Source organism: Leptodactylus fuscus, chromosome 9 (assembly GCF_031893055.1).
Source record: "Leptodactylus fuscus isolate aLepFus1 chromosome 9, aLepFus1.hap2, whole genome shotgun sequence".
NCBI lineage: Eukaryota > Metazoa > Chordata > Amphibia > Anura > Leptodactylidae > Leptodactylus > Leptodactylus fuscus.
Window position 1 is genome coordinate 33,353,523 of NC_134273.1, and position 144,179 is coordinate 33,497,701.

Below are 144,179 nucleotides of genomic sequence, written 5' to 3' on the forward strand. Positions count from 1 at the left end.
GAGAAAGCCAAGAATGCTATGTCATGCCCACTTGTGAAGAATTCTTGGCATTTGGTCAGATGTGTGTGCAGGCGCACTATTGTGTGTCTTAAATATTTCAGATTTATTCACATATTGATCTACTGAATGATATACAAGAATGAAATACTGACCTCAAGGCTAATATCGCACAGTTATTGTACAGGTACATTTTTGGAGAAATATTACAAATGCTAGACGGTAATATCAGCAGGCCACAGATCTAATGATCTAAACTTACAGCATCGTAGATCTATATATTACTGTTCGTTCAGGTCATGAGACCTGTAGCCAGATCAGGTTTGCATCCATGTTATGCCCACGTAAAACTGGTCTAAGTGTAAAGAAGTATCAGAATCAAGAAAATATCTTGACAGCAGTTTTTTTTCCCTTACAGTTAAGTTAGATGGCTTTATTGTAGCATTGTTACTAGCCTTAGCTCTGCTGGCAGGATGCTATTTGATCCTGGTCACCTATTCAAACCTACAGTTGTTTCTGTATTCTGTATTTCCACTTCCTTTTGACTATGATCCAGCTTGGTTCCTAAACCACTCACCTTGTGATCACCCTTGCAGCACCTGACGGTCCCCGAGCGTCCTCTTCTAGCCTCTTATTGCCTCCCGGCTGATGTTATATATCTTAAGGTATCACCTGAGATCGCCTGTGATTAGGACTCAACAGCCTCTTGGGATACATGGCGTCAGCCTGGAGGCAATAAGAGGCTAGAAGAGGACACTGGGGGACCATCGGATGCTGCAAGGGAGTCCAGGAGAGGTGAGGAAAGCCAAAGGAGACTTAAAAGATGATGCTGAGGGACCACCAACTACCACGAGGGAGCCCAGGAGAGGAGAGGCAAGGTGAGTATAACTGCTTATTATGTTGCCTCCCTTCCCGTGGGCCTCCACTTATTATACTCAGGGGTCTGAAGAGACCCTAGAGTATAATAAAGGGACCTCCTTTTAGTGCTGAACAAGTTAAAGGGATCCTATCGTACAAACTTTTTTTTCTGAGTAACATGTCAGAATAGCCTTAACAAAGGCTATTCTTCTCCTACTCTTTGTTGTCTTCTCTGCGCCACCGTTCCGTAGCAATCCCGTTTTTTAACGGTATGCAAATGAGTTCTCTCACGGCACTCAAACAGCACTGGGGCGTCCCCAATGCTGCAAGAGAACTCTCTCCAGTGCCGCCTCCATCAGCAACGTCCTTTTCTTCCTCTTCTTCCGGCGCAGGTTTCAGAGTTCTAGGCCTCGGGCAGAACAGACTGCGCATGCCCACAGGTCACGAGAAAATGGCCGAATACAATACTGTGTAAGCGGCCATTTTCTTGTGGCCTGTGGACATGCGCAGTCTGCTCTGCCCGAGGCCTAGAAGTCTGAAACCTGTGCCAGAAGAAGAGGATGAAGAGGACGTTGCTGACGAAGATGGAGACGGCACTGGAGAGAGTTCTCTGGCAGCATTGGGGACGCCCGCCCCCAGTGCTGCGAGACAACTCATTTGCATACCGTTAAAAACCGCGATTCCTACGGAACGGCGGTGCGGAGGAGACAATGAAAGATAGTAGAAGAATAGCCTCTCTTAAGGCTATTCCGACATGTTACTCAGAAAAAAATGTGTTTGAAAGATAGGATTCCTTTAAGCCCGAAACAGACGAATGATTCTCATGAATATTCATTGAAATGGATCTCGCCAGGTTCAACTATTTCTAGTAATAAGTGTCGATATTACAGCAACCCCTTTAAGGTTGGAAAATCAATGCATCAATCTGATTTTAAGACCAGAATTTCTTTGCCATACCGTTCCTTGAAAGGCTTTGCTGACATTCCTTCAAATTTTAATTTAAGGGTGCTTTGTAGATGTCTCTCATCCAGTATACCATTTCACAGTGATGCAAAATACATGTTAAAATTCACACTAACTGCTACTATGCTATACTTTAGGGATTATGTTAAAACAGCCAGGAGGAATGCCAGCCGTATAGCCTAGAATTATGTCTTTGAAATCAACAGGCGGAGCAGGTCATCAAAAGGCCTATTGGAATATTGCAAGCAAGCAAATATGTTTACTGACACTGCAGTCATCATAAATAGGAATTATGTCTTGTCTTTGGTATGTTCCACTGGTGCCCAAACACCCAAAGACCATACCGTGTGGCACGCAAGCCTCTATCCCTCCAACACATAAAATGTGGAATTTGTTCCTGAAATTAGACAATCTTATGCCCTCAGAAGCAATTTGTACATTGGCATTTACAGGGATTGGTTTGCTTGTAAATACAGAGTCACGTTATACCGATTGTACTTTCGTAGCCTTACTGCTGCTGCAGTCTGCAATTTTCTTACAACTATTTATAGACTCGAATGCCAAAAATAACTTTTATGTGCCAAGCTGAAATAATGATGGATATTTTTGGAAAATGATTATGTAGAGTTTATTTTATTTCTTTTTCTAGGATGTAGAAGACGTAGAAGAAGAAGATCAATGGTTAAGAGCAAGAGTCAAATAGATGCTGATCAGATCTTGTATTGGCTTTACGTTTGGTGTAGGCACCAGGAACACTATATCTACAATGGAAGCATCTGACGTGAAGAAGTATTTATTATTATTATTATTATTATTAATTTATATAGCACCATTAATTCCATGGTGCTTTACATTTGGGGGTTACATACAGTACACAAAATATACAGGTAGATATAATACTAACAGTGACCGACTGGCACGGTGGGGTAGAGGGCCCTGCCCGCAACGGCTTACAATCTATGAGGGAAGGGGGGTAGAGACAGAAGGTGAGGGGGAGATTGTACAGATGGCAGTGCGGCGATAGTGTTATTGGAGGTTGTAGGCCTTCCTGAATAGGTGAGTCTTCAGGGCCTTCTTGAAGCCTGTGATTGTGGGGGTCAGTCTTATGTGTCTTCTTAAGGAGTTCCAGGTGTGTGAGGATTGGATGAGAGCAGAGCGGAGTAGGAGGTCATTGGAGGATCTGAGGTTACGTGTGGGCAGGTAGTGGGAGATTAGGTTGGAGATATATGGAGGGGACAGGTTGTGGATGGCTTTGTATGTTAACGTTAATAGCTTGAACTCAATTCGCTGGGCTATGGGTAGCCAGTGGAGGGACTGGCAGAGGGGAGCAGCCGATGAAGATCAGGGGGAGAGGTGAATTAAGTGAACAGCGCAGTTTAGGGTGGACTGGAGGGAGACGAGGGTGTTAGCTGGGAGTCCAAGGAGAAGGGTGTTGCAGTAATCTAGGCGGGAGATTATAAGGGCCTGGGCGAGCGTCTTAGTAGTTTTAGGGGTGAGGAAGGAGTGTATTGTAGGAGTTGTTGAGGGTTTGAACGTGTGACTTGAAGGATAGGTCGGGGTCCAGTGTTACCCCAAGGCATCGGGCCCATGGGACAGGGGTAAGTGTGGTTCCATTGACTTTGATAGATGGGTCGCGTGGAGGGGCCATATGGGGTGGAGCAAAGATGATGAACTCCATTTTCTCCATATTGAGTTTGAGAAAGCGGGAGTAGAGGAAGAAGTACAAAAACGCTTTGCCCAGCCAAGGAACTGAGGTCAAGTATAAATGTGTATGGATGTTCATGCTGCTGTTCACTGCTGGAGCCAGTCACTGGTGTCAGTGGTACATTGCCAGTAGCTGCCAAGTGCAATGTGTATGGAAGTCCTGGCACATGTTGGTGGAAGAAAACATTGGACAGATGGATTTCAGCATGCCTGTCCTCTCTGTATTGAAAATAAATTCCGAGTGTGCATGTGTATGGAAGAAGGAAGGGGGTATGAGAATTAGGAGTCTTCTAAATGTTGGTTCAGCTGACAATTATCTAACATGTATGGCCAATTTTAGATGGTGGTGTCCAAGGGGTTAAATAACTGAGCTTATCCCCTCACATCACCTTTATTAATATTCATGAATATTTGTCACTCCACATGTGATTTTCCCAGTGTAACGATTCTTTAATAAATCAGAGTCTATAGACCTGGAGAGACGTCCATGGGCAGGTTCGTTCCAGCTCCCTCTGACATGTTTGTAAAGTCTAGAGCATTATCTTCAATAATCTATATAGGGACTGCTCGCTCTTCCTGTCTGAGGTCGAGTCAAATCCAGGTCAGGTTTATAGGAAGTCAAAGCATTGTTGTCTTGCTTGACGGGATCAAATTGACTAAAACATAATGTCAAGGTAGAAAGATGTAAATGTGATGCTTTGTTACTCTGCAGGTATTCTACTCTGCAAACATTTCATCTACCAAGAACGGCTTCACATATTTACATGATAAACACAGGGACAAAAAATTGCGAAAAAACATTAAGCCTGGGACCCACTTGGAGAAAATACTGCCGCATTTTACAGTCCCTGCAAAGTAGATGGGATACTAGTAAATCCCATCCACATATTGCAGACAAAAACGCGCAGCAGACATGCTGCGATTTCCAAAACCGTTGCGATTTTTGGAAATAACAGCATGTCAATTGCATCTACGGAAACATCGGCAGTTTCCCTATAGGTATAATTGAAGCAGGAAACCGCTGCAGACTTTCTGTGAAAAACACAACGCGTTTCTGCTGTAGTAAATCCCGCGGCGCTTTTTGCTATGGCTGCTATGTGGGTGGTAGAACCTGGTGGCAAGTGTTCAGTTTCCGGACAGCGCCACCACAGGTAAAATAAAGCATTGCACAATTCCCATTGAAAGTGGACTGTGTATGTTATACATTGACATTTTGAATCCTCCAGAGCAAAAGACAGAAGTCCCTGAAATAGTATTGAAAATGGGTCTTCTAGGTCAGGCAACCTCTTTATGTAGCATGTCAGAACATGGAGCTGGGACCCCCATCAATTTTTAAGCAATGGGTTCATGACACTTAGTAATCTTAGCGAACTGTTGCCAGGTTTATACTGCAAGGTGAGACCCTCATTCCAGTGTTGGGTCGCTTACCTATGCAGATGCTTTAGATTTTATGAAATCTGAGTTTATTAGCTGCAGGGAAACCTATGTGAGGGGTCCTCAACCAATCTCCTGGGTGACATCATCTGCTTTGGGGGACCACGGATGCCCAATCACATGTGGTCACAGTGGTCCCAAACACAGGCTTCAGCAGTCCCCTGGGGCACTTGATGTCACTCATAAGGCCAGAAGAAGTCAGGAGAGGATCACGATGGATGCTTCAATGATGCCCCAGAAACATGAGGCAAAGTGAGTATACATCTTTACTATGTTTCTGCACCTCCTCTGGGTCCCCACTCATTATACACTGGGGTCTTTGTCCTTTTTCTTCTTCTCTTTCTCCTTTTTCTCTTTCTTCTTCTTTGGTTTATTGACGGGCGCTTGGGACAGCTTGGCGAGCTGCTCATGTAAGGCCTTGAGCTACTGCTGCTACCTACTGCTCGGACAGCCGCGTGGCATCATAAGGATTTGTAAATGACAAACCCCCAAAGGTTTGGTTTGGGTCAACCTGAAATGGTTGTAACATTTGACCTAAATCTAGTTTTTTTTCCAAACCGGTTTGCACATTTATACTAGTGACCCCCTCCTTGAATCTGCGACTCTGTCGCTACTTTATGCTGCCCTCAGATAGGGCATAATAAGCTTCATGACCGATGTTCAAGTGTTGGGATGAAAATCTCCAAGCAGTGTTTAAAATATTTGCCCTTAAGGGCCCATTCACACGGAGTAACGTGCCGCGTGACCTGGCACGTATACGCCGCGTGAGATTTTGCGGGCCGTATACACTCCCATTGATTTCAATGGGAGCGTAGATCATAAATGCCGCGTTATTTTGCGGCCGTGATTTTGCAGCCACGATCCATGCTCCCATTGAAATCAATGGGAGTGTATACGGCCCACAAGATCTCACATGGCATATACGTGCCAGGTCACGCGACACGTTACTCCGTGTGAATGGGCCCTTAGTGGAAAAAAGCGGATTCTTTGTTTTGGTATCCAAGAAGGTCTCAGCACACTTAGCCTCAAGTGATCAAGCCCTTTACAGCGACACCACTGGTGAAATAAAGTATTGCATGGTGACCATTCATAACACTGTAATGTGTGGATATGGCGGGTCCTCCAGGGCAAGAGAGATACCACTTTTATTTTTCTCTGCTCTGGTGAATTCTTCATAAGGTACATGAACATATTTTTTTTTTATAAACCCTTTAAAGATATGCTAGACTGAAACAAAACAGGACAAGCTTTATCAAGTTTTGTCACATTAAATCCGACCACCGACAATTTACAGAGAGTATAAAGCCTCAAGAGGAAGTGATATAACATGCTTGTAGCCTATGAATACTATCACCTGCCGCGACTCTTTCATGGTTATAGCACATCGGAATGAGTATATTTATCAACAGCCCCCATTGCATAAGTCAATGAACTGTGCTATAATATAAACTTGTGTTTTTTTGTTATTTGGAGGTAATTCTACACATCCGCTGCCATTCAGACCTATAAAGGAAGGTTCTTTTATAGAGGATTAGTTAGATTTGTTTTCGATTCTCCTGGTACGAACAACACAATGATGGATACTGGGTAGAAAATAAGCTGAGTAAACTGTTTCAGCTCTCCCTATTGTCTGATTGGAAGGGTTGTGGGTACGATTACTGCCAAGCCATTCAGCAAGAAACTGAGCCAGGCTAGAAACATGTTGGCCAATGTCCAGTGGCATCTTGATGATCACTGGATAAGTAAGGACCATTGATGTCGCTCAGTTCAGTGGTCTGGTTGCTAGTCTTCATTCCATGTTTATTTTGCGAAAGGAATATACAAACCAAGGCTTTAAAGGGGTGGTTAGTATTGGACAACCCCTTTGTATTAGAAGGGTCTCCCAAAAATATGATGATCCAAAAAGGTTCTGTTTCATTGACCCACAGTGATTAGCTGAGGATCTGTAAAGGAGTTTTTAGCAAGTGTTCAGTTTTCCTGCAGTGCCTCTGCAGGGCAAAGTAAGCATTACATGATGCCCATTGATAATATGTCCTCCAGAGAGAGTAACACTCCCTGAAGCTGATCCTGAATGATAGACTCCCTTCTATTGAAAGGAGTCTGTCACCAGATTTGCAGCATATCAACCCAGCCTTGCAGATAGATAAGTTAGGGTCACCTGAATCAAACACTTTTCCCCTTGTGAATTTTACTATCAAATATTACTGATTTTGTCAATATGTAAATGAGCTATATGGAGCAATGATGGTTTTGCTGCCGACCTCTTTTGAGCAATGACAACCCCCTCTTTCTCCCAAGAGCCCATTTACATATTGGCTATAACAACGATATCTGGCAACAGATATAGCAACAGAGGCAACAAGTCACAAGAAGGAAACACCATTTGATTCAGGTGACCCTAACCTATCTATCTGCAGGGCTGGGTTGACATGCTGGACTCTGATGACAGACTCCCTTTAACTTCTACTGACTTTTAATGCTGAAAAACAGTATAATAAGGTTTTTTTTTTAATATAACAATATGTCTTCCATATATTTGTGTTTTCTCTCTCTTCTGAACCTCTCAGTCATGCACATTATTTTTATTCCCCCCTTTCTCTTTTACAGCATGTTCAATCTGTCTGTTGCAGATGAGAATGTTAAATCTATGGGGTTTTTTTTGTTTTGATTTTTCTTCCTTTTTTTTTGTTGTGTGTGGGGGGGGGGAGGCACATCCATGTTAATTTACAAATATGTCTCATTGAATAAAAATAATTTCTGTATTTTTGCCTCTTTAGACTTGGCCCTCTAGATTTTCATTCTTTTGTATGCATGGGTCAAATATATTATGTCATAAACACCATTCTGTCATACAAGACATATAATGTCACAATTTTATTTGAAGCTTTTTAAATTCTTTGCCGCCTTCGACAATTTCCCAAAAATGGTGCTTGTCGAGGGCGTGCAGGGGCTTAGTCTAGCATTAATAATCCAAATATGTATAGAATTTATGAAAAAATAAAAGTTTGAGAGTTGAGAAAGTTTGATCTAGAGCGTACTCACAAACTTTCCCTTTCCTGAAGCGCCAGTGATTCTGGATTATAACAGAGCATATAGCTGTTTTCAGACATTTTACCTCCAGATATCCGCAATAATGATCGTTCCAATAAAGCTGATACCTACATAATAAAGGAAGGCATATAACTCTAACCCAAGTATCTCTTGGTACCCATTATTGACTAAATACGAGTTGCCAACTTTTGCTTCTCCTTATCACTCCATTTCGGTCGAAGACACTAACTGGTAATTCTTTTTTTACTGTATGTACTAAATATAGCACAGGAATGGACTATTTCAGGCAGTTCCTGCCTATAATTACATGGTGCGATGCATGTGTCAAACAGTATATTGATTTTCATTGTCTTGGCCGTGATCTGCCGATTTATCTTACCTTTGATCAAGCGGATATGACTAAGACTTGAGCTGTACTTACACATTTCTTGTTATTTATCAAAGGATTTTACCAGAAGTTCAAATACTGGTTGGAAATATTCAGGTAGCAGAGTTCAAGCTTGTATAAAGGTCATGTACTTGTGATAGAGTGTCTGCACCCTATGGGAGCCGCAAAACAAGGACCTAAAGGGATTGTAAACCCCATAGATCATAACTACAAAAATCACTAGTGACCATATCGTACGTTCTCTCTGTTATTAAGTAGATAACAACTTTGTGAAATGTCTTTGCATTTTACTGTTGACTCATAATTTCTATTTCCATGTTCAGGTGCAGAAGTGGTTCTGGTCTTCCTTAGGATGGGAGCCAAAGCCATGGGAGCCATGACCTGAACGCGACCAAAAACTGGCTTCTTTCATTCGCTCAAGAAAAAGTATCTGAAAATTTTAACATTATGTTCAAAGTGGGTGTCCCTTCTTTTCTTGGCCTACATGAAAGATCCGTATGTCGTGTCATAAGTTGGAGATACCCTTTAAATCTCAAGACCTGGAGAATTTTGAGGACTGGAATAATGATTTAGAATTTTTTTTCTGTTTGCATTCCAGACAGTTATTATTTGTACACTAATTATCATAAATTACTGAAAAAACTTATTGTATGGGTTGTTACAGCCGCGAGAATGTCATATATGTATATTTTTGTTAATTTTTGTCCAATTTTGTCTTGGTACTTACAAAATAAAATGTATTTATTGTAAAAAAAAAAATGCTTTCTGTGGAGTCGTATCGAAAAAAATTTTCTTTAATTTTTTAAAACTTGATAGAATTTTTAGCCTTATAGGGGATTTTTAATTTTCATATATCTTTCAAAAGTAGGATAGGTCATCAATTGGAGATCTGTTGGAATCAAACACCTGGGACCCCCATGCATCAGCGGGTGGAAGTTTCAGCTGCACTACCAGAGCATTGTTTCCCCTTCTCAGGCCATGTGACGTCACGTTCATTGGTCACATGGTCTGTTCGCAGCTCATTCAAGTGAATGGGCTGAACTGCAATACCAAGCACAGCTGGTGTACAAATGTATGGCCCCTCTTTTTGGTAGGTACTGATGAGGCTGAATCAACTGATCAGCCGGACCATTCCCAATTTTTAATTGATGATCTTTCCGATGGATAGGTCATCCATTATCCAGCCTGGAAAACCCCTTTAACTATAATGTACTGGCACATGTCTATATGTCTGTGTACTGTTAATTGGATGGGCACAGGTCTCTACCCAGGCCATCATTTGGAGTAATGCTCGACCTGATGCGGCAACTACCTGCCACTCAAGATGAACGTTCCTGACAAGATGAGCCATCTCATATCCCCAGGTGGTTAAAGTGGTTGTCTGGTTTAGAAAATCCATTTTCATATACTCCATTAGATAATTCTGACTTAAAAGAGAGAGGTCCTCAGTTCCGGATCCTCATTTCTTACATATCAAAGCAAATCCAGTTGCGCGTTGGCAGGTACGTAACACCTGCAAGGTTGACCTGTATGTGCAGTTGTATGGCAGATCTTCCCTCAAGGCTTCAAAAGAAGAAATAGTCTGAACCTTAATTATCCCGCACAAGGACAATGGAGACTCGAGACAAGTTCTTACCTTTACATTCCTCCCATAATAACCTGTAATTATCAGCGTTTATAGGGTGATAAGGGACTACAGAGCACTTACTTCTTAGACCTGCAGCCAAAATTTGTCAGCACTTGTTTGGGGGACTTTAAATGGTTAAATTTCCACCCAATGATATCTTATATTCCAGCACAGTTACATCATTGCCTATAATGTATTTATTCCATTAAAGAACCTTTCTCTTTAAAACAAAGTGACCTGCTGAAAATATGTGGAGGAAGAGCCTTGAAGAGTCTCAATAGGGCCTAGTCTGTCGGGATCTGGCGTGAGAATCACTGCAAAGTAGCAGCCGAACCGTAGACCTGTGTGTGGACAGCACTGTTTAAGGGCAAGAACCCCATTGTGGTTTACAGATTTACGATTTACTGATATGAGCTACTTTGTGTACTTTTTTCTCATAGAGCTTTGCCAGAAGATAAGTCTTCATATACAACATTAATGATAGCCAGAACCCCCATACCCCGCTGCAAGAAAATGAAGGAGCCTTGGAGTGTCAGGGCCTAGTTTAGGGGGGCAGTTGTCATTGGAAAGTCAACGGAGATTGAGAGACAGATAGTCCTGTAGAGTAACATAGTCAACGGGAGGAATATTTGTGAAGTAACAGGAGAGGAAACTGAGGTTACATCAAAGGGAGTCACCAGAACCCAGCAGATCAACCCCTATATAGGTGAGGGGCACCTGAATCAAATTGTGCTTTCCCCTTGTGAATCCTGCGATATCACTTTTTTTTTTCCCGTCAATATTAGCACTATGGAGCAATGAGTGTGTTGCTCCAAAGAGGTAAGTGACAATGCCCTCATTGCTCCAAAGATCTCCAAGAATTTCAATATTGGCAGAATGGAGGCATGGATTCCAAGGATTCCAAGGATCTATCATAAGGTGCATGTTACTAAATGTGTGACATCCTCTGCAGCTCTAAGACAGAAATTCAATTCCTCGTTATTATTTGCAGCAGTTTCTGCTGGCCCTCCAGGTTACCCCCCACCCACTTTTCTTGCCATCTCTCAAAAGTTTTAACAAGTGAGAAAAGTCATAGGGGTTATGCCATGAAACATATTGAACCTCTACCCATAGGGCACTCAGCTATAGAAGTGAATGGGAGTGTCTGTCTATGTCCACCAGCGACTTCAGCTGCATTCACCCCCCCATCCATAGCACCGGTGGAGGTCTCTCCTCCAAAGATCACGAATTTATCTTCTATCTTAGCCCCTTTAATAATATCCCTTACAGTTGTCTTGAACCTAATTTAGTCTGCCATTGACCTGTTTACAAGGAAACCACTTCATTAATACACCATCCTATAAGGGGGTCAGGTCTAGGTCCTAGAGATGAGGTAGAGGATTCCGCCAGCCTAAATACAAAAAAACCCAGCATAGATATGTTGATAAATCCCCCCCCCATTGTGTCCATTAAATTACGGTACTCTATTAATTTTGCTTTTCTGCTTTTATTGCAGTAGAAAACCTCCAAACCTTGAAGGAAGTGTGAACAGAGCCATAGTCAGCTTGTTGTGACTCATATAGAACAAACGCTGAATTATCAATATAACAACTACCTATGGCAGTCATAACATGCTGTATAAGGGGTTAATGGATTGTCGTAAAAATGTAGGAACGTACATAGACAACTTCGACTATAAAATGTACCAGAGATAAGGACAGCCAATAGGGTTGTGTTTCCTGTCTCTCTTTTGCAACTCAAAATCTTCTGTCTAAATAATACTACCAAACAGCCACAAAACTCACACACCCCATTTCCTAATATATGACCAAGTTATCTTATTGGTAACATTATAGAAAGTATCCGGTATGTATTAGCACCTGGACCCGCAACGGAAAGAGTTACTTCTGTGGCCGCAATTGTATCTGGATTAATGAACAACTTTTATTGCTGCTTATATCCAGGACTTGCCATTGTTTCAGGACTTGTACCACCTGCTATTTTCCACAAGAGGGCGCACTAAATGAACACTAAAATTGTTCTAAAATCCATGTTCTACTGTACTTTGCCACAAGTGACTATTCAGTTTTCTGGTTTATTTCTGCCTATATGCTGTGTTCACAATAATTCCGATTTTTCTACAAATGAATGGATCATGTACAATCCATAACACAAGGGGTCCCGAATACAATGCTAATGCAGTGCGTTGGGGCATACCATAGTATCGAAATAGGAGCCATAGTAAATAAACTTTTTATATGAAGACCACGTGAAAAATTTGTGGCAAGCGTTGGATGCTATATATGAGTCCAGAAATGCAATCCTATGTGTGACCATACAATCTACTATACATTCACATTGTGCACTTTAGAATGGCCAAAATGCACATGTTTACGCGCATGAGACCTAAAAGAGATATAGCAGAGCTGAATTTGTCTTTTCTGATCTGGCCATCATGAGAGATGACAACCTCAGTGTTGTCGTCAAACCTCAGCTCTGCTACATCTGTGCTTAGGATATTTTAATGTTCTCTGATGAGAATTTCTATGTATTTGATATGGTCACTGGTAGTTTGTGCAATTGTACCATCAAGACAGCAGGATCCAAGTAAAAAGCAGCTTCCAAATAACCGCCACTGACCCATGTTCTATATCAGTCTCTGATATACAGAATATTACACAACTGGAAATATATGGGAAACCACCAATAGCTAAAATTAGCCAGGGTGCACATACCTCCAATGAGGATGGACACAGGTCTGTACCAAACAGGCCAAAATATATACAAATGTGGCAACACCATCTGATGATTTTGCAACGGAGGTCTTCTTTAAAGAGAACCTTTCCTCACTCCACTAACTCAAGTGCTTAGCATTTGTTGATAGATGATGACCCCACTGTTCTTGAGCAACAGAGGCAGGTAGTTTTGGTGACTGGCGTGCTATATAAGCTATATATAAGCAAGATATAAGCTCTGTAATGTCAGGTGGGCGGTGTCAGGCAGGGGGTCCAATCAGAGGTAGCCAGGGTCAGAGCTCAGAGTCACACCCCCTGTCTGCTCCTGCCTGTCAATGTCACAACAGCATATCAGGCACCAAAACTCACCGCACTGTTTGCTTAGGAATGGTGAGAGAAAAAACTCCAATTGTGCTGGAATCAGTGGAGCAGGAGCTATTAATTGATGTAAAGGACTTGTCGGGGGTCGTAAAATGTTCTTTTTAAGGATCCAATATGATATAAATATGTATAAGTACATCATATTTTGCAATAGATGTTGTTGCAACATTTGTGTTCTTTGTGCAGGAAGCTATATACTGTCAGGAAGCTATATACTGTCAGCAGTAATTCATGACATTTCCTGGAAGTGATGAAAGGTCGTAAGACCTCTGGGCACTAAGTCACTAAGTACTGGGAACTGCACATTAAAGGGGTATCCCAATAAAAAGACTTGTTACCCACTGGACAGGGAAAGCTGCTAATTTTATGTGATATGAAGAACTGGGACCTCCATCGATCAGGAGAATCAGGACCCCAAATCTCTTTTATTGAATGGAGTAGTGTTTGCACCTGCACAGTGCAGCTTCATACAATTGGAGATTGCTGAGCATTGTACTTGGCTATTCTTTGTTAGTCCCATAGAGATGAATAGAGAAGCAGCTTGCATGCTCGTGCACTGCTCCACCCACACAGTGGGATTCCCTATACTCGTGATAGGTGGTCAGACCTCCACCGATCTGCCCAGTGGATAGAGGATAGATAACGTTATTATCAGGATACCTGTTTTTGAAATGGCATTATTTCTGCTGCTGATTTTTTTCTGAAATGTGTGGATTAGCCAGAATCCCATACACCTCGCAGGTACTATAATACACAGTGTTTCTTGCCACGGCATATGCAGAACGTGGGGCCCTGGACTAACAGGGTTTTCCTGGACTTTTTAATTCATGACCTATCCTCAGGTCTATATGACATCATGTTCATCACTCACACAGCCTGATCACAGCTCAGTCCCATTCAAGTGAGTAGACTGAGCTGTAGTACTAAGTGCAGGCACTGCACAAATGTATGGCTCTGTGTTTGGTAAGCAATGAAGAGGCTGCAGTGTTCCCACAATCGCTGCTGCCTCTTCAAACAGCTGTTCGACCTGTTTCATCAATTAGTCCCCGAAACCCCCCTTTAATCCAAGATTAAGTGACTCACTCATAAGGGATTGTAGCTCAGTTCCAATCCAAATAAATGGGAGCTGAGTTGCAATAACGCACTTCCATAGCACAGTGTTTGGTAGTGTCTGCCTCTGGCTCCAAACATAGTAAAACAGCTGATCATTGGTGGTGCCAGGTGTCAGATCCCCATCATTCACATACGAGTGACCTATCCTGACAACCCCTTTAACTGCGACTTCATATTGGTGGTAGCATTGTGTAAATCGGATTTAAAGGAATTTTTTGCCTTGGAAAAACAGTTTTTCTAAGGCAGCTCCACGATGGTGAGATGCTCACAGACATCTGCAGACCGGACCCCCGGACGTCGGCAGTGCCCGCAGTGTAATATGATGGCGCCAAATAATTAAAGGGTAATCCTTTTATAGAAGTCCTCTGCTTTGGAAAATTGTTGCATTTTGGAAGGTTCCCTCTACAATAAGCCACAACATGTATCCCTGCTGGGCCCCCAGGATCAGCTGCACAAGGGCCCAGTATGTCAGGGGGGCCTATCACCCTACCAGCAGATTCTACTGTCTTACAAATGGATGGAAAACACCCTAGCTAATGATCTTCATGGCTAATAATTGCTTGTGGATAGTAAGAGAGACATAAGGGACTGCTGTATGCTGAGATATTTTATAAGAAGGGGCCCATAGCTGTTCTTTACAGGGGTCCTTAGCTGTGGAGTCCAGTGGGCGGTCCTTCTCACTGACTGACAGTGATCTCTGAATGTACACGTATACAAGGAAGGCTGCCGGTCACTGGGTCGGACTGGGTTCCTAAACTAGAATGAGAAGGAATTGAAAGGGAACTTTTCCGGGTGATTTGGGCCACTAAACCAGTGACAGGTCCTTATGTACTGGGGGGTTTAGTGCCCCTAAATGCTCTGTTATAATACAATAAAAGGCTGCATTACAAATAAAGAAGCTTTATACTCACGTATTGGCTGTATTCCTTATGCCAGTATGGTTTATTAGTAAAACCAGAGGCGTACACTCAGCTTCTATGCGCATGCGCTGGTCCTCAGGCACATGTGCAGTGAAGTTGAGGTCTACATCTCCAGCTTCACTGAAGAACAGCGTGCCAAAGATGAGTCCAATGAGAGATATCTCCAGGTGGGCATATTTTTAATATTGCTTTATAAAGGAACGATTTGGGTCATTTAACCCCCTGGTGGATCTGTGGGTGGTTTACTGTTCTAAAGAGCCCTAATAGGTTCCCTTGAAATTAATCTGGACAGTGGGGGGATCAAAGGTCCAAAACAGGGAAGCCGCGCTCCCTGGTTAAACAGGCAAGACACAATCCAAAGGTTTCCAAGAGAACCTTTTTTTATTGAAGTATTAGGGTGCATTCACACTGAGTAAACGCTAGCTTATTTTGTAGAGTAAAATTACACTTGTAAATTTTGCTATCCCATTGACTTCAATGATATTTTTTTACAAGTGTAAAAATACGCCTGTAAAAAATACGCCTGTAAAAATACGCCTGTAAAATGTCATTGAAGTCAATGGGATAGCAAAATTTACAAGTGTAATTTTACTTTACAAAATAAGCTAGCGTTTACTCAGTGTGAATGCACCCTTACAGTTGTAAGGTACGACGTGTTTCGGGCTGCTAACAAGCCCTTTATCAAGTGCAAGATACCAGATCCAGATGGGCCATATGCATGAAATCGAAATGAATCTGGATCTGTTCCTCCTGCTCTACACCCTACTCTTCAGTATGACAGGTTCCTGTTCATTCTCTTCTATGAAGTTAGTATATATATGTATATTTAGTATACATTTATATTTCTACTTGTTGTGTGACAACAAACAAAACAACCGCTACAGTCTCTACAGGGGTTGTCACCCAGATCTCCCATAATCCCATAAAATTGCCAATTTTCATAGTTAAAATGCAATATCGGGATTAAAACATCAAACGTTAAAGGGATTTTCCTGGCTAAATGATTGATGACCTATGATTAGGATGAGGATCAGAAAGGATCTTATACCAGGCTCCGACTGATCTGCAGGTGAATGGTGCATTCTCTCAAGTACTTACCAATCACTGCGCCATACTGTGTACAGTGGCTGTGCTTGGTATTGCAGCTCAGCCTAGTCACTTGAATGGGACTGAGCTGCAATCAAGCAATGTGACCCATGAAGATTAAGTCACATGTCTTGTGAAGTGGAGCTGCTGATTTTCAGGACTATCTTTGCTGCGGTGATGGCCATATCAGTTAATATTCAGCTTTGCCAGGAGCAGATAGAATAAAATACTGCAAATTAAAGCTTTTAACCACATGATAGAAGATGACGACACAAGATCTTTACTTTTTTCTCCTTACACTAACATTCAATCCTACTCCTTTGTTCTGGTGAACATAAGTAAGTGCCCCCCTTCTCCAAGTTCACGTCTAGCCCTGTATAGAGTTGCCCCATCGCTCTGCACCTGAATGACTCCCCATGCCAGGACAGAAGGTTGGGGCTTATTCCTATGCTCTTTAAGTCAATCAATCAGAACTAAGTGAGGAGGGCATCTGTTTCAGACAACAATGGCCTATTTCTTTGTGGGTGCTGTCTAGCTTTTCTTTAATAAATTTTGATAAGATCTCAATAGATGAGGGTGGCGGGCATAGGCTCCCTCCTCATCTGCCGCCTTGTCACTGACTCACAAAGGAGGAGGAGGGGGAGGCGGTGGGCACTGTCAGAATATCCCAGGGCAACATAACATAACTTTAGGAAGGAAGCCGCAGAAAAATTACAAAAAAAAAAAAAAGTTTAAGTCAAAGGAGCAGAGGGAGGGTCAGTTGTATGAGTGGTAAACAGATATAACCAGCCCCCCCCGGCAGCATTGTCCATACTACAGTAGAGGAACACCAATATCTCCACACACCCAGCTGCATCCCTCCCTGACAGCTCCGCACCAGAGGAATGTGCACAATGAAACAGGATCCCAGTGTCCTCCTAGCTCCAGGTATTCCTCAGCCGCCGCAGTCTACCTGGTGACTAGCACATGAAGACAACCCTGGCTGAGGAAGCACCATGCTTCTTGCCCTTGCACAGGGACACAACTGCTGCAGAACTTCAGGCAACAGGTGAAAGTTCTGCAGAGTTATCTTCAACTTCTGATTTTTTTTCCTTTTTTTTTTTCTTTTTTTATCTCCACTCCAAATCCACACCCCAGAGAGTGAGAAGACAGTGCAAGGAGACATGTACTGGCTGATGGTGCAGCATTATCACTAGTGGGTGTACTGCACACTCCCATCACTACACACTCCAAGTGTGACCTGCATACAAATCCCCAGGACCCCCTGAGCAGAGGAGGCAGAGAAGAGGGGGGTGGGCAGCACTCACTGACTTATCCTGGCTCAGCTTCTCTTGGGATTTACCAACACTAAAAACTGCCTGATCACATCACAAAAGTGGGTTTGGTTTGCTGTGCTGTGTCTTTGATACTTTGACCTGGAGCTCCCCTGTCTGCTCCCACAGATCCCCCCAAACTGTCAGCACCGAGCACTGCTGGAGCCCCCTAAGCAAGGAATATGAACAAGAAGACGAGACGCTGGATCTTTCACATCTTTCTCAGTCTGGGGATTGTCTACATTAAGATAGGGTAAGTGACCCTGAGGACAGCAAGAGGTGACCAGTGCGGAGCAGAGGATGGCCAGTGACAGCCGAGGACAGCCATTCATTCATTCAGGAGGTTCATTCATGTAGTTTACAGGTGACTTTACTGAAGGATACCCCACATGGGACTCTACAGAACTCTACAGAACTACAACGCCCAGCATCTGTGAGGGCATGCTAGCAGTTGTAGTTCTGCAGCAGTGAAAGTGGAAAATATTGAAGATGTCGGCTTTATAGGATGTGTTTTTATCCCTCTTTGTCTATCTATCGCTTTCTAATTTTCTATCTATCTATCTATCTATCTATCTATCTTTCTATCTATCCATCTCATATCTATCTATCTATCTATCTATCTATCTATCATCTATCTATCTCATATTCATTATTCTCATATATGTCTATCTATCTATCTATCTATCTATCTATCTATCTATCTATCTATCCATCTCATATCCATCTATCTCATAACTATCTATCTATCTATCTACAACTCTATCTATCTATCTATCTATCTATCTATCTATCTATCTATCTATCTTTTATCTTCTTCTATTCATCTGTTTATCTAATGTTTCTATCTGTCTGTCTATTTGACTATGGTGAGTTAACCCTTTCCATATATCATATTAGGGCAGGTTAGCCAGGCGGCCCACCGCCCCATGTGTCCAGAGTAGGTCACAGTTCTGGAGGACAACCAATGTCCCTTAAATTAATGTAAAACCCCTGACACTAGCGGACAGTGCTATGGTTTGTTTTCACTGTAGTGTTTCTTCCGGGAAACCATCCACTTATAAAGAGGACCCTCTAGGGGTATCAGCTGATCGTGGGGGGGTTCCAAACAGATGTAAAGGAGACCCCATGATCAATGTGTCTAAGGGAACCCACCATAGACACAATGTATGAAGGTGATGAATTGATATTGCTGTAATTGTGTAACATAGTATCCTATATGATGAAGCTATAGAATATCCTATATGATGAAGCTACAGATATCTATAGAATATGCTATATGACAAACCTACGGATATCTATAGATGTGCCCAGGTGTGACCATTGTACCTATCGTAACAAAATGATTGTAATACTTTCAATTCTTGGGACAATTTTTTGCTACCCCTTTATTGTGCGTCTGACGTTTTTGGGTAATCTTTGGGTTTGTGTTATGACTCTATATCTTGATCATTTGGATTTTCATTGTATTGGATTGTATTGGTTGGCAAGGATGAAACTATAGGGGGTGCAGAGATGACAGCTGTGCCAGGGCCATGGTACCAAATAGGGCACAAAGTCCTCTCCACCAGTTTTTATTTGCCATATAGTATATGGGATCCTTGTTATAGTTGTTGCATATGGGCTGAGGAGCTCGGAGGTGTTCTTAGAAGAATCACATTTTTTTTTTCTGGGGAGGGGGGGGGGGGGGTTACATCTGGGGTGAGTCTAGCATAGGTTACATCATTCCTGTACACACCAAGGCAATGAATGGAAGTGTTTATCGGTCTATAATTGTTTCCTCCGGGTAGTAAATCATTGACCGCCCCGGTGCCACCTTCTGGGTTAATTAATGACATTAATGACATACCTAATAGATCAGAATGAATCTCATAGATCCATAGAGGAAAGTTTCCTCTGATTCACACCAAACATATCACAGCTCCCCAGCTCTCACTTTGTATCCCCCATAGTCATTCAGCAGGTGAAGGCAACTTATATGGGACGCCCTATATGTCAGGGATTCCTATTCCTGTCAAGAAATGCTGAGACTTGTAGTTGCATAATAACTGAAAAGCCACAGTCTACACTAAGGGTGCATGACAAGGACTTCACTTAAAGGGTTTTTCCAGACTTTATAATTGATGATTTATCCTTAGTAAAAGGTCATCAGTTAAAGGGGAGGTCCAGGATATAGACGGGACTGCGGTGGGAGACACCAGAGCACTGGGGACAGGTGTAGAGTACAGTATGTTTTTGGTTTTTTTTCATCTTCCTCGGTCTTCTCGTGGAAAAATGTATATGGTGGACAACCCCTTTAAGGACACAAAGCTGTTACAAGAGGCTTCACCATTGGGGTGAGTGCTGCCACCTCTTCAGTACTTACCTAGCACAGCACTGGGCTTGGTATGACAGCTCAGCCCATTCACATGGATGGTAATGAGCTGCCATTAGGCCATGTGTCCGGCAAATATGTCGTCACATGGCCAGTGAGCTCAGGGAGTGAAGCTGCCTCTTCTTCCAACTATTCCACAGGGGTCCCGGATGTCAGACCCCCACAAATATTCCACTGATCCTAAGAATAGGTCTTCATCTAAAAGTCCTGGAAGCCCCTTTAGCGGCTCTTAAAGGATAATTCCACTTTTAACAGAATTCCGCAGGTTGAGTCCATATAAATTGTGAATATATTTGGCCATAGAGTGTTTTATTGTCTTTGATTCTTTGTAGTTTTCACACTTCATATGTATACTGTAGCTGATGTCAGACATGACCGGACAGCTTAGTCCTCGCTGTGTTGCCTCTGTTTACATCTGCGTTGCAGCTTCCGGTTGTAACGGAAGTGACAATTCTGTGACCTATCACTTAAAGGACACCAGCAACTCCTGGAGGACCCTTTTGTCTTATAAGGAGGTCCTTTGAGCTCTGTCTTAGATGCACCCTGCATCATTTTTCTGTCAAGGGAACAGAATCTGTGACAGGGGCTTTTAGGGGAACCTCTGCTGCAGATGTGAACAGAGTCGAAATGTGAACAAGGCCTAAGCTTGTTGCTGCTTGCAGGAATGCGGAATGAGTTTAGAATTTAACTTGCAGCGTGAACAGAGAATAAAATATCATTTAAATTCTACGCCAAGTATGGAAATCGATATAGCATGTGTAGAAAGCGATAAAGCCGCCATACTCATGACGTTCTATTGAATGTCATATTATAGAGCTGTTTGTTGCATACAAACATTGCTTTACGGGGACACACTGTCTGCATGGAGGCTTTACTTGTGAACTCCCATAGTGCATGGTTAGGATCCATTCACATGGAGGAAAATGGTGAGTAACTTGGTGTGGAATTTCAGCGCTGAAAAAAAAGCCACCCATTGACTTCAATGGATTCCTTTTCCTAAAGGAATCCATTGAAGTCAACGGGAGGCTTTTTTTTCAGCGCTGAAATTCCACACTAAATTAACCATCATTTTCCTCCGTGTGAATGGACCCTAAAAGGGTTGATGATCTATTCCAATATCAACATTAGAGATGAGAAAACTGGTTTGGAACAAACGGGATTTGGCACAAATTTTGCAAAAGATTTGGGTTTGACCAAAGCCTTTTAGCGTTCATTATTCACAAATTTCTAGAGTATAATAAGTGGAGGCCCAATGTAATAAACTCTACTGCTCACTTCCCTAGGTTTCCTCGCAAAATCCATGCACTTCCTCAGGGTCCTCTTTTGTCATCTTCCAGCCTCTTCTTGTCTCCTGGGTGACATCTTGAGCCAATCACAGGTCTCAGCAGTCTCATGATGTCACCTAGGAGTCTGGAAGAGGCCAGAAGACAACCGAATAGGACCCAAAGGGAGCAGCTTACTCATTACATTTGACAGTGACTGCATTTGTGATATGGAAGAACAAAGTCTGGCAAATCCTCAGAAATGGTTTTGCTTTCCTGAATACAGCCTATTATTACTATGCACTTCCTTCTTACTTCTTTACTTGGATCTTTACACACTGGCTCCAATTTGTTATGGTGCATTTTTGGGATTTTGCACCCTTTTCTTTGTATCTGCCTAATTTATAATGGTATGTCATTTTTCTATTGCTTTTTCTCCTAATGCTGCAGCCTCTTCTAACAGCCGATCGGTCTATCCTAGGGATAGGTTATCAATTACTTCACCTGAAAAACCCTTTTTAGGCTGAGGTCCCACATTGCAGAGAAGCTGCTCTTTTTGCATATTTTAGGATAAATGCACACTGAGTTTTTGGGCGAGCGGAAAAAGGAATCCATTGAAGTCAATGAGGTTTTTTTTCTGTGCGGATTCTGACACGGATTCCATGTCTGAATCAACGCCTGAAAACTCTGTGTGCATTGACCCTTACTGCGGTTTTTTGAGCCAAAGTCATGAGTGGATTGAGCAATAGAGAGAAGTTTAAGCGCTTTATAGATATTTCTTATTACTTCTAAAAAAAAAACACAGGAAATACTGCAACAAAAAAACAGCTTTTCTGCAAAGTAGGCTCAGCCTAACTCATGCAAATAATGCCTGGACCTCCGCAGATCTACAGAATCAGCTCCACATTAGGTGCTGGCCTATGTTTGTGGGGTCCGGATCTTGCAGTCATAATATAGACGCTAACTTTTGTAAATGTGGATTTAACTCCAAAGACAGTTGTGTCGGTATTACATTGGAGGCACTTTATCATGATTGTGTTTTTTCAAAGTCACTTTTTGACAGTTTTTATAGTTTTTTTAATGATAAATTTATGAAACTGTCCCACCCTGGTTCATACTATAGTATAATATATTATTTTTGGTGCATTTTTATAAGTACAAAGAATAGAAATAGCAAATTAGGCATGTCCATTGAAAATCGCATAAGGATTCAGGTGAGCGTTGCAGCCTTTTTAGTACTTACCCAGCACAGCGCCGTACATTGCATAGTGGCTGTGCTTGGTATTGCAGCGCAGCCTATTCTTTGTGGTACTGAGCTGCGATCAGGCCATGTGACCAATAGACGTGGCCACTTCACATAGCTGATCTGCGGGGTTCCCGGTGTTGGAGAGCAATGGATCTTGTATTGATGACCTATCCTTAAGTTCAACACTGCTACATCTGTATTCTTGTTCACTAGATGTACGGAATTTAATTGTACGTTGGGCACTGACCTATAACTATATATATATACTGTATATACGGTATTACTTTGTAAATCTGCTATCTTTTAGTTAGTTATTGCAATGCCCAGACAGCACGGCCTCATCTCCGTACGTTTCAGCTCTGCTACATTACATCTATGTTTTATATAAAATGATACCAGATCCAGTACATCCCTATTGTGAACCGTCCAGGCGTCACAGCCAGGGAGCTCTCCATACTGCAGACCTTGCTCTACACCCGCACACTCTTTAATTTATGACTCAGGAAGTGTTTGTCACGTTTTGGCACGAGCCTCCGGCTTTTTATCTCTGTTATAATTATAGCAAAAAAAAAAGCAGAAAAAACACAACACACATAAACTGATAGGGAAAGGCGAGGTCCAAATGTCCACGAAACGTCCACACTCTTTCCTTTGAGCGTCATCGGTGTGATTACCAACAGCTACTTTTGGAAAGGGGAAAAGTGTTTAGTAACAAATTTGGAACATGGAAAATAAACTGTGAGCGGTAAATCTAGATGTTCCCCGGCCATGTGCACTTAATGGAACTCGTCATGGTTCCGGCATTCAGTGGGAGACAAAAGGGTAAAAAGTAGAGGCGTTCAGTGGAGCAAATTTATCATTGGGCACGGTGAGATTGGTAGCACAGACTCACCCACTGACCTTAGCATCTACTACATTACATTATCACCTATGTAAATGAGCCCCAAAATAGACATTTTACATATCACATTGCAGCCATAGCCCTTTATGAAGCTATAGTTTGTGTCACTGTACCCTTGCTTTTCTACGGGATTCTGTATATCACCATACAAGATGGCTTTGCTTTGGTCACAGCGTCTGCTGCGGCTGTGTATGAAGAATACAGTTTATGGAATAGAGTCATGTTTTACCCCCATTGTGAATATAGTGTTGGTGGACAAAGATGTGACCTCTACTCCATTAATTTCATAGGGAGAGTCAGAGATAGCTGAGTGCTGTGCTTTGACTACTGGGATAATACACACAGTGCAGTGATGTCACAGTACAGGGATATTATACACAGTGATGTCACAGTACAGAGATAATACACACAGTGATGTCACAGTACAGGAATAATACACACAGTGATGTCACAGTACAGGGATAATACACACAGTGATGTCACAGTACAGGGATAATACACACAGTGATGTCACAGTACAGGGATAATACACACAGTGATGTCACAGTACAGGGATAATACACACAGTGATGTCACGGTACAGGGATAATACACACAGTGATGTCACAGTACAGGGATATTATACACACAGTGATGTCACAGTACAGGGATAATACACACAGTGATGTCACAGTACAGGGATAATACACACAGTGATGTCACAGTACAAGGATAATACACTCAGTGATGTCACAGTACAGAGATAATACACACAGTGATGTCACAGTACAGGAATAATACACACAGTGATGTCACAGTACAGAGATAATACACACAGTGATGTCACAGTACAGGGATAATACACACAGTGATGTCACAGTACAGAGATAATACACACAGTGATGTCACAGCACAGGGATAATACACACAGTGATGTCACAGTACAGGAATAATACACACAGTGATGTCACAGTACAGGGATAATACACACAGTGATGTCACAGTACAGAGATAATACATACAGTGATGTCACAGTACAGAGATAATACACATAGTGATGTCACAGTACAGGGATAATACACAGTGGTGTCACAGTACAGGGATAATACACACAGTGATGTCACAGTACAGAGATAATACACACAGTGATGTCACAGTACAGAGATAATACACACAGTGATGTCACAGTACAGAGATAATACACACAGTGATGTCACAGTACAGGATAATACACACAGTGATGTCACAGTACAGAGATAATACACACAGTGATGTCACAGTGTAGGTATAAACACAGTGATGTCACAGTACAGATATAATGTAAACAGTGATGTCACACTACAGGAATAATACACACAGTGATGTCACAGTACAGGGATAATACACAGTGATGTCACAGTACAGGGATAATACACACAGTGATGTCACAGTACAGGGATAATAAACACAGTGATGTCACAGTACAGGGATAATACACACAGTGATGTCACAGTACAGGGATAATAAACACAGTGATGTCACAGTACAGGGATAATACACACAGTGATGTCACAGTACAGGGATAATACATACAGTGATGTCACAGTACAGGGATAATACACACAGTGATGTCACAGTACAGGGATAATACACACAGTGATGTCACAGTACAGGGATAATACACACAGTGATGTCACAGTACAGAGATAATACACACAGTGATGTCACAGTACAGGGATAATACACACAGTGATGTCACATTACAGGGATAATACACACAGTGATGTCACAGTACAGGGATAATACACACAGTGATGTCACAGTACAGGGATAATACACACAGTGATGTCACAGTACAGGGATAATACATACAGTGATGTCACAGTACAGGGATAATACACACAGTGATGTTACATTACAGGGATAATACACACAGTGATGTCACAGTACAGGGATAATACACACAGTGATGTCACAGTACAGGGATAATACATACAGTGATGTCACAGTACAGAGATAATACACACAGTGATGTCACAGTACAGGGATAATACACACAGTGATGTCACAGTACAGGGATAATACACACAGTGATGTCACAGCACAGGGATAATACACACAGTGATGTCACAGTACAGGGATAATACACACAGTGATGTCACAGCACAGGGATAATACACACAGTGATGTCACATTACAGGGATAATACACACAGTGATGTCACAGTACAGAGATAATACACACAGTGATATCACAGTACAGGGATAATACACACAGTGATGTCACAGTACAGGGATAATACACACAGTGATGTCACAGTACAGGGATAATATACACAGTGATGTCACAGTACAGAGATAATACACACAGTGATGTCACAGTACAGGGATAATATACACAGTGATGTCACAGTACAGGGATAATATACACAGTGATGTCACATATCATATTAAATAAATAAGTAAAAGGTTACCAAATTTAGTGACATCACAGCACAAGAACAACATATTTACACACAAACAGGTATAATATATAGATTATGTGATAATTCAGAGATAATACAAAATGTAATACTGCAAAAAAGGGAATGAACAATTGAGTTCAATAGTAAAACATAAAATGATGCCGCATCCTCGGTGTGTACGCTGCTCTATCCATGTGCACCTTATGTATAGTGGTTGCGGGAGTTACTATTGCAATATAAGCTTTACCAAACACTTATTAAGCCACGGCTTCCACTGACTACAGCACGTTCAGATCTTCTCAGCGGTGGTCTGGAGACCCTTCTTGTCCCCCTCTGGCTGAGCCGCTATAGTCTGATTTATTAAGCAATAGCCTGATCATATATATATATATTTTTTTTAATGTAGATTGTGAGCCCCACATAGAGCTCACAATGTACATTTTTTCCCTATCAGTATGTCTTTTTTTTTTTTTTTTGGAATATGGGATGGAAATCCATGCAAACACGGGGAGAACATACAAACTCCTTGCAGATGTTTTTTTGCCCTTGGGGGGATTTGAACACCAGGACCCAGTGCTGCAAGGCTGCAGTGCTAACCACTGAGCCACCGTGTGGCCCCCTAGCCTGATCATATTTAGACTGCATCTTAGAAATCATCTGGGCCCAACATTTTGCCTTTTTGTTTTTTGCATGTGGACTCTATCCTAAATGTTTATCCCTTTTGCTGTATAGCTGTCACATTATATTTCATTATTAGATTTTTTCCCTTTTAGGTTTTCCTTGCAGAATGTGCAGAAATCTCCTCCTCATAGTGTTGTATTTAGACAGCTGCACATCCCAACTTCCCTTGTTCTGCCGCTCTATCATTTCTATTGTCCCTGTATACAATACGTCTCTTTACAAGGTTGTATTCTCCGCATCTTGGCCGCTCATCCTCAGTATATGTAGACAATGGCGCACTACAACGTGCGTTTTTGATGTAGGTCACATGCGGTCTCCAGTATTCTCTCTTTTTGTACTGTCTCGCTGCACCTTATCTCTTTTTTGTAGACTAACAATCGCAAAATTCATTTAGTGTTTTTGAACAATGTCGCCGTTTCGTTCCGATGACTTCCTGAATGCTCTTCTGTCATACACAGACAGTACCAGTTTTTCTCATAGCTCTGCTAGTCTAGGTTCATATCTGTAATGGAGTCTCCGCCACAGGTACTGCCTAAAATCGTCAGAGAGAAAAGTCCTACAAGGATACAGGTCAAAGTCACCTGAATGAAATGGTGTTTCCCCTTCTGGATCGCTGCCTCCATTGCCAAGATATCGCTGATTTGTCAATATGCAAATGAGATCTTTGGAATGAGGAGGGCGTTGCTATCACTCCAAAGATGTCAGTGGCAATGCCAAAGAGCTCATTTACATACTGACAAAAATGGAGATATTTCAGCAACGAAGGCAGCCATTGACAAGAGGAAAACACAGTCTGGTTCAGGTGACCCTAACATATCTATCTGCAGGGCTAGTTCATATGCTGGGCTGTGTTAACAGACTCCCTTTAAGGGTTAGGCCCCACGTTGCAGAAACGCAGAATTTGTTGTTGCAGATTTTTTTGAGCCAAAGTCAGGAGTGGATTAAACAGAAGGAAAACATCTAAGAGCTTCCTTTATATTTCTCATTACTTCTCAGGCAACTCCTGGCTTTGGAAATAACCCAGCAAAATCTGTAACAATAAATGCCGTGGGTGCAATGTGGGGCCTCAGCCTAAATGGGTTCTCTAGGATCCCTACAGATACTGTACATTATAAATACCTGCACATTATATATATACCTGTACTTTATACATACCTGTCTATTATATATGCCTATACATTATATATACGTGTACCTTACACATACCCCTACATTATATACCTGTGCATTATTTAGACTTGTTCATTAGAAATACCTGTACGTTATATATTACTGTACGTACCTGTCTATTATATAAACCTGTATATTATATATACTTGTACTTTTTACATAATTGTATATTACATCTATTCCTGTACTTTATACATATCTTTACGTTATCTATACCTGTATTTTATACATACCCATACATTATCTATATCTGTACATTATCTATATCTGTAATTTATACTTATGTGTACACTATCTAAACCTGTACATTATTTTTACCTGTACATTATATATACCTGTACATTATCTAGGCTCGTACATTATCTATACCTTTATATTATATATACCTTTACATTATCTATACCTGTACATTATATATACCTGTACATTATATATACCTGTACATTATCTATACCTGTACATTATATATACCTGTACATTATCTATACCTGTACATTATATATACCTGTACATTATCTATACCTGTACATTATATATACCTGTACATTATCTATACCTATACATTATCTATACCTGTAATTTATACATACGTGTACACTATCTATACCTGTAATTTATACATACGTGTACACTATCTATACCTGTAATTTATACATACGTGTACACTATCTATACCTGTAATTTATACATACGTGTACACTATCTATACCTGTAATTTATACATACGTGTACGCTATCTATACATGTACATTACCCACCTGAGTGTTTGTAGTTATGTGCGGAGATTTTCTGTCTCTCATTGTGAATAGACAGAGCTGTGATTGATTTCTTCAGCCCATGTAACTGATGGTACTAATGTTACTTCTTCTCCTGTCTCCTATAATAGAGGCTTCTCTTCTGTGGTGGCACTGGGGGCCAGTGTGATTTGCAGCAAGATTCCAGGCCTGGCACCCAGACAGAGGACTATCTGTCTCAACAGACCTGATGCTATCATTGTGATCGGAGAAGGAGCGCAGATGGGGATCAATGAGTGTCAGTTTCAGTTCAGACATGGACGGTGGAACTGTTCTGCCCTGGGAGAAAGGACAGTGTTTGGGAAAGAGCTGAAAGTGGGTATGTTACCAATGACTTGATACCGCACAGCTGACACTTCAATCGTTGTATCTGTTAGTGTAGTCCATCAGCTGCAGAACTGGGTCACACACGGTGGCTATATCCACGCTGCATGTACACAACAGTTATCCAAGTCTCTTCTTTGTATTGTCAGGAATTTTCCATAGCAAGAAGCTTGCAATTTAATGGGTTTATTTTGTCTTTTTTTGTAGATTCATATAAATTGGAAATATTAATGTATTCATTTTTGTCTATTGATTTTTGATTATTATTTTATAGATTTTTATATTATACATATACAGCTCAGTCCTACTTTGGATGGTGCAATGCGGAGAACTACCCCTAGCATGTACTGTCATATAGTGTACAAAGAACTACTATATACGTATATATTTATATGGTACAGCTCCTTTCAAAGATGCTCAATAGGATTTAGGTCAGGGCTCATAGAAGACCACTTCAGAATAGTCCAATGTTTTCCTCTTAGCCATTCTTGGGTGTTTTAGCTGTGTATTTTGGGTCATTATCCTTTTGCAAGACCCATGACCTGCGACTGAGACCAAGCTTTCTGACACTGGACAGGTCATTTTTCTCTAGAATCCCTTGATAGTCTTGAGATTTCATTGTACCCTGCACAGATTCAAGACACCCTGTGCCAGATGCAGCAAAGCAGCCCCGGAACATAACAGAGCCTCCTCTATGTTTCACAGTAAGGACAGTGTTCTTTTCCAGATATGCTTCATTTTTCCATCTGTGAATATAGAGCTGATGTGCCTTGCCAAAAAGTTCTATTTTTGTCTCATCTGTCCATAGGACATTCTCGCAGAAGCTTTGTGGCTTGTCAACATGTAGTTTGGCGAATTCCAGTTCATCAGATTCAGTTATTTCTTTGAACAGTGTGGGTTTTTCTTTCATTAAACGAGGGTAACCAACAATTTTTTCCACATGTGTATAGGTGTGTGTGTGTTTGTATGCCTATGTGTGCTACTAAGCCTTTGTATACAGTGCAATACAAAAGTTTTAGGCAGGGGTGGGAAAAAAAATACTAAAAATTAAAATATAACAGAGCCAGATATCAGACTTGAACATGATACCGGGTGTTGCAAACTGAATGGGATCTACGATAGCTTCTCCACTTTCGGCTGCATGGATTATCAGCATACATCTTTTATCCGGTATGATGTGATCAGCCATTCACTCACTAGTCAGCTGATCGGCAGAACTATTAGACAGGGCTATTATCAGCAATGAGTATTCCCTGGAGAGCTTATAATAGCCATAAATAGGCCTTCTGAAAAGGCCTTTAGAATGTTTTCAAAAATAGAAATGTTGATAGTTTATTTTAGCAGTGAATAAACTAAAGAGAAATGTAAATCCCATCAATATTTGACATGAGGACCCTTTGGAGGAGGGGTCCTGGAAGTGATGATCCAGCCCCCACAGAGCCCTGATCTTAACATCATCCAGTCTGTTTGGGATGACATGAAGAAACAGAAAGATTGGAGCAAGGCTACACCCACAGAAGAGCTGGGCTTAGTTCTCCAAGATGGTGGGAACATTCTCCATGTCGAGTTCCTTCAAAAACTGTCTGAAAGTACCGAGAAGAACTGATGGAAGGCAAAGGGCAAAGGCCAAACAAAATATTGATGAGATTTACTTTTCTCTTTTGCTCTTTCTCATAATTTTGTTCATTAACAAAAAAAATTCTATGAAAATACTCTTCAGTTCTAAAAAAACATTCTTACTTTGCAGTCTTTTCTCTACAATTGCCTAAAATTTTTGTACAATACTGTGTACAGGGTGGGTTAGGAAAAACAGAACTGATTTCTCTTGTGTGGTTTGTACAGGATAATGTATACTAGGCCTAACAGCAACCAATCCAAGCTCATTGATGATGCCCAAGCTCATCCAATGATGCCCATTCCTTGCAAGTTGAGTGGTGCTGTGTACGGAGGGCAGTGGTGTTATATGTGTTCAATGTGCCATTTTAATTTTGACAAAGAGTTGCCATAGTGGAGGTCTATGTATATGCACAGGCCCATTCAAAGAAACACAAGGCCGTTCCATTTCCAAGCCTCCACGATCCATCAATAAAACAGTATACTGGCTTTGGTGTAGAAGTGTCGTAGTACAGGATTCGTGGTTGCAAAAAAACATAATTAAAATGTGAATACAGCCATGTACATAGGCATCTTTGAGCAATTCTGTGCAAACTTATCTTGAGAATATGTACTGCTTCTTACAACATGACGGAGTGACTTCTCATATGTCATATACATCCCTGTGTAGAGTTCATGTGGTGTCACACCAAGAATGCACAGTGAGCAAAGAACTAGACAGACCTACCAAGACCTAATGGGGACCAACTTTTACCTGTGAGATTACCTAAAGGCCAGGGTATATGAGAGTAATCCCAAGACATTCCCCAAACTAAAGACCAAATTGGAATCCATATTGAACATGTGGCCTTGCAGAAGGTGTTCCTCAACTTGATGGGCACAACTTATGTACAAACCACATAATGGAAACAGGGTTCTATTTTCATGGCTCACCCTGTATGACCTCGTTTACAGCCGATTCCGCATTGATTCTGCCTCTTAGTGTTTTCAATGGGAAACAGGGATTATAGCAGGATGCTGAAAAAAATAAGCTTACTGCTCAATGTATTAAAATAATAGGGCTTCCTGTTAGTCAAATAATACTACCACCTAGGTATCTACATAACAAGACACCATCATACTAGTAACAGTACCGCACAATAGTATTAACTCCCATACAGTACTCCATTAATACCAACATACAGTTACCAGATAACAGCTCTATACATTAAATGATCTAATAATAGTACTAAATAAAGTCTAAGTAATATAAATGTCAAGATAAGGGTACGTAAGACTGGTGCTCCTTTCTGTGGAGAACAAGAGTTAAAATGACACAATTGTTAAAAGGCATGGCTGGCAATACATTAGAATGTGTCTCAAAATATTCTATATTCTATACATATACATTTTTAAAGAAATCTAGAAAGCAATATGAAAAAGTTCTGAAATTTTACAGTTATCACCTGGCTGCAGAGACCATTGATTCCAACACTTTCTGTTCTGTAGAGATCACTTTTCAGAATTTATCTTATTACTATCACAGACAGTATTACAATGACAGTTAACTCCTATATACAGATAAAACAGGAGCTACTGAGGCCTCATTCCCATCTGTGTTGGTAATTCGTTCGGGGGAGTCCTCATGGGGACACCCTTCCCCCCGAACGGAATACCGAACACATTGGTGTGCAGTGACCGCTTTCTGCACGGTGTCCGAGCGAGTCATGCGGACAGGAAAATAGATTGTGAAGTACTTTTCTGAGACTGTGCGGAAAGCACACGAACCCCATTATAATCTATGGGGTCTGTGTGCTTTCACTGCACACCGCTTGCCATTGCGTTCAGTAGTCTGTTCGGGGGGTCCCCATGCGGACTCCCCCAAACAGATTAACAACGCAGATGTGAACGAGGCCTGACAATAGGTGAAGGTCACAGTTCACCTTTCCTGCTCCTATGCACAGATTACGGAGCAGGTCTAGAGCTCTCTTCCATAGAAGTCAGCCAATATCTACAGTCTACAGTCATGGCCAAAAGTTTTGAGAATGACACATATATTATATTTTCACATGATCTGCTGCCCTCTGGTTTTTCTGTGTGTTTGTCAGATGTTTTTATCACATACAGAAATATAATTGCAATCATATTATGAGTAACCAAAGCTTATATTGACAGTTAGAATGAGTTAATGCAGCAAGTCAGTATTTGCAGTTTTGACCCTTCTTCTTCAGGACCTCTGCAATTCTCCCTGGCATGCTCTCAATCAACTTCTGGACCAAATGCTGACTGATAGCAGTCCATTCTTGCACAATCAATGCTTGCATTTTGTCAGAATTTGTAGGTTTTTGTTTGTCCACCCGTCTCTTGATGATTGACCACAAGTTCTCAATGGGATTAAGATCTGGGGAGTTTCCAGGCCATGGACCCAAAATCTCTCTGTTTTGTTCCCTGAGCCATTTAGTTATCACCTTTGCTTTATGGCAAGGTGCTCCATCATGCTGGAAAAGACATTGTTGATGGCCAAACTGCTCTTGGACGGTTGGGAGAAGTTGATCTTGGAGGACATTCTGGTACCATTCTTTATTCATGGCTGTGTTTTTAGGCAAGACTGTGAGAGAGCCGATTCCCTTGGCTGAGAAGCAACCCCACACATGAATGGTTTCAGGATGCTTTACAGTTGGCATGAGACAAGTCTGGTGGTAGCGCTCACCTCATCTTCTCTGAATAAGCTGTTTTCCAGATGTCCCAAACAATCGAAAAGGGTATTCATCAGAGAAAATGACTTTACCCCAGTCCTAAGCAGTCCACTCCCTGTACCTTTTGCAGAATATCAGTCTGTCCCTGATGTTTTTTTATGGAGAGAAGTGGCTTCTTTGCTGCCCTCCTTGAGACCAGGCCTTGCTCCAAGAGTCTCCGCCTCACAGTGCGTGCAGATGCACTCACACCTGCCTGCTGCCATTCCTGAGCAAGCTCTGCACTGCTGGTAGCCCGATCCCGCAGCTGAAACACTTTTAAGAGACGGTCCTACACTTGCTGGTCTTTCTTGGGCGCCCTGGAGCCTTTTTGCCAACAATGGAACCTCACTCCTTGAAGTTCTTGATGATGCGATAGATTGTTGACTGAGGTGCAATCTTTCTAGCTGCGATACTCTTCCCTGTTAGGTCATTTTTGTGCAGTGCAATGATGACTGCACGTGTTTTTTTTTAGAGATAACCATGGTTAACGGAAGAGAAATAATGATGCCAAGCACCAGCCTCCTTTTAAAGTGTCCAGTGGTGTCATTCTTACTTAATCATGACAGATTGATCTCCAACACTGTCCTTATCAACACCCACACCTGTGTTAATGGAGCAATCACTGAAACGATGTTAGCTGTCCTTTTAAGGCAGGGCTGCAATGATGTTGAAATGTGTTTTGGGGGATAAAGTTCATTTTCTAGGCAAATATTGACTTTGCACGTAATTGCTGTTAAGCTGATCACTCTTTATAACATTCTGGAGTATATTCAAATTTCCATTAGAAAAACTGAAGCAGTAGACTTTGTAAAAATTAATATTTGTATCATTCTCAAAACTTTTGGCCATGACTGTACAGGTTCCATTGGTCCATGTGCGTGCTGTAAAGTGTGTCTTGGAACGCTACACAAATGTACACATGTAAAATTTTAAAAAATATTATCAAAAACTATGAAAAAAGTATTGATTAAATAAAGGATATATGTCAGTATTTGGTTTGAATTAGTAATATAGGTGACGCATCACTTTTAAGCAAGATTATGGCAATTGATCTTCCATTCTGCATATTGCTTTTTTTTTTTACTATTCATCTCCCATATTTTATTATACGTCTTTAAACCCTCGGAATTTTAATACAACAGTATGACATATTTAGCTGTTTTTTCTTGGCAATTTTTCACGCATTTTCTTCCATGTTAATAAGCCATTGAATGTCTCAATTCATCCATCTCCATAGAAAACCGTTCCAGGGTTTCATTGTCGCCTAACCCTTTATCCTATGTTGGCTCTCATGATTTTACAAAAGTTTATTATCAAAGCCCATTAGTGAAACATGCTAAAGATGCTATGGGGCCTTGTTGTCTGGGTGACTTTGGATTTAGCTTTTAAAAAACCAATCCATTCCTTGGATTCTTAAAATGATAAGAATAATTTAATTTACCCAGTGGACATAATTTTTTTTTACCGTTTAATATTTTGTGCATGTGAAAAATTATCATATTTAAAAAAAAAAAAAATCAGGCAAAAATGTTGCTTATTTTTGAGCTTAAACTTTGACTTAAATTGAATTAAATTAAGAATTTTTAAATTTTTATGTTATGTATTAAATTATTTTTTATGTAGTTTTGAATTTTTACAATAAAGTCTCAGTACAAAACACGAGACCAAAACCAATATTAGCCATCAGTTAGAAATAAAGATTGGCAGAGTAGCTGGTTTGCAAAAAATTTTATGATTATGTGATTTCATTTAATATTAGTTAAAATTTTTTTATTGAAACAAAAAATCTTAGGAAATACAACAACATAAAGTTCCTTTTTCAAAGGGCTTTTATTTTTATTTTTTGTGGTTTTAATTTTAATATCCTGAATTTTTGAAAAACATTTTAGGAGAATTTTTTAATTTGGGTGTAATGTAAAGAATTTTTAGAAGAGAATTTTTAATTTGATTTTTATGCAACATTTAAGCAATTCTAGAAAAGAAGGCAGGGTTAGCCGATAAGGTCACTGGTGACCCGGGGTTAGTGGACATTCAATAGATTCTAAATAAAGCCAGGCTTCAAAAGGGAAAAGAAAATCACTTGAAAGTAAATTTCCAAATTTAAGAAATCCAACAAAAGACTGATCCAAAAACATCACGCCTCTACCTAGTTCAGTATTCAGCTTATTATCATTTTGAACAAGAAGACATATAAGAATGGGGGAAGGGGGCTCTTGTGTGCTATTATATAAAGATGTCTTCTCCAGGCTAAAGAAAATTGTGATCTTTTCATTTAAAGCGCTGAACACTTTAACTTTAAGAAGACTCAAAGCCTATAGAAGAGGCCTAGGTGTTAATTTCTCACAGAATGTAATGAAGCAGAACAAATGGTGAAATTCACAATTCCTTTAGATTTTCTTGGCTCCCATCTTTAAACCGATATAAAATTTTTGTGTTTTGGTTTGTTTTTTTTCTCATGTAATAGAATTTTTAAACATGTTCTGTCAATAGTCGATACATTATTTTACTTACAACTTTGGGTGAGCACATTTAAGTTCTAAATTCTGCCGATGGTAGAGTGCTACAATGGATAGAAATGGGGCACTTGGTTATTTATTACAGTTCTATAGAGTTGAGTGGAGCAGCGGTAGACATGCATGACCTCCATTCCATTCAAAAGAAGGGACATGGGACCCGAGTACTTGTAATGTTTGGGGGCCCACTATAGGGAACTCTAGTAGATAGGAAATACGTGTTGTTCATTGGACAACCATCTTGTTTGGGCATACCAGATATGGACGGATTGGTCATAAAGTTAGGTCATGCCATTGGACTCAGAATATGTGGCCCTACAAGCCTTTCAGATTTCACAGAGGCAGCTTTTGATTCTCAGCCAATGTCACTTATCTTAGCCCATAAACTTAGGGTGTATTCGGATCACTCTTGAATAGATTTTAAGCAGTGGGAAATGATAGTATTCCCAATTTTTCTCATTCACACTTGCACCCCTGTGCGTCCTGTGTCAATCCGCCAGGTTTCCGTCATGATCCCCGGTGAAACTACATAGGGGACGGCTTCCCAGCAGTCAGCAAACCGCCGGTGTCTGTATGCAGCCTCTCCATGGGAAAACCATTTTCGCGGAGAGAACACAGGGCAAACGGGCGCTAGTGTGAATGCCCCCTTAAAATGACTATCGTGCAGTGGCCTAATCTGGTCCACTGATTCTGGTGCAGTTGTAATTTTTTTTCTCTAGCCAGTTCCATTAAGGAGCAATAATTTCTGTTAGTATTAGCACAGTTATGCTCTATACTGTCAGGTGGGCAGTTCTGAGATGGAACATAAAGACAGGGACCACCCACTTGACAGTAGAAAACATAAATGTGCCAAAATTAACAGCATAGATTGCTCAGGAATGGTGGGAATTAGAGAAAAAAATTCCAATTGTGACAAAATCTGTGGAGTAAAGGAAGCAAAGAATTGGAGCTGGAAGAGGGGGGGTCAAAGATCCTCTTAATCATTTGTTTTTTTCATTATATATTAGAAAATCCAGAAAGTGAAAATGTGCTATTTAGTATTCATTATTTTACAATTTTTTTAAATTTGTTTTTTACAATTTACATATTTATTTCTGACATTTGCTTTTATGATGTTCTTTTAAGCTGGTATTCCTATTGGAATATTATTATACTGAACAATACAAAAATTGCAAACATTTGCTGATGTGCTGGAATGAACTTTGGAAAGAAATCTCAGATTCAGTTTATACCTCTTAAATTTCATATGCTCTACATTACGGTAGTTGTCAGAAATCTAAAACCGAAGCTGTATGTTGAACAAAAAAAATGTATGTTTTATGTATTATGTCTTTATAAGATGCTAATGGGATGGAATTGTCATTCATCTATGCATAAACATGTTTGAGCCCTGGGAATACGGTGTTCAGGTTAGGGTTCATTATAATAATAGGGTTTTTTCGGTGAATAGAAATTGGAAATTCTTATTTGTATCCATCGGCTTGAGACCCTTACAGATATCACACTTCTGACAAATAAGTATGAAGTCTCAAAGTCTAGGCTCTCCTCTCCGCTCCCTTTGATTAGAATTGATACATTGTAGAGTAGTATGTTGTGAGTCCAGAACTAGATCTGTTAGGCGAGTCCGAGGGGAGTCCACGGGGAGTCACGGACCCCATTATAGTCTATTGGGTCCATGGGCTTTCTTTGCTCACCGCTTTTTAATCTGTTCGATATTTTGTTCGGGGGGGTTCACCAAGTGGACTCCCCGAACGGAATACCGAATGTAGATGTGAACCAGGTAAGAATGTTTCCACACCGTAATTCTTGGACCCTAGGTTGTGAAAATGAGGCATTTTGGCCATGGTGGGATTCTAGTTAGTCCCATCCACACATTGCAGAAAAAATCTGCAGCGGAAATGCTGCAATTTCAAAAACACTTGCGTTTTTATAAATGGCAGCATGTCAATTATATGCACAGAAATTCTGGCATTTTTCATATAGGTGTAATAGAAACAGAAAGTCTACAGAAGAAAACGCTACAGACTTTCTCCAAAAAGGAGATGCAGAAAAAAACATGTCTTCTTCACAGCGTTTTTGGCTTTCGCTCACTACAGGTTTTCCTTAGGATAGGTCACCACAGGTCAGCGGATAGGCTATCTTCTTACATATGTAGTGCCCCTGTGTGATAACCGGGCAACAATAAGGAAATCATGTCTGGGTCCCAGACCACAGAAAGTTCCGCACTCCTAGTTGTATCCATTGTCAACTGATCATCGCTAAGATGGTTAGAGAGACTCTTTAAAACTCTTCAAAATTTATATTATTTATTAGAAAATTATTGCAAACATTTTTTAAGTTTTAATTGTGTACAAAGTTAAAGATGGTTAAGTTGATGGGAAGATGCCTTTAAATCTTGGTCAGCTCCTTTCATTTCTTCATATCAGTGTAACTTTGGAGCTTTCAGACTAGTTCCACCATGTGAACATACGCCACACACTTTTTGTTTAAGAGACCTACAAGAAAACTATTCTTGGAAAATTAAGATAAGGCTTTTCTTAGCCCATGTGGAAAACATCTGGTACAAGCGGAAAGTGGAATTTCCATATATACCTTTTTTGAGTTAAGATTGTTCCGCAATCATAGTAATGAATTCCGGAAATAGTTTGCACTTCCAAAACAATATAATTCATTTTCAGTTTTATTAACTATAAAAAAGAGATTTCAGAGGGGCAAAAAAGAAGGATTTGCTGAGTAACGCCTAAACAGCTGGTATGAAATTGGAAAAACATTGCTGTTCTCCAAAAACAGTGCCCCTTATGGGTTGGATCTGGTATTATAGTTCTGCTCCATTCACTTCAATACAATGCTAGGCACAGCCTATGAACAAGTTATGCAACTTCTTTTCTTTACATGTGACCTGTCACCAGCTCTGTAAAGCCCATTGATACACATCATCTGATCGGCGCTGGCACCCTGAACATTTTGGTATTTTGTTTATAAAATCAGTTCAGTCATTCCACAGATAAAAGCCCTTTTAGTGCTGTTGCAAAATAAAATACATCTACTAGCTAAATGGGAAAATGGGAGGTAAGACTACAAGATATACAGCACACATAGATCCCACCCCACAGAAACCATAATGTTACCCCTTTTGGCTATTATGCCCTAATTTACTTCAGTACTAATAGGGCTTATGTCTCCGAAATAGCTGAATGTATTGGGATAAACAAAACACCAACATGTTCAGGATGATATATGTCATTGAGCTTTTCAGACCATGTGAAAAGCCCTCTGTAAAGAGGACCTTTCACCATTTCCAAAATGTCCAGTTCTTTACATCAATTAATAGGTATCGCTCAACTGATTCTGGCACAGTTGGAATTTTCTCAATAGTCCCAACCATTCCTGAGCAATCAATGCTATTAGTTTTGGTGCTTGATATGCTATTTAGGCTCTGTACTGTCAAGAGGGCAGTGTAAGGCAGGAGCAGACAAGGGGTGTGATTCTGAGCTGAATTACGCCCCCTGCCTGACACTGCCCTTTTGACATTACAGAGCTTTAAATAGCATATCAAACAGCAAAACTAATTTCCTTGATTGCTCAGGAATGGTGGAGTCTAGAGAGAAAATTCCAACTGTGCTGGAATCAGTGGAGCAGTACCTATTAGCAGATGCTAAAAATTTGAATAGGTGAAGATGATGATGATCCCCGCTTCTCCAGTCTTTAGAATATTCAACGCTTGGAAAGTAGCTTTCTGAAGCAATTTACAGACATCTTGGAGATACAGTCTATGTATAGCCCTAAAATAAGCACCATAAATTAGAATAGTCACTTGCTACATATATATGTTTAATATGCAACATGTCCTAGTTAAGAGAGTTGTGATATGGTTGCTTCTATGAACATGATTGGTGGGGTTTTATTGGGCTTTCTTGTATTTCAATATGTATCTTTTACTGTCAGTTTTATTTTTACTATTATCATTACTACTACTTCTACTACTAGTAGTATTACTACAACTACTAATACTTTTACTGCTAGTACTTCTACTACTGCTACTAGTACTACTACTTCTACTACTACAACTACTAGTACTACTACTTCTACTACTACAACTACTAGTACTACTACTAGTACTACTACTTCTACTACTTCGAGTACTACTACTACTTCTACTACTAATAGTAATACTACTTCTACTACTACTAATAGTACTACTACTTCTACTACTACTAGTACTACTACCACTTCTACTACTTCTATTACTACTACTACTTCTACTACTACTAGTAGTACTTCTACTACTACTACTTCTACTACTACTAGTTCTACTTCTACTACTACTACTTCTACTACTACTAGTTCTACTTCTACTACTACTACTTCTACTACTACTAGTACTACTACCACTTCTACTACTTCTATTACTACTACTACTTCTACTACTACTAGTAGTACTTCTACTACTACTACTTCTACTACTACTAGTTCTACTTCTACTTCTATTACTACTACTACTTCTACTACTTCTATTACTACTACTTCTACTTCTACTAGTACTACTACTTCTACTACTACTAGTACTACTACTTCTACTAGTACTACTACTTCTATTACTACTACTTCTACTACTATTACTAATACTACTAAGGGCTAATTCACACGGAGTTCCACGTGTACACACTCTGTTGCAGCTGCTGCGACGGAATGCCGGTGCAGTGCACTGGGAACCCGTTGCAGCATTCCTCTCTGGATTAGGCCCAAATAAATGGGCCTAGTCCGGAGGGTGGTGTCTCGAGGGGGACGTCCGCAGCTGAATAAGCTGCGGAATCTGCCTGAAGAAAGGGCAGCTTGCTTCTTTTTTCGTGAACGGGAACAAACCGCTTGCGGAAAAAGTAAATGACCGACTCTCATTGATTTCAATGGGAGGTGGTTTTTTGAGCAGAATTTTGACGCGGAATCCACGTCAAAATCCTGACCATTTTGCCCCTTGTGAACTAGCCCTAATTCTACTACTACTATTAGTACTACAGGATTGTAGGTATTTGCTCCCATTTGGAGGCATTACTTTTTCCTTACTGTATATTGTTACCATTACTCACAATAAGAACTATATGGGTCTGGTTAGACCGAGCAGCTCTATAACATGACTGATCTCCTAGCACGCACATGGTTGTAGTTCAAGACATAAAGTGTCAGTGCTGTTTCCCCATTATATAAACAGATGTTATGTAACTATCAATATAGCAGGCGGCTGGATGTCTGCGCACTTGCTGTTTTAAAGTGCTTTTATCAAGAAGCCGTACTACAATTGGAGGTACACGTAGGTAGAATATGTGGTTGCCATATTTTAGAGCCATGCAAAATATATCCACAATGCAGCCATATACCTGAGGCCTCAAATAAATAGGCTAAAATATTTCAGGGTAACAGAACATGAAAATAAATGATGTATAGTCTTTATCTATTTATTACCTATCACTTGATACTCTCTGAAAACAATATTATATAGAGAATAGCTTAAAGGAGTTACAGTTCATATTGATGTCCTAGCCTTAAGATAGTACTTATGTTCGGCACCGAGAGTGACAAGCGTGTCCAGAGCTGAATATCGGTATTGTAGGAGACAGTCTGGTTGTCATGTACATACCACCTAACAGCCATATCCCCCAATATCTGTTGTGAACATCCCCAGCAACTGGCCAAACAACTAAAATTGGATTGTCCTGGGTTGAATGCAAAATTATTCTGATTTTTTTCAAAAATGTGTCACCAATATGGAGCACCTCTTTAGATAACAGTGGGCTATATGTGGTTCTGGGTGAATATTGTGGTAGTAGGAGGTTATCTCAAGATCGGTTCAACCCTGAAAGTGACTTTTCCCATAGAGAAGCGTTGACTAGGGTTGATGATTGGGATCGGAAAAGATCGGATTCCGATCGACGATCGAGCAAATTTCACGATCGGGATCGGCTGGAAAATGATCGGACATCAGATTTTAAAATCGATCTTGAAATCTCAAGATCTGCTCAACCCTACCTATTATACTATGGTACAACAGATACTGGAGTCCTAACAATCTGGCCCAGAGTTCATGTAGTGATCTGTCCAACTGCTGAAGCAGATAAAAAACATAAGAGGATTTACTGACCTATGCCGAAGACATTGTATAGCAGCAAAAACTCAGAAACATATGGCTAAATGTTGTATACACTGTACTCTAGTAGGATGCGGGCTCAGTGTCAGACCAGGGTTCCTAGGACCTGCCAGTAAATTTCTGCTACATGCATGTATCACTTGACAGCCATCAAAAATTCCAATAATTGTGGCCCAGATTCAACTACCCATGGGCCAATCCGAGCCGTTGTAGTCTTCTGCAGTGTTATCTGAACTACTTGTGATATAATCATGGCATAAAATAGAACTGAAAAGGGTTAAATTACTTTTGCAAAAATATATCCCAATGCCAGCTCGAAATTCTCAAATCTTATCCCAAGTTAAAGGCTTAGCATCTATTTCCATTATACTCTGTACATTTTTTTGTAGAAATTATGTTTTATGTATTTTTTGTATGTATTAACCATGGTCATAACTAAGGTTGACCATAAACCAGCCATATTGTGCCAATTATTGTCTAGTTGTGTTTGACGTCTCCTTTCTTGCTCTACAGGCAGTAGAGAGGCAGCATTCACGTATGCCATCATTGCGGCTGGCGTGGCCCATGCCATCACATCTGCTTGTACTCAAGGAAACATGAGTGACTGTGGGTGTGATAAGGAAAAACAAGGACAATACCACAGAGAAGAAGGCTGGAAATGGGGAGGTTGTTCTGCTGACATCCGTTATGGATTAGTGTTTTCCAAGGATTTTGTGGACTCCAGAGAGATCAAGCAGAATGCACGGACTCTCATGAATTTGCACAACAATGAGGCCGGACGTAAGGTATGGGTCTTGTATTACGTCATTCAGTACATGATTTTGATGTTGCCTAACGTCTATAGACCCTTTAAAAGGAGGGAGCCAGATTAACTGATCGTTGTGTAGCCAGGTATATCTGTATCAAAGATCTATCTACTTTATTCATCTTTAGTCATCTTATCTTTATATTGACACAGTTTCTCTCTCTTAAAGGAGATTTGTTATCACAGACATCGGCTTTAATCTGAGACCCCTGTTGATTTTGCTAAGGAATGATGTGTCCCACTTCTTATTTATTTTGTAGACTCTAAAAGGAAAATGTAGTGTTTAAAAGCAGCCATTGTGTAGAGATGGCAAACCTAGCGAGATTTGTTTTAGGAATAGTCATAAGTTTTGCCTGCGCGTGAAAACTAGAAGTGCAATTATTATACTCTGGGGTCTCTTCAGACTCACCTCACCTTCCCTCACCTCTCCTGGGTGTTCTTTTATTCACCTGAATAAAGTCTTCAAGTGCATTTAAGAGTGGATCTGTTACATCGTATTTCAGTACAAACTACATACATACAGTACATACATACATAGATCTCGTAGACATGATGAGTCTGGTGTACATCAGAATGGTTACTGAATCCCGATTAAACACAAGCATTTTCTGAGTTCAGAGTACAGAGAGAGCTGGAGTCCTAAAATTCTCATTTTGACATGGATTTTCAAAGTACATCAGCCTCTTCAGGGTTAAGTGATCTAAAAACACCAGCTATGTACACCAGCCTCATTAGGTCTAAGAGATGTAAGAACACCAGCTATGTATACGAGCCTCATCAGGTCTAAGATATCTAAGAACACCAGCTATGTATACCAGCTTCATGAGGTCTAAGAGATCTAAGAATACCAGCTACATACACCAACCTCATCAGGTTTACGATATTCAAGAACTCTAGCTATATACACCAGCCTCATCCTGGCTAAAAGATCTTAGTACACCAGCTAAGTACACCAGCCTCATTAGGTCTAAGAGATCTAACAACACCAGACATGTACACCAACCTCTTCAGGTTTAAGATATTCAACAACTCTAGCTATGTACACCAGCCTCATCCAGGCTATAAGATCTTAGCATACCAGCTATGTACACCAGCCTCATCATGGCCGGATATCTAAGAACACCAGCTATGTACACCAGCCTCACCAGGGCCCGAATATCTAAGAACACCAGCTACGTACACATATGTAATAATGAATGCTGTTTCTATTGAGAATTGTAGTAAAGTCTGAGACATACAGTAGTTTCAGTTCCTATAAGATAACAGCATATAATATTTTGGGTGGATCTCACCATGGTGCCATCAGCTTTACCCCTTATCCTACAATGTGCCAGAACAGAAACCTCACTTATGGCTACAGTCTTCATTCTGGTCAACTATAGCCTTGACCTTTAATATAGCAAACCATGCAATATCCCAATTATTACCACCACCACTGACCCTTTCTCCTCTCAACAACAAAACAAAGACCCCCCCTTTCCCACACTTTGCCGCTCTCTCCTCCCTTCTTAGTTATTATGAAGGCATTCAGTATTTCAAATAAATAGGAATTTAGCAGGAACATCCCATAATTTGGATTATAATTATAGGGACACAGCTCACTTGACGATACCACTGGAGAGTAGCGAATATGCTTGATCGAATATCTCGGCCGCATAGCTCCAGGTGCAAAAACGTTTCCGGGGCTTCAAATTTTTACTGCCCCTCCCACCTTCTCTGCCACCAGGAGCCATGCGGTCGAGGTATTCGATCGAGCATATTCGCTCATCTCTAGTTACCACTAAACTACGGTACTTATTATGGTTGTGAACCTGGTAGGAAGTTCTGTAGGGTTATTATATCCCGATCTAGTGTTTACTCCGGAGCTAGATGCATAGAGCCCAAGAGCCACGTGTATCTCAGTAGCCACTGATTAGGGAATATTGGTTTTGGTTTACTTTATTTTTGGTCAGTGTTATTCAGCGGGCACTTTTACTACTGACAACACAATTCGTCCAAAAAAATGAGCGTACATTTATTAATTCCATTTATTAAAAGGAATGTGTCACCAGAAAATGACCTATTATTTAAGTCACAATTTCCTTCAAACGTATATTTTTTATAATTTTTGGTGATGTTTTTCATTTTCCAAATCAATAGCTATAATTAAAAGACAAAAAATCCCCAAAATTTAGCAGTCCCAACTTTTGCCACTAAGCCAAAAACTCTGACTTCCTGTTTCCTATAGTAAATCCGTGGTTCATAGACACAACGGTCTGGAACAGACCACTCAGTTTTATCGGAGTTCTTCTAGGCATGCTCTGTGACCTGTGTAGAGGTCATTGTGCAGAAAGGGGAGTAGATAAACGGTGAAATCCTCTATCATGACTGGTGGATTCTGTAATATACATGTCCTGAAAAGTGAGGGGCTGCTGCAATAATTCTAGGCAAAATAGGAAGTCTCAACGTATTATATGGCTTAGAGAACAGTGTCAGAACTGCAGAATTTTTAGGATTTTTTTTTTAGTATAGATTATAACATGAAAAATTTTTAAAATATAAAAAAAAAAATTATAACAAAAATATTTTTAATATAAACTTGATTTTAAAAAACTTGATTAAAAAATAGGTCTTTTTCTCGTGATACATTGCCAAGTTTTTTTTGACACTTTGTGCACCTTGTCCAGTGAGGAGTCAGGGCTTAATGGGAAGTTGTGGGACTTGACAGAAAGCTGGCAGAGGTTATGACAATAAAAATTGCCAAACTTTTGGTGCATTTCTTGTCAGAATTTAAGCCAACTGATGTATGGTGTAAAGTTAGGCCAGACAATCTAAGGGCAAATCCTGACCAAAAAGACGGCTCCCATTGAAATCAATAGAAGCTGGTCAGTTTTTTTCTCCGGGAGCCGTTTGTTCGTCTCGCAACATCCGCCTGAAGACACTCCATCACATTCATTTGGGCCTAATCCGGAGCGGAGTGAGCGACTGGATACCGGTGCACTGCACTGGCATTCAGTCATGGCTACCCGTTTTTCGCTCCAGAACCTGAGGCGAACTCTGCTTCAGGTTCCGGACTAAAAAACCCCGTGTGAACTTACCCTAAAGGTGCACCAGATTTATAATGGTAAAGGTGCACCAGATTTATAATGGTGAAGGTGCACCAGATTTATAATGTTAAAGGTGCACCAGATTTATAATGGTGAAGGTGCACCAGATTTATAATGTTAAAGGTGCACCAGATTTATAATGGTGAAGGCGCACCAGATTTATAATGGTAAAGGTGCACCAGATTTATAATGGTGAAGGTGCACCAGATTTATAATGTTAAAGGTGCACCAGATTTATAATGGTGAAGGTGCCCCAGATTTATAATGGTGAAGGTGCACCAGATTTATAATGTTAAAGGTGCACCAGATTTATAATGGTGAAGGTGCACCAGATTTATAATGGTAAAGGTGCACCAGATTTATAATGGTGAAGGTGCACCAGATTTATAATGGAGCATCAGTCACTGTGATAAATCTGGTGCTACCTTCTAGTCCTAGTTTATATTTAGTATTAGTAAATGTGCCACAATATGCAGTAAACCTCTAAAGAAACCACAAATATAGTAAATGTATTTGTAAAATGTTTTAACCAGAAGTGTTTTTAGCCTTGGCAAACTACACAAAAACCCAAATAAATACAAAAAAAACTGAACGCAGCAGATTTTATTATGTTGAATACAATTCAGAACATCTGGTCCTGGTTAGGGTTTGTCTGCACAAACCATTGTCATAGCACAGGTTAAGTGTGTTTGAGCCACCCCAAAATGTGGCTGTCAGAGGGATCTGTCTGCATTCATCATGCCAAATATGGATGAATATTAGTCACAGTCAGAATATTGTATGACAAAAGTTCCTGTTGGCAGGAATAAGAATATACTTTAAATGTCTTGGACCACTGAGAAATCTGCATTTTTCGTGTTGTTGAACCGGCATATTTCATCCATATTATTATCTTATATCCATTACTTGAAAGGCCATACGAACACGTTTTGCCATAATATAATCACTGGTATGCCAATAACTTACATTTTTTTTCCATAAATTTATGAGTCACCACTTACTATACGGTCACAGTGATATGGTATTTCCAACAGTTGGGGTATATAGACACAGGTTGTCCAATTGAGAATCCTCTAGGAGAACCAGTCATAAACATCAACATCTTGTCATTTATGGCTATATCTATGGCATATGCAATAAATGGACCCGTGTATATGTCGAGACTAGGAGCTTGTTTCTGGCCACAAGTGAATGTGTGTGACCTACATCTATCCGCCATTTGTGGCTTATCTGTGGATATAAGTGCCCAGATGGGAATTCCCCTTTAAGGACTTGACTAGTTGTAAACCAGACCTGTACACCTGACCTAAGTATAGTGTAGTAATCTAGTAATAATAATAATAATAATAGTAATAATGATATAATCTAGTAATATGGTATGGCAATCTGCCAACGTTTCCCAACTACCAACCTGTAATTTCTTATTTAACTCAAGTACTTACATTTTCTTAATAGTCGCTAGCTCTGAAAAGCCATCACCTTATAAGTTTAGACACCTTCAGCATAAAATCTGTTCAGCTATTCTAAAGATATAACTCCTTTTAGGGCAGATAAAAATTAGGATATACAAGCCAAGTGGGCAGTAACACTACATGATATACAGCACAAATAGACCCCACCCCAAGAGAAAACACAGTGTTACCTCCCACTTGGCTAGCATACTCTACTTTGCATCAACACTAAAAGGGCTTATATCTTTAGAATAGCTGAACAGATGTAGATATGCAAAACACAAAAATGCTCAGAGTGATAACGGCTATCAGATGATTTATGTCATTGGGGTTTTCAGACCTGTTTCTCTTTACGTTTTATATTATTATCCACAATTACGAGGGTCCATGGCAAGCATGCAATAGGTACTGCCAATTGTAGGCACTTAAATTAGAATTGAACTGCAATATACGGATACAGCCCAAAAAGCAGTACTTTTTTTTTTTTATTAGGAAAAAGATGTTTGTCTAAACCGATTAAAATTCCAACATTGTCTTAACCTCATCACCTTTGATATCTGTAGCATAATGTTAGTTCTGTCTCCTTTTCAAGGTCTAAGATCTTGTTATGAGTCTAATAAAGGATAATAAACCTATATGATATGATATGATAAGATATGATATGATAATAACATGGCAGTCTTAGTCTACCGCTGCTGTATAAAGTCATCCCAGCAGAGCTGGATATACACGGCATAGGATTCAGTAGATGATTCACTTTCACTTAGGTTAGCTTTGTATCCGCACATTATATAACAAGGCTCATTTGTATTCCCCATGTCTGATAATGATAGAGTATTCCTTTCCTGCTGGGTTTGTAAAATGAAATGATTTAGAATTTGGGAGTTGCCTTTATCTGTGGGTCAGACGCAGCATTTCCTGAAGAATGAAGTCAAGGTTTCAACAATGGCAGCTGAGAGAGGATAATTTTTCATTCCTTGTGGCAGAGTCATTTGGCCAAGAAAAGTCGTAGTGCGGCAGGAAGAGAATCCCGGCCCCCGGGTTGCTCCTGGATTCTTTGCACTTACACAGACCCTCAGTATGAGATCACAGGCTAGGAGGGGTATGTTATACCAAGGCCAAGGCTTGCAGGAAATAGATGTTAGTTCACATTTATTTAATGCGATACAATTTACTTTAATATACAGAATATTCCCTCTACTGTCAAAAAAGATAATGGTCCTGATTCACGAGGGTAAGCTTAGGCAATCTGAAAGTGTTCTCGATGTATCACAGTGGCAAATGCGAGATGACAAACTGCCATTTCTTTATTTATTTTTAAAGGAATTTTTTTTAGCCAAGTATTATGTGAAGCATATTTTTGCAGAATTTAAAAAAAAAAAAATCAGCAATTTTCCCATTCCTCACTAGACCTTACAGCAGTCACCTCATTTACATAACAGAATCACAATAGAAGATAACAGTTCTATAGATGACTGATCCATCATTGCATCTACTTCTGAGACATGATGCTATGGATTAAAATTAGTCTGTATTTCCTACAAAGTTTTTATCTTATGTTGTAACACAATAGACACAATCTGACACAATAGATTATGTCATAGATTATAGTTGGTCAAAATTTCCTACAAAGGTGTTAACTTCTATTGTAATGTATTTTGCAAATTAAAGGGATTCTATCATTAAAATGCTATTTTTTCTGACTAACACGTAGGAATAGCCTTTAGATCTCCGCGCTGCTGTTCGGTAGAAATCCCAGTTTTCTTTGGTATGCAAATGAGTTCTCTCCACAGCACTGGGGGCAGTCCTCAACACTCATACAGCACTGGGGGCATCCTCAATGCTGTGAGAGAACTCTCCAGTGACGCCTCCATCTTCGTTTGTAATGGCCTCTGTCCTCGTCTTCTTCCAGCGCTGGGTTCAAACTTCTACGCATGCGCAGTCAGCTCTGCCATCAGGCCTCAGGCATAGCCGACTGCACATGCCCGTGGCCACTTTTTTGTGGCCGCTTATGCGAGCGTACTGCGCATGCGTTGTACGCTCCTGTAGTTCAACGGAGTACAGAGCATAATGCTGCATTTTTGTAACGTGGACCCTGGCCTTAGGCTTAGTGGCCAGAGTAAAAGTTTCAGGTTATCGTACTTATGTAGTTACTGCCCACTTGAAAGTACACTGATATTGGTAGCCAGCATAACAACACTGATAGCCCTGCAATGGGACAGCTCCTAAAAAAAACAAACTCAAAAAACAGCATGGAACTAAGCAAAGCAGTGACTTTGTAGAGTGTGTATAGCACTGTAGGGATTAGAGGAGGTAAAAAGGTCCCCATTATAGGGAGTATGTCACATGAAGCCAACATTCGTACCCAGCTGCAGGTAGATAGGTCAGGGCCAGTTCACACGGAGTTTAGGGCGCGCATTCTGGCACGTATACATGTGTCAGAATGTGAGCGCTAAAAACAGATCCCATTCATTTCAATGGGTTGTTACGGGCGTATAACGCACGCAATTTTTCGGCCGCAAAATTGCGCGCCCAAAATTATGCGCGTTATACGCCCATAACGACCCATTGAAATGAATGGGATCTGTTTTGAGCGCGCACATTCTGACACATGTATACGTGCCAGAATGCGCGCCCGTAAACTCCGTGTGAACTGGCCCTCAGGGTCACCTGAACCAAATAGTATTTTCCCCTTGGGAATCGATGCCACTAACTGTTTTTGTAAATATGCAAATGAGCTGTTTGGAGAAATTAGGGTGTATCCATTGCATCAAATAGGTAAGAGGAAGCACCCTCATTGCTCCAAAGGGCTCACTTGTATATTGACCCAAAATAGTAATATCTTGTCAATGGGAGGCAATGATTCACAAGGGGAAAACAATTTTTAATTCCGATGACACTAAACTATCTGAGGGCTGGGTTGATATGGTGGGTTCTGGTGACAGACTCCCTTTAAACAAATACTCTAGCCGTAAGCAGTTATTACTCCTCCGCTAGATAGGTAAAAAATTATAGATTGGTGAAAGTCAAATGAATGGGGCAGCACTGAAATACCTGTAACAGCCACAAGTAAATGTATAAGATTCTATGTATGAATAGGGTTCTAGACTGTCTTAAAGGGGTTTTCTGGGTTTGGGGCATTTTTGATACTGATAACTTTTCCAGTTTGGGGTTTGATACCCAGGCCCTCCATGGATCAGCTGTTCCAGGCAGACTATGGTGCTGGAGTACTGCCCCCCTGCTATACAGTGGATGTAGCCTTCTGCGTCCAGCTCGGTTCCCTGTGTAGATTCCATTGCCAGGGACTGCCTTGAACAGTGTTAGGCTCCCAATGATCTGATACTGATGAGTCAGTGATGACCTTTGCTGAGGGTAGGTCATCAGTATCAAAAATTCTCCAAGCTCAGAAACCCCTCTTGAGGTGTTCGGGGGTTGGATAGGCTATTAGATAGGCATTGGATAGGCAAGTGCTTAAAACAAGTAATATAGTACAGAATTGTCGTAAACAGTCTTACATTACCATTTATACTACCATACAGTGCTAATAATAAATTACAATATATCATACAAGTCATTTAGGTGATACAAAGTCGATGTCAGCACACATCAATATTTAAAGGGAATGTGTCAGGGCAATTCGGGACGCTAAACCACCCCCAGGTCCTTATAGACCCTTTAACACTCTTATGAAAGAGATTTACTGAAGACAACAGATACTGTACATAGGGTAGGTGCTTATTTTTCTATAGGAGCCTCATCAACCCCAAAAGACATTGCAATAATAGGATTATTAAAAAGGAAGGAGTCCCTGCACGTCATTATCAGCAGCTTTCGCTGTCATCCTCTGTATCCCCTATAATAGTCTTCCTCTGGATACTGGACACATACAGTCCTTATTATTTCCAAGCTTTGCAGAGAATATTTATTTCATACCTTCACACTCCTACGGGGCGGTAGACATTGTAAACAGTGGACGTCTCCTAGCAATGCAATCCTACTACAGGTATCTTGTTCACACTTTTGCCTGTACTCCCCCATAGATGTAATGGGATGAATATGTGGCGGGCTTGACAAATTGCTGACGCCCCTGAGTTTACACAATATTTTGTTTCTGTGTGAAGAGATCTTTAGGAGAGATTACGGAGATGTTAGAGCACTTCTACTATGTGGCGGTATACAGGAAGGTTAGACCTGACATACAGGTTCTGCATCTTCTCAACTGCTGCAGATAACAAGACATTAATGTCCTAAATTATGAATGGGAATGAGAAAGAAGAAAAGTCAGGAGAAGATCTTGGCTTCATGTATCTTTTATCTGCTCCAGGTTATCACACATGATGTTACAGATGGACATTGTATCATTCCTCCCTTACATATAGAATTGGTTTATATCAAGACGTCATTTGTTTAAGATAAAGGTAGACGTGGTGGTATAGTAAGGTGCATTCAGAATTGTGCTTTAACCTCTTAAAGGGCCAAAGGGTTGTAAGGTTTAGAATCCTGTTTTAAAATATACCATTAGGACATTTGGAATTAAAGGGGTCCAAGGTACCATAAGGATAGGCATAAATATAAGATCAGCACCGATCGACTGTATGGGGCCGCTTCTGATGCCCATACTATATTTAATATGGGTCCGGAAGCCGTAACTTCAATGAGAGCTGAGTTGTAGTACAGACGTCCAACCACTACACAGGGACCAGAGCTATCTGCTTCCAAATCTGTGTTATGCATTGTAAGCCACCCAGTACGATCCTAAGGATAGGCCATAAAAAAGTAATTCTGAGACAACCCCTTTAATAGAAAGAGATCCCTATTGAGCATTACCATCTATTCCCCAGAGTGGAGTGTAACTACAAAGTGTCTTTCTTTTCCTGGGGGTGCTGTATATTTCATGAACAGCATGTTAACTTCAATATGCAATGCTCCATTTCTCCTGCGGAGGTGCTGCAGTTAAATATATCACTCTCTCACTGTTGGACTCCCTGTGATCAGTTAAAGCGCATAATCAGATGTTATAAAACAAAACATATTTTATTACATTTTTTCCAGATTTTTGGTGTCCAAATAAAAAATAATTATCCATGAAAAAAAAAATTGGACGTTATTTTATTTTTTTATAATGTTGACCTTAGTAGTTAATAGTTTTATAGATTTTTAATGTTTAGTAATAGTTACTTAATCTAAAGAAAAAATCTTTAAAAAGTTTATTTCGTATTACATTTTTTCGCTATGGAATCATGCCTCCCATTCATTACAGAAACCATTATGCGGTGCCGGTGCTGGATCCACCAGATGATACATCGCAATGGTGCCCATTGGACACTCATGACGTATGTATGAGATGTAACAGCACCATCTTGGTTCATAGGGCTAGCTTTACGCAGGCCATACACATTAGGTTAGACCTGATTTATCCAGGACTAACCAACCTTCTATTGTATATGGTCCACAAGTGGCAAATGATGGAGCAAATAAGCAAATAAGAACACTGTTCTTGCAGGAGATAAGCCATTCCCAGAGGTGCCTGGCGATGACTTGTTCCTCTCAACCCATTGAGAAAACATGCATGCCGAGACAGGAGGTCAGGGGGTATGGCAACCTTTAGGAATATGAAACTCATCACCCCTTGATACATCACCAACCCTGATCCCATAACTGGTGCCCAAATCAATAAGGCTTCAGCTGTACTGGATACAGTTACATTCCCTAGTTTTTTTTTATCTTGGCAGGTTTATTTGGGCATTGTATAGTATACCCAATTGTATACCTATTTGTTTTGTGTATATGGCAATATTTGGGCACTATATGATAAAGGGCGTCAATAAAAAGTATTGCATATGGCACAATGGTCAGGTTGCTGTGTCTTATCTCACATCAGCCTTTAACCTACAAGCAGCATGCCTGAGAAATACTGAAAAAATTCTAAACTTTCCATTCTATCATAATTCCACTCAAAACTATTGCTATTCATTTTCTTTCTATGGACAGTCTATTAACATACCAAAGAAGCATATAGGAATTGATAGACTGTTCTTGTCAGTCGTAAAGATTTATGACTGCCTGTTCTTTTCATAAGACGTACAGTAAATGACAAGTTCAAAATAGTATGATCTGAATGTCTACATGTAAGTTCATGCTGGCTGCTCCAGGCGGAGTTGCTGTCTGGTTGCATAGTTGGGAAGGTTGTACAGGACAGTTTATTGGAAGCCACTGATCTCCCCCTGCTCGGGTCAAGAAGGTAAAAGGTAATTATCAAGGAATGATCCAAGGACGTGAGAGCATTTTTGGCATTTTTATTGGGGGCCTTTTCAACACAACAACATGTTCACTTTAAGAACTTATTTGTGTATAGGCATACCCTAGTCAACACCAGGACCCTCAGCACACGTCAGAGATAAACATCCCCTTGTAAATATTAAAGGGGTTGTCCAAGATTTTTTTATGGTCTATGCTTGGTCTGATCGGTGTGGCCGACAGCTGGATCAGCTATTTAGGGTTGCTTCCAATGCCTGTACCATACTGTGCATGGAACCAGAAAGAGCTAGTTCTGTATACTGTATAGTAGCCGGGTGCCATTACTTCAGCTCAACTCCCATTGACTCCGGACACTTCTACTGGTGGCCTCTCTTCAAGGATTGGATGTGTTGAAATGACGCTTTCCTATCCTTTTCTCTCCAGATGTCTGCCATCTGGGTCATGAAACCCTCCCATAAATAAGGCATATATTGGTTGGTTCAGCCAAAATTTTATGGATATTACTCACTTTAGGGGTTCTTAGAATAACTAGTAAACAAGACTGTATTACAAAGGGGGCAAAGGGTGAAAATATAGTTCAAACAACTTGAGACACTAAACGTAAAAAATATATATTATTTTATTAATAAATATCACACAGAACAATACAATACATAAACAAACAGGGGAGACATATGGGGAAAAAGATAAATTTCCCCATTGAATAGCAGAGGAGTACCATAACCCTCCCACCGGCAATCACACTGAGTATAACCCCAACTATAAAAGATAATAAAGAGATACTAGGAAATAAGTCAAAAAAATGACAAAAGAAGGAATATAATCCCCAGTATAAGCTAAATACCTAGTATTACACACCAAACATAGGTGAGAGGACTTGATGTCAAATGTCCACTAACCATAATAGTATGACCAAAAAGAGTAGAAGGTGGTAAATAAGTAAAAAAGTGTACCCAAATAGAGTCACTTTAATACATACCCGTAGGTACCGACATATTTCCTGTGATCCAAGGTAACAATAAAGATAACAGCAGGGGGAACTCAGTCTGAGGCCGATGGGACTGTAAGAAACGCCTGACGCGCGTTTCGCCTGCACTCGGCTTCGTCAGGAGGCTAATAACTATAGACCAAGATGCGGTATATATAACCCAAATCAATATAATAATAAATTTCACCTGCTCATAAGTAGTTCCATTGCGTCCTTCTCTCAGTCCGGCAAATTGTCCACTGCGCATGACCGCGAGTCACAAGTGACGTCATCACGTACGCGTAGCGTGACGACGTCATTGTGCTCAACAAATGTATTAATAAAGTTTGGCCGGTCGCGCACGCGTACACGCGCCGGCCACATACAGTGGGGCAAAAAAGTATTTAGTCAGTCACCAATAGTGCAAGTTCCACCACATAAAAAGATGAGAGGCGTCTGTAATTGACATCATAGGTAGACCTCAACTATGAGAGACAAAATGAGAAAAAAAATCCAGAAAATCACATTGTCTGATTTTGTAAGAATTTATTTGCAAATTATGGTGGAAAATAAGTATTTGGTCAGTAACAAAATTTCATCTCAATACTTTGTTATATATCCTTTGTTGGCAATGACAGAGGTGAAACGTTTTCTGTAAGTCTTCACAAGGTTGGCACACACTGTTGTCGGTATGTTGGCCCATTCTTCCATGCAGATCTCCTCTAGAGCAGTGATGTTTTGGGGCTGTCGCTTGGCAACACGGACTTTCAACTCCCTCCAAAGGTTTTCTATAGGGTTGAGATCTGGAGACTGGCTAGGCCACTCCAGGACCTTGAAATGCTTCTTACAAAGCCACTCCGTCGTTGCCCTGGCGGTGTGCTTTGGATCATTGTCATGTTGAAAGACCCAGCCACGTTTCATCTTCAATGCCCTTGCTGATGGAAGGAGGTTTGCACTCAAAATCTCACGATACATGGCCCCATTCATTCTTTCATGTACCCGGATCAGTCGTCCTGGCCCCCTTGCAGAGAAACAGCCCCAAAGCATGATGTTTCCACCCCCATGCTTTACAGTAGGTATGGTGTTTGATGGATGCAACTCAGTATTCTTTTTCCTCCAAACACGAAAAGTTGTGTTTCTACCAAACAGTTCCAGTTTGGTTTCATCAGACCATAGGACATTCTCCCAATACTCTTCTGGATCATCCAAATGCTCTCTAGCAAACTTCAGACGGGCCCGGACATGTACTGGCTTAAGCAGTGGGACACGTCTGGCACTGCAGGATCTGAGTCCCTGGCGGCGTAGTGTGTTACTGATGGTAGGCTTTGTTACATTGGTCCCAGCTCTCTGCAGTTCATTCACTAGGTTCCCCCGCGTTGTTCTGGGATTTTTGCTCACCGTTCTTGTGATCATTTTGACCCCACGGGGTGAGATTTTGCGTGGAGCCCCAGAGCGAGGGAGATTATCAGTGGTCTTGTATGTCTTCCATTTTCTAATTATTGCTCCCACAGTTGATTTCTTCAATCCAAGCTGGTTGCCTATTGCAGATTCAGTCTTCCCAGCCTGGTGCAGGGCTACAATTTTGTTTCTGGTGTCCTTTGACAGCTCTTTGGTCTTCACCATAGTGGAGTTTGGAGTCTGACTGTTTGAGGGTGTGCACAGGTGTCTTTTTATACTGATAACAAGTTTAAATAGGTGCCATTACTACAGGTAATGAGTGGAGGAAAGAGGAGACTCTTAAAGAAGAAGTTACAGGTCTGTGAGAGCCAGAAATCTTGATTGCTTGTAGGTGACCAAATACTTATTTTTCACCATAATTTGCAAAAAAATTCTTACAAAATCAGACAATGCGATTTTCTGGATTTTTTTTTCTCATTTTGTCTCTCATAGTTGAGGACTACCTATGATGTAAATTACAGACGCCTCTCATCTTTTTAAGTGGTGGAACTTGCACTATTGGTGACTGACTAAATACTTTTTTGCCCCACTGTATATCATAATATAAGCGGCCACAGGGACGGACTGCCATATAAATGAACAGCTAAGGTACGACAGACACTAAAAAAACTGAACAAAAATGAATGTGGGGCTAAAAATAATAATAATATTGTGGCCCCACTCAATACATAAAAATGTCTAATGAAAGTGCATGATATATAAAGACATAAATAAATAAATAATTTACACAACAAACGAAAATAGATACATAATACACTGATAATATTTAATAAAGTAAACTAGTGTATGCAAGTAAATATCATAATTTAATAAGATATGTCAAGTGATAAATATACAATTAATCTGTGAATTATAATAAAAATAAATAATAAATATATGAAAGAAGAGTGAAATAAAGTGCTCAAAAATACTCAAAAAATGTGAAAAATACTGTGTAAATATTTAATAATAATTGTGTATAAAAAATGTATAAAAGATGCAATAATTCATATATAGTGAAAAATACTAAAATAAAAAGTGGTAAAAAGAATATAGCTACTATTAATAATAATAAATAAATGAATATATAAAGTGTATAAGTGACAAAAAATGTGCAAAGAGTGCAAATATAAAATAAAATAAACAAAAAAATAAATGCAAAAATAATATAGATAATTACATAAATAAATAAATAATATAGAACAATAAATATTAAACATATAAATCAAATCAAATAAATATAAATCCATATATAAACATACCACGAATATAAATATATATACACACACATCTAAAAGGGTGAAAATAACCCATGTTTCCAATCTGTAGAGGGCTTCACCACCGTCCTCAGAATGATTCACAACAGGAGGTAACTTCAAGTTTCCAAGGCTTGGCTCAAAAATTAGAATCTGTGCCGTGTTCTTTAAGCAGTGTCTGATGTTATTACTGGAGCACTGTATGGCGTAATTATTTGGGCATAATATAGCTTTGTTAATCGGGCATTGCAATGGCATTTAATGTACTCTGCACATGGTACAGGTATGGTTGGAAGATAAGTGTTATGGTTGTCCTGCTGTTCCAAAAAAGTGGTGATGGGTCAAATATATCATGTATGGTCCAAAGTCCAACCCAACTCCCTTATAAATACATGTTTTAATTGGTCTTCTTAGACTTAAAGGGAATGTATTACCAGAAACGGCAGAAACTGACCTATTTTTTTAAACCAAGATCTATCTATCTATCTATACAATGGAGCAGAGGAGAAGCTCAGGCAAGATGGCCGACCCCATAATCATGTACAGAAAATAGAACAAAAAAATCTATAATCAGAAAATAAAACAGATTAGAAAAAGGTGATAGATTTGAATATCTGGTTTTAATAAATATAAACAAATGTTGACACCTTCCTTTTATATATTGATGACCTGTCCTTAGGATAAGTCATCAATATCAAAATAGTGGGGATCTGATACCTTGCAACCCGACCCAACCTGGGTGCAGAGTACTCACTTCACAGGCCAGTGACGTCATAGTCATCGGTCGCATGGTTTGGTCGCAACTGTGTACCATACATGTGATACATGCAATACCAAGCAGAGCTGCTGTCCAGTATCCAGTGCTGTGCTTGGTAAACAGTAAAGAGGCCATAGCCTTTCAGGCAGCTGATGTCGGGGTTACTGGGTGCTGACTCTGGGTGCCATCAACAATTCTAGTCATAGATATGCAAGATAATAGGCAGGGCCTAGTCCTGTATCATGTACAGGCCATCAATATCATCAATCAATTTTATGGACATTAGGATAGATACAAAGGAATTTTAAGAAACACAGCAGCTATTTTTTGTGCCTATAGTTCAGCACAATAGGAATGAGGGAATCCTGTCTACTCAGGAAAGCAAGCACTGGATAAGTGGTTGGATGGGGTGTCACATGACAGTGGCCCGTAATGAATGGTTCACAATGTATGGATGTAGCAGAGCTGTGATGAAATAATTCATAATGCTAGGATACTTTCTTTAAGGTGTAACTCCCACTTTGTTTTCCGCTATTGTGTCTTACTTGTTTGGTGACCATTTTTGTACACTTTATTACCCTATCTACAGTCCTATGAAAAAGTTTGGGCACCCCTATTAATCTTAATCATTTTAGTTCTAAATATTTTGGTGTTTGCAACAGCCATTTCAGTTTGATATATCTAATAACTGATGGACACAGTAATATTTCAGGATTGAAATGAGGTTTATTGTACTAACAGAAAATGCGCAATATGCATTAAACCAAAATTTGACCGGTGCAAAAGTATGGGCACCCTTATCATTTTATCGATTTGAATACTCCTAACTACTTTTTACTGACTTACTGAAGCACAAAATTGGTTTTGTAACCTCACTGAGCTTTGAATTTCATAGCCAGGTGTATCCAATCATGAGAAAAGGTATTTAAGGTGGCCAATTGCAAGTTGTTCTCCTATTTGAATCTCCTCTGAAGAGTGGCATCATGGGCTACTCAAAACAACTCTCAAATGATCTGAAAACAAAGATTGTCCAACATAGTTGTTCAGGGGAAGGATACAAAAAGTTGTCTCAGAGATTTAACCTGTCAGTTTCCACTGTGAGGAACATAGTAAGGAAATGGAAGACCACAGGGACAGTTCTTGTTAAGTCCAGAAGTGGCAGGCCAAGAAAAATATCAGAAAGGCAGAGAAGAAGAATGGTGAGAACAGTCAAGGACAATCCACAGACCACCTCCAAAGAGCTGCAGCATCATCTTGCTGCAGATGGTGTCACTGTGCATCGGTCAAAAATACAGCGCACTTTGCACAAGGAGAAGCTGTATGGGAGAGTGATGAGAAAGAAGCCATTTCTGCACGTACGCCACAAATAGAGTTGCCTGAGGTATGCAGAAGCACATTTGGACAAGCCAGCTTCATTTTGGAAGAAGTTCCTGTGGACTGATGAAACAAAGATTGAGTTGTTTGGTCATACAAAAAGGCATTATGCATGGCGTCCAAAAAAAACAGCATTACAAGAAAAACACATGCTACCCACTGTAAAATTTGGTGGAGGTTCCATCATGCTTTGGGGCTGTGTGGCCAATGCCGGCACCGGGAATCTTGTTAAAGTTGAGGGTCGCATGGATTCCACTCAGTATCAGCAGATTCTTCAGAATAATGTTCAAGAATCAGTGACGAAGTTGAAGTTACCCCGGGGATGGATATTTCAGCAAGACAATGATCCAAAACACCGCTCCAAATCGACTCAGGAATTCATGCAGAGGAACAATTACAATGTTCTGGAATGGCCATCCCAGTCCCCAGACCTGAATATCATTGAACATCTGTGGGATGATCTGAAGCGGGCTGTCCATGCTCGGCGACCATCAAACTTAACTGAACTTGAATTGTTTTGTAAAGAGGAATGGTCCAAAATACCTTCATCCAGGATCCAGGAACTGATTAAAAGCTACAGGAGGCGACTAGAGGCTGTTATCTTTGCAAAAGGAGGATCTACTAAATATTAATGTCACTTTTCTGTTGAGGTGCCCATACTTTTGCACCAGTCAAATTTTGGTTTAATGCATATTGCACATTTTCTGTTAGTACAATAAACCTCATTTCAATCCTGGAATATTACTGTGTCCATCAGTTATTAGATATATCAAACTGAAATGGCTGTTGCAAACACCAAAATATTTAGAACAAAAAATGATTAAGATTAATAGGGGTGCCCAATCTTTTTCATAGGACTGTAAATTTCTTTCTATTATAAAACAGGCTGTAACATTCTCCTTAGAAACCCTTTAACTGTGTTGTTACTAAGGAAAGTCTGTACATAGTTATATTGTAAATATGCAGAGATGAAGCCTTTACAAAAGGGGGAATGGTCACTTCAAATAGCTGTATCTCTGGTGTTATACCACCTAGAAAAATGGTTCTGGTATCATAAGAAAGATGAGATTCTCAGCTTTCATATAATAGAATATATTTAAAGGGATACTATCACTCAGACCCAATTTATTTCTAGGCACCACGTCGGAATAGTCTTAAGAAAGGCTATTCGTCTCCTACCTTTCGTCGTCTGCTCCGCGCCACTGTTCGCCTACAATCCCGATATCCTTGTCGGTATACAAATTAGCTCTCTTGCAGCACACGGGGTGGGCCCCAGCGCTCAGACAGCACTAGGAGCGTCCCCAATGCTGCGAGAGAACTCCATTTCTTCAGCAGCGTCATCTTCAGCCTCTTCTTCCGGTGGTGGCTTGTAACTTCTAGGCCTCGCATGCCCACAGGCCACGAGAAAATGGCCACTTGCAGAGTATTGTAAGCAGCCATTCTCTCGTGGGCTGTGGGCATGCGCAGTTACAAGGCACTGCCGGAAGAAGAGGCTGAAGATGACGCATCTGACGAAGATGGAGGTGCCGCTGGAGAGAGTTCTCTCGCAGTATTGGAGGTGCCCCCAGTTCTGTTTGAGCACGGGGGCCTGCCCCCAGTGCTGCAAAAGAGCTAATTTGTATACCAACAAGAACCGGGATTGTAGGCAAACTGCGGTGCAGAGAAGACAATGAAAAGTAGGAGAAGAATATCCTTTCTTAAGGCTGTTCCGTGGTACCTAGAAAAAAATTAGGTCTGAGTGATAGGATCCCTTTAATTAAAAACACAGTTGAGAATGTCATTTTATATGCAGCATGAACTGCTACATGTTAAGTTGAAATGTATGACTGTATTTTTAACTCATGATATCTCAGATTGTGTTATAGTTACTTCTTGTAAATCTTGGCATCATATGATGAGAATCACATCTTTCTTATGATACAGAACCATTTTTCTAGGTGTTATATAACCAAAGATACAGCCATTTGAAGTGACCATCCCACCTTTGGTAAATCTTCAGCTTTATGTACTACATTGAGTACATGGGTATGGAGAGAGTCTCCTGGCATTGCTTACGCTGGGTATACACTAGCGTTCAGGGACTCCATCCCCCCATCTGCTTAAAATAGAGAGATACGTTCTGATTTCAGTATCAAATTGGTGGAAACCGTACAGACCCCATTACAGTCTATGTGGTTGGTGGGTTTCTGCTGGTAACCACTTTTAAAGCTGATAGGGTTTTCGTTTTTCAGCTTTCCAAGTGCACCCGAAGAACAGAAAACCAAAAGCTAGTGTGAGCCTAGCTTTAGTTATATCATTGCTAATGGGAACATTACAGCCTGTATGCAAAAGGATGTTGGATAGATTAAATATTCAACCCCCCCCCCCCCGACACAAAACAATGTAAAAAGAAAAAGTCAGTCAAATGGGAGTTACAGTTTATGACTATGCCTCTCCACCGTTGTGAGCCACTAATGAACTACCTATGAGAATATTATATATTATATGGTTAAAATATTCAATATTTGATGACATCCTATTCATGTAGAATAGTCTAATATAATAATTATATAGTATAGTGTAGTATAATATTGTATAGTCCAGAATAATATTGCATAATAAAGTTATACTATAACCTAGAACAGTGAAGACTCATTGCCCCAAACACTGTACCTTTTACACTGATATAACACAGTAACAGTGAAGCAGGAATCAGTAATAGTCCTTTAGGCCTACAGAGCAGTAGCATGATTGTGGCAACACTGCTTGTAAGGCTGACGTTCCACGTTGCGGAAACTGAGCTTTTTTTGAATGGCTACAAAAGGAATGGGAAATATAGAGGAAGTTCTTATACTTCTACTGTACCTTCCGTTCAATCCACTCCTGGCTTTGGTTAAAAAAAAAACGAAGCAAGATCTGCAACAAAAAAATCTGGACCTCAACCTTAAAGGGTATCAGTCGATGAGATCAGTCTTTCTCCTTGTCAGTGTCATTATGGAGCAAGGAGGCAGTTTTCTGCAAGCCCCCTACATGGGGCATCCTCATGGTTTGCCAGAGGAGGCACTACACTGTGGGGGCATGATATAGTGTGGGGGTACTAATGAGGCGTTAAACTTTTTGGGGGCACAAATGTGGCATTATACAGTTAGGGGACACCATTTACATACATATTGTTACATATTAGATGAGGTGGGATGAAGACATCAGTCCGTCAAGTCCAACCTATAACTCTACAGTCTCCTACAGTGTTGATCCAGAGGAAGGCAAAAAAAATCCCCATAAGGCTCATGCCAATTGCCCCATTTCAAGGGAAAAAATTATTTCCTGACTCCAATCTGGCAGTAAGTATAAAAAACCCTGGATCAATGTGTCCTTAAAATCTAACCCGTAATATTGTTCTCTGAGCAATTTACCATGTGGAGGCCACCAAACGGGACATTATACTGTATGGGGGTATGATAGGGGCATTACCCTGTGGTAGAGCTTTAAGAGAGATTATATTGTATTAGGGAATTAATGGATTGCATTAGGCACCATCAGGACATTATACTATGTGAAGGCCATTATACTGTATTGTGTGGTGGGACTATGGCATATTATACTGTTTGGAACCACCAATGGGGCATTATTCTATGTCGAGGCCACAAGGGGGCACTATACTTTGTATCACTGTATTTTACAAAGAGGAGGGCACTATTACTATATGGGGGCATGAAAGGAACTGGGTAGGGTCAGAGTGGTTATGGGTGGGGTGGGGTATGGACTTATCATAACATTTATAAGTACTAGATGCATTCGGCTCGGACCTTCACCTTATGGCACCTCATGGCAGACCCAGGTCTCTACTTAAAGTTGTTGAGTACCCTGGTCTAGAATAATATTCTATAGCTTGATATACTTTATCATAATATAGTCTAGAATAATATTGTACAATACAGTCATATATAGTATTATCTAGAATAATATTGTATAGTATAAAGTATTGTGTAGTATAATCTATATTCATTTTACATACATAATACAATCTAAGTTTATATAACGTAGTATATAATAATATTATAGGATGGTAAATTACAGCATAATAAAGTGAACTCTAGAATAACAATGCGTAATATAGTATATCTTAATGTAGTCTATTATACAATATTGTTATATATTATCTTATCTCTTTCATTGTTACATATTCACTCTTCGCTTCTCTCAATAGTGGAATGTCCTATATGGTATATATATATATATATATATATATATATATACGTTTTGGATGACTCTAACATTCACTGGATCGGAGTCTTGAGTTAGTAAAACATAGCAGGAAGCAGCCACAAAACCTGTCTGGGTTAATGACAAGAAGGTTAGGCAAAATGTCATTAGCTATTGGTTTAGAAGGGACACCAAATCCGTGTAGTGGTCCTTTGCCAGGTATGCGACACCCAGAATGCTCTGAGCTCACAAGCTCCTGAGTCAGCTGGCATATTGTGTGATATTGCATAGGAGCTCCGTGAACTGCGGACTCTTTCGCTTGTTGATCCACTTGACCAGCACACTCAGCTTTTTCCAATCAAACTGTTTATTCCATCAGAGCATGGCCATTGTCTGCAGCTTGGCTGCTAATGAAATACGTTGATAGGAAATTTACGCTGTTTGGAAGGTGTATTAGGCACACATGGATGGAGAGACAATATATTGACACTTTCAATTAGCAGCTCCACTGGGTACTTGGATTCTGGCTGGGCAGCACTAAGATTTGCTTTTTCTTTGTTTTCTATTATATTAGATAGTCACATTAAGCCTGATAGACAGAATAAAACCAAGTACAGCAATAGCAGAAAGAGCAATACATGTGTATATTAATGCTAAACATGTATTGCATGTACAGTAATAATAAATCACATCGCACATTACAGGAGACAAGATTAGGGTGGACCTAAGTATGTTATGACCTATATTTGTTATGATGGACAAGGGCAGCACTGTATGCGGAAAAGAACACTATAGGACCGGGGCCCCACGTTGTGAAAATGCAATGTCTTAGAGTGCCTTCACACGGCGTAGAGCGCTGCTCCTTTAGACACGTATACACGTGTCCGTGCGCAGCGCTTCAAAACAGAGCCCATTGATTTCAATGGGTGCCGATATACGTGTGCTACCCATTGAAATCAATAGGTAAAAAAGTCTCTGATTGATTTCAATGGGTAGCGCGCGTATATCGGCACCCATTGAAATCAATGGGCTCTGTTTTGAAGCGCTGCGCTCGGACACGTGTATATGTGTCTAAAAGAGCGGTGCGCTACGCCGTGTGAAGGCACCCTTAATGTATCTGCAAAGTGGATTCACCACACCTTGCAGTAAAAAATCTACAGCAGAAAAACTGCGGTTTCAAAAACTCCTTTGCTTTTGTAAATCGCAGCATGTTCATTATACATACGGAAATGCTGGCGTTTTCCATATAGATATAATAGAGGCAGAAAGTCTGCAGAGGAAAACTCCGCAGACTTTCTGTGAAAAACGCTACGGAAAAAAAACGCAATATGTTTTCGCCGCAATCTTTTCCACAGCATTTTTTTTGCAGTCATTTGCTGTGTGGGGCCTTAGACTAAAGCAGGCTTACTATCGAAAATGGCGCAGATTTATTAAGGCTGGTAATTTGTATGTCAGTCTTAATAAAGGGCCTGATTTATGAAAAGGCTATAGCTACTGTATAGATCAGGCGAACGCTTGAGCCCCAAAACAGAGATCTACAAAAGTTAGGAACTGGCGTAGATTTCCTTTATAACTCAAAGCAGAAAACTGACTTGCATTACAGCAACTCATAGGTGTTATAAACTTAAGACCCCTTTACATAGGGCAATGATTGAGTCAATTATTGAGAACAAGTATTCCGAGAAATTTGCATTGTCTAAAGCTGACACTTGGTTCACATCTCCGTTCAGTGGACGGACTACCGAACGCATTTGCAAGCGGTGTACAGTGAAAGCACACGGACCCCATAGATATTCACTGCCAGTGCGTTTGGTATTTTGTTTGGGGAGGGGGGTCCCCATGCGGACTTCCTGAATGGATTACCAACGTAGATGTGAACGAGGCCTTAGAGTGTATTAGTAAACCTGTCCCATTGTTTTTATGACTAGACTCTCAGGTGGTTTCTGAGACCCCTAGGCCTGACAGGACTCCTAAGAATATTCTGCTTACCCCATCCACACATAGCAATTATAGAAAATTGACAATCACTGATTTTGTGGGTGGGGTAAGCAGGACTCTTACTGTCTCTTCTAGGAGTCCTGTCAAGATTTAGGCTAAGGCCCCACAGGCCGTATCCACAGCACTAAAGCGCTGCGGGAAGAACCGCTGCGAGAACACATTGCAGTTCTTTCCGCAGCACTTTTAAGAGAAAGTTCACAGAGTTTTCCTCTGCGGACTTTCTCTTAACATTATATCTACGGGAAAGCCGCCGGCGTTTCCATAGATATAATTGACATGCTGCAATTTGCAAAGCCATTGCACAGTGTGTCCACGCTGCAATCTTTTCCGCAAAGTGGGGATGAGATTTGCATGAATCCTATCCACTTTGCCTGCACGGTACAACGCCTCAATTTTTGCCGCAGCGTCTCCGTAGCGGGCAAATTGCAGTGTTTACGTCCTGTGGGGCCCCGGCCTTACTTTGTTTTTTAATCAAAAATCCTGTTCCAAATCATATGAACCTATATATCACATAGTTCATCTTCCATCCCAGTATTATATGCTGCTTTATGTATAAATCACATGGCAGGTTTGTCTCCAGTCTTTCACAACCCCATTAATGAAGTGCTAGATTACTCTATAGGTGAACTAATGGTGTCAGTGGTTTCTAGTGGGGGTTCTAGTTCCTGGATTTTTGCCAATTTGCGTGACTACAGTGCATTCAGTTTATTTATGGATGGTAAATTATTGGCCTCCCTTACTGCTTTTCTTCTTATCTTATTAATATATTTTTGTAATTTTTATTGCAGGCCCTTGAGGATAACATGAAACTGGAGTGTAAATGCCATGGAGTATCGGGATCTTGTACGACGAAAACATGCTGGACCACACTACCAAAGTTCCGTGAGATAGGATTTCTCTTGAAGGACAAGTACAATGAAGCTGTTCAAGTTGAGCCAGTTCGAGCCAGCAGAAATAAGCGACCCATGTTCCTCAAAATCAAAAAGCCACTGTCATATCGCAAACCAATGGACACAGACTTGGTGTATATAGAAAAATCTCCAAATTATTGTGATGAAGACCCCATAACAGGCAGCATGGGGACACAGGGTCGAATGTGCAATAAGACAGCCCAACACAACAGTGGCTGTGACTTAATGTGCTGTGGGAGAGGGTACAATACCCACCAATATTCTCGTGTATGGCAGTGTAACTGTAAATTTCACTGGTGCTGCTATGTGAAATGTAATACATGCAGCGAAAGAACAGAAGTGTTCACTTGTAAATGAGAGCATTATCTGGATGAGGACAAGTTATAGATCCCTGGGAACTAATATTGTACATTTGCACAAGATCTCAAGCCAACGTTCTTCAAGATTTTGACCTAGAGTCCCATTACCTTGTAGGAACCGAAGTGAAAGGACATCGTTGTCTTTTGTTTGGGTATTTCTGAAACCACTCATTCAACGACAGACGAGTATGTCTAAATTCTTCATGGTAGATTTGTGCAGACTGTCTACAGCTATGAAGAGAACAAGAGAGAAAAGAGCTCTCCATATCTAAGAGGTCTTCTCCATAACCCATCTAACGATCCATTCCATCAATGAACACGCTACAGATTGAGAGGAGTTGCATGAGTCGTCGGAGCCTACTGTTTCTATCCATATTTTTCTGGATAGACATGGATCTGCTGAATTATCAGACACCAAAATACAAGCAATGGTGGATTGTAAACTACATGACTGGAACAAAGGGATGTTCTAAAAACAGCCGCCATGTTAACAAAAGTTAAATAAATAGGTTAACAGTGAACTTGTGTGACTTCCTGCTTGGAGTGTGGATTATACAGATTAAGGTTGTTTATGCTCCTAATTTTCTTGCCATTTCTAAAAAAAATTTTTTTTTGCTCCATGGATTTTTTTGTTGTTGTTAATAAGGCGTTGGTATATACATATAAATATATTTTAATTATTATTTTTGTTGGCACAGGGACTTTAAATATTAGTGTTGGTATTTAACAATATATTGTAGAGTTAACTAATATTAATTTATTTAACATAAAAAAAAAAACCTACTGCCATTTGGAGCTGTCTCATACCGAACAAAAGTGTAATTTTTTTTTTTTTTAATTTTGTAGAAAATGAGATCTCTCTATCGGTAAAACTGGAGGTGTAAATAGTGTGTATTACTCAGATCCCATTTATAGCTGTGTACAAGGGATAATCTTGTTTGTTTTCCTGTTTTATGGTGAAAGCAGACATCTTTTCTTAAATACTTTAATACTGTTTGCTGCTAGCTGTCTGGAATAATTACTATCGATATTTAATTGTCTGATTGTATTATTTTTTTCTGATTTTTTTTTTTCTAAATTAATAAAATTGGATTTCATTTGTTGGAATGTTCCAGACAAAATTTTAAATCTTATGGAAAAATGAACCATACGGAAAAGAGTATATTTTGTAAGAGACTATTTTTATATGAATATTTTATTTATATTTTATGCCTGCCTGTATAATTCTATAATCTTCAGTTTTTCATCAGAAAGCACTCAGTATCTCACTTACAGCATACACATACAGATTTAGTCTGCTAACATCCATCATAGTACGATAAATATGAATTTTTTTTTTAGATATAAAAAATTAAGAATTTTTAATTTTTTTAGATTGATATAAAAAAAATAAGAATTTTAAAAAAAATTTAGATTGGTAAAAAAAATATAAGATTTTTTAAATATATTTTTTTTAATTTTTAAAATTTTAAATTAAAAAAAAAGTTGCAGAATTAACAATTAATTAGATGTCGTGCGTTTCCTGACGAACAACCTTGCAGAATACACATAAGCGATAGGGGTCATTTGTCACATGGCTTAAATTTGTGATTAGTATTAAATATTTGCTCGCTTATCCCATTCGGAAGAGGAAAAAGAAAAATCTGGTTTTGCTTCCCACATGCATCAGTCATTAAACTCTTTGGTTATTATTAGCAAATGTGCTGTGTATGCTGCCTATTAAATCTCTATATTGTGTTACTGTCAAATTTGATTTTATCACTGAGAGACTGTAGACTATGACTGTACAAACTAGCTTCACATACACAGCCTGATTCTCACAGATAACACACAAAGCTTACATTTTTTTATCCGAGCGTTTGCCTGCTTTGTCTTCGCAAAAAAAAAAAAAAAAAAATGTGGGATGCTAAATGTTAACAGTAAAGCAAAAAAATTAAAAAATGTCCAAAAAATTAAAAATGTTACGTACACTGTTAACACTTAGTATTTGTTTTAGTCCTTCTATAATTTTTATTTTTTATTTTTGTAAACAGTGTTAGACCAATGTACATCGATGTATAAGATATCAGAATAGGTTTTAGGTAAGATTAATTTATTGTCAGACTACTGAACTGATAAAAGATATTTTTATAAAGATTTTTTTTTTTTTTTTGGTTTTATTAACTACTGATATATATATATATATATATATATATATATATATATATATATATATATATATTGCACAACGCTGTAGTTCTGGTAAGAGGGTAATCAAAAACTTGTTATTCTGTGAACAAAATGGCTTCGCTACAATTCACTAAAATTGTAGTCTTACTACTGGATCAAGCATCTTTCTAGTGGACACATTTGTCACACACTCCGGAATGTGTCACATCTCTAGTTTTACAATGTTTTCATCTTAAGGCATTTAGCTAAGATGGCTTCTTTCAGAAATTTGTTGTTTTTTCCATTGATCAGTAATATACAGTGTGAACTCAATGACTATATCAGCTCTTCAAACCATTTTAGTTCCAATAAAATCATGGATCTGAAAAATTGGTTTTATGTGTTTTTTTCCTTTCATACTTATAACTTAACCTAACTTGCTTGGAGAACAAGGGGCTGTGTGTTGACTTTTGGTGTGGATAGTTAAAGGGGTATTCCACTTCTTCTTATTTTTCCCCTGTATAAAGAAGTTTCAAATAACAAATACATTAATAGCCGTTAACCCCATCATGTCCCTCATAATAACCCCTGTGTGCCCCATATAAGGGTTACTAATATGTGAGACACATGGGGGTACTAATAAAGGACCTTAAAGAGGACCTTTCATCAGATTGGGCACAGGCACTTCCATATACTGCTGGAAAGCCGACAGTGCACTGAATTCAGCGCACTATCGGCTTTCCCGATCTGTGCCCAGGGTAAAGCGCTATCGGTCCCGGTACCGTAGCGCTTTACAGTCAGAAGTGTGTTTCTGACAGTCAGTCAGGAACGTCCTTCTCCACAGCAGCGCCTATCGCGCTGTACAGTGTGAGCGAGGAAGAACGCCCCCTCCCCTCCTGATAATACTCATCTATGGATGAGCAGTGTGAGCAGAGGGAGGTGGCGTTCCTCGACGCTCACACTCTACAGTGTGATAGGCGCTGCTGTGGAGAAGGACGTTCCTGACTGTCAGAAACGCCCTTCTGACTGTAAAGCGCTACATTACTGGGATCGAAAGCTCTTTACCCGGGGCACAGATCGGGAAAACCGATAGTACGCTGAATTCAGCGCACTGTCGGCTTTCCAGCAGTATATGGAACTGCCTGTGCCCAATCTGATGAAAGGTCCTCTTTAATAATGAAGATACCTAATTATTACCTCCATATGTTCCACATATCAGTAACTCTTATGTGAGGCACACAGGGGGTTAATGTGAGGAACATGATGGGGTTAACTGATATTACTATGAGGCACATGGAGTTACTAAGCTGTAATGCACATGACCAGACTTTATCTGTTAATGGTGGATTTCCCCCTCGAGTCAATAAGTTTTCCTAGTTTTTGTGGTAAAATTAGGGGCCTCGGCTTATATTTGGGTCGGCTTATACTCGAGTATATACGGTGTATGATATTCGTTGATTTAGGTCTCCGTATGGGGTAAAAATAGAAGTAAAACACCCCTTTAAAAACCTACATTGGAAGGGGAAGGGATTTAAGCTTCCTATAAACTTATACAGACTTAAAGATAAGAACCCCTCTGTTTTAGGTTATCTAATTTGTTTTATTAATTGTGGCTATGTTAGATATACAAACTTTTATGAGATAATTATAATTTGGCATGCTGAGCATATACAAAAGGGGGTGCTGAAACACGGATAGTTTTTGAACAATTCCTCACCCCATTGTTTGGTAACAATACAGTATTTCTACAGAGGGTTCTCTTACTGCAATAGGGATCAGACTACTCAGGGCTTTGCCCCCTGTCTCTACAGGCCCCATAGCACCTGTATCTCTGGCACATTCCCAGTGAAGAGGGGGTGTACACCCTTGGCTTCACTGAAGGACTGCTCAGGCACTGGGAGCACGAGAGATGAGTCTGATGAGACTCACATGACTCATCTCTAGGGAAGTATAAAGGTTTTTGTTTTTTTTTTAAATGCAGCCATGGATGGATTTAAAGGGGTTTTCCGGGCAAAAAATGTTTGGTTTTTTAAATGTCTGTTAGTGCACCTGTATAACTTTAGCATGTTTTGAGTGATTTCTGGGTATCTTTGGGAGCTCCTGCTATCTCCTGCTTTTGTTTACAGGCTTCAGCTTCCTGCTATGTAACTTCCACACTAACCCCTCTCACCTTACTCCCCCCTCCTTCTTAACTCCCTCCTTCCTCTCTCCCTCGCATACATTCCGTCCCTGTCACTCTAGCTATCCCGCCCTTCCCTACCTACTCAGCCCAACCCCCGACCCATATTATATATTTACCCTCCAGGCTTCTTCCTGTGAGACGGCCTCTCCTCTTTCTGTACTGATTCAGTCTGTGCGAGCTCTTCTCTTCCATCAATGATCCACCTCTCCTGGGCAAGCATGAACGCGCAGTAGAGGTGAATTAACGGCAGTGGCACTCACAGTGCTTGGAGAAGATCGTGTACCTTGCATAATTATTACAAAGGGAGGAGCCATCTCGACGGAAGAAGTGTGGAGGGTAAGTATAATGGAGTAGATGGGGGGAGTAGTAATGACGCTCAGTTTCCAGAAATGGGGAAATGTATCGTCACCGGATAATTAGAAAATGTTCCTGGATAACTAAACATTTTTGATTAATAATGTTATTTAGAAAGTAGGAGGGGGAGGGTGTTTAGATTAGTGTAGGGATTTCCAGTTATTTTAGACAACCCCTTTAACACAGGGCGCCAGTAATGGGTGGTTTAATGTCCCAAATTGACCTGACAGAAGAAGACAAGGAGGTCAAACAACAGCCTTTTAAGACATCATGTCCTTTGAGTGAACAGACATTGATAATTCCTCAGGGAAAGTTTCGGGCCTTCGGAGAAAAGACTCTACACATTCATTACACATGTAAACTCTGAAGCAAAGTGAAATTTTCATTCTCGGTTGTATTTAATTTTTGTAATTTGTATTTTAATTTATTTTTAATTATGCCAATTTTGATTTAATAGACCCGGGTACTGCTACCTAGATATGTGTTCATACATTCACGCTGGAGTTTTTTATGCTTTTTTCAGTGTTTTTAGCTTAAATTAACAGATTCATATATAATGTATTCAGAAAGTCTTAAACACATTTTTCATATTTTGTTATATTGCAGCCTTGTTCTAAAATAAATAAAAATTCAAGTTATCCTCTTTTTTTCCCATCCTCTGAACCTTTATTCAGTACTTGGTTGAAGCAGTTTGGCAGTGATTAGTCTCTAGTCTTCTTTCATATAATGCCACAAAGTTTCCACCTGGATGTTTGGACTTTTTGGCATTCTTCTCTACAACTACTCTGATTTGGAACCTTTGGTGGACAGCCATTTTCAGGTCACTTCAGATGGTCTCTAAGCCATTCCTGTGTTGTCTTATTGTTATTCTTGCACTGTTGTGCTTAGGGTCAATGTCTTTATGGAAGGTGAACCTTCACCCAGTCTGAGATCCCGAGCCCTCTGGATCAGGATTCATGGACCTCAAACCTGACCAATCTCCTTGTTCCAACCATTGATAAATGCCCCCACAACACGATACTGCCACCTTCATGCTCCACTATATATGAATGAATAATGGTTTAATTTTGGTTTCAAAAGACGAGACCAGAAAATCAGACCAGAAAATCTTGTTTCTCATAGTCTGAGAGTCATTTAGGTGCTTTTTGCAAACTCCAGATGGGCTTTCTTGTGTCTTCTACTGAGGAGAGGGTTCTTTCTGGTTACTCTGCAATGAAGTCCAGATTCATGGAATGCTGCAGTAATGAATGACATTCTGGAAGTTTCTCTCATCTGCACACAGGATCTCTGGACCTCAGTCAGGGTGACCATTTGGTCAACTCCCATAGCAAGGCTCTTCTCCCCTTAGTTTAGTAGTTTAGTGGGCACAACCAGCCCTAGGAAGAGTCTTGATAGTTACAATCTTCTTCAACAAAAGATTATGGAGGCCACCATGCTCTTGGGAACTTTTAGTGCAGAAAATTTCATCACTTCTCTCTCCTGTAACCTTAGCACAGATGACCTTAGTGCAGATGATGTAGCCACTTATTTCCATGACAAAATTGATAAGATCCTATAGGAAAAAAAGCTGCACAATCAATCCCCAGGTGGCATTGATCCTCTCACCTACCATAGTGCTGATCCCCTCACCAACTGCACTTCAGACTGATCATTCTCATCTTTTGAACCTGTTACAGAAGAGGAAGTGTCCCAGCTACGACCTGCAGTAGTGACCCTTTCCCCTCACACCTTCTCCAGTCTCTGCTGTTTGCTGTCAAGACTTAACTTACTAAAATATTTAACCTCTCTCTCTCTTCTGGAATTTTCCCATCCTCTTTCTAACATACTGTCATAACCCTGCTATTGAAAAAATCCTCCGTTGACCTGTCCTGTGCTGCTAACTATTGTCCTGTCTCTAATCTCCCCTTCATCCCCAAAATCTTGGAGCTCCTGGTCTATTCTCGTTTAATCCGCTATCTCTCTGCTAACTCTCTTTTTGACCCCTTAAAATCTGGCTTCCACACTCTGGACTCTACTGAAATGGCCCTCACAAAAGTCTTCAATTACTTCTTATGGTCTTCCTTATTCTTCTGGATCTCTCAGGAGCATTTGACACTGTTGACCATCAACTCCTCCTCACTATGCTCTGCTTTGTCGGCCTCAAGGACACTGCGTTCTCCTGATTCTCCTGTTATCTCTCAGACCACACTTCAGTATATCATTTGCGGGCTCTATTTCTTCCCCTATAGCCCTTGCCATTGGGGTTCCTCAGGGCTCGGTCCTAGGCCCCCTGCTCTTCTCTCTCTACACAGCCCCAATTGGACAAATGATCACCAGATTTGGCCTCCGGTACCATCTTTATGCTGATGACACCTAATTATACACATCATCTCGTGACCATACCCCTGCACTAATATAGAACTCCACTGTCTCGCTGTTTCCACAGCTTCTTCTATATAAAGGGAGTCTGTCATTGGAGCCCAGGATATAAACTCAGCCATGTAGATAGATAGGTTAGGGTCACCACAAAGCAATGAGTGTTATAATCTCTGACATGACCCTCACTGGAGACTAGCTGCCACTGTCTAGTTTCCACACCTAATGACCAGAAACCAGCGCAATAATGGCAATCGTGCTATATTTAATATAATCTATGCCAGTTTAGTGGCCAAATGATCACTGAACTCTACGCCAGCTAAAAGCACAGATAGGCCCATTCACACGGGGCATGGGGCGGCGTATTTTGGTCCTGATTATGACGTGGGAAGCCACATCAGAATAGGACCAATATGCGCCTGCTGGGACTGTCATGGCCTCCGACAGTTGCAGACCGCAGAATCCGCCTGAGGAAAGGGCAGCTCGCTTCTTCTTTCCGCTAGCGGGAACAAACTGCTGGCAGAAAAAAGAACGCTAGTAGTCTGCATAGACCACTATTGTGAGGGGGTGGATTTTGAGGAGGATTCAGCACCAAAATCCATCGTCTCTTGCCCCATGTGAATGAGCCCATACATGGCGCGGTGGAGAAGCCGTCTCATATATGAAGATTTCTGCCCCTTTTGTGCTTCAGTCACCAGATCTGTTTCCTAGTGATAGTTTTTCCTAGTTTAATAGTTATATAAGGACAACATTACTGAACCTGAGCATGGCACAATATCCTGGCAAGCATCTTCGGGGAAGCAATAAAAGCCTCCATAACCTTTTGTTACGACACGATTCTTTATTTTGAAGGCTGATAGAAAACAAAACCACTTTTATCTAATCTTGTTGACTTAACGCTTAGAAACAAACTACTTAGAAATGATAAAATGCCTTATGCTTCCTCTGTGAACTGTTCACACTTCCAAATTTTACTCATTCACTTTTCTTTGGCCTTGATAAACCTTTAGCAGTTGCAGAACTATGTAACGCAAGTAGAAGCATATCGCTTTCCTTGCTGGGGACATGAAAAAATGCATTTTCTATGGCTAATGAATGAATGCCAGAGCGGCACCGTCATTTTAGTGGCTTGCTTGGGCAGAGAGAGTGGTAGGAACATGGTGATAGATGGCTCTTTCTTTGCATTGCCACCCTGACATATCCTTTATCTACAAATCAGCTACCAGTTGCTACAACAACGGCGACTGTTCCTTGGAAAATGCTGCTGAGCTGCTGAGAGAATCCTGGCCATCCGACACACAATGTGAGCTATGTGAAACCAAACAACATTTAGGATTTTCTTCTGACTGAACCGTAAAATAAAGTCAAACTTGGGCAATGGGGAGAAATGTCTGAAAAGAATTTACATTAAAAAAGAGAAATGGTTAGCACATGATGTCACAATCACTCAGAGACACTTTCTATTGAGGAGAGGAAGTAACGTGATGTATGGCCGGCACGGAGAAGTAAATCCCCTTTTCAACAGATCGTGGTTGTTTAATGCTGGGATCTTGCTCTTGTTATGGAGGTAATTAATGTTGTTGCTGCGGCCATAAAACATCATGAAATATCGTAGATTTCTTGCTAAGAGGAGAGGAGAACTCTAATTTTATGTGCCATTTAACTAACTCACTTAGGATTAAGTGCTTCAGAGTGGGGTCTTGTTTTTACTCAAGTCTGACAACCGCTGGGATGACCTGAGATATATGTAGCACATACAAGAATGTAGGTTGCAGTATCTAAGGATATCTCAGGTCAAGGAAAATATCAACCAGGTTTTTTAATTCCATCGCACCTTTCAATATAGAGATATAAGATTGCGTTTACTCCTCCGTCTTCCTTCAGTTACATCCTTACCCCTCCCTTGATTAAACTTGTTGCAGATATGCATTGCTAATGTAATAACTAATGTATCCCTTCCTGCCATGGCAAATTTGAAAATTTTAGTTTTTTTCCTTCTCCTTCAAAAACTCATACTTCCCCCCCCATTCACATAGCTATATGAGGGCTTGTTTTCTATAGGACTAATTGGACTTCCTAATGGCACCATTTAAAGAGGACCTTTCATGCCCTCGGGCACATGCACTAGAAAGCCGACTGAATTCAGCACACTGTCGGCTTTCCCGTTAATGCCGCCCCAGTACCAGTCTATGGACGAGTACTGTTGGGGGGGGGGAATTCCTCATGTGTTTGACCATGGAGCTTTGCAGAGGCTCTTTTTTCCGCAATGAGCCACTATTTTTATTGGTACCATTATATGATCTTTTTTTAAAAAAAAAATAAAAAAAATAATTAATTAATTAATTAATTTTTTTTTTTTTTTGGATGTGAGAAGTGACAGAAAATTACAATTTGCACATACTTTTATATCTTAATATTTCATTAATTTTGTATGCAGCATTAACTAACTTTTATTTTTTATTTCTGTAAATTATCTCCTTTTTTTTACTTGGGCCAGTATATTGCATCCACGCGTTGGTGTCTTCTGGAGAATCAGCATGAAAATACTGAAACAGCATTATATAATTACAATAATATTTTGGTTTATTCTAGATGATAGAAAGCTAAGTGGTGCGTTCTTCTATTAATGTCATCAGATATAAATGATATAGACCCTAGCCAGCAGTGTTCAATACTATACATACAATACTGTATATACTATATAACAGTAGGGAGTGGAAGTCAGGCAGCTATACCATTACATCATGGACCCAGGGAAGTGGCAGATAAGACCCAGCTCTGTAAATATATGACAGCATTTAGTGTTTTATTTATTACTATTCTTCTGCATAAGGAAAGCAAATTACATAATGTTACATGTAGTAAGTGTTGTATAATGTAGTACAACATTTGTGTAGTATAAAAAAAACAGTAATGCTGAGAGTGGACATGACATCCATAGGATAGGCCATTAATGTCTGATACCTTACCCTTTGCTGCGTTGTAATGGCCACATCGCTGCACTACACAACATATGGTCCATGTGGCTCTAACTGGTACCTGAACTCAACACAATCCTGCTGCCCCTGGACTATCTTAGAAGAAAAATGAACTACCGGGGTGCTATGTCATGTACTACAACTCCTTTCTGATAATTATTGGGAGTAATGGAGGTCACACACCTACATAATATTGCCAGCCTGTCCAAAGTACATCAGTCTTATAGTGTAGTTGTCCTGTCTTACATTACCTCTGGATGGAGTCAACACCAACCCTTGCACCCTATGTGAAGCATATCTCAATATCTGATTGGTGGGGGTCCAGTACCCAGACCCCCTATTGATCAAATGCCCGAAGCCACACTTGAGTGAGTGCTACTTCCACCTCACAATCCAGGGACATCACATTTATTCTTCACGTGGCGTGTTTGCAGTTCAGACATATTCAAGAGAATGGAGCTAAGCTGTAATACCAAGCACAGCCATTATATATTGTACGGCACTGTGCTTGGCTTCTGGTAAAGAGGCAGCAGCAGTCACCAGAATGCTCCTCTCTCATCAAACAGCTGATCCTGGAGGTCTTGGATATCAGACCCCCACAATCTGCTCTTGCTGATTTATCCTAAGGACACTATGTAAAATCACTTATTGCAGAATTAGAACTGACTACCTGTCCACAGGATAGATAAGTGTCTGATCACTGGAGATTGTGTCTGATCATTTATAGATAAGTGTCTAATCCCATTGCTGTGGCCTTCACTGATCAAGACAATGCAATCCCCGTGTCTCCCATTCAAATGGAGTGGGCGACTCATGAAGATAGCCAAGTGCTATATTTGCTATTTCTATCAATGCCATAGAGATTTATTGGAATAGCTGTGCTCAAGCAGGACTGATGATCCATTCAGTTATGGATCCTGCACCACAATATCCATGATCGGTGAGGGTCCCAGCAAGACCCTTAGCAGTCAGGTACTTATCACCTCTGCCATGGATAAATGATAAGCTGCAGTGGCGTAACTAGGAATGGCAGGGCCCCGTGGTGAACTTTTGACATGGCCCCCCCTTCCTGACCAACACCAAAGACCTTGACCGACCGGCTCCCCCCGCATTCCTGCGCACTCTATTATGCCCCATAGTGACCCCAGTACACAGTATTATGCCTCATAGTGGCCCCTGCACATACTATTATGCCCCATAGTGGCCCCTGCACATACTATTATGCCCTATTGTGGCCCCTGCACACAGTATTATGCCCCATAATGAACACCCATGAACGATTATTATACTCTGGGGACTTTTCAGACCCCAGAATATAATATTTGGAGACTGAGGGGGGGGGGGGATACCAACATAAAAAACACTGTCACTTACCCTGGCTCCGCTGCAGTCCTTGGTGGTATCTGCCATTTTCAATTACGTCAGGGACGTCACATGACCCCGGACGTCACATGACCCAGGACGCAGGTCCCGGGTCAAGTGATGTCAGGAACCTCACATAACTAGGTCTGATGCCTGTATGGAGAGCGGAGAGGTAAGTAACACTGTTTTTTATGTTCCTTACCTCTTCCAGGCCTCCAATCATTATACTTGAAGGTCTTTTCAGACCCCCGAGTATAATAATAGTGTTTGTGGGGCCCGTGGCGTCACTTACTGATCGCAGCCACTGCCAGGATCGGTAAGTAAATAGGGCCCGTTACCGGCTGGAGTAACTCCAACCGGTAACGGCTTATTAAGAGAAAAAAAAAACCCACAGCGGTAGCGGCTGTCGCCGGGCCCCTAATGTCCCGGGCCCTGTGGCAGCCGCTACCCCTGCTACCCCGGTATTTACAATACTGATAACTTGTTATTTTGGAACAATCTCTTTACGTTTTCATGTCTACAGATATATTTATTACCTGCACTTTGATGGTGTAATATTAAGTGATACTTATGTTCTAAGCAGAGCAATTCCTTCCTTGTCACAGTAACAGCGAATATCTCAAAGGAAACCTGTTTCTCCATGTGCACGCCATGAATGTCTAGTTTGCACCAGTATGAAACATTATTCCCACTCCTTAGCAAGCAAATTGGAAAAACAAAATGTTTTATAAAATGCAATAGACAAATGACAATATTCATAATAACATGATATTACTCTGAGTAAAAACACATTGATAATATTAAGAAGCTGCCCTAGCTATAGACAGGGGTGTGTGAGTAAAATAATAGGAATGCCCCCCATGTAAATACAACAGATTGTGTATACTTAGCAAGAATTACCATCTCTAAAAGATACAATGTAATGTCTGTCTCCATGAGAACGCACTTCTGTTGGGAAAAGCCTAAGAATGGGCTTAAGCCCTGTTACTGATAAAGGACCACGCTCCGACCAAGTAGCCAAAGACTCCCTGAGGCTTCCTCAGCAAACTACATTTGTTACCAGCTTTACCATGGTAACAACATATAAGATGGCTCTCTGTTGGAGAATGACGATTTCCAGGCTATTTGTCTGCCAACCCAAAAACTGGTCAACTAACATTTTACTCTCTCCTATCCTTCTGGTCTTTTATTTGATAGGATATTTTTTTCCACTGGAGAAATATAAAGATCAGAAAGTTAACGCCCCCTCCTGATATCTCCCTTTATTGCGCTTACTGTATGTCAGACATTGCAAACTGCTTCATATAGGAAACAAAATGAAACTCTGTTCACACTTCAAGCTTTCCATCTTAGGTATATGTCAAGATTGGTGATGAGCGAACCCAAATCGCAGCTAAACAGCGCTGAAGGTCGGATTCGGTTCATCGTTACAACTGGTTGATTGACAGCTGTGTATACTGTATATACTGTGTATACTGTGTAGACAATGTATAACGAATATACTGTGTTGACTGCTGAGCATACTGTGTATACTGCATGTACTATGTAGACTCCTGAGCAGCCAATCAACCAGCTTTAAAGGGGTTGTCCCATCTCAAGGATCCTATCTATACTGCTAGCTTATGTGGATTTAAGACTTTTCCTAAATACATTGCTTCAGCAAAACTACTTTGTATGGCCGCTGTCTGAGATTCTTCACTTCATTGTTTACACTGCATTTCCATAACCATGGACCTGGGGATGATCTTATCTCTCCACCCAGGACAAGTGAAGTATCTCCCTGCTCTCAGGGAGGGGAGGGGGAGCTGAGTGCTTGGAGTGAGCTTGTATTTCTGAGCTGTTTATCTCCCAGTTATCAGGTCGGCTAATTGAATTTTGATGATAAGGGCTAATACAGGGAGTCTGTAACCTCTGTATGCAAGCACAGACATAAAATGGAGTTTATTGCAAGCTGACTCTTGGTTCTGTAGAGTGTAAATTTGGGATTCTCATCACCTATGAAATCCAGATCTGCTACATCAGCTTCATGTTGTGCATCTTCCAGTGATACTGTGCTAATTTATTTACAACCATCCCTCATTACTGACTGCAAACATGTGCTGCTATGAAGAGAGATAGCAGAGCTGGCTTTTACCTGTGAGACAGCAAGTGAAACCCCGCCCACCAATGTACCGAGAAAACCAGGAAGTGAGCAGAGCATACAGCCTGCAAGTTGGTTAACAGGTGAGTTGGGAATACCCCTCTAAGGCATCGCAGACATGGACCTGGCTGTGATTTTTCAGGCAGGACATGTGACCTCTCTGTATATGAGGCGGGGATCACAGGTCCTTTCACCATTCCAGATAGTTAGGCTAGATAGGGAGAGGCTGCAGCTGGAGATGGGGACAGTCAGGGCATACATGTAAGAATTGTCCTCAGGCAGTGCAGAGAGGTAGTGAAAGGAGCCGGATACTGTGAGGGGCAGTTACCTAGAAATAAGAATTTTCAGGGCAGTGACAGTAAACTGTGTGTGTGTGTACCCATACTGTCTCCTAGTATAGTAACAATACCTGTATATCTACCCATACCGTCTCCTAGTGCAGTAACTGTGTGTACCCATAATGTCTTCTAGCACAGTAGCAATAACTACATGTGTATCCATACTGTCTCCTACTGCAGTAACAATAATTGCGTTTGTATACGCATACTGTCTTCTAGTGCAGTAAAATTAACTGCATGTGTACCCATACTGTCTCCTACTACAGTAACTGCATGTATATCCATACCATCTCCTAGCGCAGTAACAATAACTGAGTGTGTTTCCATACTGTCTCCTAGAGCAGACTTTGACTCACATGGGGATGAGTATCTGTTGACACATCTCCTGGTGCTAAGTGATGGGTCCTCCCCGTTCAATTTCTGGGTTGGTAAATTGTACATATGGCCAGAGCTGGCCCTCTATGCCTTGGAGGTGCTGGGCTGCCCTGTGACAAGTGTTCTGTCAAAATGTATGTTCAGCATCACAGGGGGTGCCATCACCGATAAGAGGATCCGCCTATCCACAGCCAACATGGACATACTTAGTTCATTAAGGCAGGCATGGATCCCACAGGACTTGGCTGTGCCAGTGCCTGAGTGAGTGGTTAAAGTGTTCGCTCCTGCCCCCTCTGCCTCTTCCGCTTACACTGCCACATCCACCTAAACCCCCTCCCCATGGACCTCTACAACCTGTTTCAAAATTATTATTTTATTTGTTTTAATTTTTTTTTTATTCATTTTATTTCTTTATTAAACTTTTTTATTTTATGTTATTATTTTAAGTACGTTCCCTACCCCATTTTTTTGCACGACACTTTCCCTGTCATTAGCCCCATTTTGCAGCCCTCTACCCCTTGCTATCCCCATTTTACAGTCATTTTTGGGTCACCTCTATGTCTTGTGTCTAGAGAACTTTCTATGGTCTGGGACTTGTCAGTAACCCAGCCATGATGTCCTTATTGCAGCTGGGTTATCAGGAAAGGACACTACATGGATGAGAAGATAACCATGCTTGGATTCCAGAGAATTGCCAGACCAGAGAAAGACTGTGACCACTAAAATGATTAAAGAACATCTTTAATAGAGGTGAGCGAACAGTAAAATGTTTGAGATTCGATATTCGTTTCGAGTAGCCCCTCAATATTCAACTACTCGAATCGAATATTGAACCCTATTATAGTCTATGGAGGGAAAATGCTCGTTTCAGGGGTAGGCAACATTCAATCAAATTACACTTACCAAGTCCACGAGTGAGGGTCGGGCTGGATCCTCCGAGAAGTCTTCTCCGTGCAGCGTCTCCGCGGCATCTTCCGGCTCTGAATCCACTCTGCCAGGCATCGGGCCTGGGCAGAGCCGACTGCGCATGCCCGCACTTCAAGCGGGCATGCACAGTCAGCTCTGCCCAGGCCCGATGCCTGGCAGAGTGAATTCAGAGCCGGAAGACGCCGCGGGGAAGCTGCACGGAGAAGACTTCTAAAGGTAGGAGAAGAACCAGCGTTGATTGGCCGACTGTATAGCATTCGGCCAATCAATGCTGGTTCTGCATCAAACTTTTCCATTCGAATAGCGAGTGGTACTCGATCGAGTACGAGTATTTTGAATACCGTAGTATTGGATCGAATACCTACTCGATCGAATACTACTCGCTCATCTCTAATCTTTAATATGTTGCAAAATGTAAACTTATTTATATTTGCAACAATGTCAACATATTGTCTACAAATTTAGATATGGTTACGTTCACGGGAAAATTTCTTTACAGGGTCCATATTACACACCCACAAACGCACCACTGAAGCTGGCTTTGGGTTGAGGCATGGTGTCATGCAATGACTGATTATCATAGATACATCTATTAATAGTATTATTATCTTGTCTGTGTGTTACTCTAAGTATTAGGGAGAAAGTGTATGCGGGATATATACAAAAACGTCACTGGCAGCGGGACCTACACGATTAAATATAAGATTCTGCTGTGGATTGTGGGAAAAATTATTGCGAAGAACAAAAAAAATCCTAACTTTTTTTAGGGTACATTTTACTGAAGGTCACTGACTGTACAGTGCTTATGTCGTGGTGACTTAAGCTGTCGCGTTCCATATGAGGCATCCAAGGGCTTTTCTCCGTTACACAGTCGATGGATTCACATGTCACATTAAATTATCTTGATTGAGTTCCGAAACTGAAATTAACAGGTTAGTCAGTCCATAATCTGCCTGGAATAAGGAAAATCCAAATAAAAAATCCTCCTATGGTTTTGTGCAAAGTCCACGCATTGTGCTACTGAATATCCCTGAGGTGACGCGGTCACGGGGTGAAGGTTGGAATGTCTCAGTACACTGGACGGCCGTATTTAAATTTGATTCATTCTTTTTACTTTTATTCCATTAATTCCTTTTCTCATTCTGTCTTTGTTGGCTTTAAGTCTTCCATTGTACTTTCTTCAGAAAAGGCCAAAGAAAAAGTTTCTAACTTCGGTTTTATTAGAGACGACGGGGCTATTTACTCAGTGATAAAGTGATTTGGGTTTTACATTTTTTTAATGTGTTTTGTGATAATTGGAAATGCCTCTGTAATAGTTGCTTAGGATGTCATTGTTCTCAATACTACCGGTATATTCCAGTTGAGTCTCTATGATCACTATAAGGGTATGTTCATATTTGCCAAAATTGTGCTTAAAAAGAATCCCATTCAGCTGTATAAGGCCGATAACTCTGCCACATATAAATGTATCCCATAACTAGGGCCATATGGACTTGTACGGCAAATGCAACTCAAGCTTACCCTTCTCTGAAGACAGTGGGAATTTATAAAGACTAGTAATTATGGTGCATGAAGTTGCACCAGGTCACAGATCTATGCCAGTGAGGGACCCATGTAGATTTGTGGTAAAAATCACACCAGTTTTAGTAAATCCGGCAGATTGCTACGTCCCCGCTTAGGCCCATCTAGATTCCCAATCTTTTAGACAATGGGAATGGCAAGAAACTAGGTGGGCCTTGATCCAACAGATTTAATAAAGCTCATGCTAGAAAACTGGCTAAGATATGCCACAGTGTGCCGAAAAGTGAACCAACGTTGAGGTGCATTTTTGGCCACTTTCAAGGTATATCGCCTTAGTAAATGTGGGCAAGTATTCATGCAGATCAACTGATCAAACTAGGTTAGACTATTGCAACCCTCCCAGTGACCAGTCCTCATCACTGGGGAAAATTTTGGCCATACATTTGCTCTATAGTGGCCACTTCAGGTGAAAATTGTTAGTATATGATGGCCGTTCAAAGGAATGGCCAACCACATGGTACATAAGCAGATGGGGTCTAACAGGACTAGAGCAACACTAATGTAGGGGCTCTATGCTCTGGCTGAAGATGAGGCATATGGACAGGGGTTTTCTTGATAAGGCCAGTCTGGTCTTAATGTGGGGTAAGGAAATAATTTTCTCATGTCTATAATACTGTAGAGTTAACCATTTGGTATTCATTTCATTTATGGGGTACACTTTCTCTACTGGGATATATATATATATATATATATATATATATATATATATCTGTATATGCATGGCATAGAAACTTATGAACTACTTTGTGGATTCTTTCCCATTGTCATGTTTTAGATATCGCCTGAGTGAATAGTGTTATGTATATATGTATTGTATGACTGATAACTTGTTAATATTTTTCATTCTTTCTTTGTGAAGATACTGGTTTCAATATATTTTTATGGATTATTGTTTATCTAGTAGAGATTGTATTTTTTGGTTTAAGATTGAGGCTTTTTGTATTAGTGTTACAAATCTCACAAACAATTTAAGGCTAGGTTCACAATTGTACCTGGTATCCGTCCACTTGCAAACCGTTTAAAAAAAACCCCCAAAAACCCACAATAAAGTTGGGTTCAAAAAGGATTCCAAACGGTTACACAATGGATACTCAAATCTGTAAAAAAAAAGGGAGAGTTTGTGTCTGGTTTTGGCCAATCCATTTCTTTTTTTCTCCCTTCTATATTCTGAGCATGCACAGAGGGAAAAAAGGATTGAAAAACGGACACAAACAGATTAGGGCGGGTTCACATCTGCGCCTGGTCTCCGCTTTTTTGGGTTTCCGTCTTCTGCCAACAGGAGATGGAAACCCGGCATTTATTGTCTGGCTGTGAGCGCCCGTGAACATCTTCTGGTCTCCGCGGTGAAACCGCATTTTTTTTAACCAGATACAAAGTTCTGCATGTCCGATTAAAAAAAACGCTTTCACCTTGGAGAGGAAGAAGACGCTCATGGGCGGACCCTTTGCAAACCCATTCACATAAATGGGTTTGAACACTTCCTGCCGGTTTCCGTCTCCTGTCCAGTTTCTCGGGCAGAAGACAGAAACCTGAAAGTGGAGACCGGGTGCAGGTGTGAACCCACTCTCACTATCCTTTTATAATCTGTTTGCAATCCGCTTTCCATAGACCTCAATGTAAAAAAAAAAAAAATGGATTGGTTGCTGTCGGTCTGGTACTCTTATTTTTTGATTGGAGAAAAAGTCCTGCAAATCCGACTGCTTTCTCCACCCCAAAAAGCAGATACCAGATGGAAATGCTCCAAACGCAGACCGAGGATAGTTTTTACAATCCATTGAAATCAATGGGTTTTCAAACAAAGTGTTCAAAAACAGTTTTTGAGGATTTTGAGACGGTTTCAAAAACTGAGTTCACACGGAGAGCCAAACGCAGCCTAAGAGGGAGGAGGGAACAAAATGACATACTATACAGTCTGTAAAGGGAAACAGCCCAGATGGGACGTGGTAATTGTTTGCTTCTTTAAAGGGGTTGTCTCATCACAAGGATCCTATCTATACTGCTTGTTAATGTGGATGTAAGACTTTTCCTAAATACATTGCTTCAGCAAAACTGCTTTGTTTGTCCACTATCTTACTTTATTATTTTTTTTTTGACACATCCCTTGACTTATCTGCTCAAAAGTCAAGTGATGTATCTGCTGCTCTCAGGGAGGAGGGAGGAGGGGCTAAGTGCATGGGAGCGAGCCTGTGTTTCTAACTATTCCTATGTCTACACCATCTCACATAGTTTCCTGTTAGCAGATAGAGGAGAGGAGCTGCATTCATTTCTTCTGTTCTCCCAGTTATCAGGCTAGCTAATTCAGTTGTGTTCATTATGGCAGAGACAGGCAGTCTCTGTATGTAACACAGAATGGAGTTGCTGCTGCCTGTACTTCATAGTCTAATATGGGTGGGCGGAGCTACATGAGAATTTGGGGGCGGGGCTAAACAACAGGTTGCATGTGAAACCCCACCCACCAAATGATGCAAGAAACCAGGAAGAAAGAAGATTTTACAGCAGTAAAGACTGGTGAGTATGCGATGTGGGAATACCCCTTTAAGTTCTTTGGGTGGACAATTGTGGCCTCTATTTGGTAAGTTTTATTGCTAGAAACACTGTACGGAGTTCTTGTGTCACAAAATAGAATTTATTCTAACTAGAGTATACAGTAAAATTCTGGAGCACTTCTTTTGCTCGCCTACATTATTACATGTGTACAACTCCCTTAAACTTTTGACTTGTCTCGCGCTAAACCCTCAAGTTCATAAATGGCATCTGTATTACGAGGAAAGATGGCAATGAAATTGAAATACAGATTTAAGATTGAGGCATCATCCTCCGGATCCTTAGTTAACTCGGTAACATTTCTACTTTTCATCAAAAATGTTTGTTGTTATGTTGCCAGGCGGGAGCTTAATGAAATTCTCACTATGATGTATCATTTTCAGTAGTCAGTTTTATTCCATGGAGAGATTATGAAAATCCACTTTTTATTTGATTTTTTTTCTTCCCCAAAGATTCTGCATGTATCAGTTGCACTTTAAACAAACGCCTCTTTTCATGCCATCAATAGATCATAATTGGATGTTCTTATACAGGCAGATTATGGCTGTTTTATGAGACATATTCTGTGGCAGGTATAATTATAGCATACAAAACCAATCTTTTTTTTTTTTTTTTTTTTTTCTTATCAAACCACAACTGAAAAACCAAACAGTTTTTCTTGTCTTTTTGGAGGTAAGGAACGTGCCAAGATTGGCTTGTTTGATGTACACCGGCCCTGGTGAATGCAATGTTCTCTTGCAAAACAAGTGTGTGTTACAGGTAACTTAAGGTTGTTTTTCTGGATTGTAATAAATTGATATTGTTCAGGTTATTTTTGCATTAGGTTAATAGCTGCAGACAGACAATCTTTCAGATGCAATTATTTCATAGGAAATGATGTCACTGTCTAGTATGGGGACATCAATGCAATGAAACAGCCCAATGTAGTAACAGTCCTTAAAATCCATTCCATTATATTATCAGCTAAGTCAATAACTAAGGAGCAGATCTGGTAATGGACATATTCTCACTAATATTCTCAGCAGAAGTTGAACATAATCCCAATAAGACATCAAAAACCAAGCTATTAAGAAAGGTAGGAGAACATCTCTGGGTCATGGTTACACCCACCAAGTCACCATAGAATATATTCTATGAAGCTAAGTCAACAGGAATTGGACAGAAAAACTTTGGTTCAATACTATTTCACTATGTAACACGGGGTCTTGACAAGGTCATATTAGGGTATCTTGGGCCCACCAGAGAAGATGATTCTGAGGGTCAATGCTCCATCTATTCAGAACTTGTACTCATCCAATTAATTGCTTTGTGATCTTGGTTCTTCTTATTATATGTACATGGGACATATATTATCAGGTTTAAGAGGTTACTTGAGAATCATCTTGTAAGCAATAGATATTAAGGACAAATGGTTGGCTCCAAAGTCACCTCTGTGTTTTTGCTGGTTCATTGGGGTTTATCAATGAGTCACATGCAGGGTCCACAGCTACAGAAAGAACAGGGGTAAAACACCCACTTTCTATGGATCAGTGGCCAAATACCCATTGAATAATGTATCCTCTATCCTATGGATGGAGATAAATCATTTTTGTGGCATAAGTCCTTTAAAAATTCCAAGGCAGTACATGGTGAATGCCTACTACAGAATGGTCATGTACCTCGCCATTTATATACTATCCTATCCTATAATAACATACTTTGTAGCGAAAAAAAACAACTAAAATCACAAAATAATAAAATAGTCACTCATCCTAAAGAAAGATCCGTGATCCCCATTAATCTCATGATAACTGTTACATGGATATTCTTGTTCAATATGTCTAAGATTTGTCCAGTATATGATTTCCTCATATGGCCTTGCATGACCTGATGTTCTGCATCTTTATTGATCTACACTAGAGATGAGCAAACAGTAAAATGTCTGAGGTTCAATATTCGTTTCGAGTAGTCCCTCAATATTCGACTACTCAAATCGAATATCGAACCCTATTATAGTCTATGGGGGGAAAATGCTCGTTTCAGGGGTAGGCAACAGTCGACCAAATTATACTTACCAAGTCCACGAGTGAGGGTCGAGCTGGATCCTCTGTGCAGTCTTCTCCTTGCAGCGTCCCCGCGGCGTCTTCCGGCTCTTCATTCACTCTGCCAGGTATTGGGCCTGGACAGAGCCGACTGCGCATGCCCGCACTACAAGCGAACATGTGCAGTCGGCTCTGCCCAGTCCCGATGCCTGGCAGAGTGAATTCAGAGCCGGAAGACGCCGCGGGGAAGCTGCACGGAGAAGACTTCTAAAGGTAGGAGAAGAACCAGCGTTGATTGGCCGACTGTATAGCATTTGGCCAATAAATGCTGGTTCTGCATCGAACTTTTACATTCGAACAGCGAGTGGTACTCGATCGAGTTCGAGTATTTCGAATACCGTAGTATTCCATCAAATACCTACTCAATCGAGTACTACTCGCTCATCTCTAATCTACACCTGTGCCTATAGGTGGCCATACACATTGACTAACTATTGGGTTGGTTTGGTTCAGCTAACTTGTCTGAATGTGTATGTGATTTCAATAAAAAGTATACACCGCTCACACCTAATGGTGGCTGAAAAAGTTGGGGGATCCTAGTGCGATTCGTTTCAACCGACACAAACCAGAAATGATATCATTATACTTTGAGGTCTCCCTGGTGCCTTTTTCAAGCCTCACTCAGAGTCTGGATGATGTTACATGTCCCAGGATCACCACTGAGGCAAGCCTGAGTATACCTTTTTGGTATTCTTACTCACTTCCCCTGGGCTCAGACTTCCAAAGGAACTTAGGTGGTATACGTTCTAGGGCTAATTTCCCATTCAGCCTTCTTATATTCTTTATACATACAGTATTTTCAGAATTTTTTGGAGGCAGGGAGGTTGTTCCTACCATCTTGGAGAACTAAGCACAGATCTTCTTCGGATTTAGGCTTGCTCCAATTATTATTATTATTATTATTATTATTAGAGATGAACAGTAAAATGTTCGAGGTTTGATATTCGTTTCGAGTAGCCCCTCAATATTCGACTACTCGAATCGAATATCGAACCCTATTATAGTCTATGGGGGGAAAATGTTCGTTTCAGGGGTAGGCAACATTCGATCAAATTATACTTACCAAGTCCACGAGTGAGGGTCGGGCTGGATCCTCCGAGAAGTCTTCTCCGTGCAGCGTCCCCGCGGCATCTTCCGGCTCTGAATTCACTCTGCCAGGCATCGGGCCTGGGCAGAGCCAACAGCGCATGCCCGCACTACAAGCGGACATGCGCAGTCGGCTCTGCCCAGGCCCGATGCCTGGCAGCATGAATTCAGAGCCGGAAGACGCCCGGGGGAAGCTGCACGGAGAAGACTTCTAAAGGTAGGAGAAAAACCAGCGTTGATTGGCCGACTGTATAGCATTCGGCCAATCAATGCTGGTTCTGCATCGAACTTTTCCTTTCGAATAGCGAGTGGTACTCGATCGAGTACGAGTATTTCGAATACCGTAGTATTCGATCGTAATTCCATGGTGCTTTACATGTCTCTTCAGGTAATACCAGACAGACTGGATGATGTTGATATCACTTCCAGGATTCCTCCTCCAAAGGACGCTTACACCAAATATTGATTTGGATTTCTCTTTTCTTCATTTTGTTAATTGACAGCAATAAACTATTAACACTTCTATTTCTTACTTTGCTGCATTTTCCCTACAAAGGTGAGATTATGCAGATTGAGCACGTCATACATTTTTCCGTAGCTGGATTATCTGCACGATACAGAGCGCGTCAAACGTGGAGACAATGACTCATGTAGATGTGATGCTAAAACAGGAAGGGCAGTCAACTCTTTCCATGGTGGGCACTTCCAATAACACGACACACGTCTGACTCCAGCTGAGCAGCACGTGGAAAATGAGGGATCCTGATCTAATGTGCATCACGTGTAATAAGGTATGCAGATACTTATCTTCAGTAATGGCAATAATATTGTGACAGTGAAAGGTAGAATGAACTATTACTGGGGTGAAAATTAAACTGTGCACACAATGGTGAACCTTGCCAAATGGGCCAAATAGCGGTAAGAGAATCTTGTATGGCAAGACATAATATTCCATAGCAACCTTTCATATGACAGACAACAAGTACATGCATGGCTCAAGTCTAGAAAAGCAGGAGAGGGTCTTAAAGGCGTTCTCTGAGGGTAAAATACTGATAACCTATCCTTAAGATCAATATCTTATTGGTGGGATTACCTGTTTGAAGAAACTGCTCCCTTCAGGTAAGGCCTTGTTCACATCTGTGTTCGGTATTCCGCATGGGGACCCCCCAAATGGAATACTGAATGCAACTGCAAGCGCTATGCAGTAAAAGCACACGGACACCATAGACTATAATGCCGCGTGTTGCCTGCACAAATCATGCGGTGCGGATAGGAAAGTAGATTGTGAACTACTTTCCTGTCCGCATGATCCCAGCGAAGATCTGCCGGCAAGCACATGGACTCCATTATAGTCTATGTGGTCCGTGTGCTTTCACTGGCACACTGCTTGCAGTTGTGTTCGGTATTCCATTCAGACGGAATCCAAACGCAGATGTGAACGAGGCCTAAGAGCTTCAGCCTCTTCACTGACTACCAAGCATAGTGCCTTATATTGTGTAGGGGCTGTACTTGGTACTGCAGCTCAGTTTCATTTGTTGTATGGCACTGAGCTGTAAAGAGTAGAGATGAGCGAGTAGTCCTTGATCGAGTAGGTATTCGATCTAATACTACGGTATTCGAAATACTCGTACTCGATCGAGTACCACTCGCTGTTCGAATGTAAAAGTTCGATGCAGAACTAGCATTGATTGGCCGAATGCTATACAGTCGGCCAATCAATGCTGGTTCTTCTACTACCTTTAGAAGTCTTCTCTGTGCAGCTTCCCCGCGGCATCTTCTGGCTCTTCATTCACTCTGCCAGGCATCGGGCCTGGGCAGAGCCGACTGCGCATGTCCGCTTGTAGTGCAGGCTGGCCTGGCAGAGTGAATGAAGAGCCGGAAGAGGCGGAAGACGCCGCGGGGACGCTGCATGGAGAAGACTTCTTGGAGGATCCAGCCCGACCCTCACTCGTGGACTTGGTAAGTATAATTTGATGGAACGTTGCCTACCCCTGAAACGAGCATTTTCCCCCATAGACTATAATAGGGTTCGATATTCGATTCGAGTAGTCGAATATTGAGGGGCTACTTGAAACGAATATCGAACCTCGGACATTTTACTGTTCACTCTAGTAAAGAGGCCATGTGGTGAATGAACATGACATCACTGGACTCTGAAGCAGAAATGGTGCTCTCCAATTGCTCTAGTTGAATTGAGGATTAACCTGTGTGTGTGTGGGGGGGGTGGGGGGTTGTCTTTGGTGTTAGACCTCACTGATGTAATATTGATAATCTATCCTAAGGATAGGCTGTAAATATTTAACTCTCAGAAACCTCTTTAAAGACACTCAATTTGCTGTAAATTTGTGAATTTTGTACAGCATAACCTGAAGTTTCAACTATAATAATAGAGGCATGTTTAATAGACATATATGAAAGGGGACTGTGAAATGGAAAATACAGTGCAATCTACAAGCAGCATGTTATAGAGCAGGAGGAGCTTAGCGGATTGATGTATCATTTTGTGGGAGACAATATAGTATAAGTAGTCATTTATCCATTGACATTTCTGTTCTTTCTATGTTGAGAAGTCAAGGAGGCGGTCCTAGTGACAGCTACTTCTCCATACACAGCTATGGCGGGGCGGCTGTCAATCACTGATCGCTCCGACTCCTTCATGTCTGAACAGAGAAAGAGCAGAGACTTCAATGGATAAATGACAAGTTATACTAAATCTTTGACTTCCACATGCCCTATTACAGTATATAGATGGAAGTATTACATGTGAAAACTGTACCTGCCACTTTGGAGCCGCAGTAAGAACCTACTTGTCCATAGTAATAGTCGGAGAAGAGTGAGACAGATCCCTGCTTGTGAACTGCCTCTCTGAACAGAGAAATGTTGCATTTGAGAAATGAGTGTTGGCACCAGAGCCCCATATTAGATTATAACATGTTGAAAACAAAATAATGGAGACCTATTTTTGCCCATATTACTCAAGCACAGAACATGAAATTCTTGTTCTGTGTATTCCAAGTATTCAAAGCAAAGGCTGGAAAAATGAAATGAATCCATGGCTGTCACTTGGATCTGTACTTTAATGCTACATGATCTGCTAAGTGTAGTGACAAATCTGTTATGTAATTGGGTCATAAAGAGATCGGACAGGTGGGAATATATTTTGCTGCTTCTCATTGATGGATATTGTTGCATAGCACGTGGACTGTCACTCCCTGTTTGTTCAGTTACATTCTGATGTTAGGACAGTGTTAAAGGGACTCAGTCAAATCGATTTGGCACAAAACTACCCACAGGTCCTTATGGACCAGGGGTTTGGTGTCCCAAGTAGACCTATAGCAACACCAGACAACCTTTATACTTACCTGCAATGAGTCTCATTAAACTCTGGTGCTCCTGGCGCCTGCGCCATTGTTCAGTAAAGTATGTCCACCCTTTCTTCAATGTGAGTATTCCTAAGGTCCTGTGCATGAGAACTGAAGTCAAGGTGTACCGCTCCGGCTTCACTGAAGAACTCTAGTCACTGTACAAGTTGGATGAGTGTACAGGATTTTTTTTATTTTTAACGTGGGCAGTGATGGCGTTACGACAGGAATAATTGGCATACACCACTTTACTACATCAATGTAGATGACACTGCTTGTGGGTTGAAGGAGGCTTGCAGCTCCTACACTTGCATACAGCCTTACTTTACAGACCTAACTACCTCAGTGTTCTGCTCCTGTCCTTTTAATTATTAGTGTTTCTACCTGCTAAACCTCCTCCTGTGTATCTCTGTATTGTATATAGAAAAATAAAGAAGCTTTGTTATTCATCCCTGGGTGAGCGCTCTTTCTTCTTGCCGGATCCCTAGATTAGGCTGGTCCATTCTACTTCATTCTATATTTATATAGTATTTATATAGGTCAGTGACCCAGATTTATGAAGACGGGCGTTCCTCATGCCAGTTTTCATAGCCCCTCTGCCAGCGGAAGATATGCTTTATTTATGAGGAGGTGCTGGTATTAGGGTTGAGCTGATCTTGAGATTTCAGGATAGTTTTTAAAATACGATTTTTGATCATTTTCCTTTTGAACCCGATCCCGATCCCAATTCAAGTCAATGTTTTTTTTTTAATAATCGAAGATCGGATTTAAAAAACTATCCTGTTCACTACACAGCATGGAGTCTAAAAATGGAAGCCTCCATGCTGTGTAGTGACTAAAAACAAAATCCTCTGGCTATTTAGTCCCTCCCTGGTGTCCACTTACCTGCACAGAAGCGCTGCTGCTGATCCGGTCCCTGCTGTTCTCGCTCCTGTTCTCGCCTCGCTGCCCCCGCCTCTCAGGTTAGTGTTACAGACCTAGGAAGAAGGCAGGGCTTGTGGCTTAGGAGAGGAGTGGGTACAGGGCAGGGAGATGTGAGTGCTCCCCTCCCAGTACCCGCCCACACTTTCCTAAGCCACAAGCCCCGCCTTCTTCCTAGGTCTGTAACACTAACCTGGGAGGCGGGGGCAGCAAGGTGAGAAGAGGAGCGAGAACAGGGGGACCGGACCAGCGGCAGCACTTCTGTGCAGGTAAGTGTTATGCCCAGTTCACATATGCTGATGTGTTCCGTCCGTAAGAGTCCGCACAAGGACCCCTACAGATGGAACACAAGTGAAACTGCAAGCGCTGTGCAGTTCAAGCACACTGACCCCATTATAGTCTATGCGGCCAGTGCGCTTAAACTGCACAGTGCTTGCAGTTGCACTTGTGTTCCATCCGTAGGGGTCCTCATGCGGACTCTTACGGACAGAACACATCAGCATATGTGAAACAAGCCTTAAGCTACTAGAGATGTTAGCTAGTCTCCCATTACAATGAATGGATGCAGCTGGCGCACAGAGGGTTAAGCGGCCAGACGCCGGCACAGGCTGTGCGCCGGCTGCATCCATTCATTCCTATGGGACCTAGCTAACATTGTTAGCTTTTCCCACAATGCTTGGCCAGTAGCAAAGCATTGTGGGAAATAACCTCCGACCTCGATCCCACCTAAAAAGATCGGGATCGGAATTCCGATCATGATCATGAAATTTACTCGATCGCCGATCCTGATCACTCAACCCTAGCTGGTATACATTTCCGCTGACATTCAATTCCACTGCCTTCCTGCCCTCGCCATGCAACCTTTTTGCAGATGTGGTGAAGGCAAAAAAAAGCTAAAAAGTTGCAAATTTGCGACTTTTTAAGCCTTGTACGTCAGAACACTCTTGACCAAGGCATAATAAATATACCCTTGTATCTTTTAGTCTCTTTTTGGTGGCTGAGAATTGTATTGTGGTCCATGCATGCATTTTTTTTTGAATTTTTTTGTGTCTGTCCTGTTTATTGTCTTGAGTTCTGTATGCATACATACTGCTCAGTTGTTTTGTGGCTGATGTTTTTGCCTTGTTATTCTGCTTGTCCTGTTGTGTCTGTTTTTATCGTTGTCTGGCCCCTGGGCTTTCTGCAATATCCCTCTTGTACCAATCTGACCCTTGGACTTTCTGCAATATATCTCTGATACATGTCTGACCCTGGGTCTTTCTGCTATACCTCTAGTACCTGTCTAGCCCCTGGCTTTCTGCTATATACCTCTGGTTCTTGTACTGTAGTCCTGCCCTTGTTTCTGGTGTTTTATTCAGTTTCTGTTATTAGTCTGTGTTCTTGTCCATCCTAGTTTTTGTGTCTGTACACATTCTGTGTTTGTATCCTGTTTCTGGTTAGCTGCTACCAAGCTGGGACCATCTAAGGAGATAGTGACCCTGGGAACTCTCTGCTGCAAAGAATAGATCCCCATATGAGGGTGAAAGGCGAAAACTGGGGAGTCTGCTAGGATAGCGCTGTTAGAGATATCCCCTATCAAAACCACTTTGGTAAGATGGTAGATTCTTGATACAATTTTTCAAAAAATCTCTGGTTCATCCAAATTTCTACCCTTGAACCATTATTATATTCTGGGAATTAGAATCACTAGAAATACTTTTCTTTCATTCTTATGGCATCTCTTTTTGGTAGACCTGGGAATCATGAATAATGTTACTTCCCATACAAACAAGAGCACTAGAGCTGCTAAAATGACTTTACATATTTAAAATATCAAATAGGATCTATCATGATTTTCTAAAATTGCCCGTCAGTTTAATTATAGCCTATGGAGATAGAGTTTCCTGTATTGGATAATTTTCTATGAGCCTAATGTTATCTTACCTGTAATCTACTAATCCAATTCTCCGAAGTCGTTTAGATCACTATCGTTAACACTATTACAGAATTTGACTTCCTTATGTTTAATTAGATGAATATTAATCATAAAATGAAATCTAAAAGATGGCTTTAATGAACTGAATTTGCAAAGAGCAGTACAACAACCAGTATTATTACAGTGTTGGCCAAAAGTATTGGCACCCCTGCAATTCTGTCAGATAATACTCAGTTTCTTCCAGAAAATGATTGCAAGCACAAACTCTTTGGTATTATTATCTTCATTTAATTTGCTTGCAATGAGAAAACACAAAAGAGAATGAAAAAAAGTAAAATCATTGATCATTTTACACAAAACTCTTTTTTTTGAAGTGTGTTTTGGGTCATTGTCCTGCTGGAAGACCCATGACCTCTGAGGGAGACCCAGCTTTCTCACACTGGGCCCTACATTATGCTGCAAAATGTGTTGGTAGTCTTCAGACTTCATAATGCCATGCACACGGTCAAGCAGTCCAGTGCCAGAGGCAGCAAAGCAACCCCAAAACATCAGGTAACCTCCGCCATGTTTGACTGTAGGGACTATGTTTTTTTTCTTTGAAGGCTTCTTCTTTTTTCCTGTAAACTCTATGTTGATGCCTTTTCCTACTTTTGTCTCATCTGACCAGAGAACATTCTTCCAAAACGTTTTTGGCTTTCTCAGTTAAGTTTTAGCAAACTCCAGCCTGGCTTTTGTATGTCTCTGGGTAAGAAGTGGGGTCTTCCTGGGTCTCCTACCATACAGTCCCTTCTCATTCAGACGCCGACGGATAGTACGGGTTGACACTGTTGTACCCTCGGACTGCAGGGCAGCTTGAACTTGTTTGGATGTTAGTCGAGGTTCTTTATCCACCATCCACACAATCTTGCGTTGAAATCTCTCGTCAATTTTTCTTTTCCGTCCACATCTAGGGAGGTTAGCCACAGTGCCATGGGCTTTAAACTTCTTGATGACACTGCGCACGGTAGACACAGGAACATTCAGGTCTTTGGAGATGGACTTGTAGCCTTGAGATTGCTCATGCTTCCTCACAATTTTGCTTCTCAAGTCCTCAGACAGTTCTTTGGTCTTCTTTCTTTTCTCAATGCTCAATGTGGAACACACAAGGACACAGGACAGAGTTTGAGTCAACTTTAATCCATTTCAACTGGCTGCAAGTGTGATTTAGTTATTTCCACCACCTGTTAGGTGCCTCAGGTAAGTAACAGGTGCTGTTAATTAAACAAATTAGAGAAGCATCACATGATTTTTCAAACAGTACCAATACTTTTGTCCAACACTGTATCTATGGAAACAGATTTTATATTAGTGTTGATTTTGATTAAAACTTACCTCTGCTTATCGACTAAAAACTATTAGGATATGCGTCTCAGTATGTAAAATGAATATATATATCCTACTCAATCAGGGAATTTCAAGGGAATGTATAGCTAATGAAGTCATGTGATTACAGCAGCCTCTGCACTATTTCTGGCAAGCATTGCTTTGTAGCACATGAGGATGTAACTGCAGGAATGTAATAACCAGTGTGAGAAGAGTGAAAAGTGTATGTGAGCGAGTAGGCTTGTAGAAAGAATGACCATATAGGGGACTGCAGTTTCTTTGTGTCTATAATGGCAATGCTGACAACTTCCTGGAAGTGGATCTTAAGAAGAAAGATCTGAGAGGGCCACTGTACAGGCAAAATCTGTAATAAATCTTAAATATCACTGTGTACTCTTCATGCTGTGGGGGCTTCATCCTTTGGATCTCAACTAAGGAGTAAGTAAGAACTACCATCTATCAAAGAAAATCAAAAAGGACATCAATCAAGTGTAACCAGCTTTGTTGAGTAGAGAGTGACCTGCAGGCCCTCCTCGTTTTTGGGCCCAGTAGCAGCTGTTTCCACTGCAACCCCTATAATTATGCCAATGTTGTGACCCCATCTTAAAATAACTTGGAATGCTCAACACAACACAATAGAGTTCCTTTTGTCATTTCTACTATACAGTTGTACTGCATGGAGGCTGCTGGCCCGCTTTGTCTCAAGCACCAGAATGATGTTTCCGGTCTCTTGTGGTGGAGGGCTGGAACCTCTGCTTGAATCTGCGGGGGTTACGGTCTCTTTCTAGTGTCAGGACTGGCGTTTCCGGGGTCAGGGGGGTCAGCGGCGGGCCAGAGGCTATTTAGGCCTCATTCTGGCTCCGGCGGTTATTCAGTGTATTCTGGTGACAGCTCTTCCTATGGTTTCTTGCTCCTGTCCTGTTGCCTAAACCTCCTGTTTGCCCTGCTGTTGTTCCTGTGTATGACCTCGGCTTGCTTTCTAGACTACCTCTTCTTGACCTACTGATTTGGCTACCTCCTGACCTCTTGTGTATGACCTCACCTTGTTTCCTGACTACTCCTGCTTGACTCCTGCTTGGCTACTCCGTGACCTCCTGTGCATGACCCGGCACTCCTGACTACGCACTCGGCTTGATTGACTACATTTTTGGCTATCCCTGGAACCCTCATTGACCTCTTGTGTACCTTGTGTACTTGACCTGTACGACTTCCCTACGGTGTTCCTGCTACCGCCTGGCAAACTTCAGACTTCCGCTATACATGCTGACCAGCTCTCCCGATTATTTATCTGCTAAGGTTAGTGTTTCTGGGTTTTATGGGTTCTCTATTGCTTGGGGTTCGTTGAGTGTGCGGCGCTCTCTGGGCGGATTGTGGTTCTGGGTCGCGGAATTTACCAAGTCCAACTCCAACATCAAGAGCTCTGGCGAAGAACTCCAGGGCCTGGTTCTGTTCTGATTAAGAGAGCATTATACACTCAGGACTGTTTTTTACCTCAGTGTTTGGGCATTCTGGATGCCCAGGACTTACTGCCCATTATTGTCGCATCAGGTTCTGAACAGTTTCACTTGTGGCTTGATCAGTTAGGCCCCATGCATAAGACTGAGTTTGTTTCTGATATGGGGCTGAGTTTGCAGCAGAATGAACTTGGATGACACTCAGACTGATGTCTGAGTGCATTCTGTGATACCATAACCTTTATGGGGGCATCCATTCTGTTCCAATTATAGAGCTTTGTACCTTTCTCCGTACCAGAACAAGAAGCCCCCATAGAGGAAAGTGCATCACAAAATGCACTTGGATGTCACTTGGAAGTACATTCCACGCCAAACTCGGTTGCCCCATCAAAGGCACTCTTGGTCAAGAGCATGGGGCCTAAAGCTTCCTGTCAAATCCTATACTGCATATGTGGTTTATACTTCAAAATTGTATTGCTTATCAGGGTAAATATTTTTGAAACGTTTCCTTTTCTTACCTTTTTTTTTTTTTTACCTTCCAATCTTTTACGAAAACTGGAACAACTTCCATTTAATTTAGCAACTATTTTAATTCATTTGGGATAAGACAGGAAGACAATTAGAACAATTTAAAAATAACTGAGGAACCCGGCCAAGACTTTATTAGGAGACACTCAAGACTCAATAGATTACTTGTCTTTAATATCACTCAAATACAGGAGAAAGGAGAAGCCAGCAGAGACATGAGGCAACAAGAGGTGGTACCTGCCGCACATCACCTACCGGAGGGGCACTGCTTTGGCAAATATAAAAACATGACCTGTTCCGAGCCAGGACTAAATACTCTTTACAGTCATCCAATTGAACAAAGGCCTTTTATAGACAGTGTAATTGAGGCTACCTGATTGAGCTGGAACAGCCTGAGATATAATAGTGGGTTCTGGAGCGGCAGACAGAGGGAAAATTCACATGGAATAAGTGAAGCACTTTGCTCGGAGGTGGACATGGGTTCTGGAGGTTATTCCCAAAACGGCAAGACAATTTCTGGCAGCTTATAAAAGAGGCATTTATGTGATATGTCAGCGGTTAGTGTAAAGCTTAAAAGAAATGAGATCATATGACCAGATAGCATTCTTTACCTGTCCCTGCGGGGCAGGAGTCATTCTGCTATTACTAGGAGCCATTGTTGTTGCTGCTATTTTACCAAAGAAAAAGTGACACAGAATTGTTAAGTGATACTTGTGTGATTGTTGCTATCAAAATTGTGTCTTTTTTCCTTCCAAATGGACAGGATTACAGGACACACTTAGAATATACATGTGTAACACAAGCAGTGGGACAGAGGTCCCCCAAATCATTCAGACGAGGAGCTGTTTGCTTTTAATCAGTGTGTAGTAGTAAGTCCCATGTAACAGCATAGGGTCAAGCATGGATCGGATCACTCAAACAGCAATTAACCTGTTACAGGTTTATACTGGAATGTCCCATCTTGGCTTTGTATTCCAATACATCAACTCATCCGTCAAATTGTAACCACGAGTAAAGGAGCCGAATTAGCATCTAGGATTACAGTTAAAACCTCGATGGGGCTAATTTATTGTTTGTAAACGTCAGTAGAAGATTTATGGGATTTCTTATTTATTCTTTGTTTTAGCAAATCATCACAAAATTCTACTAAGTATAAAAAAAAGCATATTGCCTCCCAAAAATTAGTCAAAATGTGCAATAAATTTGTGATTATAAGGGAGCCTGCATCAAAGCGAAGTGTAAATTCACACCATATAATAAATAGTGATGTGGAAATGGTTTAGACAGGTGTCAAAAATTTCGGAAAGTAAGAATGCCTTAAAAAACAAAAGTGTTAATAGGTTACAAAAGAGAACTCTAGATCCTATTAATATTTGGTGTGACCTTTGTCCTTTGGAGGAGGAGCCCTGGAAATACTGATATGGCCCCCAGCCCTGATCTCCACATCCTCTATTCTGTCTGGGATGACATAAAGAGACAGAAGGATTTGAGCAAGATCTGTGCTTAGTTCTCTAAGATGTTTGTAACAACCTCCGTGCTGAGTTCCTTCAAAATTGTGCGCAAGTGTACCTGGAAGAATTGATGGAAGGCAAAGGTCACACCAAACATTGATGGATTTGCATTTCATTTGCTGGAGTCCAGATATATGAGCCCCAGGTTTCTGACATATGTGTGGTCCAGGGCGGGTCTTGAGTAGGCCTCAGCTCCAGCTGTGAGTCCTGGGCTCATTACTGGGGCCATAAAAAGCTGAAGAGCCTGCACTTCTGGGCAGATCCAGGGAGTGCGAGGAGGCGTTTGGGTCTGTCCTGATACTCTGAGTCTGCATCATTCTAATTTGTTTGTTTGTGTGGTTGGTAGTAAGCCACACGTATAGTTAGTTTATTGTTACTGTTTAGTTAAGAGCTCGGACGAGCAGGATTTTGTTTCACGTCTTTTTTTTTTTTTTTTGCCTGAAGTTAAGGCTGTATTTTATTTTGCTCATTTTGTGCCTGAAGTCAAAGTTTATTTATTTTCCTGTTTTTTCTAAATAAACCTGTTGCTGCATATTTTGTGCCCCTATCTTTGATAGGTTGGGCATTGCTTCTACTTAGCTACCTCCCCCACAAGGTGTATATAAAAAAAAATGTCAATATGTCTTACTAAAAAATGCATTTCCTTTGTTTCTTTCTCCATGTATGAAGTTGACTTACTTTTTACCTAGAAGTCTATGGAAAGGGAAGGGGGAGAAGGAGATTTCTGGAAAAACCTATAATTAATCGCAGCTGCTAATCTCTGCTACATTGTGACTTTTGACACTACTGTCTTTCAAGATACAACTCTCCCACGGCACAGAATATGGCATTATATCAATTTCCCGCCTCCTCATCACTCCTCCGCTCTCCATAGACTTGTGTGTGAGGAGGTTAGTATGGAGACAGATTCTATACTGATAAACAGGCTCTTAGAATAATAGTCAGTGAAGATAAGATGGAGGAAAGTTGCCTAACAAGTGGAGAAGGAAACATATTTCTTTAATAAGATATATTACAAAGTGTCTTACATTCCCATGTACTATTCAATTATGAGAAGTGGTTTTATAATTGGAGGTACACTTCCACTAACATCCAAATATGATCTGTACATTGGCCTGTTCTCTGCTTACTGAAATAATGGACCGTACATTGGTCTGAACTCTGCTTACTGGCTAGAACATCTTAGAATATTAGGCTGGAATGAGATCTGGAAAAATTGTTTCCATATTAGAGAAATAAATCCCTGCAATTATCATAACAAAACTTCTCTTCAAATCACTTTTAGTATTTTATTCTTTTATCAGTCATAATTATTGGGAACATTCAGATAATAACTAGAATTAGATCCATGTGGCCCATTTATCCCATTTACACATCGCTGTCCATTATGATTTTGGCAATGTACATCTTTTCAACCAACTTTTTCCAATACGTGTAAAATGAATCAATTTTGGAAATTGTTCTGATTTCTAAGATCCTGATGGTTTGTGCTTACAGTTTATATGTCTATATATGTTTCTCTGTGGTTACAGACCGCAAACCTATATAAGGGCCCCTTCACACGGCGTAAGCGCTTGGCTCATTCTGAGCCGTACACGCGAGCGCTTCTAAACACTTCCCATTCACTTCAATGGGAGCGCGCGTAAAGCTGGCTTTACGAGCGCTCCCATTGAAGTGAATGGGAAGTGTTTAGAAGCGCTCGCGTGTACGGCTCGGAATGAGCCGAGCGCTTACGCCGTGTGAAGGGGCCCTAAGCCTCCACTCATGGGTTATCACACACCTTTTCACAACCCTTGCTCCCATCTTACTGATAGGAAAAGAAGAAAGGACTTGACTGTAGGATCTGACTACACAGGTTTGTATGTGTAGTCTGTAACCATGGAGACACCATAGGAACCAAATACATAAAATCTTTGAAAATGATTCATGTAAAATATATGTAAAGTTGCTAAACATCAAATTAAGATGTGCAATAACTACTGTATATACTGTGAGAAGGTGACAGGCAGAGTGCTGGAGGCCAGCTATATCAGCCCCAGGTTTCTGACCTCTGGAGTAGGCCTCAGCACAGGTGTAGATCCTGGGCTCATTACTGGGCCAGAAAATGGCTGCAGATCCTGTATTCCAGTGCAGTTCCATGAGGTGAAAGGAGGTGTATGGTTCTGTCCTGTAACCCTGAGTCCGGTGAGACAATAGTGCACTTGTTTTGTTCATGTGGCTGGAAGTAATCCACACGTATAGTTAGGTTATCAGTTCTGTTTAGTTAGTTGCTCAGACGAGCAGGTTTTTATTTTATTTTTGCCTGAAGTTAAGCCTGTATTTTGTTTTGCTCATTTTGTGCCTGAAGTCAAGGTTTATTTATTTTCCTGTTTTTTTTTTTTTTTTTTTTTTTAAATAAATAAACCAGTTTGCCGCACATTTTGTGCCCCTGTCTTGACTGTTTGGGTCCGCACCATTGCTGCTACCGAGCTAACTTCCTCACAATACTTAAAATTGTACAAACTAAACATTTTTAATCGACCAAAGCATTGAAATGGCAAAATTATTTCAATGAATTTTTGGTTTTCAATTGCAAATTAAATGAATGCAAAGTGCAAATGGGGTGGAGCTTAGGAAATTGAGTATAATATGCTGCCCTTGAATAGTCATGGACTGCATCTGGTTCACATCTAATATCCAAGCTTGGCCATTACTGTCTATGCTGGTGAAAAAAAAAATGTTCCATGTATGACCAGCTTTTTTGAGAGAGTGTTTTTGGTTCTCCGCTGCCGGATTGGAGTTGCATTTATTGTATAGCCCAGATGCAACACAATCCACCTTGAGAACAATAGGCAACTGATACAATGAGCGATCGTTTCCTTACTTTCTTGAACTCCTCCTATCCCTTGCACAACCTTATCACAGGTTCTGATGTCGTCCTTCATTTAATTAGAATTAGCAAGAATCCCAGAACTTTTTTTTGGACAATATGAGAATCTAATTGTGAAATAACTTCATAAAACACGCTGTGTGTGGCTTGTTGTTAATCATGCAAATAGTTTTTCCACTTGTTCATGCAAGAAAATGGATTTTTGGCCAAAGTTATTTTATTTCTTTCATATGACTAAGTGAAACCAATGATTAAACTCAATGCCTGAGCCAAGATCCCGTCCACACTGCATATCAGCTTGGGGTAATACACTGGAAGACGCCCTAGCTAATTATAATATGTGATGACTTACATAAGGAGATAGAAAGCGTTGATTGCATGAAAAGGATCTTAATTGGGCCATTTATGTGATTGTAATTGAAATCTACAGTCAAGACTTTTCCTTGCTTTTATGTTCACTCTCATCACTTTAGCCCTGTTACATGGAGGTCCAAAAATAGCTGGATGGTTCTTATTCTGTAGCTAATTCTTCTGCTCAATTTCAAGTGACAAAAAGATCATATCTAAGCCTTCTGGAGGATTTCAAGCCAGTACGATGAAGTAGTCAACTACATTTTTGTTTTGGATACATGAAGATACTTCATGCGATTGTCCAACTTAGTGTTAAGAGGGGCCACACAAGAACCGTCGCTGCAGCTCCAGCTAGGACATGCCTGGCAGATTATGTAGGATTACATGGTAATTGGGCTTTGTGAACATATTGGGGCCAAAGACGTGAGGCTCTGCCAAAAATGTTACAGAGTACAGCCAGTTTTATTTGTGTTGTGTGTTCGTAGGTGCAGTTGTCCTCTTCTAGACTAGCCGTCACATTGTTCTCTTGAAACAAGGTATACACTCTCAAGATCCTTTTCATTTATCTATCAGTTTACACAAGTTGTTTATTAAATCCAAGACGTATCAGCCCCTTCTATCGTTTCACATTCGCATCCCCTTTTCATTAATCTTTCCTGTCATAGGAACAGAAAAACAAAAATGACAGCAATGCAGGATCCATCACAGGATGAACACGAGGACACCCAAGGAAACTCATTGAACTATCATGTGGTTCACCAAATTTCTGTCATGGTGTCATTTTACCAGACAAAATAGCGCAGCATGCTGTTTTGTCTGAAAAATAGTGCTGCTTTTTTTGCCTGACATATTTGACGGACTAAGGAGTGAGCTCTACTACACAGATGTCAATTTTAGCCCCAAAATAACTGAATTTGTCAGGTCAGAAGCTTTTCAAGAACATGTCGCTAATTCAGTGTTACTGTCAATGGAGGAACCAGTATAACCTTTTATATGATATTTTCACATAATAGAGCATGTCTTAAAGAGGACCTTTCACCATCTGGGGCACATGCAGTTTATATACCGCTAGAAAGCTGACAGTGCGCTGAATTCAGTGCACTATTGGCTTTCCCGTTCTGTGCCCTGGGTGAAGAGCTATCGGTGCGGGTACCGTAGCTCTTCACTGTCAGAAGGGTGTTTCTGACAGTCAGTCAGGAACGCCCTTCCGCACAGCAGCGCCTATAGCGCTGTACTGTGAGAGCAGTGAGGAACGCCTCCTCCCCTCCTGATAGTACTCATCCATAGACTAGTACTGGGGGCGTTCCTCACCGTTCAGCTTCTTGGCTGTGCGGTAAGCAACGCCCCCTCTCACAGTACAGCGCTATAGATGCTGCTGTGAGAAAGGGCATTCTTGACTGACTGTCAGAAACGCCCTTCTGAGAGTGAAGAACTACGGTATCAGCACCGATAGCTCTTCACCCAGGGCACAGAACATGAAAGCCGATAGTGCGCTGAATTCAGCGCACTGTCAGCTTTCTATTGGTGTATAAAACCACAGATCCTGGCATTTTTTGGGGGTCAAGTCTATGAGACACCATTTTATCACCCATAACAACTGCTATCAAGAATACAGCTTATCGTTGGGGTAGGGGGCCCAATTCAAAAGACTGTTTTGAACCCAGAGCAGGAAGGATTGGTAAAGGGTGAGCATCACTTTTTATACCAGGCCCTCATCTTTAGTGTTTTTTCATTTTTTTCCCTGGCATTTAATTTTAAGTGGAACAATGGAACAATATTGTCTTGTGTATTATGCATTTGTGCCAAAATGAATGACTTGTTGCTCCTGCTGTGCCACATCTTTTTGTCTCTAGTCATGGGGTCAATATGATGTGTGATGTGTACTGTTGTGATGTGTAATGTTTTCCTTACTAGAAAACATTATTGTTCCATTAGCTGAATCATTCTGCTGTTTGCTATCATGCTGCTTGTATTGTTTTCATATGAAAGCAGGCGACGCGTTCCATGTTAAATAATTACACATCCCAAAAACAAGAGATATGACATTACGGGGGATGTGTTTTTCCAGTGACTACACAGTATCCTGTATATGAGATATTGTGCTTTGATTAGACTGTAAATGCACATTTTAACAGTTCTTTCAGTCTCTCCATAGCTGAAATGAAAGACATACCTGTATGAAATATATGTAGTACATAGCATGCCCATTGTTCTCTTTATCACGTATGAAATTTTCGTATATATTCTAAACTATTTACATATACAATTATTCTGCATAAAATATTATAGGGGTTGTCAACAAGCTAATAGATGGCATCATCCATGGCTGTGCCTGGCACCGCAGTTCAGTCCTCTCAAGTGAAAAGGGTTAAGGGTTTTTCTAGACTTACTAACTGATGACCTATTCTTAAGATAGGTCATCAATACAGATGAGTGAGTAGTATTTGATCGAGTAGATATTCGATCGAATACTACGGTATTCGAAATACTCATACTCGATCGAGTACCACTCGCTATTCGAATGGAAAAGTACGATGCAGAACCAGCATTGATTGGCAGAATGCTATACAGTCGGCCAATCAACGCTGGTTCTTCTCCTACCTTTAGAAGTCTTCTCCGTGCAGCTTCCCCGCGGCGTATTCCGGCTCTTCATTCACTCTGCCAGGCATCGGGCCTGGGCAGAGCCGACTGCGCATGCCCGCTTGTAGTGCAGACATGCGCAGTCGGCTCTGCCCAGGCTCGATACTTGGCAGAGTGAATTCAGAGCCAGAAGACGCTGCGGGGACGCTGCGCGGAGAAGACTTCTCGGAGCATCCAGCCCGACTCTCACTCGTGGACTTGGTAAGTATAATTTGATCGAATGTTGCCTACCCCTGAAACGAGCATTTTCCCCCCATAGACTATAATAGGTTTCGATATTCGATTCGAGTAGTTGAAGCCATATCCCAAATCTGTAGGTGACCTAAAGGATCTACATCTCTGCTTGACCATTATGTAATGATTGAGTGATGGTGTAATGTGTGGTTGAAGACAATGCAATCCAGTTGTATGGTAACTGGAAAGAACTGGTAAAGGTAATATGCTAAAAAGTATATTATATGACAATTTTGTGCTCATACGAATTTTACTATACCACTATTATGCCCCCTTGGGGTGGGTGGGGGAAAAATAGTGGTATGGTAAAATTGTTTCAATTTCAAATATGTTTGTTGTATTTTGTAACATTTTGTCAAGGACCTGAATCCTTTTGCAAGGCCCTAGGTGACTGCTGGCTTGTCTGCAGTGACATTCACTTGAACCATGGCCTTTGTGCTGACATTATCCCATTACATAAACATTTTCTTCCTCTAATGACATGTTGTACTACATAAGATTGCATTTAATTACTAACAATTGCCTTTTTGATGAACTAGTGAACTTAGTTGAGATTTAGGAGTAATTATATTCATTATATATAAACCGGGTATATTGTCAACTACAAAGCAAGATATTTACAGTAAATAGAAGAAATATCCTGGAGATTTCACACTTGTGAGCCGCGCATATTTTATATTTTCTTTTGAACCCTTTTCTGTGAGCGCTTTTTTATCTTTTAGGTAAATTATATTCTCAGAGGCTTTTTATAATTGACTTAATAACCCGTGTAATGTACTTATTACATACATGTAATGCAATAATTGTATTTTCAGGAATGTAACTTTCAAAACAGCCACACAAACTTTAAAAACCGCAAGAACATACTGGATTATGTGAAGGTGTAGAATATGGCTTGTGCTTTAATAACTGAAAAATATGTTCATGTACATTCAATATTTTACACAAAACACATACAGCACAAGTTATGGTTGTGCAAAACTCCTAAATGCCCTAGAGGTAGAGCCTGGTGCAGGGCCTGAGGGGGTGGAGTTAGGCAGTGGATTTCCTTATATGGTTCTTGGAATCCATGTGTCAAGCTCCGCCCCCTCAGGCCACACCCCTGGAATGACACAATCAGTTTTGCAGGGAATAGTCCTTTCAATTACTCATTTATATAGTATAGTAACAGTGAGCTTGCAGTCAGCAGAGGGAAGCTCCAAAGAACTAGAGAAGATCTCCAGTAAGGAGATCTCCTGGGTGTCCAGCTTGTATTCAGATGCTTAAACACAATACCAACACAAAGGAGGAAGTGTCAGGGTCACATATATATAGGCAGTCCAATCAGGACTAATTCAGGGCAGGTTCTAATCAGTAGAAGCAGATGATGAGCCTCACCAGTAGGTTCAACACCATAGTCCAGCAGACAGCTATTCAACCAGCAAACAAGGAGAAAAAGAGCAGGACACAGGCTCAAATCCTGATACTAGGGTACTTGTGGCCATAAACCTTCATAGCTCATCCTAGAAATTTTATCATTTTTTGATCTGTTCTGTATGTATGTGGCAAATTCCATGAGGGAATTTCCAACCCCGTCAACTGCTTCAGGTCTTCTTTGTAAATCTACCAAAACTCTTTCCCTTTGCACTGATAGGTAGAATCATGCTTTTCTGGTGAATTGTCCAAAATGGCCACCCATTTAAAGTGTATTTCCAGTTATAAACAACTTTTCATAAATGAATAGTGCTTTGTAATTTATCTTATATAGGAGAACTGTTTCCTTCACCACTTATTAATCTTTATTAGAGATGAGCGAGTAGTATTCGATCAAATACTACGGTATTCTAAATATTCGTACTCGATCGAATACTACTAGCTATTCACAGTAAATATTCAATTCAGAACAGCGCTGGTTCTGCAGCAGGCTTGTCCTTGCTAGTCGGGAGAGCTGGCAGCTTGCTGTTACGAGGGAGCTTACTTTTTCTCATAGGAATGCATTGATCAGCATTGATTGACCAGTGTAAAGTATTTGGCCAATCAACGCTGGTTCTGCCGGAGGCTCATCTGTGAGGAGGCGGAGTCTAATATCGGACCACAATGGAGACTGCTGTGGTCCGATCTTAGACTCCGTCTCCTCACAGATGAGCCTCCGGCAGAACCAGCGTTGATTGGCCGAATGCTGTACACTGGCCAATCAACGCTGGTCAATGCATTCCTATGAGAAAACATAAGCTACCTTGTAACCGCAAGCTGCCATCTCTCATAAGCAAGGAATAGCAGAGTGTAACAGCAGCAATTATTTGAGTTTCTTTTCCTATCCCCCTCCCCGTTTCATAGATTCATTTGGAGAAAGTAACTGCCTGAAACGTCGAAAAAAAATAAGATATTAATAAGCTATATTACAAAGTTTCCTATTTTAACCTGCAATATTCTTTTATGAATAGTTGCTTAAAAACTGGAGGTATCCCTTAATAAATTACATTTGACCATAGTTGTTATGTTTCAGAAGGGTTTTGTTATGGTGGGTTGTTCTCCTTTTCCAGTTTCACTCATTGACATGATTTTGACTTTCCTTTAAAACTTCGCTTCATCTTACAAAAACCTCCATTCTTCTTTTGTTCTGCATTGTACTGTTTGTCCCCGTAGGTGATGAAGAAAGACGTATTTGGAATAAAGACAACAAAAATGAAGATAAGAGAAAAGTGAAACCCATGCCAACTCCACCTTGTCCTTAAGCAGAATTGTAATTTTTATTTTTATTAATCCTTCCTTTCCTTCTTAGAATTATGACATAAGTAGTAGAGAAACCTTCTTAGCATGAAAAATGATGAAGTTAATGAGTTCATTATGAAGCATGTATTAACACTTCACATATAGAACTTTTATGGGTTTGCATTAATGTCTATGAAATAATACAATAATGGGTTGACATTAAATCTATATAATGCATATATTATTTTGCAACTAAATTACCTTATGAAGTCAAAATTGGCATTGTAAAAGCTAATACTTTTTAATTACCGTATTTTCCGGACTATAAGGCGCACATAAAATACTTTGATTTCCTCAGAAATCGAAAGTGCGCCTTATAGTCCGGTGCGCCTTATATAAGGCTTGAAGCGGCGGCACGCGAGGAGTTAAGCGGCGGCACGCGAGGAGTCAAGCGGCGGCCGCCGGCAAAGTCTGCATGCCGCTTCCATACATTGCAATGGGAGCGCGCTATTCAAATAGTATTCGTTCATCTCTAACTATTTGAATAGCGCGCTCTCATTGTAATGTATGGAAGCGGCATGCAGACTTTGCCGGCGGCCGCTGCTTAAAGAGATTCTACTAGAGATGAGCGAGTACTGTTCGGATCAGCCGATCCGAACAGTACTCGCTCAACTCTAGATTCTACCATTAAAAGAACCTCTTCCCCCTAACCACGTCGGAATAGCCTTAAAAGACTATTCGTCTCTTACCTTTCCCATAGCCAGCGCCGCCTTCTCCCTGAGCTGTGTTCGCGCCTTCCGTGTCGTCTTCTTTGGGCCTCATGGATGACGCATGCGCAGTCGGCTCTGGCTGCGAGAGCCTGTTAGAGCCGACTGCGCATGCGTCATCCATGAGGCCCAAAGAAGACAGAGACGGAGCTGCGGAAGAAGGCGGCGCTGGCTATGGTAAAAAGGTAAGGAGATTATTCCGACGTGATCAAGAAGGAAGTTCTTTAACTCCTCGTGTGCCGAGCGCTTCCATTCATTTCAATGGAAGCGTACCATTGAAATGAATAGAAGCGGCTGGCACGCGGGGGGTTAAGCGGCCGCCGGCAAAGTTTGCCGGCCGCCGCTTTCAATCATATAAGGCGCACCGGACAGCGCTGCGCCTTGTAGTCCGGTGCGCCTTATATATGGACCTAGGCAGGACTATAAGGTGCTCATGGGTAATGCGCCTTATAGTCCGGTGCGCCTTATAGTCCGCAAAATACGGTATATATATATATATATATATATATATATATATATATATATATATGCTAAATGGTGGAGGGTATGTACGTTCATCCTGACCTTTCACCTTATTGTGATACCTCCCTGAGAAAAAACTTTAAGGGGTTTTCTGGCCCCCAAATTGAATTCTCATACAGATGACTTGTTGGGGTGTTAGACCACTTTGGATAAGTTACCCTTATGAAAATCTGATTTGGGATTGGACAACTCCTTTAAATCAAGTTTTTAGATAAACTGTATTTTTTTTAAAGTTTTTTGTTTGTTTTTCAATGTTACTTCATTCTTATATTAAAAACAATACTGAAATTTTAAGGATATCTGTCATATTCGCAAAGGACACCGAGCCAGTGCTGACACGTAGAGTAACATCTCTACGTTGGTGAAAGATAACACAGGATCACACCATTGGCAATATGTGATGGGAACTACTCAATTTCTTTGTTTACTTTCACAATGAACTCTGCAAAGGTCACAGAGCATGCCCACAACACTCTACTATGGAATTCAATTGAAGTTTCTATGATACGCTAAATTAAATCTTTGACATTCACTGGAGGGAGCCGAAGCTCATATGAGGTGGTTTTCCTTCATAGTTATGTATAGAAAAAAAATGTACAATAATATACACAATACATATACCCAATTATATTCTGGTTTGGACCAATTAATGCCTAGAAAATGGACAACATTCCCCATCTTCTCTATATGTTTCAGGCCCTGCCCATTCGCTTCTTGCCCTCCTTTATTCCCGTTACAATCAGTTTTGGCTGTTTAGACTTTAGCTTGGGGTAGACTTAACAGATGAGTGGGATTGCTGGACCCTTACTTGTTCTATCGATTTGTGGTCTCACTTGATCTATTTGATTGGCGATATGGGGTCTGGAGAATCAGTGGGTATTCATTGAGGCTGATTTGCTTACAGTTCACCACCCTTCTTTGCTTTTGAGCGCTGTTCATTTTCGCCCAAAACACGTTCATCACATGTTACACACAAAGCCCCTTCCTGATGGTTTGGGGCTTTGTGTGTACTGGTCGCTTGGGTCTGGGAGCCTTAAGCTCGTTATTTAATAATCCCAATCCTTTTGGGTCCCTATCTTTGACCTGTACACCAAGGTTAGTGGTCACTCTCTAGTGCCCTCCTCTCCACTGGCTCTCCTTTTAGTCATCCCTGGAAAAATCTTCAAAGTAAAGGGCGACCTCCTGCGCCATTTCCTCAAGGCTGCCAGAACAGTTATCCCTAGGCACTGGCGTACTACAACTGCTCCCTCACTGGTGAAGTGGCTCCTGGAGTTCCTCCATATACAGAGCATGGAGACCCTGGTTGCGGAGGACTCTGATGATTCCCCTAAGTTTTGACACTCTCTGGTGGCCATGGGTGGAATTCCAGGAGTTAATGGAGTTTTTGACCCTTTTATCCTGATTCCTAGCAATACGTTTATATATTCTTTCTCTTCACCTGCTCTCTCCTGATGCCCTGCCCTTCCCTCCTGATATCCTCTAGTATCCTTTCCTCTCCCCTCCTTTTGTGTTGTCTTTGTGCCGCTTTGCCTCCTTGTTCCTCCATACATGTAGTTACGCTCTTACCTGGTTTAATCAGAGTGGGTGTCTCAGGTGGCCACCCCTTCATCTGTGCTTTAATAGCTTCTCCCTATTTCCCTATCCCCCCCTCTATCGTGGCCTGCTGTAACTATACTACATATCTTGGTACAGTGTTACTGGATGAACATTCGGATATTGGTTACAAAACTTTACTGAATTTTTCTTCAAATATTGCTTTCAGGCTGTTTCTTGTCATTTCTATATTTTTATGAATAGAATTCCTTTGATCTTACTACTTCAGGCAATTCTTTGAGTCAATTTATTATACGTATGAGTGATCAAATGTTAAAATGGGAAGGAAATCAAAATTTAATTCATTTCTTTGCTGTGTTTCATCCTCAGGTCAAAAGTTTTACTGTACTAGAATTTGAGCAGATATAACATCTACCTGAATCTGAGCTGGTAAAATCTGGATGAAACTCTCCTACAGTAGTTACTCGATAGCCCTCGAAGACCTTTTACCACTTCCTATTGTTCACATGTTCAGGATTCTGTGCAAGGATCCCGTCTCCTAAATCCTTAGCAAATCTGCTATTTTACATTCTATTTAAATGCTGCAGAAAAATCAATAAGAATAATGAGCAAGTTCATTATTTTAACGGTGGAATAGGCTAATAGGATGTTAACAAAATCCCGGCATTTTAGTCCTGTCTGACTCACACCAACCTGTAGTTACACTGCACTTACAGAACTCTGCGCAATACTCTTCTGCAGAGCGTTTTCCCTGCCGCATGGTGAGGAGTTGAGATTCCGCAAGCGCAATGTGGTCTGGCTCAGCATAAATGGAGCCCAGGGACTTAAATTTTTTTTCAAAGTCAGACCACTCCTCAGCCTCAGGAGGGAGTTTAAGGGCCCAAGCTTGTGGATCCCCCTGTAGCAGAGATATAACCACTCCCACCATTTGGGCCTGAGTTGCATGTGGATTAACATGAAAGTACAGGCGACAGGACTCCCTGAAAGTCTCAAATTTTTCACGGTCCCCTGAGAAACGATCTGGCAGTAACATCTTAACCCTAGGAAGGGAAGAAACAGCTGTGGATGATGCAGCAGCCTCAGTAAGGGTCTGAACCTGTTTCGCTAGCTCAGCTACCAGGCCTGTCAATCCCTCCAACTTGGCTGCAAGGCACTGAATAGGATCCAGGCTTATCCGGAGGGAAGCAATGGCAGTAGGATTTTAGGCTTGCTATTATGTTAGGGAATTGCTAGGACAGCAATTCCCCAGTAACTGTTTGAACCCTGGGACGGGACACAAGAGACAGTGAGCCCTAAACTGAAGCCCCCAACTGACCCTTCCTATTGCCAGACCCTATCCTATGTAATAGGCGGCAACCAAGAAGACAGTCCCTTCCTGGATATGTGAAACACAAAACGGAGACAAGACGGACAACAACAAAGGGAGGTCAGCTAGCCAAGGATCAGTAAACAGTCGAGCGGTGCAGTGCCAAATCGGAGTCCAAAGAATTGTCAGTAGGGAAAGCCAAAGGTCAAGGATAAAAATGCAAGCAAAATAGGGACAGTAAGGAGCAAGTATGCACAAGGCAATAGCAAGCATAGGTGTGAATGAGAGTCAAGACTAAATAGGGAGGAAGAACCCGCCCCTGGAGTTGACAGGAAGACAGGTTGTCAATCACACAAATTAACACTTCATGAACAGAGGCAAACAAGAGCAGAAGACGGGTGTGGTGCAAATTCAATCACAGAACTAGAGCCGTGTTCACACAGTGCGACCAAACACTTTAAGCCAAGAACCAAACTGCACCCACCTCCTGCACCACCGCATGCGAGCAGAGGGTGGTGCAATGACCTGAACAAGCAGAGATGTTACACCGAGACTCATCTATAACTTATCCAACCCACTAACCCACCAATTTTCTTTACAACAATAATTGATCAATGTTAATATTATATCCACCATATTTTATGAATTGTAGTGGTTACAGGGATAGCAAATAGATCATTTAGTTACCGTATTTTTCGGACTATAAGACGCACTTTTTTCCCCCCAAATTTCGGAGGAAAATGAGGGTGCGTCTTATAGTCTGAATGTGGAGTGGGTTTGCGGCATGGCCGCGCTACTGTCACCGCTGTTTTTCTTCAGCGGCAGTATCGCGGCAATCTGCAGGCCCCGGCAGCTAAGACAGTCCCCGGCATCTGCTGTAATAGACCGGCGGATGCCGGGGAGTGTCTTAGCTGCCGGGGCCTGCAGATTGCCGCGTTACTGCCACCGCTGGTTTTCTTCAGTCCCCCGTCTATGGGACTTGCAATCAAATGATTGCAGGTTCAAGCCCCCTAGGCGGGGGATATTAAAATAGTAAAAAAAAAAAAAAAAAAAAAAACACTTAAAAAATATAATAAAAAATAAAATAAATAAAAAGTTCACCTCCTTTCCCTAGAATACATATAAAAGTATAACATTACTGTGAAACATACACATTAGGTATCCCTGTGTCTGAAAATGCCCTGTCTACTAATATTTTTATGTACAGTGAACGTCAAAATCAAAAGTGCTAAACTGCCAGGTTTTTCTCTCTGTTTTGCCTCTGAATTAAATAAAAGGTGATCTAAGCAATAAACATTTCCCAAAATGGTATATCTAAAAAGTACACCTGGCCCCACAAAAAAAACGCCCTATACATCCCCGTACAGCTGCAAGGTCACCTGTCAATGTGGCCTTGCAGCTGTTCCAAAACTACAACTCCCATATATTAAATATTTTACCATTCTTTGCCTGAAAATTTTTTTTCCCTATTTTTCTCCTCTAAAACCTTGCGTCTTATAGTCCAGTGCGTCTTATAGTCCGAAAAATATGGTATTTAATAAGGTGTATTATAAAAATATGTATATACTCAGGTTTTTAGGCTAGGGAAATCCTCCCATAGACCACAGTTGAGCCTGTGGCTCAGCATTGATTGTTCATGCACATTGAAGGTCCTCAGTTTGAGACCTGGTGAAGTGTCAAGGGGTCCCACCCCACTAGGTGAAGAATTGAATGAAAGAACTTGAGATCTCAGCCCTGGAGTGTCCTATGAAGTTTACTGTTTGTGTACAGGCAATACACATAGGTATACTACAATGCAGAGGGCCCTCCAATGGGTCTTAGCATTTGGACAGCCTTCCTGGTTGCTGATGCAGATTCTGCAGCCCTATCAGACAGTTATGGTGTATCAATCACCATCTCCTAACTTCAAGTTTGCAATCATCTTTGGGTTCAGGTTCAGCAGATTCAGAATCCTTCATCTATACAAATAGAATTTCATTCATGTGGCATCAATTAAAAGTTGTGGAGCAATTGTGAATGATGATGAAGTCTTCAATAACCTTACAATTCATAGGGACTGCTGACCAGGGGTTTCCGAATTGTTACACTTCATCTTTCATCATGAAATGCAGTAGGGTGACCTGACCAACCTCCTGGTGGATTTATGCGCCTTTTCTTTCCTGTCTATAAATTTAAAGATTAGAATTAAAAAAAAACAAACAAAAAAACAATTTCCTTCACCAAGATCAAAGACCTCCTAAACCTTCACACACAGGCCAAATAGGCAGGTGACTCACTTTGATCGGAGAGCAATGTACTATAGTCCGCTTTTGAAGACATTTTATGATGCATCTGTTATTGCTGTGAACATGATTGATAAAGTACAGTAGAAGAAAACATTATAGTAATTATATCGAAGCATTAACCCTTAACTACGAGGGTCGCTATGTTGGATATTTAGTGAATATTTCTCTGTTCTTCCAACATCTTCCATTGGCAGACAATCATGACATTCCCATTCACATTAGATAGTTGACCAGTTCCACTTAAATCATGGGTTTTTGGCAAGCTTTCTTCTAATGTATTTGGACATCTCAATTACTCATATCAAAATCCACATATTCGCAAGGTTCACCTGACAATTTTTGGTCCCAACCAAAAGTGCTTTTATTATACTGAAGAGGCCCTAGAGCATAATAAGTGAAGGCCTAACTAAGGTGGGGTAAAATAAAAAACACCAATGCTCACCTTGCCTCACCTCTTCTAGGCCCCCTTGTTGCATCCAGAGAACAATCCCCAGCATCTAAAGGGCCTATTGTACAGGGTACAATAGTGGCTCATGGGTAAAGAACCTCAAAAATCTTGAGTTTGCCTGAACCTAAGATTTTTGGAAAAATGATCACGAACATGACTTTCTATGAATCACTTGGCTCATCTCTAGTAAATATCCTTAAGAGGAGTTGCCTGTAATTTTCCAAAAATTTTCCGGGAAGTTAAAGAAGTAAAAAAATTGTATATACTCACCTGTTCAATCGCTGTCAGATCCAACACCCACACGTGGATGGTCCCTGGTCTTTGATTACTTCACTGTAGTTGACATACTGTAAATGCATATGACCTCCACATACTGTCACTAACACCCGCAGTGATGCCTGTATTGGGTATAGATGTAGCATAAGGTAAAATAAGGTCAAAGTCCTGTGCTACATTAATAATCCCTGGCATTCAGTATACTTCTAAGGCTGAATCACTTTAGAGAGCTGTAGGTCCAATCTTATATCACCTAGAAAGTGGTTCTGGTGTCATATACAAGACAAAACCAGATTTATCACCAGTGGAAAGCACAGATAGGAGTTCATTCTGCATATAAAACTTGTATACCTCATTGTGTATTCAACTAGTAATATCTCTGATATAGTCCTAGATAGAACTGTGATCTTAGTAGCACATGAAAGCTGAGAATCACAGCTTTTATATACCAAACTTCCACATGGTCTAAACCTGGAGATACAGCTATTTAAGATGACCACCCGGCCGCAGTCTCTATCTGGAGTATAAGAGACTTGTGAAATGAATGTTTGTTACTGTGACTATTATACTTTTTTTTGGTGACTACTACATCTGTATGTGACAAAGGTCACTTAAACCAGAGAAATATTATTTTGATTATAAGACTTAAATTTACATTAGGTCCATAGTAGGGTCACTATATCAAGTGTAAGAAAATTCAGGTTCTTAAAGGGATTGTCCAGGTATTTGTAATGCAGACAAAACCTCTGTGTTTAAAAATTCGAAGAGGGATCATATTTACAATATCAGAATTTTTTTCAACTGCTCCAGTACCTATGTGGTCTATCTGATTACTTGTACTAAATGCAACATAGTATTTTATGGGGTGTACTATTCGCCCCCTCAAAATCAGAATTGCTGAGCATGTCTACAGTATTATGAATGAGAATTGTATCAAGTCTACTGGAACATCACAGCACTTCATACATATTTATAATAGGGATCTTGAACATTTTTCTTTCAAGGCTATAGACCAAGTTGGAAGGTCAGTACGTGGTGGCATTCGGGGACATCAACTCAAATTGAGAGAGGCGGCTTGGATACTTAGATTAAACACGAGACATCCTAGTGGGATGAAAAGGAGAAATGATCTTTCATATGACTAGTAAGTCTCCATACTGCCTATGTAGGCACACACTCTCCCTGATGTGTACGATTATCCCCTGACCCTGGTCTATAGTCTCTCACTCTGCCAAATCAGTATCCCTGCGCTATGCTGAGGAGGCCCAAAAGGCCGAAACAGCGCTGTCCATAGCTGCGAATCTGTTCCTTTTGGAATAGTAATACTAATTTGGCAATTAAATCCGCATCATGACAGTAGACTTTTTAACTGAGTCATGCATGATGTTAAGGATGCTGCCCTCTAGAGGGCGGCATACAGAGTGCACTGTTCTCCTAATTACATCCTGGAGAATAGATTTGCATATTTTTTACCCATATTTATTAATGTGAGACTGTATTCTCTCTCATATTTTATAGTTAATGCGTGGCTTTGTTGCTATGTCGTTTCTTTATCTGTATATCTGGTTATTGAGTTTTTACATCGTATCCTTTACCTTATCATGCAGAGTTTTTTTTTTTTTTTCGCAGGTCCTAACAGGGTGTTATATCTGTACATATTGGTCTCATTGTTATCTGTTATAAGTGTATTGTCAATTGACATCGTCCTCAGCGTCACTTACTTTGTACAAGTATAGATAACAAGTATGTTATCATAAAACATCGACTTCATTGTTATTCATCTCATTGGCCCAGGCGGATGTTGCATGGTATCATGTGCGTGTGTTTATATCAGATGACGTCATTCTGGCATGTGTTGCAGCATCGTGGCGGAGTCACGGCTATTATAATCATTTGGTTAGTACATCTTTTGAGTCCTGTGTTGCTGTTTTATTACTGCACATTTTTGTATACTGTCAGGGAACATTGATATAATTGTCACTTACCTTGGTAGACGATGATATCTTGGTGTACAATAACATGTCTTATATAATTGTGTCATATGATATCTTCTGAATACATATTGTAACATCGCAAGGGCATTATAATTATTACATTCACATGGACAGGACAGTGTTTTGAATTTTGGTGTTGATATAATATCACTGTACCATATATAAGATTGAATTCATGGACATTAATATCATATGTCCAGAAGATTATTAACACACGTGTGGTTTGATTCAGGTCATTTCACTTCTTATCTTTGTCTATGTGTTTTTACTTTTATTTTTTTGGAGACGTTGTGGCAAGATTGGTGTCACAGTTCGTCTTGTCCTTCAGTTATCTTTGTAGTGGTATGAATTTGCCTGTGTGCACAAAGTGCACTTAGAGTTGTTATATATCCAGATTATTCAATTCAGGCAGGTTTTTTTATTCAGTTCGTGGGTTGTATTCACACATGACATGTAGCAGTCACGGTTTTTTGTTTTTATTATGTGGATATGTGGGTTAGGTGGGTCTCTTAAGGTTTAATAGTTAATAGAGATGAGCGAATAGTGTTCGATCGAGTAGGTGTTCGATCGAATACTATGGTATTTGAAATACTCGTACTCGATCGAACATTACTAGGTGTTCGAAGTTTAAGGTTCAATGCAGAACCAGCGTTGATTGGCAGAATGCTATACATTCTGCCAATCAACGCTGATTCTTCTCTTACCTTTAGAAGTCTTCTCCATGCAGCATCCCCGCAGCGTCTTCCGGCTGGAATTCACTCTGCCTAAGCATCCGGCCTAGGCAGAGCCGACTGCGCATGCGCGGGCATGCCCTCACATGCGCAGTTGGCTCTACTCAGGCGTCAGGCTGGGCAGAGCCGACCGCGCATGCGCAGTCGGCTCTGCCTAGGCCCCGATGCCTAGGCAGAGTGAATTCCAGCCAGAAGACGCCACGGGGGCTGTGCACCGGGAGAAGACTTCAAGGAGAATCCAGCCCAACCGTCACTCGTGGACGTGGTAAGTATAATTTTATCGAATTTTGCTCACCCCTGAAACGAGCATTTCCCCCCATAGACTATAATGGGGTTCGAAATCCGGTCGAACAGCCGAACAGTGTGCTGCTGTTCGAATCAGATTTCGAACCTCGGACATTTTAGTGTTCGCTCATTTCTAATAGTTAACATTGTCAAACTGTTTCAGCTGTTTGTTTGCATACTCTGTTCTGACTTTCTCCCTCCCCCCTTCCTATAAATAGACTTGTAGTTTGTGGATTAAGCTAGCTTATACTAAGAAACAGTAGTTTCGAAACGCGTCAGCTGCTTTTCGTGTAACCTGATACTGATGTATACCATCAGGGTCTATGTATGTACCATCTGTATATCTGCATTTTTTAATTGGACAATGAAATAAAGACTTCACTTTCACCACAAGCCCATATGTGTATTCACGTTCTGTGATGGAGGGATATTGGAAAGTTCATTCGTTGGATCCCACACAGTAAGTGAGTGTTCCAATATTATACGTTTGCATTCAAGTGTCATGCATTGAAGATTGGATTTTCTTCATTATATGTTGGAGGGCTGTGCTTTTTTCCCTGCGAGTACTAAGAATTGTAATGCAAGGCCTATCTTTAGAAAAGCCATTAATATCTGTCTGGTCGGTGCCGACACTTGTATAGGGTCGCTTCCAATGTCCATACTATACATAACACAGGGTTGTAAACAACTGGCTTTGTATTCTGTACAGTGGCCAGACATCAGTACAGCAGGTTAGGTCCATTTAACGTCAAAAGTCTTGGTGTAGGTCTTCCAGCCCAGGTTGGTCCCATCTACTTTGACACTGGATGGTAAGTACATTGGTAAGACACACTATAGTATAGACGCCTGACCTTTTGTTCACTGTGAGCTATAATAAGCTTTGATTGGTGGTTGAGAGTCACATTAAAAAAAAACAAAAGTAAATATAGAGAAATAAATTATGAAATTGCAAATATTTGAATATATGTATATTTTATACTATCTAAATTAGTAATATTGCAAGTATTTATGTAATATTGTAACCAGTGCTTATGGCCATAGTTGAGGACTTTCATGGTGAGTCACATAGATAAGAGTCGAGAGACACATGTGGTTCCTGAGCTATGAGTTGGGGACCCTGCTCTACATGCTGGGGCGTAACTTGAGGGGGTGCAGAGGGTGCAGTCGCACTGGGACCTAGAAGCCTTTAGGGTCCCATAAATACTGGCATCAGTATTGAGATTGCAGCTTCCATCTTGCCCATAAGCCAAGGAGACCCACAGATTACCCTAACCACACTAAGGTGGATTAAACTCCTTAGCACCCGTAACCATCACTATCAAGAATTCACTGTAGGGATGAAGTAGGGGGCCCGGTCTATAGATTGCATCGGGGCCCACAAGACTTTAGTTACGCCACTGTCTATATGAACTCTTTGGTATTAAATGGCTGCTGAATTGGCCCGAAAAAAAAGAGGCTTTTTGGTTTTAAGTAGTGAATCCCAGGACCACAGAAATGGACCCATTTTGTTTTTGCCCATGTACAGTGTATCATTCAGGATTTTCATCCAACATTATATACGTATATGTCTTTTGTAAATTTTTAATAGGCATTGGAGTGAATGAAGATTTGTGTGTTACAACTAGTAAACCATAAAACGCTCTCACATTAGATTCTTTGGGAAGCTTAGCCAGGCTTTGCCCCCTGATGAGGTAGATAGAAGATGTCATTGAGCTGGTATGCAGCACTCCTCATTTTAAATCAATACAGTCTCTGAGCGGCATAAAGTGTGATACGGAGGAGTGATCATTCAGATAGAAACCAGGCAATCTCCCATTTTTGAACAAAAAGGTTATAATGTAAGTCATCTCGGTGGTGTAGACAGGACATTTATTAAGCAACGGCAGCTCTTTGTACACAAGAGATTTCCAAACAATTTATGACAGCGCAGTGAACTGACATATTCCCACGATTTCATCCTTCTCCTTTAATGTAACTTCCCACACTGTACCTTTGCTTCCCCTGCGATCAGAACAATGCTTCACAAAGCTAAGATTTTCTTGACTCAGATCTGTTACATCTCCTTCTATTACAGCCATCACTCAAGAGGTCTTCAAGGCATTGCAAACAAAATCCTTTTAATTGTTCATAAGGAAATTTATCCCAAGGTCATCGACAAAAGTATGGGCTGAAGATGTGAGAAGATGAAGATGCAATGAATCCCTGCTGCATGTTTTAGATCTGAAAGACAAATTTTGCAGAGCAGGCTTTGGATCGGAGAGATGGGGTGGGGTGATGCGTTGTGGCGTCTTTAGCCTTGCACATGTAAATAAGGACTGTCTACGGTTCGATGGAAATAGACTGGGAAAGAAAACATTTTGAGATATAAATAGCAAAACTATGTCTATGAATCTTAATATTGATAGAATAATAGTTTCATGTTATACAACACTTAGATTAGATACCATTTGGTTTAGTTATTTGTACACCATATGACATAATGAGAGCCCAATTTTCTGTATTGGGCGCAATCCAACATTTACATGATATTTTGCATGGTTACAAGAAAGATAAGGTATGTGAGAAAGAATGGATATTAAAGAAAACCAGAGGGAAGCTCGGCATTGTAGTCTATTGGGTTTCCAATTGGGTTTCCATTTTTCGGGTCCCCAAGCAGACTCAAAGAACAGAAATCCCAATGCTAATGTGAACCTACCATAAGCCAAAACCATGATTGGAACCTACAGGTAAATGGTATGATGGGAACATTTACACATTTTCTGTGTTTTGGACCAGCTTACTAATCCGGCCCAGCTCCAGGTTTTTGAGGGCCCTTGGGTGACCGAGCCTCCGTGGGCCCCTTGGTAATACAACACAACACAACACAACATCAAAAGCCTCTGCAGCAATATAGGGCGTGTGATATTAGCCAGAGGAATGAAGAGGATACTCGGGAAATGCCAGATGCTAGAAGAATGGATTGGAGAGATGAGTATGAGAGAAGTGTTTGTTATTTTTACTCATCTCTCCATGGCCTCTGCTTAATATATTCTGGGGTCTAAGGAGACCCCAAAATATTACAATAGCACTTCCGGCTTATGGTGACTAGGTTCGACCTGAAACAAAATTGAGGTTCGCCCATCTCTACTGGGAGCGAGCAGAGCTTAAAAAACTTTAGCATTACTTACAGCTTGTAGCTGCCTGGACTCCTTGTTCCTTCCTTAATCCAACTGAAGACACAATCCTGTGGGTAATGAAGGATGGAGAGTCCAGGCAGCTACAAGCTGTAAGTAATGTTAAAGTCTGAAAGCTCTGCTCTCTCCCCGGTCCATTACAATGGCAATGAGTGTGTCCATCAGTGTTGGTGCTCATTGCAGACCTTTAGTGGGCCCCTCCAGGTCCTTAGGTCCCCGACACCTGGTCGTATTTATGATTGCAGATAGAGATGAGCGAACAGTGAAATATTCGATATTCAATATTCGTTTCGAATAGCCCCTCAATATTCGACTATTCGAACGAATATCGAACCCCATTATAGTCTATGGGGAAAAAAGCTTCATTTCAGGGGAAACCACTCTTTGACTCAGGAGAGTCACCAAGTCCACTGTGACACCTCAGCAAATTAGGACAGCACCTCTGGAATGCAACTGGGACAGCAGGGGAAGCATGCCTGGGGGCATCTAACGTGCCCAAGTCCCTGTATTACGCCACTAATAATGGGGAGCTGACTTTTTCTCATAGGAATGCATTGACCAGCGTTGATTGGCCGAATGCCATACAGAGTACAGCATTCGGCCAATCAACGCTGGTTCTGCCGGAGGCTCGTCTGTGAGGAGGCGGAGTCTAAGATCGGTCCACAGCAGTCTCCATTGTGGTCCGATCTCAGGTATAGCAGAGTTGACACAGCTCTGCTGTATCACAGGTGTAGCAGAGCTGTGCGCTCAACTCTGCTATACCTGAGATGCAGCAGAGCTGGCCATGCGCTGAGCTCTGCTACACCTGAGATGCAGCAGAGCTGGCCGTGTGTTTAGTGTGTTTGCCGCATGGTATTCGATTGGAATCGAATATGTGGGGCAGCCTGATATTTAATCGAATACCAATTCGATCGAACGCCGCTCGCTCATCTCTAGTTGCAGATATTGGACATGTGCTGATGGACCGCTACCAAAGAAAACAGTTAGTCTAGAATTTTTCAAGTAAATTTTTGGCCTTGGCTTTTCTTTGGATTTAAGGACTTTCCTGAATTCGTATAGTTCAGGCATAATTTTTAGCAAAATTGATGGTGTAAGAGGTACTTGTGGAATATTGGAAGTTACATATCAGTTGTGTGACACAAGTCTTTCTAAGACAAGTCTAAACAGTTTTGACTGTATGAAATCTCTATCACTTTGCCGCAGAGAATTTATGACCCTAAAATCCATTTGTAGACAGTCAACATTCCTAAACTGATTTGTTACTGTAAGGCACAACTACACTTTCAGACTCCATTACAAACTCCCTCTAGATAAGAGTGAAGAAAGAATCAGACATTTGTCAGTAAAGGAAAAGTGATCCCAAATTCCTTTCAGACAAAGTGTTTCCATCCACATGGAGTCGATTCTCACAATATCTGCCGCACACTTTATCAAGTAACAGCTGTTAGTTATCTTACTACCGTTTGCAGTTATGGCCGATTGAATTGCCCCTTTATAGTGATATGCCATTCAATGAAGAAAGTTCAGATGAAAAGGCTGAGCTGAAGAGGAAATATGGTACGGACCTGTAAACCAGAAGAGATAATGGTGAACAAATTCTAGACTTAGCTCAGTAACCCTTATCAGGCATGCAATTCAGCAACTATCGAGGACTTCATGGATTCAGTCTGGACTTAGTACCATTGTGTACCATATAATATATAGTAAAGAATATTTCCAATTGGCAACACTTAAAGGGGCTCTATCATTGGGAAAAGACCCCTGAGAATAATAATGATGTTTGTGGGGCCCATGGCGTCACTTACCAATCCCGGACCCTGCCAGAATCAGTAAGTAAATAGGGCCCGTTAGCCGGTAATGGCCTATTAAGAAAAAAAAACAAAAAAAAACTGCAGCGGTAGTGGCTGTCCCCGGGCCCCTAATGTCCCAGGCCCTGTGGCAGCCGCTACCCCTGCTACCCTGGTAGTTACGCCACTCCTCTGCACATTCAATCTACAGTGGGTCAAGATAACAAGGCAATAAGTCCTTGGATCAGTCAGGATGGATTCTAAGCCACTAGATCCCTGGAGATGGAAACCATAACAAACATTTTGGAGGCCAAATCACAGGACACCCAAGATGGACATCTAACCACCAGGTCTCCAGCTATAGGATGACATACCACCTGGTAAGGAGGTCATTGCAACACCCATGAGCCAAGCAGGGACTACATACTACACTGAAGGATCGCCAGATATTAACTAATGCAGTACAAGGTTCTCTGTTAGTTGATATGAATTGATAAATGATCCAATGTCAGGGCGATCCTATAACATTTTACCAGTGCTTCCATTTCATCTTCTGAGAAAGGTCTTATGTGAACAGATATCCCTCGGAGCTACTGGAGTCTGATTTCTTCCGGTGTACACACACTCAACATGAGAACATAGAGATGCTTCCTTAGTTAAAGGTACATTTCAGCAGGTCTGATCTCCCCCAAGGCCTCAAAATGCTGGCTGTACAGATCAACACACCCCTGGTATTTATAGAGCCCAGAGGCACCAAAATTTAGGATAGTGTAAGTTGGAGACTGTTCAGAAGAAGATCTGCCTAAAATAACTCTAAATACAGCAAAATCTCTGTTGTAGGTGACAAATGTAAATGCCACAAATATATAAGTGTAAAATAATTTGTGTATCACTAAATATAGTGTATTTTGATTTTATACCCATGTGATTTTATACCTGTGTCTACATGATACTTTCACATGTAGCTATGTGACGTGTTCATGTATGATTTGGATGTTGTTACACTTACCTTCTAGTTATCTTATTATTAACCCCTTAATTACCTGGCCCAGAAAGGCTTTAATGAATATATCCAATTTTAGTTTTTTGCCCATATGTTTTGCCCAGATGTCTACATTTTTTGTATTTTTTGAGTCATTTTTAACATCCTTTCAGGCTGTCCAATAATATCCTTGTTAAAAGGATATTTAATTTTTTTTTTTTAATTTGCTTATATTATAATTGTGGTTAAATTGCACCAAAAGTAAAAAAAATAAAAAATAAAATTATATATATGTAAGTTTTATTTTTCAGTTAAAAGTATTTGTTTTAAAACGTGCACATTTACACTAAACTGGTATATTGCAATGGATTTTCTTTTGTATTACCCCTCGTTCACTTCTGCATTTGGTAATCCGTTCAAGGAGTCCACATGGGGACCCCCCGAATGGACTATCGAATGCATTGGCAAGCAGTGGGCAGTGATAACACACGGACCCCATAGACTATAATGGGATCCGTATGCTCTCTGTGTGGTGTCCGCACGAGTCAAGTGAACAGGAAAGTACTTCGTGATCTACTTTCATGTCTGCATGATTCATGCGAACAGCACGCAGAGAGCACACGGACCCCATTATAGTCTATGGGGTCCATGTGCTATCACTGCACACTGCTTGCCAATGCGTTTCCCCATGCAGATTTCCCGAATGGATTACCAAATGCAGATGTGAATGAGAGGTTACAGATGTTTTGGTATATGTATAGTTTTGGATGGACAGGGAGGTTATGGCAACAGTTTGTATTTATTACTAATTTTATTTATTTATTTTAAGATAATATGAGATAATATGACCTATCAAAAGACCTTTGGGGAAAATTTTATTTAACTTTTTTTTAATTACATTTTTCCACCTTAATTGGGGTCATCCATCTATAGATAGGATTCCCAATTATAGGTGAAAATAGCATTGACTGTGACAATAGTCTTGATAGTGACAAACAGCCTTGTTGGTGCTATATAAATAAAATGTATTATTATTATTATTATTATTATTATTATTATTACTTCAAATCATCCCTGGCTGAAGCGACGTGCGAAACGTGTGTTTGGCTGTGTACACCTCGTCTTACCTGTAGGCTTGTCTTATATTTTTAGATGTATGTGTTTATATATGTATCTTAAGGAATGGTCATCAATATATAGGTCCTAGAAAACCACTTTAATATCTACAGGATCTAGAGATGTCTATTTTTCTATCTATGCAAAAAGAAGTCCAACAGCACAAGCCACAGAATATTGGAAAGGGTGCAGAGCCTCCAGGAATGACATATAAAAGGGAGGAGCTTTATTCACCCATAGAGCATGCAACATTTCAGCTTTTATACTTAAAAAATGGCTATGCACTAAATAAATAAAGATTTTTTTTTACTGTGTCTATCAATCTCAAGGGTGTAACTTGAGGGGGTGCAGAGGGTGCAGTCACATCAGGAGACTTAGGGGCCCATAAGCACTGGCATCAGTTTTGAGATTGCAGTTTCCATCTGGCCTAAACCAAGGAGACCCACAGATTACCCTAACCACACTTAGCTGGATTAAACTCTTTAGCACTAGAGATAAGCGAGTAGTATTTGATCGAATACTACGGTATTCGAAATACTCGAACTCGATCAAGTACCACTCACTATTCGAATGGAAAAATTCGATGTAGAACCAGCATTGATTGGCCGAATGCTATACAGTCGGCCAATCAACGCTAGTTCTTCTCCTACCTTTAGAAGTCTTCTCCACGCAGCGTCCCCGCGGCGTCTTCCAGCTCTGAATTCACTCTGCCAGGCATCGGGCCTGGGCAGAGCTGACTGCGCATGCCCGCCCTACAAGAAAATGCGCGGAGAAGCCTTCTCGGAGAATCCAGCCCGACCCTCACTCGTGGACTTGGTAAGTTCAATTTGATCGACTGTTGCCTACTCCTGAAACGAGCATTTTCCCCCCATAGAGTATAATAGGATTCGATATTCGATTCGAGTAGTCAAATATTGAGGGGCTACTCGAAACGAATATCGAATATTTAACTACTCGCTCATCTATCTATCCATCTATCTATCTATCTATCTATCTATCTATCTATCTATCTATCTATCCATCTATCTATCTATCTAATCTATGAATCTGCAGTATATTCATCTAATAATTTTATTATTTCATCACCAGTTATTTTCCCAGAGAACTTTCTTCCTGGGATAGATACCGTCCTGTTCTGTTGTGTCCTCAGTAACTCTGCACAGTAGCAGCTCCGAGCACAATGTTCAGAAGTCTCCCTTCTGAGGCTGAAAATAGTCTCTTTCATCACGACCAACACAAGATGTGAGGCGCTTTGTGTTTGAGGAGATAGTAACACGCTGACAGGTAAAAAATGACTGCCACACAGAGAGACGGCACAGGATCCGTCAGCGCAGTCATTATCCTTTGTTGTTCACAGGCCCACCTTAGGCAGGTGATGAAACCTGCAGTTAAGAGTCCCATTACATAGAAGAACCCATTACCCTAATGCTTTTTTAATAATGCTGGAAACTCACCTGAGCTCAACTGATTTGTTTTAGAACAGAGTGAAACGAATGGTTAAAATCCGAGAATTAAGGATTGTTTCCATTGCAATGTATTTCCAGGTAGTTCAATAAATACATGTCTATGTACCGTACATGATCACAAAAAATTACCTGAACAGAGGAATAGCAATGATTGTTCCACGCCATACTATTTGTATAGTGTGATCCTTTAGGCAGACACACTATATAGTGTAAGTCATAGTCATTTGGTGCAAAGCCAAATTTACAACATGTCCTATCCGTTGTCACAGATTTTCAGAGTGGATTTCATTCCTTGCTATGCTACGAGTCAACTATGCAAATATTAACTTCGCAATGAAATCTGCATGTAACACACGTGTACTTTACTGGGAATTTTGGTGTGAATATTTTGTCCAAATGACCAACGTCATTGGTGGCCTAATCCTAAGGGGAGCAAATTCTGGTTCTGAATTGAATAATTTTTATTTTTTTTTAAATGTAAATTGTGAGTCCCACATAGAGCTCACAATGTACATTTTTCCCTATCAGTGTGTCTTTGGAATATGGGATGGAAATCCATGCAAACACGGGGAGAACATACAAACTCCTTGCAGATGGTTTTATGTCCTTGGCGGGATTTGAACACCAGGACTCCAGCGCTGCAAGGCTGCAGTGCTAACCACTGAGCCACCATGTGGCCCCCCTGAATTGAATATTTAACATAAAAGACCAATTTAGAGATAAACTCCAATGATTTGTGATGCAAATTCACACAATTTATTGTGATGTCCGATCCAAAACATATGTGACATTTCAGTTGGCTAAAGCACCCTTCATCAGACATGGTGAGAAATATATAACGTAAAGATAACTATAACTAAGATAATGTAAGTGTAACTTCTTTCTCCAAATACAAATATATGATGAGATATGATGTGAAGCATATGGTACTATGCTAACAATAAAGGATAACAGGCAAGTATCCAAATGTACAGTGGGGCAAAAAAGTATTTAGTCAGTCACCAATAGTTCAAGTTCCACCACTTAAAAGGATGAGAGGCGTCTGTAATTTACATCATAGGTAGACCTCAACTATGAGAGACAAAATGAGAAAACAAATCCAGAAAATCACATTGTCTGATTTTGTAAGAATTTATTTGCAAATTATGGTGGAAAATAAGTATTTGGTCACCTACAAACAATCAAGATTTTTGGCTCTCACAGACCTGTAACTTCTTCTTTAAGAGTCTCCTCTTTCCTCCACTCATTACCTGTAGTAATGGCACCTGTTTAAACTTGTTATCAGTATAAAAAGACACCTGTGCACACCCTCAAACAGTCATACTCCAAACTCCACTATGGTGAAGACCAAAGAGCTGTCAAAGGACACCAGAAACAAAATTGTAGCCCTGCACCAGGCTGGGAAGACTGAATCTGCAATAGGCAACCAGCTTGGATTGAAGAAATCAACTGTGGGAGCAATAATTAGAGAATGGAAGACATACAAGACCACTGATAATCTCCCTCGATCTGGGGCTCCATGCAAAATCTCACCCCGTGGGGTCAAAATGATCACAAGAACGGTGAGCAAAAATCCCAGAACCACGCGGGGGGACCTAGTGAATGAACTGCAGAGAGCTGGGACCAATGTTACAAAGCCTACCATCAGTAACACACTACGCCGCCAGGGACTCAGATCCTGCAGTGCCAGACGTGTCCCCCTGCTATAGCCAGTACATGTCCGGGCCCGTCTGAAGTTTGCTAGAGAGCATTTGGATGATCCAGAAGAGTATTGGGAGAATGTCCTATGGTCTGATGAAACCAAACTGGAACTGTTTGATAGAAACACAACTTTTTGTGTTTGGAGGAAAAAGAACACTGAGTTGCATCCATCAAACACCATACCTACTGTAAAGCATGGGGGTGGAAACATCATGCTTTGGGGCTGTTTCTCTGCAAAGGGGCCAGGACGACTGATCCGGGTACATGAAAGAATGAATGGGGCCATGTATCGTGAGATTTTGAGTGCAAACCTCCTTCCATCAGCAAGGGCATTGAAGATGAAACGTGGCTGGGTCTTTCAACATGACAATGATCCAAAGCACACCGCCAGGGCAACGAAGGAGTGGCTTTGTAAGAAGCATTTCAAGGTCCTGGAGTGGCCTAGCCAGTCTCCAGATCTCAACCCTATAGAAAACCTTTGGAGGGAGTTGAAAGTCCGTGTTGCCAAGCGACAGCCCCAAAACATCACTGCTCTAGAGGAGATCTGCATGGAGGAATGGGCCAACATACCAACAACAGTGTGTGCCAACCTTGTGAAGACTTACAGAAAACGTTTGACCTCTGTCATTGCCAACAAAGGATATATAACAAAGTATTGAGATGAAATTTTGTTACTGACCAAATACTTATTTTCCACCATAATTTGCAAATAAATTCTTACAAAATCAGACAATGTGATTTTCTGGATTTGTTTTCTCATTTTGTCTCTTATAGTTGAGGTCTACCTATGATGTAAATTACAGACGCCTCTCATCTTTTTAAGTGGTGGAACTTGCACTATTGGTGACTGACTAAATACTTTTTTGCCCCACTGTACTCTATGGAATCAGACTTACGCTACGTTCAAACTATCGTTCAGGTCCACATGAAAGACGGAAACCCTGTCTGCTTAAAAAGCGGTTACCTGCCTGGCGGAACTTAGTGAAAGCCTGATAGAACTCTATTATATTCTTTGGGGTCTGAGGGTTTCCGCCCTTAGGGGGCATTCACACGGCGTAAAGTGGCGCTGATTCTGCCATGATAACTTGTGGCAGAATCAGCGCTAATAAAAAGACTCCCGTTGAATATAATAGGTTCCATCGTCCGTGCAAAATACATTGAAATCAAAGGCAGTCTTTTTTATCAGCGCTGATTCTGCCGCGAGTTATCATGGCAGAATCAGCGCCACTTTACTCCATGTGAATGCCCCGGTATACTCCTGGTAGGACTTTTTACTCTGCCAATTTTGAGCAGACACCCCAAAGTAGATGTGAATCCAGTTTTATATTCAATAGAATTTAGACAATAAGCATGGACCTTCCTGAAGATATATAGGGACAAAAGTATAGGAACTATGTGATAAATTGTACAACAGATAAAGCCATATACAGTATATCATGCATTATGGATATACAGTAACACATAGTATTAGTTTCTACCTGAAAATAGGCAGAGGAAAAAAGTCCTGTATAGGGAATTGGTTTCAGTTCTTAGTCTATGTGTAACTCCTTTTATAGCAGCCCACCTATCCATTGTGCTGTCCTCCGACAGACCAGAACAACAGTACGAGATGTTAGTGTGAACCTATGGTCATCCTGGAACCAATTATTACCATAATGTGCGGGAGCGCTCTATACAAATCTCTGAGTTCTGTGACTGCAAGGACAAAGTACTTTGTAATACCCACTGCAGCTGCTGAATAACTTCTTTGTTAAACAGAGAGGTAGTTCTGGATGTTAAGGTTTTCATACCTTATGTGTATTATGTTGCCCAGTCATTTTTCCTACACATTTGCTGGACTTTGTGCAAAAGTGACATTAAATCTATATCCATTCTTTGGGTGCTGATTGTGTTCCCCAAGGCAGTCTGATTTTACTTATAGCTTCTGGGCCTGATGACATCATCAGAACCTGATTGTTTCAGGTCCAATCACCTTATGATACCAAATTACAGTATGGTGACTATAGGAAAATAACTTGTTGTAACATTGTACTTGGCTTGGTTGCTAGTGCTGCTTTTTCCTATGAACAACCCTGTGTCCATGGATGGAATCAGAACTTCGGGCAGCACGGTGGCTCAGTGGTTAGCACTGAAGCCTTGCAGTGCTGAAGTCCTGGGTTCAAATCCTGCCAAGGGCAAAACACTATCTGCAAGGAGTTTGTATGTTCTCCCCGTGTTTGCGTGAGTTTCCTCCGGGTACTCCGGTTTCATCTCACATGCCAAAGACATACTGATAGGGACTGTAGATTGTGAGCCCTATATGGGACAGTGACTGTCAATGTCTGTAAAGCGCTGCGGAATATGATGGCGCTGTATAAGTAAGCATAATAAATAACTTACTTGTCTGCAAGATTGCTGGAGAGCCGACTGGTATAAAATGGGGCTTTGTTCTTGTAGTACTATAGCGGCATCATACATTAGACAATGTATACATATTCACCATTGTTATGCCCACAAATATCAGGGGATCCACTTTTGAACTTGACAGTATATAATTTGGTTAAAAAAAATTCTGCAGCTGGAAAAGTACTAGTGAGTTGTAAATGCTGCTTGGGAACGTAATCGCTATATAATAAAGAGAATACATAAATGCTGAGTTTTACAGATAATATCTACGCTTTATGCTGTTATCACATCTTAATAAAACTAGAGGCTTGTGCAGACACGCAGGACAATAAATACTGTAATGTAGCAATTTGGTAATGAAATAATATGCTAATTGCTGAAACTTGCAAGATGCTAATGTTTTTGGTAAACACATCTACTCATTGTGGTAAGTAGAGGAAACCTAATAGGTAAAGGTACAGTAAGGTAAGCAAAAAGTATAACCAGGCAGTTCCCATATATACCGTATACATGTCCCTACATTGCATCGTATAATGAAACATTGTATCAGCTCCATCAAACATCTTTTGAAGACTTGTCACGAAGGAATCATTAATGAAATACTTGAATACTATTAAAGTTTTGATCGTGATCGCTGCATGTTTCTTCATGATGTAGGGAGTGGGTAAGAACTGCGTGCCAACCTGCTATGTGCCAGTGTAAGCAGAGCCTCGGCATCTAATGATTAACTAATTACATTAGATACATTTATGAGAAACTGTACCGCTAGTAGAGGAACCGACTTTTCTTCGTTACATCTTCAGTATCTTAAGGTGATAAATTATACAAAGTACACACGACATCTGTAATAGGAGAAAATCTACCATAATGAAGGAGGTAAATTATCGTGTTTTAGGTTATCAAGCATGGTGGCTGGGGTTGAGCCGGACTTGAGATTTCAGGATCGTTTTTTGATCATTTTCCAGCTGATCCCGATCGTGAAATTTGCTCAATCGACAATCAGGATCTGATCTTTCACGATCCCGATCGCTCAACCCTAGTTACTTTATGTTTACGGAGTAGGGTTGAGCCGATCTTGAGATTTCAGGATCGTTTTTACAATCTTATTTTCGATTATTTCCAGCCGATCCTGATTCCAACTGTGATCGTGAAATTTACTCGATCACCAATCGGGATCCGATCTTTTCCATTCCCGATTGCTCAACCGTAATGGTGGCTCAGTGGTTAGCTTTGTTGTCTTGCAGTATTAAGGTTAGAATCGGACCATTGGGGCCACACGGTGGCTCAGTGGTTAGCACTGCAGCCTTGCAGCACTGGGCCCTGGTGTTCAAATCCCACCAAGGGCAAAAAACCATCTGCCAGGAGTTTGTATGCTCTCCCCGTGTTTGCATGGATTTCCATCCCATATTCCAAAAAGACATACTGATAGGGAAATAATGTACATTGTGAGCTCTATGTGGGGCTCACAATCTACATTTAAAAAAAAAAAAAAAAAAAAGAATCTGACCATTGACCTTATCTCCAAGGAGTTTGTTTGTATGTTCTCCGTGTGTTTCCATGAGTTGCTTCTAGGTACTCTGGTTTCCATCTACATTCCAAAAACATCCTAATGTAGAATTTATATTGTGAGGTCTACTAGGACCAGGGCTGCTTCAGCTATAGGGCAAACAGAGCACATGTCCCCAATAGTGGAGAGAATCTTCCTGTCTGTCTCTCTGGTTGAAGAAGGATTGTCCTGGGTTTAGAGTGCTGTCTCAGATGGCTTACCCCAATTTCAACTTGAACTGCTTTCTGCTTTCTAAATACAATGGTGGAGCAGGGGGGAGTTAGCTCACTGCTCCACCATTCATACAGACATATGATGTCATCATTCACTGCACTGATCTAGAAACAGGACAAACTGGAGGAGAGATGCAGATACCTCTATGGTAATGGTGACTGTAATAATTTTTCTGACATGACTTTAGTTTTGGGTCACTGAAGGAGTATTATACTGTATATGTACCGCTAAGAGGACATTATACTCTATAGAGAGACACTGAGGGGGCATTACATTATATGATAAACACTAAGGAGAGATAATACTATGTGGGAAACACTACAGGTCATTATATGGTGTGTGTGGCCACTAATGTGTGAGGGATTACTGAGGGTGCATTATACTATCTGGGGCCACTAAGGGGCCATTATATTTTTTGGGACATTTAATGAAAATATTTATGTGGAATTATGTTCTGTGGGGGGACTTTATATTGTGAAAGAGTATAAGGGGGAAAAATATACTGATGGGGGCTCTCATAGAGTGTGGGAGAAATAAGGATGCGTTATCACTGTTACACAAAGATTGCATTGCTTAATATTTGGGGAGTGGGAACACAAAGTGACTGGGTTGGATTAAAAAGGGAATGTGTTAAAACAATCTTGTTGGAGGGTTTGAGGTTAAAATACAGAAGCATCCTGTAGTGTTGTATCCAGAATGATTGTATGGGAAGACTTGCTTATGGCAAGTTGTGCATGTAGGTGATATGTGCAATCCTATGATCTGTAAACAGCTGTCCAGAGGTTGCACTCATACTTGGACTTCATTGCCTAGAGTGGGCCCAAAACCCCTTCCCTTTGACCCACAAGAATAATTCAGTCTTATAAATGGTATGTTGGGAGACTGTTACAGATTTCAAAACCGCACCGGTTTTAGAAATCGCGGCGTGTCCATGCCGCATTTTTTTAATGCAAAGTGGGCATAGAATTCGCTAGAATCCCATCCACTTTGTCTGTACTGTAAAACGCTGCGATTTTTCCTTAAGATTTCCTCTGCAGGCAAATCACAGTATTTCCGGCTCGTGGGGCCCCGACCTTAATGATCCCAAAGTCAAGCCTTTTCTTAGAATTCTGATTTCTCAGGTGATTTTTCTTTTTTTTTTTAATGTAGATTGTAAGCCCCATATAGGAATCACAAGATACATTTTTTTTCCCTATCAGTATGTATTTATTTGTAGAATGGGAGGAAATCCACACAAACACGGCAAGAACATACAAACTCCTTGCAGATGTTGTTCCTGACTAGATTCGAATCCAGGACTCCAGCGCTGCAAGACTGCAGTGCTAACCACTGAGCCACCATGTTGTTCTCAGGTGATTTTTCTATGAGCATCCAGGTCATAGACTTCGTACTCATGGATATTATTGTTTGATATACCCAAAAACATTACGCATCTTAGACACAAAAATGCAACGTAGCATTCCCCACTGGGAAAATATAAAAGCAATACGTCCATCACGGATATTTTTTTCAGGGCATTTGCAAAAGTATGTAATTTTGATATTTGCAAATTCTCAATAAGCAAATGAGATCACTGACATCCCTAAACAAACACGTAACAATATTTGTACTAGAAATATTTCTCCTGTTTTTCTTCTTTTAGGCGATTAGTCATTGGAGATTCCCGACCTTGAATCCAATCAAACAACGGTGAACAAATATTCCCGGCCTCCAGATCTGTGGTGTGCCTGTCAGGGACCCAGTGTCTCTCTGACCCTCTAGATACGACCAAACATGAGACTGGAATTCTTTGTGCTCATGATTTACAAAATCACTGGGAAACAGTTATACAGCTGTGTATCCCAAATAAACAGGCCTGCCCCTTATGCCGCGCTCACAGCCTCCTGCCGAGCAATTACTATGCAAAGGAATATTTTATGAAATTTGATAAGAGACATCATAAAGTAAAGTAGCCAATGTAAAAAACATGAATAATGCTAATGAAATATTAGCTTTGTAGTATGCTGGTATGATAAAGACCGCTTATGTGTGAGGGATGATGTAGTTTACAGTTTTGTTATATGAAGTTTTTATGTAAATCTAAATTTTTAGAATTTTGGTGCCTTTGCAAAAACATATCAATAATCTATATCATCTGTAATAACAAAAAATAACTTGAAATTTTAAATTTTTTAACTTTGTTCAGAGAGCCTCATAATAGTCGGACACTTCTTGTTCTGTAGAGATTACTTTTCAGCAGCCACCTCATTATTATCACAGGCAGGATTATAATGAAAGGTTTATAGATAACGCAGGATCCACCATTCACAATTCTGTTCATCTTTTTAATATCTTCCTATCTTTATATTATGTTTAGTCATCTATCTGTCTATCTATCTATCTATCTATCTATCTATCTATCTATCTATCTATCTATTGAATCTATCTATCTATCTATCTATCTATCTATCTATCTATCTATCTATCTATCTCTATCTATGTACTAATCTATCTATCTATCTATCTATCTATCTATCTATCTCTATCTATGTACTATTCTATCTATCTATCTATCTATCTATCTATCTATCTATTTCTATCTATGTACTATCGTATCTATCTATCTATCTATTTATCTATCTATCTATCTATCTATCTATCTATCTATCCATCTCTATCTATGTACTATCGAATAGATCTATCATCTATCTATCTATCTATCTATCTATCTATCTATTTATCTATCATCTATCTATCTATCTATCTATCTATCTATCTATCTATCTATCCATCAAACTATAGTGTCTATCAACTATCTATCTATCTATCTATCTATCTATCTATCTATCTGTCTATCAATCTATCTACCTATCATCTATCTATCTATCTATCTATCTATCTATCTAGAAAATGGAAAAAATGGCAGCACTCCAATATTTAGAAAAAAGTGTGGGTTTATTCCAAGCAGCGACGTTTCGGTTCTTATCTGAACCTTTCTCAAGCCTATCTATCTATTTATCTATCTATCGATCTATCTATCCATCTCTATGTACTATCGAATCTATCATCTTTTTTCTTTCTTTCTTTCTTTCTTTCTTTCTTTCTTTCTTTCTTTCTTTCCATCTCTATCTATGTACTATCGAATCTATCTATCATCTATCTATCTATCTATCTATCTATCTATCTACATCTATCTATCTATCTATCTATCTATCTATCTAGCTATCTCTATTCATCTATTTAAGATTTATCTATGTATATTAATCGTTTTATTGATTTACGTCTATCTATCTATCTATCTATCTATCTATCTATCTATCTATCTATCTATCCAGTGTTGGACTGGGTTCCTTACTCCACCACCATATTCTGGGGCACACCCTTCAACAACCCCTAGGAAGCAGACTATAGGTCCCTTCAAATTTGCATGTCTTGTGCTGGAGCATTATTGTGTTAGAGCCTGGGTCCAGCAAAGATCCTCTATCTATCTATCTATCTATCTATCTATCTATCTATCTATCTATCTATCTATCTCTCTGTCCATCTATCCTTTTACGGTCTACCCGCTACAAGCACTACTTTCAGACTGTAAAGATGGAAAGCTCCTTTAAAAAATAAATAAAAACAAATTGCATAATCTATGATATATAGAAAATACCATCTTAAAACCCAAACCAATACCTCTCAATGAGGGGCTCTTCAGACAGTCATCAGTTACTTTTAGCAGGTAGCAGTTGAGGAAGTGAATCCATGTATCTGACTTGGAGAAAGCTTTCATGTCTCAGGGTTACATAGACTAAAGAAGCAGGACTTGTTGTTTGAAGTCTGCGGGAGATTAATGGTCCAGGTCATAGACCTTCCAATCCAAATGTTCCACCATTAGTAATTTATAGCAGCTGACTGGACAAAGACATAGTTTACATATCTGCACAGATTCCTATCGTAATACTTCTCTTATTGCTATGTGCTCAGGATACATGTAGCGTTGATGTCTGATTTAGATATATGTGGATCTTTGTGTTGTGCTCATTGCGGAGGTGGAAGAGCGCTTGTATCCTTATAGTTCATTTCAGGTAAAGATATTTAGCTGGCAGAGAGAAGGGTACACTGGCATTTACTAAAAGTAAATAATATAGAGGTGGGAGAAGCTGGCTATATGTAAGGTACAGTAGGCAGTCAACTGAGAGAGGTTGTCAGTCTGAGCATGCTGAGAATTGGTGTGAAATCAGATATAATCTGCTGTAGGGACTAAAGGATCATTCACATAGAAAAATCGTTTTTTTCCTACTATTATGTAAAGATTTCTATCTACAACACTCGTGTGGTTTATCACTTGAGATTATTGATTCCAGCAGGGAACACAGAAAGGAGTAAATATATAGAAATCCTGCACACTTCTGACACTCACTGATGATGTCACAGGGGGATGTAAACCTGGGGTTTCCTGTGATCACTGCTTGAATATCCTTGTGCTTGTGCCTGCCTCTATTATTTATTTATTATGCTTACTTATATAGCGCCATCATATTCCACAGCGCTTTACAGACATTGACACAGTCACTGTCCCGTATAGGGCTCACAATCTACATTCCCTGTCAGTATGTCTTTGGAGTGTCCCTAGGCAGGATGACCACAATCCAAGAAGGTAATGTCTACATTGAAAAACATCTTCGATTTTGAGTGTTTTCACAAAACATCATAGCTCTGCTAAATCTGTACCAGACAGGTTTTCTTTAACCAGAAGCATCCATCATCCTTAGAAGACAATGCTCCATTACCACTTGTATTATTTGTGCACTAGAATTAAACACAGCCCAACGAAGCCACAAAGATTAGGCATTAGAGATGGGCGAGTAGTATTCGATTGAATACCTCCCCACCATAAGTATGTGTTTAAGCGGCTGAACACCAAGGGGTTAAGCGCATCGAATATTCGAAGCGTTTAACCCCTTGGTGTTCGGCTGCTTACACGGAAAGCTATGGTGGGGAGGTATTCCATCGAATACTACTCGCTCATCTCTATTAGGCATAACCTGTAATAGCTATATACTGTATACCACGGTAAGTGACCCACGTCATATAGATGGGTCGAAATTATAGATATCAAGCAAGCATAAGACATATATGATGATAGTTATGTATTAGCTTTCTATACATAGGATACAATGTCATAGAATAGAATTTTTTTAAATTTCAAAATTTGTAAAAAAAATTTAAATTTACAAAAAACAAAAATGAAGTGTTAGTTTAAAGTTTTATTCACACAAACGATTTTCAAGGCAGTATATTACTTTCTATGATGGTGACAGGAGATTTTTCTAGGTGCTGAAGAGTATACAGTATACAGTGTATTCAAAAAATTACATGGAGCCGCTCATGCGGTGTCCAAAGGAGCAAGATAAAGAGAAGAACAGAACATGCAGTACCGCACTGTACTGTAGGGAGGCGCCACTAGTCAGCCAGTCAGTGCATGCACTTCACTAATACAGGGTTTTTCTAGAGAAAAGACCATGATACTTTGTGGGAACCTCCAGCGAAGCATTGTATATTGAGTCTGGTTTAAAGTTACAATATCCAGAAAACATGCCGAAAATATTGTACCTTGAGGCCATTGTAACTTTAGGGGCCGCTGTACCATAAAACTCTCACACTAACGTAAAATATTGCTATGTTTTTGGACTGTTGCTCAATCCAAGTCAACTCAAAGCTGAATTATGACATAAATATCTGTTGATCAATAATAACTTCCTTTGTTACTGTGGGAGAACATCTGAACAGTTCCGTCACTCACATGGAACCCATATAGGAGGAGATAATGCATTTAATCTGTATAGTACTGTGCAATAGCTTTAGGCAGGTGTAGAATAAAATGCTTCAAAGTAAGAATGCTTTCAAAAATAAAATAGTATTAATAATAGTAGACATGACCATTACTGTTCCGATTAAACCAGATTTGAACTTTTCCAAAAGTTTTGAGCCTGCTCTAAACTCAAAATTTTTCAAGTTCACCTGACTGTGCATGCCCATAGGCCCCAAGAAAATGGCCGCTTACACCAGCTTACTGTGTAAGCGGCCACAAGAAAATGGTCTCTTACACAGATTACTGCATGCGCAATCGGCTCTGCCCGAGGCCTAGAAGATTGAGCCAAGGACCGAAGAAGACACAGGGAGAGGTCATTCCAGAAGAAGATAGAGGCGTCGCTGGAGATTTCTCTCGCAGCATTGGGGACACCCTCAGTGCTGTTTGAGAGCTGGGGACCTCCCCAGTGCTGCGAGAGAACTCATTTGCATACCAAAGAAAACCAGAATTTCTAATGAACAGCGGCGCGGAGAACACATCTAAAGAAAGGAGAAGAATAGCCTTTCTTAAGGCTATTCCTACGTGTTAGGGACAAAAAAAATGTCATTTTAATGATAGAATCCTTTTAAGTGAAGGTACAAAAAGAGAAATCTAAATCACATCAGTATTTGGCCTTTAGAGCAGCATCTACACTTGCAGACAATTTATAAAGAAATATTGCTCGGAGATTATTCCAAACATCTTGGAGAACTAACCACAGATCTTTAGGTTTGCTCTCCTTTTATATTCCATACCTACAGTGGTCAGGCCACAAGTGAAGTGGTTCGGGTGATCATTGTGGCCAATGACTGGCCTCTGCTCAGTCGTTTGGGTACTTGTGACATTACTGATACCCAACACTTGACTTCTAAGGCCAGTTATTGACCACAGTGTTTACCTAGGGTTTTTTTTACTTTTGGGCTTAGCAGTGCAGGCACGACATGGGATGGAACTCGATTCTGATACGGAGGACCAGTCGTAGGCAAATACCCCTTCTTTTTGTATTTTATCCCGCCCTTAGTCCTCCCTGGGTTTTGCAATTTGACTGGAAAACCCCTTTAAGTAACTAAAAGTTCATACATAACATGGAATGTTACCAATCTCTTGTAATTGCATATCCATGGGATTTTTGGGCCAAGGTTTCTGAGAATTGTACTCAATATCACTATTAGAGATGAGCGAGTAGTATTCGATCGAGTAGGTATTCGATCGAATACTAAGGTATTCAAAATACTCGTACTCGATCGAGTACCACTCCCTATTCGAATGGAAAAGTTCGATGCAGAACCAGCATTGATTGGCCGAATGCTATACAGTCGGCCAATCAACGCTGGTCCTTCTCCTACCTTTAGAAGTCTTCTCCGTGCAGCTTCCCCGCGGCGTCTTCCAGCTCTGAATTCACTCTGCCAGGCATCGGGCCTGGGCAGAGCCGACTGTGCATGTCCGCTTGTAGTGCGGACATGCGCAGTCGGCTCTGCCCAGGCTCGATGCTTGGCAGAGTGAATTCAGAGCCAGAAGATGCCGCGGGGACGCACGGAGGATCCAGCCCGACCCTCACTCGTGGACTTGGTAAGTATAATTTGATCGAACGTTGCCTACCCCTGAAACGAGCATTTTCCCCCATAGACTATAATAGGGTTCGATATTCGATTCGAGTAGTCGAATATTGAGGGGCTACTCGAAACAAATATTGAACCTCAAACATTTTACTGTTCGCTCATCTCTAATCACTATGGTCTACATGGTGTTGCTTTCATCTTAGGTGCTGAAGATCTATGACATTTTTGGCAATCCCTGGTCTAGTACAGTACATTCCTGTATTAAAGCATTACATAGGGAAAATAACTTGAAAAGTTTTTGAGTGAGTTCATCCTCTGAGTTCAAAACCTCTGACTAAGGCCGATGCCTACAGATAAAGTGAACTCATTCATTTTGCTTTATCTTAGTGAGGAAGAGGAGACCCTCATGGCTTCCACATCAAAGGCGAATATCATAAACACACCTGCCTTTTAACAAACCTGCCACTTGATAACAGTTTTGTACATAACATTGGGAGAAAGTAAAAGGGTATCACATTTCTCATGCCTCTGTAAGGTGATACCGAAAACATGCCGAAGGGTCTGTGATTATTTTTTTTTTATTGCATTGACTGGTGGTAAAACAAAGCTTCTTGTAAAACCCGATGAGAGATCCAACTCCAGTTATGTGCACAAAACAAAAATGTTATGATGTTTTTGGCATTTTTACACTTCATATTATCGTATAAGTATTGCATATCCTTACTCTAGTTTCCCCTAAATGTTGAGTTTCAAGAAGCGCAAAGTAATATTTAGTTTTTTATTATTTATATTTGTTGCCAGTAACGTTATGTCCCATTGACATTGAATATGGCGGCCATTACCGAGACCCAATGAATTCTACCCAGATTTTGACAGACTCTTCAAAGACTTCATGAAGGAAATACATATGGCACAATATAATGGGTGCGTACTTGACAGAGCTGAATGATGCCATTGGACAATGCATGAATAGAAATAGCATAGCCAAAGCTACCAAATTCTTCAAGTTATTTAGAATTGCCTTGGGAATTACAGATGTCAAGGAAAAAAGGATCAGACATACTGAATTTCAACATGTCTGATCCTTTGGTCTTAAGGTAAATTAGCTACTGTCAGAACAGTCTTACAGTGGCTTGGTGTCCTCTACTTGTTGACACCCCATGCATGCCGGGTTGAACTGAGCATGTGTGTACATGAGGAAGTCAGGAGGAATAGCTGCTGGTTGATAGCTATCCAAGTCGGGTCAGCATTTTGTTCCACTGAGTCTCTAAGCCATACTATTATGGACAAGTGAACTGGATCAAAATGAGTCACATTTTTGGGCTTTGCCTCCCACTAATCAACAGGTCTCTTCAGACCTCTAGAGTATAATAATTGGAAGCCCAGGGCAAGTACGGAAACAAAATAAACACTGATACTCACATCTCCTCACCTCTCCTGTGCTCTTCAGTCATCTTCTGTCCACTTTTAGCCTCCTGGGTGATGTCACAACCCTGGCTGACCACTGAGACCTGTGAATAGGATGCACTGATATCATGAGGCTTGTGTCATCATGCCGACACACCGCACATGACCGTTGAGGCCTTGGCAGTCCCTGGGTGTAAGATCACCGAGCAGGCTGTAAGAGGCCAGAAGATGACTGAGGAGAACCATATTGAAGTGTTGGACACTTCTTCACCACACAATCCTCCAGTAGAGTACTGTGTTAGGGTCATGGCTAAACACCAAAATAACCATCCAATATTTTCCATTGTTTCCCCAGAATATAACTAGTGTCAGAGATGCTGCAAACCCACCTAGCCGTGCCTGCTATATTTATATAAATGTTCTACCAGGAACCGTGCGAGATGACTAGATGAATGATCATTTGGGCCATCCACCATCTTGTATCTGTGGCCAGCCTTACCTGTACAATAAATGCAGCTCTTCCTTTCACTACTAACCCGAGCTAATCATTTACTTTTCCTGTTACGTGGCATTGGCTTTGAATAAAATATTTCATGCCGACCTAAAAATGAGGAATATTTCCATGTTGGCAAGTCCATTGCATATGTACATAAGGATTACCTTGCTAAGCAGTAACTGTACAACCGGTGAAAACCACTTTGTCAATATAATCTGTTCGTACAGGTTTGTAGCTACAATTAAATAAACCATGTGTTATATAAGACATATAACAATACAATCCAGCATATAATGATTTATCACTGTCATGTGAAATTTCCGCTTATATGTCAATGTGGCACTATGGCCGGAACATCAACCTTTGGGATTGGATCAACCTTTTGCACAGGCTTTACCCATGCTAGGATTGGATTGTATTTTTGGCACTTAATATTGGTGTGCTCCTGTAGGTTTTTTAGGTACTGTGTTGTTTGACAGACAAACTGTAGAACTTCATGAGATTTGTTTCAACCAATATTCGTGAGGTTCACGTTCCACTTTGTTTTAGTCTAAGCTTGTTCTGCGCTGACCGGTACCGATACTATCATTATACTTTGGGGTGATCTCAAACCCCAGAGTATACTAAGTGGAGGCACAAGGAAGGTTAGTAAACAAGTAACAAGTTATAATCACCTTGCCTCACCTATTCTGGCATCGTGTTCAGGCCTTATGCTGACGTCATACTCCCTGGGGTCACTGCTGAATCACAGGGGCACGCCAACGTCAAGACACTTGATAGAACCCAAAACATTTTGAAAATTCTGATCAAATCCGGTCCTATCTAACTTGGTTCAATCCTCCTTCACTAACAGGGAGGCAGCAAGTTTGACAAAGTCTCAAAATAGATGTGGTGGTTATACAACTATCTTAGAGTGTGTTCACTTGTTGGAAAGTTAAGAGGAATTTGATGAGGTTTTCTGCCTCAGATTTCTTTCCACTTGCTGGTCCTGTGCATCCAGGGGTGAACCTAGCTTTTATGCCGCCTGAGGCAGATGACAGAAAGCCGCCCCCCCACCCAGGAGGAGGGGGCGGAGCGGAGGGGGTGGAGCGAACTGGCTTAGGTCCTATACTGGCTTAGGTCAGCAAAAATGATGCCCCCAACCCCCCCCCGGGGACCCGGCATAGCGCCGCCTAAAGCGGTCGCTTCACGTCACCTCATGGGAGGTGCGGCGCTGTGTACATTTCATGAAGGAAAGACGAAGCAGAACTTTGGCTTTCTGCCACGGGTTTACACGCTTATAATGTGGCTAATAGTATGGGGCTTGTGGGTGGTTTCTACAGCTTAATCCTGCTTCGGTCTATGGCTCCCATTGGAAAAAATAAGAGGAAGTTTCTGGATGTCAATCTGGAATAGTCAGCATTACACATCAACTGCTCAGTCTTTAAGCCAGTGGCTCTGGATTTGCTGCAATACAAACAGGAACCCAAGCTGGAACTTCCCTAGATTTCCCTTGTAATCCTATTGATAGG

General features: G+C 40.7%; 1 protein-coding gene across 1 annotated transcript; it reads left to right on the forward strand.

Moving 5' to 3' along the window:
- The first annotated feature begins 17,071 nt into the window (after nucleotides 1-17,071).
- WNT7A (Wnt family member 7A) lies at nucleotides 17,072-67,577 on the forward strand. Its single transcript, XM_075287612.1, has 4 exons — nucleotides 17,072-17,802; nucleotides 28,489-28,715; nucleotides 42,214-42,485; nucleotides 66,060-67,577. The coding sequence occupies exons 1-4, from the start codon at nucleotides 17,732-17,734 to the stop codon at nucleotides 66,537-66,539; spliced, it is 1,050 nt and encodes a 349-aa protein (XP_075143713.1). The 5' UTR covers nucleotides 17,072-17,731; the 3' UTR covers nucleotides 66,540-67,577.
- Nucleotides 67,578-144,179: the final 76,602 nt, after the last annotated feature.

Excerpts from the sequence above, each read along its gene's own strand:
- WNT7A (XM_075287612.1), top strand. The coding sequence starts at position 17,732 with ATGAACAAGAAGACGAGACGCTGGATCTTTCACATCTTTCTCAGTCTG. Across the intron at positions 17,803-28,488 it reads ATTGTCTACATTAAGATAGG|AGGCTTCTCTTCTGTGGTGG; the intron begins GTAAGTGACCCT and ends CTCCTATAATAG. Across the intron at positions 42,486-66,059 it reads ACAATGAGGCCGGACGTAAG|GCCCTTGAGGATAACATGAA; the intron begins GTATGGGTCTTG and ends TTTTTATTGCAG.